Source organism: Colossoma macropomum, unplaced genomic scaffold (genome assembly GCF_904425465.1).
Source record: "Colossoma macropomum unplaced genomic scaffold, Colossoma_macropomum, whole genome shotgun sequence".
Taxonomy (NCBI): domain Eukaryota; kingdom Metazoa; phylum Chordata; class Actinopteri; order Characiformes; family Serrasalmidae; genus Colossoma; species Colossoma macropomum.
The window spans coordinates 6,066,617-6,210,795 of NW_023494789.1; the positions used below are offsets into that span (position 1 = coordinate 6,066,617).

Sequence of the window (144,179 nt, forward strand, 5' to 3'; positions counted from 1 at the left end):
GTGGAGAGGTACACGTAGGGTGTTGTAAGGCAAAATAGTTCCCAAAGAAAGCTTATTTTTTTCAAAAGTATCACTATTTATCCATTGTCAACATTACATATAAAAACTCAAAAGACACATGTAGGTTCACTGGTCATTTTGGATAGTAAATAAAATGACTATGTTTGCATTGTAGACACTGTGACAGTAGGTTTCTATCACCACCACTGTACAGAAGCCCCAGTATTCCTGTTTCTATAGTTTCTACATAATGTACCAACACATCACACCACACTGTGTGGTTTTGTTAATAAGCCAACTGTTGACGTAAGCATAAATTTTGAGAATTTGGTGGAATTCCCCTTAAAAGGTGTTGTGTTAACTTTTAGAATTGATAAAACAAGAGATGCCCTCGTAGACCGTTATTAACAAGCACTCCATTTGATATTAGATCTTTTCTGCCTATGACCTTATCAGACGTAATAGTCTTTGCGCTGATGAATATGGTCTCGTTGTTGCATCATGAATACAGAATACGAAGACAAAAGTATTGATTTTTATGCCATAACTAGATCACTTCAATGTAGATTGTGAATGCTTAGATGGCAGAATCAAATCTTAGCGTAAAAAAGACAGTTCAGAAGGAATGGTAGTCATTTCTTTTGCAGACTGTAATTCAGTTACAGGCCTCTGATCTGCTGCCTCACAATCAAATTCCAAGAAAATACCACAATATAATGAATTTCAGTGCTAATCCTGTTGTGTTAGTTCCTCTGCCCTATGTACATGAGACTGGTATCAACTAGTATAATGTGTAATGAGCCAAAATAATGCATACTCTTACTGGCCACATTATTGGAAACACCTACCTTGTTAGTACACTTACCTTGTTAGTCATTTTCTAGCCCCTGTGGTCACTGCTGGTTGATGCACTTGTATTAGAAAAATACACACAACCATGCCTCCATGTCAGTGTCGCAGCTGTGCTGAGAAAATTTCACCACTCAAGTTTTATCAGGTTACCAGTGGTCCTGCAGTCAGTGGTGCAACAGTGGAGCTGCCATCAATAGATCTACCAAAGTGCACCTAAATGGTAGCTGAATCTGAAAAACTTGAGGGACATCTAGCTGCAGTCCTGCAAACCAAGCTCCACACACTTAAAAAGATGGTTCTTTAAAGGTTCTTTGGTAAAGGCAACATAGAACCATTGGTTCTACATAGAACCATTTGCATGCTTTAAGTGGTTCTTTGCATGGTGAAATGGTTCTTCAGATTGATGGAGAAAGTGTTGAATATGGTTCTATATAGCACCAAAAAGAGTTCTGCTATTGTTATGATGTCAAGCTTATAACAACAGAAGAACCCTTTTTAGTGCTATATAGAGCCATGTGCAACACACTTTCCAGCTAAAGAACCATTTTACAAGGCAAAGAACCATTTTAGCATGAAAGTCTAAATAGAATCTAAATACAGCCTTTATTAAAGAACCCTTAAAGAACCATCTTTTCTAAGTGTGCAGGCTAGGCAAAGCCTCAGCTTGGGCAGAAGATAGCCAGTTAGCTAGCAAGCTACCTAAGTTGGCTAGCTACATTCATAGATATACATACCGCATTGTCTGTTGTTCTCTATCTGAGGTTATACGCCTGCGTGTCCACCATGTTAGAGCGGTCAAGATCTGCTTATGAACAAATTCACTTGTATTGAGAGATGATCAGTTCTCAGGACTAAATCAGCCACAACTTCCTTATTACTCTACCCGATTTTCACCAAATTTGTTTTGTTATAATCCTCCGACATAAATTAATTTAGAAATTATTTAGCAGCCTAGTAGAAACACAATCTCACACACATCAGCAAATCCATCAATGAGTGAATCACTTCTAATCATTCTAATCTTAATACACAAAAATAAAATCAACCCCCCCAAAACACAGCAAGAAGGACGAAGCTAAAGTTGGCTTCCTATTCGCCAGCTTCTTGTTCAAATTTTCCTGTTCCACCTTAAATGATTCAGCAGTCACTTTCTGGTGCCTGAAGCTGCACTGTTTAAGGTGGAACAGGAAAATTTGAACAAGAAGCTGGCAAAGAAGCTGTAAGAAGGTTTGTGTAAGAAGGTGCTAACGTCAATCTGTTATGAATATCTACACAGATTAAGGAATGCTATAACTTACCCACAAAGCATTAACCATCACTGTAAATAAATAACTACTACATAAAGTTAAGATCCCCTCAATAGACCATTAAATGAAATAAGCTTAATATAAAACCAGAGGAAAAACAATCACATCAACAGATTCTCTGTGCATCACCAACCACACGGCCACATCTACACATAAACACCACTCAAACAGTAAACATCACACAAACATGAGTGTGGATCTCTGCGTCCCCTCCGTTATATAATCCTATCCCACTTTCTGAGAGCGATATTCTTGAAATGGTATAATTTGGGACAGTATCTTTCTTAAATATTAAGCAATATTGACCGCCCCAAAATAGCGGCGCCACTGACGTGCCTGTCTGGACGCAGCATCTAGGAATGTATATCTATGGCTACGTTACTCTTTCAGTGTTTAGCTTGCTAACTAGCTAAGATGGTTGGGGGTGTAACTAAGCTTATCTCTAAACCTCAATCTAAACCTAAAGCTTTTTTCTATTTACAGTAGCTAATCTGGTTGGGGAAGTAACCATAACCATACCTTTAACCATTTTACTGTACATTAATGAAAGCTAACATTTGCCCAATCTAGGGCTTCTTCTGCACAAGCTGTAGCTATGTTCAGCCTGCGGCTTGGTCTGCAGGCTTCCAGCTGGACACTAATGGATAAACAACCAATGCGTGGACAAGACAGCTGTTATAAACTAGCATTCCAGTAGCTCTGCCTGGTACCATTCACAGGTCAGCCCATACAGAGGTCACCTGAAGAAGGAAAGAAAGAGTAAAAGAGAAGGAGAACATCTCCTCAGTTTCCTTCATTAATATTAATAGAAAAGAAATCGTATTATTTTTCTCCAAAACAGATGCACCTAACTTAAAACAAATGAGTTACTTTAAATGTACTTGATTTGAATGAGTGTATCGCTTCCAAATGAATAAAGGACATTACCACAGCTGAACTGTCGATGCCGTGCCCAGAATTGTCTTGTTTTGAAGGCTGGACAAGCTTAGCGGAACATAGACAAAATTCCTGTTTAATCTAATTTGAAACAGTTTTGGACAAATATGAAAATAAAGAATGTTATTAATTTAAAATCATGTTTTTGTGTGGATATGGAGGGTCATACTGCTAGACTGTGTGTGGTGTTTCTGTCGTTAGCATGTTGGCATTGTGGCAGATTCCTTAGTTAGTTAGCTGCAATGCAGTCCAGCTTGGTAGTGTAGCATTTTAAAATGCAGTGAATCTGAACTCCAATGTAAATTCATTAATCTGAGACACAGATGTGGGAAGTGGGAGCACTAAGGGGGCTGCAACACTCCACGATTTTAAGATTGTTTAAGTGCAAAAAAAACCCTTCATATAAAATTCTAATGTCCCACTTTTGGATCTTTAGTATTTACCTTGACTTAAAGGAGAATTCCAACGATTTTTCAAAATTTCTGCACAGTTCAGTCATTGAAATGTAAACAAAGTAATTCAGAGTAGTTTGATGTGAAACTAGAGAAACCTGCCAGATGTTTTTAGAGTAGTGGTGATAGGAACCAGGTGTCATGTTGTCCACGATGCAAAAATTGCATACATTTTATTTGCTATCCAAAATTACCAGTGAACCTATATGCATCTTGATTTTTTCATATGTGATGTTGATGATGGTGAAATGGTTGTCAATCTGGAAAAAAAAATTCTATGTAGACTCTTTTACTTTACAATGCCGTACATCAGCATTGTCCAATCTTATCCGCAAAGGGCCAGTGTGGCTGCAGGTTTTCACTCAGAACAAGCTTGAGCACACCTGATTCTGCTTGTTTAATCAGTTAGTTTCAGTCTTCAAACTGCTGATCAGGGGCGTTCCCCTGCTTTGTTGGAATGAAAACCTGCAGCCACACCGGCCCTTTGTGGAGAAGATTGGATCACTCCTGTGCTACATGTACCCCTTCACCATGAATTAAAAATATATTTTAATATATTTCAAGCCAAATAATTACCTCAAAATTTTAGTAAAACAATGTCTCAGACATCATGCACCATATTCATAACCATATACTGTGCTAACTTTCTGTGAGGGAGCTTTTAGAGGCATTAAATGCTTTAGACGTCTGGTTCCTATCACCACCACTGTGAACTATTCTGACTCAGTTTCTCTAGGGTGAAGCATTTCAAATCAAATCGCTCTAAATGAATTTATTTACGTATTTACTATTTAATTATGTAGAATTTTTTGAAAATTCGGTGACACCCCACTTTAATGCGCCACATACCAACAACCTGATTGGCAGCCAGCTAATTTGCATAAAGTTCATCCGAGGCGAGAGCGCAAAAGCAGGCTGTGTTTGATGTCTCAGTTACATGTGTATTTTGCTCTCTATCGCCACGTTATAGCATGTTATAACACCTTCTGTTTGGTGATCAAAAAGCCAAATCATTAAGCACGAGGTCACTTTGTACGATACGCAGAGTCGCAGATTTACACCCGCAGTTTCACTCCAGCGGTTTCAGGCCGGTGGAACGCATGCGCAGTAGGACAGCACGATTGCGCCATGTAAACAAAGTCATAATGGGAAAGTCGAGCATTACGAGCGTCCCATTCATGTCGATCAGCGACTGGTCTCCTCATTTATAACGTCTCTGATGTAAACAGCGACTGTTTGTGCTGGTTATTACCAGCATATTACCATTCAGGAAGGGATTCCATTACCAGTATACGAATACCAGCCACTGCTAACCGGTTAAACACATAACAAAACCACCCGAAACCAAAAGCAATACTTTCTATGTTGTTTTCCAAAAAAAATTAAAGTTTGTTTTCCCTAAAGCTTAATATTATGCTCAGTTTAAACCTGCTTAAGGTTAAGTTATTCCTGCACATGTAAGTTTACACATTAAGCCCCTGTATTAATGCTAAGTTCACTGAGCTAAATGTCTACATAACCCATTAGTTCACCCAGGCCACATAAGCTATAGTTCGTGTAATATTTACCCTGTGAATCTCTATATGCGTTCAAACCAAAGTTTCTTTTAGCCTAAAGCTTAAAATATAAAGCTAGCCCAACGCAAATGTATCACAAATTTATTGGAAACCCACATAAAACGACTGAAATATTGATTAGCCTAAAAGTCGCTAAGAAAAACCAAAACAAGTGTCTGCGCATGCGCGGAATGCCATCGGCTTGAACCTGCTGGAGTGAAAACCGCTGGCATGTAACTGGTTCTGCGGCTCTGACTGGTATTGCTGGTGGGTTGAACTGGGTTTTTGTTTGCGGGCGGAGCTCAGACAGGCTAGTTATTGCCAAAAGGAAGTAAAAGGACAGCAACTGTGTCCAAGTGGTACATTTCACTCATGTGGAAGCGCTGAGCGTTTGAATCAGATCAGTGTTTTCACTGCAGGGCTCACAAATCTGCGTCGAAATGAGTCAGTACAGGGCAGGGCGGCCTGACTCCCCCCACTGATCATTGGATAAGGGCGCCCACCTCATTTGATCTGTTCCGCAGATCCTGCCTGTGTTTTCTTACTTCAGCTGTTCAGTAACAGGCCTGAAACACGCCGTGACCTTTTTAAAAGTGCACACTGCTCTTTGAGAGCCGCTTCCAGGCTTTGGCGAGAGTTGGCTCTCCTGCGTTCTGCACTGTAATCAATATTATTTTATTGTACTTATAAAAAAAACTAAAAAAAAAAACAGCAACAAATCTTACATGTGCTATTAGTGGTCTGTAGGCAGTTGCGTTGCAGAATAAAATGAAGAAAAATAAAAGTCTCTACTCTGCAATTCTGAGGTTGAGCCTCTCTTTCTCCCTCTATCTCTTCCTTTCTCTCTCTCCCCTTCTTTTCCTTTTTTTCCAAAACAAAAAATATATATATATAAATATGAAAGGAGATTCAATGCCCAACAGAGCCCAATTTACATATTACAGGGGCAAATTTTTACGCTCCTCTCATTTGTTTTAGTGTTTTTCTTTTTTAAAGAAGTCGCGTTGGTTTTTATTCCGGATCATTTTTATGCCCCCATAATTAAATTAGCCGCTGAAAAAATGTCATTCAAGTCGTAGATTCTACTTTGAACGAAACACAAATAAAAATGAATTACAGAATTAACGAAAAGACGCGACTGACGTCAGATACATGCGTTCATTCGTCCCACAAGCCCCCCTTTAGAAAATAAAAGCGAAGAAATGATTTAAACAGCGTCAAAAAGCGACTGTTTGACTTCACGGGTTTATTTTTGCAAAGCACGATTCATACCGGGTACCTTTATGATACACACAGACTGCGCTGCAAAACCACATCAGGTAAACGAGGCTGAAGTTGGCTTCCTTTTCGCCAGCTTCTTATTCGAATTTCGCCGTTCCACCTTAAATGGTGCACACAATGCAACTGCTGCACCATTTAAGGTGGAACGGCGAAATTCGAGTAAGAAGCAGGCGCAAAGGCTAAAAACTTGAGCTTCGTATCAGTTCGTCAGTGAATAAAAACCATGGAGAGAAACGTGTTAGGAAACTGAAACAATACGCACAGAAGAAACGTTATTTCAATATGAAATTACAAAGTGCTGGAGAAGGTTAGCTCATAAACTCCATGCATATTTCGAGATCTGTAAAAAAAATAACAAATATGGTTGGAGAAAAATAAAGACAGCAGGGTTTGACACTTTTAAATGAGAAACACAGGTCTCCTCACGTTCCTGACCCTCTCTGAACGAGATCAAATCCAGAATAATTAATGTTGGGATGCAAGTTCCCTTTAAAGGTCCAGTTGCCTTTTTTCTTTGCTAGTAGACAAGTTTCATATGAATATGTGACGCATAACAATACAAACACATTTAAACCGCGCTTCAAATCAACGTGTTAGAGTTATTTCGATGGATAAACTATTAACAAGCACGACATTTGTCCCTTTCCCACAAAAACTGTCCATCTTGTCGTGTTTTATGTCTTTACTTTATTCCTGGCTCGTCTTCAGTGCGCCTCTATTTTTTTCCCACCCATATTCCGGCAAACCATTCCTGCCTCCTGCACTGAGAATAGTTCATATTCGCAATAACTGGAGTAGTTGATGCTTGCAAAGCTTCCAGTGCTCAGGCTGTGTCGTGGTACATATTCACAAACCCTCCTAAACTAGGATTGGCTAGTAGTTCACTGCTTATTGTCAGTAGTTTGTTGTAGATGCTTCTCTAACCCACCCAGTGCATATCATTGAACATGTGTTCAATCAGGTGAGGGCTAAACTGTGCTGGGATGTGGTCCCGGACCCTTCTACTAGCCAATACTGGTAGGAGACAGGGTTTGTCAAGTACAGATGGGGGAAAAAACAGGGCGCCCATCTCCAAGCACTTGAACAAGAGTGTGAGAAAACCTCCTTTGTGTGTTGGTGTATCCGAGGCTGCGGCGTGGTGGCCTCAGAAAAGTCCAGTGGAAGGTCACAGTCCGGAAGCAGGCCCACGTTCAGAACGGTAACGTGTCGTGAAAGAGTTTGTCGATGGTGGCAGGCGTGGGAACCAAATCTTCGAGCTTCAGGTAAAAGATGCGCTGCAGTCCCTGCGTGCACAGGGTGCGCAGCTCCGGCAACTTGCTCAGCAGTTTCGACAAATGACTTTGGCAGTTCAGGGCACCGCCGTTACAGGACACGTGTTCCTTCAAGCAGCTTAAAATCTTGCTTTGAAGCTCCTCCATCTTCTTGGGCTCTTTAAGGCCGTGCCTCTCTGTGGAAGGCAAAGTAGAATACAGTAAAAAAAAAAGGTTGATGAATCTTGGTATGGACGTATGATTCTGTTTAATTGGTATAGAACAGGGGTGTCAGACTCAACCACTAAAGGGGCCATATTAAAAAAATTCATCAAATCAGTGGGACAGAGGAAAAAAAAATTTTAATTAATGTGGCCATTGTTTTTTCAAAATACACAAAAACCTCAGCAGGAAAATACAGACACTTGTAATAGACCCTGAAATATTACATGAATACTTGAAATATTCAAAATTTAAATGTCCCCAGGTGCTCAGTCTTTTAAACACCTGGCATCCTTTCTTTACTGCAAGTTCATTAAGACTTTGGCTCAATTTCTGAGCTGTTAAGCGAATATTAAGTGTTTATGTTGGTTGAACTGCAGCTGACATGCATTTTGGTGATGTGACTGGTGTGGAACTGTGTAGAATCGAGGTCTAACTGCTGTCCCATAGACTGCCGTTGGGGTAGGAGAGTCGGAGCGCATTGCGTTGCAGTGCATGCTGGGGACTGTAGTGCAGCGCATTGTGAAACGGGCCAATATTAATAGAAAATTAAAATACTTTTGCGGGCCGGGTGGGATTGTGTTTGCCTTGTGTTTGATACATGGAGGATAGAACCTTCAAAACTTAAAAAGGTTCATCATGCTTGCATTCTCATTTACAGAAGTGGTTCTTTATCTATTAAAAGGCTCCGTACACTTAACAAAAAGACTATATAGTAAAGGTTTATGAGTGGTTTCAAAGTAGTTTATTTATGGATGTTAATTAGGTCATAAACACCTTAAAATCATTAATAAGCATTTGTGACACGTTAGCATAAAAATCTGCTGAATATAAATATCTGAGTGAGCCAGGTATAATGCTGAGTGAGGGAGAAGATAAAGTAAGATAAGTTACCAGCAAGATCTGAGATTCAACAGTATAGATGAATGTGACCTCACTATTTGGAAAGCAACAGGTCACTGTTGCCCTTTTTATTTATTGTTAGTGCTTTTTAATGACATTTAATTAATAACCATCATGAAAAGTGTATGTTTCTATAAATGTATGTAAATATGTATGTAAATATAAATGTAAATATGTAAAGTGGTAAAAGTGTTTTTCTATAGAATTGCTCTGAAAAACTGTCTGTCTGACCTGTTAGCATTGTAAGGGCAGCCATGCAGGAGAAGGAAGAAACGTCCATGTTCATGCTCTGAAGGTTGGCGGAGAATTCCACAATGGAGTCGATCCACTCTCCGAAGGCTCGCACGCACTGCAGCTTATGCAAGACCACGCCGTTGCAAAAAATGAGCTTATCTTCTGCTATGTTCGATCTGAAAATGAGAATAGGCAACATTTAGATCAGGATTAGTCTGAGCTTAACATGCTGATTGGCAAATGTTTTTTTCAATGTCAGAAAGATGCTCAATTATATTTTAAGAACAGGAGCAGAAGGAAATATGGTGTGTACCTGTATGCCAACCGCAGAACAAAAAGTTCCAGGAAGGCTGACTCGAAGAGCAGCTCCTGGTCGCATTTGGGGAGATCAGTAAAGCCTGGCATCTTCTCTGCCCATCCACGGATGATGCTCATGGACCCCGTTAGGAGATCATAAAACTGCTGGACGTGGAGGCTTTCATCTGCAGCACTGTGGTAGTCGGGGCTTACCTGAAACTGAGGTGTTGGGGCAAAAAATGTAGCGGTCAGTTAACTAAGCCTACATTAAGTAGTACCTTGTTTTAACCAAACATTGTTAAAACACATTTACTTTTCCATTTCTAGCTTGAAGAATGCTTGTCAATTATTAATTGGTCAAACATGTTAATGTTGCTAACAATTAGAATGATGTTAATGTGCAGCTATTTCTGGTGGACCCTTTCCTCTAACATATATATTTCATTATCACAACAGGGATGCAGTGAAGCTCGCCACTCACTTTAGAGTAATCCAGGCGGCCTATGGAGGGGTTGGAGTCCATGTGGGCCCTTACCAGGGCACTCAGGAGACTGGCAGGCGACAAGGAGCTCGGGACGTCCTGTGGACTCTTGGGTTTGGACGGGAGCCGACCCCTTCGACCTTTTAGACTGTCTGTTCGTACAACTGGAAAATACACACCAACCCCTTTACAAATCCAGACAATTTCTCATTGCATTTATTTCATCAGGAACGGTGATGTGTAGGTATGTTGTAATTTCAAATGAGTGCAATGCTGTTCAAACGTAGTCGTACCTTCTTTCACCATCCCCACCACCAGACACTTCTGAAATCGGCAGTACTGGCATCTGTTCCTCCGCCTTTTATCAACGGGGCAGTTTTTGTTGGCCAGGCAAACATATTTGGCGTTTTTCTGCACCGTGCGCTACAGACAGACAATGCAGTAATCATTTCAACAGGAGTGTACCATCAAACAAGGAATCTAAACACTTAAATTACAGTGCAGTTTCATAATTGAAGAAGAGAAAAAGGGGCGCCTGCTCTCAAGCCTGGGCTCTCCAAAGCAAAGCTGTGTAATACATTCAAGGGCAGGACAGGGCAGACATTCAGTAAACACAGAGCCGTGGGCTGTCATAATTTGGGGTCCCCTGGCACTGACTCCCCCGACCTCTCTTGTCGGATTAGTGCGATGATCCCATCACCATGCCGAAATAAAGAGCCGGCTTAATTTCACCGTTGGGAGTTCCGCAGGGGTCTACTTGTGGTCCAATCCAATTTCATTTGACGCCAAATTCCTATTGGTGAGAGACGAGCGTTGCTGATTCCCCAGGTGCATATTGGCTCAAATGAATGAAAATAAACTAATTGAGGATACTGTAGACTAATATTAATCTACTTTATTTCCCCCTTTCTGTCTTAGAGTGGAAAATACTTTTAAACGTACTGTGTTGTTGTTTTTTTTTCTCCTTTTAAATTAGGCAAGAACTTTTAAGAACTAGGCTAAATTATATTTATTTCATTTAATTTATTCATTTTATTGTCATTCCAGAACAAGTGGACATGTAAGGGAACGAAATGAGGTACTCGGTTTGGGTTACGACAATAATAAAATGAAGAGTAAAGTACACAATAAAACACCATTAAAAATAAAACAAGTAAATAAATTTATATAAGTGTAAAGTGGGCAGAGTGAGAGGATAGAAATAAGACCACGAAAAATCTAAAAGGTAAACAAGGTGGCCAAGTGGGCCCAAGTTACAGACATGCCCGGACATGAAACAACAGTAATAATAACGGTAAATTGTTCAGTGAAACAGAGGGCAGCAATTGTACAATAGAACTACAGAATTAATATGGAATCTGATATGGAATCATACACTGTTAGAAATAAAGGTTCTGTGTGGATACATCTTTCGTTCATCAAGGTACGAACAGTGTGAATGTGCCCTCAAAGGTACAACTGTGGTTTTAAGGTCCAATTGTGAAGCTTAAATACGTTTTTCCAGGTGAAAAAGTACATATTTGTAGCTTTTCATATCCGAATGTTTTAAAACAGAACAATAAAATAATAAGCCTGGAGACGAGACGGGGTGTGTGGAGTCAGTACAACTTAGAACATATCATTTCAGCGGATTATGGTACAGTTATGTTCCTTGACTAAAGGTACTGAGATGTACCCTTAAGGGAACCACCCCAGTGGCCAGAGGGGAACCACCCTAGTGACAGTTTACTACCTTTATTTCTGAGAGTGCAGTTATAACAGCAGCAATTGTTCAGTGAGATACAGAATTTGCGTGAGATTTGGGGTTTGGGGGGGTGGCAATGAAAGTAAATACATTTTAACTTACCTTGAAAAAGCCCTTGCAGCCCTCGCACGTGCGCACTCCGTAGTGCTGGCAGGCGGCGTTGTCTCCGCACACGGCGCACAAGCCCTCGCTGGACGGGGATCCCCGGCACGGCGGCGAGCTCACCGGGCTCTCGGTGAGCGCGTGCGCGTGCCCGACGTGGAGCGGGTGTGGGAAGCCCACGCCGTGCTGCTTCCTGAGCGCCGCCGGCACGCTGAAGCCCGCGCTCTCCAGAGGCCGGTGCGCAGCCGGAGCGCCGTCGAAGCGCACGTGGCAGGCGCTGATGGGCGGCGGCGCACCGGCGGGACTCTGCTTGAAGGAGAACAGCCGGGACACGGCGTCCTTCCGCTGCTGCTCCATCACGTGAGACGCGGCCAGGTAGCCGTGGGAGAAGGCGTGCAGCGAGCCTGCGTCTTCCCACACGTGGTGCGACGGCGGCGGCGGAGGTGGAGGAGGTGGCGGATGCGCGGAGAAGCCCGGAGCAGCCGGTTTGTAGTATCCGCCGTGGGACGACGTCCCGTCTTCGGCTTGGGGCGGGTAGCCGTGCGCGTGCATGTCCTCGGCTTTGATGCACAGGTGCTCTCCGGAGTGGGCCGCCTGGTAGAGGCAGGGCGCCTTCGAGTCGTAGCTCGTGCCGCCGGTGCCCTCCGCGAACGTGCTGAAGCTGGGCAGCGCAGAGGCGATCTCGGCGTTGGTCAGGTCCATGCTGAACTTGACGAACTCCGGGGTGAGCAGGTCGCAGCTGTAGTCTCCCGCCGCCGCGCTGTACGTGTAGGTCTGGCACGCGGGACTGGCGCCCGGCGGAGAGCTTCCGTACTGAGCCTGGACACAGGGCATGGCTGAGGAGGGGAGGATCGGAGATGATTCATTATGATGCACAGGAACAGAACAACCAGTGTAGACTTAGATTTATCCTTCAGATTTCAAGAATGCGCATCTACACTTCATGATGAAGGGATGGTTCACCAAAAAAATCCCCCAAACGCAGTCGACTGGCAAAAGACGTGTTTGGTGTTTGAAGTTCGCTTCTTTAATTTTGCACTGGAGCTGCGTGGCTCATATATAACTGAAGTGTATGTCACCCAAGTTTTTAGATTTCCACTAGCCATCTTCTTAGCTAGATTAGCCTCAGACACCAAATCTGTCTTGACTGATCAACTAAGTTTAACCCTGCTGAAAAAGGACCATTAAAAACTGTGCTTTCTAATGGGAATTGGCTCAACAGTTTCCAATAGAGACCACTAGCTGCCTGTAGAATACTTTCAGATCCCATTAGTAGACCATCAAACGCATTTAGAATCAGCCACTGGTCACCTGTTAAACCATTAGGATCATTTACACTGTAATATCAACCATTTAAAAAAGCCAAAAAAAAAAAACATTACAGAACCAACAGAAACACTTTTCTATGTTTTTGTCAGCGGGGGATGTATAAAGAATATTGTTCAAATTTGATTTTTTGGTGAACCGTTACTTTAATATCTGCAGTGCTGATTTAACACAGTGCTGAAAGAAAGTATGTACAGTGCTGAATTTTAGCTACAGTACTGACTGGCCGCCTGAGTTGAGTTGCAATGCTAACACCTACGGTGTAAACTGAAACCCATTTGGACACAAACACACAGTGATAGAGCGAGTTTCACACAGCAGGTGTAAATTCAAGGCTCGCCTGTGAGAGATGGGGGTGTTGCTGTAGAAGGCATGATTCTGTAGACGCCTTTAAACTCTTTAAAACGTTAAAAAAACAGTGCTGAATCAGGGAAGTTAGAGCACTTTCTCAGTTCACTCTTTACCTCCGAACACCTGCTTCTTCGGTTCTCGGGGAATCGCTGCAGTTCGCGTTCGGCCGGTAAGAAGCGCCGTGACTCGGTGACTTTCCGCCGAGCTCCTGTGGACGAAAAACGGCGAAAACACACAAAGCTGTCAGCTTTTTATTCTATCTGCTAGCCTCTTGTTCGAATTTTCCCCTTTGCCAGAATGTAACTGCTGCACCATTTAAGGTGGAACAGGGAAATTTGAACAAGAGGCGCCAGAATGATTTTTATTCACTGATACGAAGCTGAAGTTCTTAGCCTTTTCGACAGCTTATTGTTCGAATTTGCCGTTCCACCTTAAATGGTGCAGCAGTTACATTCTGGCGGCCGAGGCAAGAAGGGTCTGAATGTAACTGCTGCACCGTTTAAGGTGGAACGGGAAAATACGAACGAGAAGCTGGCGAATAGGAAGCCAACTTCAGCCTCGTAAACACAAACAAACTTTTCACCGGCGACATTTTCAGCTAATGACAAAATGACAGCTTGTCTTTTCAGTCAGCCGTCTTCACAAAACATCGAAAAATAGCACAAACTTAGTTTGTAAGGATAGACTCTGACTAAAAAAGGGGGTTAGATGAAGTAATGTGCATAAAAATTCGCCTCAAAAACAAAAAACGAAAACAAAAAGACGATTTTCCTCCACTTTACCTCAGTTTTTAAACCGTTAGGGTCTCATCCGCGGAGCTCGCGCTCTGTCAGTTCCCGCGTCTCGACTCCACTTGCGCTCCTCGCGACTCCAGCGCTCTGCTGCTCACTGGCGCTCGAGCGCAACGTGCCTTTGTTTATGGGCTCGGAGCGCTGCGACCCACGTGCCAGCGCGCCCACACGTCATCGGCGTCAGGCTTTGACGCGTTGGGGGCGAGCGCGCGCGCGGGGACAACAGGCTCCGGTATGTGTGTGTATGTGTATGTGTATGTGTGTGCGTGTGGTCGCCGCTTTCGCATGCACGCGGGGGCTTCCGCGCAGAGTGGAAAGGAATCGAGCCCCGCACGCGCGTCCCTCTGCTATTGCAACTGCGTGTGGTTGTGAATTTACATCCTTGTTTGTTGCGTTAGTGAGGGCCAGTGGAGTGACCGTTGAGTTGAGGGGCGTTTAACAGGGTTGAAATGTACCATAAACAAAATTATTAATTCTCAGAAAATGTGCAATATCCAACCCAGGCTAACCCACATTATTTCCGGCCCATTTTTTAATCTCTGCACATTTTTGGTGTTGGGGGGCTTTTCTTTTTTTAATGTGGTGAACTGAGGGGCTTTTTTCATTTATGTATTCGTTACATACTCAAGGGCTATTCATTCATCTAATTTTTGCACCTGCAAGAGACTGTCCCCATCTGTCATTAGGCTTATTCAAGCCTTGTGGTCTGAGGGCCCTGGCAGTCTGAGGCCCCTGGGCACTGGCCCCTCTGACCATCCTTGAACTCACCCCAGCACTACACACATAGCTCTGACATCTATTTATCTCCATTTATTCAGAATGGTAAAAGTAAGTGGGGCTATTAATGGGGGAGCGTAGGGGCCAGTTGCACCGGGGTCTATAGCACTGGGGGCCCACATCTGACCAGTCTATACAGGGCCCTTCATTTAGATACTGACACAGCTGCACTCCCATGACTCACAGCAAGCTGTCATTTCTTCACAGCACACTTCCATCAACAATATAAACCACTCATACATTTTACACCTGTCTCACACTATAGAGATCTTTACCTGTTCATACTAACGCCCTCATGGAAATCACGGAATTTATCCTGATTCTCATTCTTCTTAAATAACTTCTGAAAGGCTTCGGTGATCTGAACCCAAGTATAGACAGAGTAAATATCTAGGCCTGTGCCTGGTGACGGTTTAGCTCATCGTGGTGACAGCCCCCAGAGGCATGAACATAACTGAGCTCTTAAACATTGGGTGATATCGTGCCTGTACAAAAAGCTGCTTCTGCCCTCCTGAGTGGGCAACCGTCTTAGCATTGGCCCTCCATCAGGAGATCACCTAGCATCACCCCAGTGGTGCTACAGCCATCCGTGGCCAGGAGTCCAAGAGAGCACAATTGGCCTCGCTCTCTCTGGGTAGGTAGGATGGTGGGATGGCCTTCCCTCTTCCCTCCATCACTCAGCGCAGTGCTAGCCAGTGCAGGTGTCTGTTAGCTGACATAACAGAACTGGTGGTTAGCGCTCTCCTTCAAGCGTGTTCAGCTGTCCAGTGACATCACGTTAGCGGCAGTTTGAAAAGATGTGATGGCTGGTTTGACATGACTCGGAGGAAGCTTTTGTTTGCCTTCGTCCTCCTAGCACAGGTGGTGTCATGTGATTGGAGTCCTAACTATAGTGGGTGGAATTGAATACAATGAAATTGGGGAGAAAATTGGAAAAAATCCCACTTCTGTTGTACGGTGTCCATTTTAGCACATTCTAATGCCTTAGAGTCAGGCTTCAATCTCGGGAAATACTTGAGTAAAAATGCATCTTAGCTTTCATACGTCAGGTGAAACAAGTTGTTTCAAATGGTCTCAGGCGAGATACCTTTAGGAAAAGAGCTAAGCTAAGCTACTGCAAACTCTTAAACAGTAAAATTTGTGTGGCTTTCTAATTTTAATTTTTCTTATTAGATTAATTACATTTTCGTTGCGAAATTAAAGAGAACAGGCCTACTGAACTCTATTTACTTCCCTCTTATTCATAATGCATCTCAGCCATGGCCTCCACTTTCAAACAGATTCTTCACAACATGCAACATTCATAAAATACCATTTTATTTCAATATGTATATCGAACAGTAAGACTTCTCGGGAATTTCTCGGAACTTCTCGGAAATTTGTCCAGTGGGGCATCAGACAGCTATGATGTACAATTACTGTGATCCAAACACATAAACATATAGGTGAACATTAGATGCGAGTGGGCGGTGTGGTATACCTGGCCACTTGCTGACATAACAAGTAAACAAGCAAATTACATTGTAATTTTGAATTAATTGAAAGTAATCTTCATATGAAGGGACTCATACATTCCTGGTTACACCTAGTTATGGTGGACGAGGTTCAGTGTTAAGGGGTGAGAACCCACATACACACATAAAATAAAATTTAAATATGACTGAAAATACACAATTGGACAACTTATTGGTGTTTGTGTAACTGAAGTCATAGCAGTGGTGAACCATGACTATTACAGCTAGGCTTTCAATTCAGGCTATACATCAGGGGTGCACAACTCCAGTCCTGGAGAGTTGTGCACCCCTGCTATACATGTTAAAATTCAGTCAAAATGTGAGTAAAACCCCGTTTCTATGAGATTCAAGCAGTTTGCACTAAGCTATCAGTGATTCACATGAACATTTTTTTTTTTTTGGCAGTTTTAGGTTAAACACAGACATTTGAGGCTTTTATTTGTTTTACTTGAAGTATAGCATATAGTTCACCTTGTAGCAGTTTCACAGCGACTCTTTCATTAGAGAGACCTGTTTCAGTAGGAAAAACAAACCTGATTAGGCAGCCACTCATATTCACAGTCAGTAACGTTTCTCAGTGATGTCAATTTCTCACAGAATTGGTCCCGGCCTATCGGACGTAAAAAGTGATTGGTTGATTCCTCTGTCATGTCATAATTTCGGTGATGGTTAATCTGACGCATTAGGACTTCTCTTCAGCTCTAGGAATCCTACCCAATAGGAGAGCTCGCTTAGCTACATCTAACTAGATACCACAGAGAAAAACAGCTTCTGAAACAAGAGTAGCACTGTAATACTTGCAGAGTCAGAATGCAAGCATCATTCTATTAAATAAAAACCAAAAAAATTACAAACATGCATTTATTAGTTTTAAGAAACAACTAAACAACATTTTTTGAAGGGCCAGAATGCCCTAAGTGTTCCCCTCTGAGTTACAGTGCAACAGCTTTAATGCAAAGGTATCCATCTGTACTGAGTGAACAGTGTCAGCAATACTGTCCTTTTTATACATTTTACGGGCCCATAAGTAAGTGGACAGTGGATTGCTAAGTTAATACTTGACCAGCTGTGTGTTGTTACATCATTAGAGAAGTAACGAAAAGTTCCACACAGTTAAAAAAAAAAATCTGGCAGCTGAAGTGTCAGAAAAAAACAATAATAAATGGTAAAAGTCAGGGTTTTCTTAATTTAATTTCTCACTGCTTCTACTGTAATTCAACAGTTTTAATAGTTCAACTAGTTTTTTTTTCTGACAAACAGTATTTTACCATAATAATAACTGTAACAACCATTAAAATAAATGTGAATATTGGTGATCATTTGTCTTTGTGAATTTACATTCTCAGCAATGTTAAAATACAGTGTATGTAAGATTTATTTATATGCATTTAACCTAAAAAGCATATATATATATATATATATATATATATATATATATATATATATATATATATACACACACACACACACATATATAATAATATATATATATTCTAGATATATATTCTAGAAGTGGCACTCAACAAGAGGGCCTATAAAGCAGACTGAAATATCATAATAACTCAATCAGAGACACATTAGATGTGTCAAAGACTGCATTGCTGAGCTTAGCAGTAGGAAAAATAGATCTCACAAGAACACAGTGGTGAGTGCCACATTCGATCATGAGGGAAAACCCCTTTGCAGCTGTTAAACTGAACAACAAAACCCTCCAGCACAGGCCAAGGTGTGCCGACGACTACTATAAATAGACGAATACAATAGCTTGCCCTCAAGATGTAAAGCACTGGTAAGCAAAACATAACAAGGTTTGGGCCTACATCACTATTCACTACAACCAGAGCTGAGCAGTGTAACATAGAGGTCACTGATATGAAACAGTCCAGAAGTAGAAGTAAAACAAAAGCAGAAGTAAACACAAACCAACTCGAGTAGGGGTGAAAAAGTATTAGGTCAAAAAACTCCTTGAATCCTGACGCCTCTGTAGAACTACAGTGGAACTTCTTACCACATCTAGCATTAATCAGCATGAAGCTTGTTATACTTCTGTTTTTGGGATCATTTTGGTCTATAATAAAATACTAGAGCTCTAAAGTTGAGCTAATTCAACAGAACAGAATGAAATTAAACCCAAAAAATGGCTGAAATGGAAGTGAGGAAAAAATAGATTCCTTTGTTCGCAAATACACTTGAGCAGTAGTGAAAGTTTTAGCATGTGAAAAGCAGAAAAGTAGAAAACCATCACAATTTTACTACTTGGAACCAAGATGTTATGGTAAGTAACCTGATAGCAGGTATAGTAAGATGCTCTGAGCTTTAGTGATGGCATTAGAAATGATATCGCTGCTGTCAGAAGAAAACTTTGTATCTCCATTTTTGTCGTTTTTCAGTTTTTGACATTATTTTAAAAAAGGCTGTTGTCCTTTACATTGTGTGTAAATTTCATGAAGAATGAGCCAAAAGAAATGACCCAAAATGACTTGGAAAAAAGTCTGGTTCCATTGACTTACATTAAAAGTAATGTAGGTTTTTTTCCTTCTCCTGTAAAGTTACCATTTTGAGCCAGAGTGTTTGTGATGTCAGGAAAAACTTATTTGTATGTATCTGCCTATTGAGTTTACAGACCTTCAGCCCTGTACATTCACACAATCACAGAACACAGAACACAGGTAAATTACATAGAGTACTATGGAAACATCATAAATGTATTCAATTTCCAGTTCCAAAGTTCTTACAATTCCCAGTTCTTCCTTACTTACAAAGAGGGGTCCGGCATTCTAGTGACAGGTAGAAGCCGCACAGAACTCCAGCCAAAGTTCTCAGAGTTCTCCCCCCTCCCTCAATCAATCCTCCCTCATACTACCATCACCATGTTGCAGCCGCAGTCCAAACTCGTAAACTGTACTTAAAGCTTACATCTCTGAGAGAGATGAGGAAATACAGCTCAACTTTTGCTTCAGATCTGAAAAAATCAGTTTCTGTCCATCCTTCCACTGTGAGAAGACAACTCAGCACTATTATAATTTGATATTATCTGAGCTTTTTTCCCATAACACATAAGAATGAACAATATGTACTTAATAGCCATTTTGACTGGAAATTAAATAAATGAAGGGTGTGGTCTCTGACTGTTGCTCAGTACTGTACATTGTTTGGAAAATTAGAGTAAGAAAAACACACTGTTTAATTCTAAATTAAGAGAGTGTTAGTTATAAAGTGAGGTTGGAAAATGAATTCAAACATGAATTATGACTTTTTTGGTACATAAAAACACACAAATGCCAAAAATGGATCTCAAGAGGGAAAAATACAGTATAGGACATTAGTGCTTTGTGTTGTTAGGCTTACACAACATGTAGTTATGTTATAACTGAAGTTTGGGGGGAGGAACATGCCTGAAACCCCTCCTTCTTCCAATCTAATGCCCTATAAATTCACATCCTCACCTTCCGTTCCCGTGACAAAGAGTTCGCAATTCCCACTGCCACCCCATCTCCTCCCTGGTCCTCAGTCCTGCATCAGTCCTACTACAGCTATGAGGGGGGTCTGGCCTTCTAGCAGCAGGCAGAAGCTGCCCAGAACTCCAGCCCAAGTTCTCTGAGTTCTTCTCCTCCCTAATACTACCACCACCATGTTGAAGGCACGGTCTGAACTCACAAAATTCTATTTATAACATGAATTCTATATAGAACCATTTTATGCTTAAATGGTTCTTTGCATGGTGAAATGCTTTGTCAGACGAATGGAGAATGTGTTGTATAAAAGAGTTACAAGCCTGCCATTGTAACAACAGCAGAACCCTTTTTGGTGCTATATAGAACCATATACAACACATTCTCCATCAATCCGAAGAACCATTTCACCATGCAAAGAACCATTTAAGCATGACGCTGCTGTTGGAACAAAACCCGGTATCTCCAAAATCCTAACTTTACAGTAGAAGGAAAAAACCTACTTTACTTTTAATGTAAGTCAATAAAACCAGACTTTTTTCCAAGTAAATTTAGACCTTTAATTTGCTCCATTTATTGTGAAATTTACACACAATGTAAGGAGCAACAGACATTATCAAATTATGTCAAAAACTGAAAAACGAGATACAAGTTTGTGTTCCGACAGCTGCAATGAAATGGTTCTACGTAGAACTCATGGTTATAAATAGCTAGAACCACTCCCTTCACTAAAGAACCCTTGAAGAACTATCCTTTTTTAGGAGCGTAGGTGTTCTATCAAGACTGTAAGGAGTTAATTTGTTGATGTAGCATCGCTATATTTCACTACTGACTTAGATTAATGTCAAAAAAGTCTACTGAGCTGAAACCTGTGGCGTTGCTTTAACACGTGCAGCGGTCATTCAGCCCAGCCACACACAAGCGCATGGAGCTAAACGCTAATTCAGCACTGGGGATTTTTACTGTCCACCTCCCATTTAATCCCACTGAACATAAAGTGAGGTGAATGGAGTGGTCACAGCTGACATTTAGCACAGCTTAGACTAAACTGTGCTTATTTATCAGAGCTGTAGTGTTTCACTCCATATGTCTTCAGCAAAAGAGCAAAAAAAAACAAAAAAATAAATCTGTCTGAGTGAACACGTGACTCTGCGCGCCAAAACAAACAGGAACCGCTGGTGTTTACGATACTGGTAAATCGGAATTTTTTGGCGTTAATTAAGTGACCTTTTTTCTAAAGATTTCCCTTCACCACATCAACCTACAGCCTGTGGAGGAGCCGTGACAAAAGCGTGGTCAGGACGTGCCGTCATGCATTAGTTAGAAGAGAAGTGAAGCCCAATAGCAGAAACACAATACAGCCGAATGACGCGATGCTTCCGCCGCCTTCCATCACGTTTTGGGAAAGTTTCAGTAAACGGAGGCTGCGCTTAAATCCGATCCCAGGCTCAGCGAGCCTCTGCCTGAAGGCTTTCCATTGTACTGAGGGAATCCCGGACTGACAGAGGCAACTTTGTCTGGGCTGGAGTTGACTGCGTCACCGTTACGTCAGCAGCCCCAACTCCCATGACGCCTGATAGCCGTCTTTTTTTGGGGGTGGTGGGGGAAGGGGGGGATGCTAGCCTTAGAGCACCTGCACCAGGCCCAAGGAGAAACCCCTCTGAAAGAAAAAGCACACACACACACACACAAAGGCTTAAACACATTCATCCTCAAAGTTCATGTGAAACACTGGAAGCGGATTAAAGTGTTTTTTAACGTTTGGCATATACTAAAAGGACAAGATATAAACATTGAGTAGTTTAGTGTAAAATGCTTCATTCTAGAGAAACACGCTGGGTCACAGTGGTTTACAGTGGTGAACCAGAGGGGAATTCCACCAGGTTTTCAAAATTTCTTCATAATGCAGTCCTTGAGATGTAAACCAGAGTGGTTTGGTTCATATAATGGTTCATTAGAGAGAAACTGACTGACTCTGTTTTCGTTACAGTGGTGGTGATAGGAACCAGGGGCCATTTTATTTACTATACAAAACCACCAGTGAAACTACATGTGTCTACTGAGTTTTTAAACGCAGTGTTGATAATGGCAAAATAGTCATAAATCTTAAAAAATAAGTTTTCTTTGGGGACTATTTGCAGTGCATGGACCCCTCCACCATGAATGGGTTAAAATAAATTGACTCAAGTGCATATTGAGCCAAAATTTTATCACAAAACTGGAAACAATGTGTCAGACATCAGGCAGCATAAATCCAACAATTTCATGTAATAACTTTCTATGAGGGGCCTTTTAGAGGTGGATGTCTGGTTCCTATCAACACCACGGTGAACAATTCTGACTCTAGTTTCTCTAGAATGGAGCATTTTACACCAAACCACTCTGAATGACTTTGTTTACATCGACCATTTAATGATGTAGAATTTTTTGAAAAATCGGTGGAGTTCCCCTCTAATGTCCCTAAAAGGTAGAGAAACATGTAATAGTTACAAATATGTTCTGCCTGATGCCTGAGACAATGTTTTATGACAGTTTTTTATTTGTTTCAAAATGTATTTGTTTTAAACCGTTCATGCAGGTACATGCAAAGCGTTGTAAGGCAAATAATCCCAAAGAAAATATATGTTTTTTTTTCAGATTTGACTATTTTATCATTGGCAATGTTACATATAAAAACTCAGAAGACACATGTAGGTTCACTATTTTGGATAGTACATAAGTTGGCTATTTTAAGGTTGTAGACATCGCAACCCCTGGTTCCTTTCACCACCACTGTGAAGAAATCCAAGCTGGTTTCTCAGCAGAGCCATTTTACATCACACCACTCTGACTGGCTTCTTACACCTTTTTACATCTACATGTTTACATCTCAACCATTGAATCATGCGGTAATTTTGTAAAATTCGGTGGAGTTCCCCTTTAAGCACTGTTTTGAGACTTGAGTCTGTAATGAATTCAACCAACAGCCTCGTTTCATGCAAGGTTGAATATAAAACCACGCAGACTCATTCGTTATGCATAACATGTGATAATATGCAAATTATTGACCTCTGCTTTTCTCATAGTGTCACATTAAATAACTACACGTTTCATACTTCTCGTTCGCACGTGTAATCTCGTACACAGCACGGCTCTTGTCTGATAGCGATATAAAAAAAGACGTTTGCCAACCCTAAATCCCGGTTACGTCAGGAGTGATAACATCGGAACACGCCTACTAAAATGTGATTGGACAAGAGAAGGAATCTCACAATCTGATTGGAGGATCCGCGTGTCCGTCAAACTCCACCCGAAACGCTAGACTTCTTCCTGGATAAGAAATGCTGTAACAACGGTGTAGTTACCGGCAGTATCTATGCTTTTCCTATGTGGGTAGCCCACCTTTATCACCAGAAACACAACAATTAGTAAGTAAAATAACTACATACATTCTTTTGTTATGGTCGTGTTACAGTTAAGACATTCACCGAGGCTGTTAGCCTAGTTCACAGAGCCTGAGGCAGCGGCTAGCCAGCCGGGTGGTGGATCTCTGTGACCATCACTGCTCCCTCCGGGAAATTAGAGCGCCGTGTCTGTGGACTGGTTCACGTCTGCTTGGTGAAGAGAGATAACGGCCTGTATGTTGGAATAAACCTCACAACAGCGGATGTTTGTCGTGTTAACGGTAGACACGTGTGATGCTGAGGGATACAGTTAGCTCGTGTACCATCAGGCGTTCATCCTGACCACATTTCAGTAAGTTAGCAGTTCTGTAAAGACTGAGTTTCACAGAAAATAATAGCCTCGTTAAAAGAAACACTGCAGTTTTACAACAAGACTAAACATTCTGTCATATTTTTGTCGTATAGCTGAAGGAAAGGGTTGCGAGAGGGCTGTGGTAACTTAAATAAACAGGTTTTTCACGGTACACTCTTAAAAAGTTGGTTCTTCAATGGTTCTTTAGTAAAGGATATGGTTCTATTTAGAACAATGAGTTCTTTATAGAACCATTTCATGCTTAAATGGTTCTTAGCATGGTGAAATGTTTCCTCAGATTGATGGAGAATGTGTTTTGTATGTGATTCCCTATAGAACAAGCACCAAAAAGGGTTCTGCTGTTACAAACTTGACATCATAACAGTAGAAGAACCCTTTCTGGTGCCATTTTCCCGAAGGCTCTGTATAGAACCATATATAATATACCATATACCATGAGTTCTATATAGAACCATTTAATGCTTAAATGGTTTTTAGCATGGTGAAACTGTTCCCCAGATTGATGGAGAATGTGTTGTATGTGGTTCTCTATAAACCCTTTTGAAAATGGTCCTATCTAGCACCGAAAAAGTGTTCCTCTACTGTTACGATGTTGACATTATAACAAGAGAAGAACCCTTTCTAGCGCTATATAGACCCATTTTCCAAAATGTTCTATATAGAACCATATCCAACACATTCTTCATCACGAAAGGGAAAGGGAAATGGTGCTATTTAGAACCATGAGTTCTATATAGAACTATTTCATGCTTAAATGGTTCTTTACATGGTGAAAATGTTCTTCAGATTGATGGAGAGTGTGTTGTATGTGGTTCTCTGTAGAACCTTTTTGAAAAGCTGGACATTGTAACAATAGAAGAACCCTTTTTGATGCTACATAGACCTATTTTCCAAAAGAGGTTCTTTAGGTAAGAGAATGGTTCTATTTAGTACCATGAGTTCTATATAGAACCATTTCATGTCTACATGGTTCTTTGCATGGTGAAACGGTTCTAAAGATTGATGGAGACTGTGTTACATGTGGCTTTCAATAGAACCTTTTTGGAAGTGGTTCTATGTAGCACCAAAATAGGTTCCTCTATTGTTACAAGGTTGACATTATAACAATAGAAGAACCCTTCCTGGTGCTATATAGAACCATTTTCCAAATTATTCTATATAGAACCATATCCAACACATTCTTCATCACGGTTACTCTAGTAAAGGGAAATGGTGCTATTTAGTATCATGAGTTCTATATAACAATAGAATGTGCTATATAGAACCATATAAAACACATTCTCATGAATCTGAGGAACCATTTCGCCATGCACAGAACCACTTATGCTTGCTGAACAGATGAAATGGTTCTATATGGTTCTGTATAGAACTCATGGTTCTAAGTAAATCCATTCCCTTTACTAGTTAAGTATTTTGTTTTACTGCTCTTGTATTACGACTTATAATTGCATTAAAACAGTCACAGGGAAGTTACTTACTGAATTATGTTTATGGCAGGTAAGAGCATTTGACAGCAATAATCAATGTAAATTAGCTATGACAATAATTTTGCAAGTAAAATGGGTTAACAGTAATAGAGCATGTCTTGATGTTTAGCACTGGGACTGAAAAAGCAGACCAAGTGGGTGTGCAGTGCTGAGTCACTGGACTGTTATCATGTTTAGATAGACTACATTGTAACTTGCAATTAAGCCCAGGATCTCCCTCATTAGGTCCAGTAACTCATTTGCTAGCCAGCTGCATGATATAATGTTTGCCTGTAGCCTTCACTCACATGCTCGCGCGCACACAGCCGGCCCATGCAGGGCCCGCATGGATTCAAACAGTGTCGTAAAGTGACTCATTCACTTCCTAAAGCAGGTATAACTTCCGGTCATGCTGTGCTCTTTTGACCGTCCGCTGTAGATGAAGAGAGGCTGGGACTAGGATGTGTCTGTTTGTCCTTCTGTCAGAGATTTGTGAGCTTTTCTCTGACCTACTGACACAAAGCTAGACCTTTTTTGTTTACTAGAACTATATATAGACCTGAGGTCTGGTCAGTATGTTCACTCAACACAGGTGATGGGGTTGCCAGCTGGACAAGAACCAAAGGAGATTCAGGGCAAAGTGTGCTTGAACTCAGAGTTATCTGATGGCTTTGGTTATCAGTGCTGCTTTTCATTCTTTCGGGCTTCTTCCAATTCAGCCACCTCGTTACTCAGTGCTCAAACTGATGAGACAGGTTGAATTGAATATGCATCTGGGGAAACGATCCAGAAGTACGTGTGGTTTATGAATAAGCTGTAGAACTGGACAGCGGTCATAGGTGAAGATCATTTAGGTTTGATCATTCAAAGAGTGTAACTACGCAGATCCACTTAAGCTATTGCATGTAAACAGTGCTTGAGAGATACACTGATCAGGCATAACATTATGACCACCTCCTTGTTTCTATGCTCATTGTCCATTTTATCAGCTCCACTTACTATATAGGTGCACTTTGTAGTTCTACAGTTACAGACTGTAGTCCATCTGTTTCTCTGCATACTTTGTAAGCCCCCTTTCACCCTGTTCTTCAGTGGTCAGGACCCCCATGCTCACAGAGCAGGTATTATTTGGGTGGTGGATCATTCTCAGCACTGCAGTAACACTGACGTGGTGGTGGTGTGTTAGTGTGTGTTGCGCTGGTCTGAGTGGATCAGACACAGCAGTGTTGCTGGAGTTTTTAAACACTGTGTCCACTCACTGTCCACTCCTACCTTGTCAGTCCACCTTGTAGATGTAAAGTCAGAGACGATAGCTCATCTGCTGCTGCACAGTTTATGTTGGTCATCCTCTAGTCCTTCATCAGTGGTCACAGGACGCTGTTGGCTGGATATTTTTGGTTGGTGGACTGTTCTCAGTCCAGCAGTGACACTGAGGTGTTTAAAAACTCCAGCAGCACTGCTGTGTCTGATCCACTCAGACCAGCACAACACACACTAACACACCACCACCACGTCAGTGTTACTGCAGTGCTGAGAATGATCCACCACCCAAATAATACCTGCTCTGTGAGCATGGGGGTCCTGACCACTGAAGAACAGGGTGAAAGGGGGCTAACAAAGTATGCAGAGAAACAGATGGACTACAGTCTGTAATTGTAGAACTACAAAGTGCACCTATATAGTAAGTGGAGCTAAAAATAGACAATGAGTGTAGAAACAAGAAGGTGGTCATAATGTTATGCCTGATCGGTGTATGATATCCAGGCATTCTGTGCTGCAGGTCTAGCGAGTGTGTCTGCTTCTTTAAATGTGCCTTGAGGCTATTAGTTACAAAGCTTCAGCGCTTACTGGGTGCTTGTGTACATTAATGTCTCCTTGAAACGCTGCCAGTTTGAATCTGTGCTTAACGAATGTTGTCATTACAAAACTGATTTCAGAGTAAGTGGACTGTTCAGAGTGTTGCAATAATGTTGGAGGTGTTATGGTCAAAGGGGATTTCCACCAGTTTTCTAAAATTCCTGCATTATTAAATCAAGTTGAAAACAAAGCAGTTCAGAGTGATTTAATGTGACTTGCATTGTTCTAAAGAAACATTTTCTTGTTCAATGGCTCTAGAAGTTACCTCACAGAAAGTTTATATGAATATGTTATAAGAAGATAAGGTTTTGGCCAAAGAACATATTTTTCAAAGTACCTTAATGGTGGAGAGTTACATGCGGACGTTATAAACCAAAATAGTGTCCAAAGAAAACAATTTTTTTCAAGTTTCCCACTATTTTACCATTATCAACATTCATATAGAAGCTCAGAAGACACATGTAGGTTCACTGGTCTTCTAGGGTAGTCAATAAAATGGGTGTATTTGCATTGTAGATGTTGCGACCCCTGGTTTCTATCACAACCACTGTAAAGAACAATGTAAAAAAAAGAGTTTCTCCATCACTAACATCAAACCACTCTGAATGACTGCTCACATCTCAGCCACTGAATTATGCAGAAATTTTGAAAAATCAGTGGAATTTCCTTTAAGTGGTTCATTTATCTTTTATCTTTTCACAAAGATAGTTAAAAAAGTGGAGTGGATTCCAGTTAAATCTGAATTTGACAAATTGTATTAATTTATCGCAGAGACCAATGGCGTTCCGGAAAGCAGTAAAGGGAACCCTGATAGGGGGCGGAGCCGTAGCCACAGCCTTTGGCCTATCACAGTTCTTTGAGTACAGGAGGAATCAGGTAAGCATTTGGGCTCGATTAACCTGTGGTCCCCTCTTATCCTTTTATATTTGACCTCCACACACTGACAGCAACAACAGGAGTGGCTAAGTCAGCTAATTTGTGTACATGTCTATTCCTGACTCAGGAATGTGTTCTCTGTGTTAAGCCTTGTGTAACATTCCTCAGTGTTTGCCAGATACCTTGTTCACAAGGAACATCGTTACTTAGAACATCTTCACACATAAGCATGATAAGGCGTGCTTCATTAAAGCAAAGTTCTGACATAAATTAAATTGACATTTTTCCCACTACACAGTTTTCCCCTCAGCCTCAAATGTCGTCGATCAGCCTAGAGTTTTAATCTGGCCTGAAATTTGGGTCAAAACCCAAATACAACCTGAGAACTTTCTCTCTGACTCAGTATACGCGTCACATTTTGAGTGAAACTGAGCTCGACCCAAAACTCTGTCCGAACCTGAGCCAACACACAAGTTTTGAGTCCAAAACTGACTTAAGATCTACAAAATTCTGTCTTGACCTGACCAGAACAATCCCATCATCACCCAAATAGCACCAGTAATATTGTCAATAGATCACAGAAAAATAAAATAAAACATAAAATAATCAGCATGTCCAGAATTAGGTCTAAATCTCACTTTAACTGATCTCACTTTAATCAAGCAATGTTTTTGAACAATATCTCAAAGTTTTATTCTGGACAATAATCTATCTGAAGTTTTAGTCCCTTACAGATCACATTCCTCTGAAACTTGCTGAAATCTCAGCTGCATGAGCTATTTTGCAAGCTATCTAGCATTATTTTTTCCCAATTTTCTCCCTAATTTAGTAATATCCAATTCCACCCATCAGTTGGGACTCCCCCCAAATCACATGAAAGCTAGCACAGACTTCCTCCGAGACCGGTAAAGTGAGCCACCACATCTTTCTGAACTACAGCTAATGCGCTCAACAGCTGAATGCTGTTAAACAGTTATTTCTAAAAATGTAAAAAAAAAATGTTTTTACCAAATTTCCATTAAGTAAGTTCGGCTGAAAGATTAATTGCAAGTTTCAAATCACAAGAGCTGCATCAATTTTTACCCAGTTTTCTCCCCAATTTAGTCGTAGCCAATTCCACCCGCTAGTTAGGACTCCCCCAATCACACACGACGCTATCAATGCTAGGATGGCGAGGCTAACACAGGCTTCCTCCGAGACCTGTGAAACCAGCCACCGCATCTTTTCAAGCTGCCGCTCACGCAACGTCACTGGACAGCCGAACGTGCTTGGAGGAAAGCGCCAACCGCCAGATCTGTTACGTCAGCTAACAGACGCCTGCGCTGACTAGCATCGCGCTTAGTGAGTGATGGGGGGAGAAGGGCAGCCATCCCCCCTACCCAGAGAGAGCGAGGCCAATTGTGCTCTCGGACTCCCGGCTACGGACGGCTGTAGCATCACCAGGGATCGAACTCGCGATCTCCTGATGATAGGGCCAACGCTTAGACGGTTGCGCCACTCGGGAGCCCCCAAGAGCTGCAATGTTAAAAAAAGTTGTAGCCTATATTTTAAAAAACGTTTTAAGAGGGAAAACAAAACCAATTAACACAGAATTTGAGAACTGTCTATAGATAAGGTAGACCAATCAGAGGGAACCAAACTCCAGGTTTTGTGACATCACAACCACAACTTGCTGGCAGTCTGGCACAGTGCATTAAGGGCTCAAGCCTCAAGCTAGTAAAGGTCGATATTCTGGTCTTGTCAAAAAAAAGGGCCTGAACCTTAATTTATAGAATATAATCGCAATTTAAATCGCAATATTCGTCAGAAAAATTGCAATTAGATATTTTATCCAAATCGTTCAGCCCTACTGGTAAGTAGCCTTCTAGCTCTAGGGCAAAAGGAAGGAAGGAAACTTCAGACACTAAACATATTATAGCTGATCAAATGCGCCTGAGTCAAGGGGAAAACTGTGAATTACACTACACTACCATAAATTATTATTTTTTTTGTTTTAAATGAAGATCATAGGACTACACAAAACACAACATGAAACACAACATTGTTAACAAACCCACAAAGATCACTTTAAAGATCTTTCCTCATCGTAGGTTGTGACTGACAGCCTTTCTTCTCCAGACCATGTTCTTGTCACGCAGCCTCACGGACTACAGTCTTATCATCAGGTTGTATTTGCCAAAGGAATACGGCACTTGGAGTAATACACAAATTGTTTAAAGGACCTCACTTGAATATGAAATCATGAACAATCTCATCCCCATTCATGCAGCAAAGGGACCGGTGACACTCATCATGGTCTACCTGTATTTAGACTAGGGGGAGCCCTGGGGGGTACAGGCCTCATCTCGTTTGGATGTTATACTAAATAACTTAAGGTCAAGTAGATTAAGATAATCAACAAGGCCTTCTGAAACAAACGAAGGAGGGAAAAAAACAGAACCCACACACACTCTTGAAGAGCAATGGGGGTCCTGATTTTCTTGCTCATCATGTATTCAAATCCGCAGAACCCATTTCGTCCATTATCCCGCTTCTGTAGTGTTCGGCTCCAGCTTAAACTCCAGGGAGTGAGAGAATTATGGCCTCTTAAGGATTCGGTTGCCAAGGAGATGCATCATTAACGTGGCCAAAATGCAGTTAAATAACAGCGTGAACTGGAATTTTTTTGAGAAACGTAATTTTATAAAGAGAAATGTACAGAAAGGTTTGGTGTGCTGAGTCCTTTCTTGGTGGTATTAAGTGTCTGTCATGAGGGCTGCATGATATGGACAAAAAGTAAGTATTACAATCATATTGCTATATAAAAAACACTGATGAATCAATAATGTGACATTGGTAGACTGGCCTGCATCGTTTTGACCGTAACAATTTACTTTTGTTAGGTTACATGAATACACTATGTGGCCAAAAGTATGTGGACACCTGATCATCACATCTCTATGAGCTTGTTGAGCTAGTCTCCACTCCTCTGGGAAGGCTTTCCACAAGATTTTGGAGATTGCACCATTCAGGATTAGGGTTAGAGTTACACACCAAACTCTTCAGAACATACCTCTGTGGCCCTCACCTTGTGTGCAGTTGCACAGTCATACTGGAAAGGGCCTTCACATGGGCCATGAACCAAAACCACTGGCATTAATATGGAGTTGCTCCGCTCCCCCCCTTACGGCTGTAACAGCCTCCACTGTTCTAGGAAGGCTTTCCACAAGATTTCGGAGTGTGTCTGTGGGAATTTGTGCCCATTTCGTCAAAAGAGCATTTGTGTCACGATAGACAGTCCAGTTCATCTTAAAGATGTTCACTGGGGTTGAGGTCAGAGCTCTGTACAGGAGTACTAGGGTTCCTTAACATCTACACTTGTCAAACCATGTCTTTATGGACCTCGCTTTGTGCACAGGGGCACAGTCATGTTGGAACAGAAAAGGGCCTTCACCAAACTGTTGCCACAAAGTTGGAAGCATGTAATTTTCTAAAATGTCTTTGTGTGCTGTAGCATTAATGTACCTATAGCCCAAACCCTGAAAAACAGTCCCTATAACCCCTCTTTCACCATACTTTCATGGCACTGTGATAGTGTTCTCCTGCCATCCACCAAAGCCATATTCGTTCATCAGACTGCCAGAAATGAAGCATAATTCATCACTCCAGGAGCATGTCTCCACTGCTCCAGAGTCCAGTGATGGCATGTTTTACACCATTCCAGCCAACACTTGGCATTGCATACAGTGATCTCAGGCTTGTATGCTTCTGCTCAGCCATGGAAACCCATTTAATGAAGCTCCCGATGCACAGTTTTCGTGTTGATGTTGCTTCCAGAGGCGGTTTGGAAGTCTGTGGTGAGTGATGCAACAAAGAGTAGGTGGTTTTTACACGCTGCACTGTGTAGCACTTACAGTTGACCAGGGCAAATCTAGCAGGGCAGAAATTTCACAAACTGACAAAGGTGGCGAAGGTGCCACATTCAAAGTCACTGAGCTCTTCAGTGCGACCAGTTTTACTGCCAGTGTTTTTCTATGGCTGTGTGCTTGATTTTATATACATCTTAGCAGTGGGTGTGGCTGAAACACCTGAACTCAATAATTTACAGCGGTGTTCACATACTTTTGGCCAAAAAAGGTCAACTTGAAATTTTAAGTCAGCCTTCTGCAAACATTTTTTAACCTGATTTAGTCAAAAGTTCTCCTAACTTACATTTTTTAGTACAGCATTTAAGTTACGTCTACAAAATACACTTCAAGCTGAGCTTACGCAGACAAAAACATGAGTGTGGTTGCCCCCTTTTGTGCTGAGATAGCTTTTTCCCCTTAAGGTCCTCCCCCAATTTAGTCTTTGCCAATCCCCACCCACAGACTATTACTCCCCATATCACACAGTTGGAGGGGGGGCTTCCTCTTTTTAGAATTATGACCACAACTCATGATCTCTTTGTGGCTGATAATTAGACAGTTAGCCAGTCTTGTCACTTGAAGGCTGTGAAGTTACACAAAGAAACATTGAAAAGATTTCAAAATGTTTAATACCACATGTACACATTGTTTTAAAAATCTGATTTTAATCTCTGACTTTTAAATGATTATTTCAGGCTTTACAGGGCGACTTGCAGCAGCACACACACAAACCATATTTTAGCATAGATTTTATCAGACTCAGTAATTTTGCTTCTTTTAATTTTAACAAAAAAAAATCTTACATAGTGCAGCTTTACATTTTTTTACAGTGAACTTGAACACAAAACACCATCATCATTAAAATAACAAAAACATGTAAAGTGCATCCAAACCTCCCCTTTAGCACGTTATAGCATGAAAATAACAATGTGAGTAGAACTGATGAAAAAAAGTTAAAAATGTAATACTTTCCAGAAACCAACAAAAGCACCAAGACCTGGTTTATACCTGGTCACTTCATGCCTCTTTGAGTATCAGGATTATATCTGATGAGGCCAAGACACATGAAAATGCAAGTGTAAACACACCCAATACGCATTTAAACCAGATACAAATCAGATCACTCAAACCACTTCAGAAGGTAGTCTGAGACGCATTTGAGCCACGTTATAGCAGCGTAAACGCATCCGTCTCTCCACAAGACATTTGACAACCAAAACCCCTCCCAGTACAACCAAAACTCCTCCCTCACTGGGCACGTGATCTGTGTCTGTGAGGAAGATAATCACACTGGACGAAAGAAAATGCCACGTAACGAGCCGATTTGCATATTTTGTCCCACTCAGCAATCGTGTTTCAGTCCAACTAACCGGAGACGAATTTCACTACCAAGTATAAATGCATGTAGCTACAATCTTATCAGGATACAGTCCAGATACTAGTCACCTGAAGTGACCAGGTGTAAACTGGGTCTAAGAATACTCAGAGTAGCTATAATAAACTCCATTTCTAACATCGGAGTTTACTCTGCTATGACCAAACAGTTGACTTAAAGAAATAGTCTGGTGAAAAATCGAGTTTACACAGTTTTCCCCTTTCCCTGATAAAATTAATCAGCCAAGAGATATTTGGAATGCAAATTTTGCTTCTTTAGTTTTGAACCAGAGTGGTGACGCTAACGTTGCTAACAAAGACTAGAACTCAATAGTCGCCCATATAGCCCCAATCATTTCTATAAAAATACACCCCCAAAGCATCTTTCCACCTTCTCAAACTGCATCCAGGTCTTCATTAAGGTCACACAGACTTGTGGTTTAGGACACTGTATGACTTATTGTGAACTATAAAGATGAATTAAGCTTCACCATGTATCTGAACACTGCAGGCAGCTATTTTAACCCACCTAAGGAGTAGGAGTGCTGATCTAGAATCAGTGTTTGTGACAGTGTGTGTCATAAATACTGATCTGATCCAAGATCAGTCCTGCTTTGTGACGACTAGCCCTGGTGTTGTCTGAAATGGCTGTGAAGTTTTTATAGCTTACAGTTTCTAAACCACGTCAGCCATTCTGTGTGACCTTAATGAAGACCTGGAAGCGGTTTCAGTGGGTTAAGAGACATTTGGGTGATGTATTTTTACACAAAGTATTTGGGGTATTTGGGTGACTATTGGGGTTTAGTGTTTGTTAGCAGCGTTAGCCTCATAGTTCCAGTTCTAAAGTAAAAAAGCTTAATTTGGACACCAAACGTGTCTCGGCTGATTGGCTATATTTCGGATAAGTGGAAAATGAAATACATTTGATTTTTCACCAAACTATTCTTTTAATTCAGAATGATTAGTCGGCTGATGCATTTTGAATAAACTTGTTACGTATTGTTCACCAAACCATGATTAAACTCAATAAACTTATGTACTGTTGCTCTGATGTTTTTTTTTTTTTTTATGAACACAGTTGTTCAAACTTTAGTTGAATTTTTCCACAGTGTAGGTGCTGTTTAAGAAAAAGTAGACTTAAAGGTTGAATATTTGAATGTTATTGTCCATTATGTTACACTCTGATGTTCACTTAGATCACTGATCATTGCATTTCTTTGAACGGAATCACTTTCATCAGTTTACATTCAGAACTTTCCGTTAACACAAGCATTTGTTATGTGTTCTGATGTATTTTCATTTCCTTTTGTTTATTCATTCTTCTTCCTCCTGCATTACCACAACGAAGCCTAAATGGGTAAGCCAAAGTCAAAAAGAAAAGGGAAAAAACTGATTTCCAAAAATTAATCTGCAATCATGCATGTGTCAGGCACTAATCTTTAGGATTGTGATGTTAATTTGGTGAGCGTGTGCATGTGTCTGCGCGTGGCTGAGTCTCCTCTATGGCAAGGGCACTGCCACACTCCGGCTAGCCGGCTAAGTAGCGCTCTGCGGTGGCCGATTGCGTATTTGCATGAAATTCACCGGTGCCTCCGTGCACTTGTCGTGATTGCAGGACAGCCTCTCTCTTAATTGTCTGTGGATGTTTTAAATAATATGTCCGTCCTTGGAAATAGACACTAATTATTGGATCTTGTTTTTACATGCTGTTACTGTCTAAATTGCAAATGTCTAGGTTCATTTGGTCATTTGCAAGTCAAATGGACCCCACGGGCTTTTGGGGGGCAGATTGATGTAATCATTTAAGGCCGAATGCTAACGACAAAATGAATAAAACGTTTCATTATGGCTAAAATCTTCAATATTCCTGCCTCCCCTGCGCTTGTTTCGTCTCAATTTGAATTTGTGGATTTGAGGTTTTTGTCTTCTTTCAGGGGCACCGCGATACAAATATCTTCTCATTTGCTTCCATTCATGCTCCGTCGCATAGAAATCAAAAGGCTTGACTTTCAGAACTGACTTAGTCAAGTTCCGTGCGATGCGTGATTGGTTTGTAATGCCTGAATTTGGCCATTGTTTAGCCGTTCTGCGCAAGAGATGACCAGCAGAATCAATCAGCGAATACAAAAGACAGTCACTGAAAATTGTACTAAAAAAAATGCAAAAACTCATCAGCAGTCAGCGTGTTTTTGAGCTGCACTAGCATTAACAACCATGAACAGCTACCTTTGGGTTTTCTGAAGCCTTTTTGGCTTTTATCGTACGAAGACTCATATATTTTGTTTTTGCTGTTCAAAACCTTGTTTCTCCATCGCCATTTTTGCTTTTTTCATAATTTGAAAACTTCATAAACCCTTGGTAAAACAGATCAAAAGAAATGGGCTGAAGTTACTTAGATAAAAATCTTATTGCATTAACCCCTGCAAGTTAATTATGTTGTTTCCTTCTCCTGTAAAGTTACCATTTTGGAGGATTTTGTTCCAACAGCGACAGTGTAGTGATTAGAGATGGCATGATACCATATTTTCCTTTCTAGTACAGATACCACAACCTGGAGAGGCGGCCGATATCAGTCCAATATTTTTTCTTTAAAAGCTGTTCGGGTTGAAACAATTATTTAACATCATCAGTAACGTTCACAAGAAACAAATCAGCGACAGACATTTCCGTTGTCGATTTTCAAAGCAATATCCAGCCTAGAGGGAGTTAACGAGTCAACATGAAGAGGGTGACAGGTCACTCATTGTGTTGCACCGATGTGAGCAGATAGTAAAACAAAAAGAAAACGAACAGCTGTCTAGTGCTGATTTAGCTGGTCATCAAGCATCCAAAACACAACTGGTTTTGGTGGTGACCAGCATACCAGCATCCAAAACACTGCTGTTTTTTTTTTTGCTCCAAGTCATTGTGGACCATTTATTTTAAACCAATCATTATGAAATTTATACACAATGTAAAGAATAACAGGCAATTTTAAAATATGTCAAAAACTGAAAAATGGCAACAATTGAGATACGAGGTTTTGTTCCAACAAACAGTGATATGCTGGTTTTGCTGTTGACCAGCAATGCTGGTCTGTACTGGTATTTCTAGCAGCGGCCGTGCAAGCAGGCATCCGAATTTAGTATCACATCACATCACAAACCAGTAAGTAACACAACACCAACGGTATTCACCTCTAACTTCCAGCAGTCTGGCAGTTTCTCTCCAGATTGTTTCCTGGAAGGATCGTAGAGATTCCACCTGTGCTCCACTTTATGGATGAGTTTCTCCTCATCTGTTTTGGCAGCACAGAGAAAATAAAAACAGGCATTAAAAATGGCCCACACCAGTGTGTCGCATGGCACTGCATTACGATCCAGTTTAGCCAGCTTCACCATTTATAATGGGAGCGTTTTTGGTTTTGTCGTCATCCCTCGCTCACATCGCTTGTGTAATAATGCTGTGATGAGGGTAGATTCCTTATAGGACTTTTTCAGTTTGGATTAAACTTTTCACAAGGTAAAGCTTTTTAACTTCTCTGTTTTGATGTGCCCGAATTAAGGTTGTTTTTTCCCTCTTAGATAGATTGCATAGATTGTACAAGACTCAAACATTCATTAGTGAGCCAGTGGTGCGGCACTGAAACGGTTAAATCAGTTATAAAGATTACATTAAGTGAATTATGTACATTACTGTGCAAAGGTTTTAGGCATCTGGGAAGATTAGACTTAAAACATTTATTTGGGCAGTGAATTTATTTTCTCAAAAACACTAATATTAGAATAAACACAAATATTAAAACAATAACTAGTGGTTTTGCTTATGTCAGCGTGTTTGCTTAACCCTTTCCAAACCTCTCCTTGTGGCAGCCCAGTATTATTTGTAGATATCATCCAATACCAGGTTTGAATTATCAATCCGTTATAAACTAAATCGAGTGTGCCGAAGATAGAATTTAGCAAATATATGCGATGGCTGAGGGCAGACAGGAGAAATCTGGAACCTGTGTTCTTCTAAATATCTCACAGTTTGCTTAGGTGCCTAAGACATTTGCACCGTATTGTATATGTGGTGTGAAATGGCCATTATGGATCATTTATAAGTAGCCATAACAAGTGCCCCTCGATTCCTTTCCCCAGAATGATGCTTTTCCTTAAATAAATACTAATGTAATCTATTACATGTACGTGGACATGACGCTTTTTGGAAAACCCAGTTAAATTAGACACTAACTAATATGAACCAAATGCTAAAGATTTAATTTTCTCAGGATTGTATTCTCATGGCTTTTGTATATGTATGTCTGTCTGTCTGCCCTGCGATGGACTGGCGACCTGTCCAGGGTGTATCCTGCCTTCCGCCCAATGACAGCTGGGATAGGCTCCAGCACCCCACCGTGACCCAGAAGGATAAGCGGTTTAGATGATGGATGGATGGATGTATTCTCATGGCATGATGACTAACTCTAATTTTTAACATTAATGCATCTGTAGGTTTAATTTGGTGTGGGAAAATCCTTTGGTCACCCAGTGTCCATTACTCTTGAAAGCTACACTCTTAAAAATAAAGGTCCTTAAATGGTTCTTGGCTTAAATGCACAGTCTAAAATCTTTAAGGGGAATAAAACTAGGGCTGGGCAATATGACAAAAAATATAATATCATGATACTCCAAGAATGTATTATGATATACAATATGCATCATGATATTTAGCTTTTTTGAGATTTGAAATGTTGAAACAGACAAAAAAACAGTACTGCCACATACACATACTGCAGTGCACTCATTCGAATGAAACTTTTTGTAATGAAACATGAAGTTGGTCTGTGCCTTAAAAGTAGTGATGATAACCAAGATACGCTCAGAAAACCATACTGTGATGTAATTTATCACAATAACAGTAAACAGTGTCATATTGCCCAGCCGCATGACTCCAAACGTCAAAAAAGAGAGGTTCTTCTATGCCTCTGTCTCTCCAAAGGAACCCTTTTCTGGCACCTTTATAGTTATGAGTATGTGACAAACTTTTAATTGTGCAATCCTCATTTTCCAGATTGTTCTGTCTTGTTCTTGAGCTGTTGTGTTTGACCCTGAGCAGGCTCGTTTGGCCTATGTGGAAGCAGAGGGCCAAACGAAGATGCCATTTGAAGACAGGCTGCCGACCCGTCAGGAACAGCTCACTACACTCCAGAACACGCCGGAATTCGACGTCTTGGTGGTGGGAGGCGGAGCCACAGGAGCAGGATGTGCCTTAGATGCCGTCACACGCAGTAAGCACAACACTGGAGATCATATTTAGACTCGTAGGAATCAGATTTTAAACTTCTAATCTGTCAATTACCCAAAAGTATTGTACAACTGTGTTAGGTTTACTGCCTTCAGAGCGAAAGAAGTGTAGGGTTTATTGTAAATTCACACAGAACATTCAGTAGTTTTTATGGACAGCAGCGTTTACCTTCTATTAAACAAAACATAGAACATAGAAATAACCCCAGATTATAGCAGGTTTTCCAAGTGCATTGTCATGTCAGTAAATATTCCATGATATCCTGTGGAAATCGATTTTTTGTGTTTTTTCTTATGTATGAAGGCACTTTTTTGGTTTCTTTGTGGCCCAAATTTAGCTGATTTGTATTGCCCATCCTTAAATACAACCTTTAACATTAAAACATGTAAAAATGTTGACTTCATGCCGTGATGTTGACTGTTCTCATGACAAATTTCATTCATTTAAGACAACCTGGTATATTGTTAGGGACAACAAAATCAAATTAAAAGAATAGTTTGGTGAAAAAATCAAGTTTTCACATTTTTCCACTTACCCCAGATGTTGTCAACCAGCCAAGAAAAGTTTAAGTGTCTAAATCTTGGTTCTTTTTTTTTAAACTGGAGCTACAAGGCTAACACTAAACGTTAAAAAGTCAATAGTCTCCCAAATCTTTTCTGTGAATATGTGCCCAAAACGTCTCTTAACTTGCTCAAATCGCATCCAGCTCTTCATTAAGGTCTCACAGACTTGTTAATGTGGTTGAGAGGACATTATGACTTTCTGTGAAGTAAAAGAATTAATAAACTTCGCGGTGTGGCTGAACAGCTGGGCAGCTACTTTAAGCAGTTAATGCTGACATAATCTTGTCATGCATGTATGTGGATGCTACAGATTACGTTTGCACTTTCTGTTTCTTTGTAGAAATAACCGTTAAACTTCAGTTTTTAAACTGATTATATACATTTAAATATACAAACAAGAGACGTTGCGGATTTAATCACAGTTCCATATGCCTCGCATACGCTTGCATGCAAAGAGGGAATTTGGCACAACACCTGTTGTGGAAAACTGCTGCCCCCAGCATTCAGTGAAGACCTGGATGAGGTTGCAGTGGGTTGGGAAAAGTTTTGTGGATGTATTTATGGAAAAGATTTGTCTATTGACTTCTAGTGTTAGCGACGTTATACTCGTAGCTCCAGTTCTGAACTAAAGAAGAAAAATTTAGACACAAACATGTTTTCTCTTTGTCAGCAGCTGAATGTATTGCTTATGGAACATATTTGGTGTGAAGGCAATGCGTAAATCGAGTAGCCACTCTCAAAATTCTTATACCATGCAAATCAGTCATAAACATTACAGATGTAAAACTCCCGTCGTTGTGGTACTTTAGATTTGTGTCTTGCGTGACTTAATGAATAAATAATAAAGTTTGAAAATTGTAAAGTTAGAATCATCATTTTCCAGCTTCTTCCTTTTATTGTGATATTAAAGTAATTGCTTCAAAGTTTTCCTGAAAGCCGTTTGGTTAATCTCTCTTCCTTGCTTTTCAGATGGTCTTGAGTTAAAATGTCCTTCTGTTGTCACTCTCCTTTCCTCAGAAAGCAATATAGGGCCAAACCTGCCCAAATGCAATATGCATGCTCTGATCTTTCCAACCTCATGCATATTACAGATAGTAGGGAAATCCGTATGAAAATGACACCAAACGCAGTCTAAATATTTGGGGCCGCGAGGGCTCGAAATGCCAGTGCCGTGCTTAATCTGCTTCCTGCCGGCTCTGCTTCCTCCCCCTCCTCTTCCTCTGTCAGATCTGAAGACGGCCATGGTGGAAAGGAGCGATTTCTCATCGGGAACCAGCAGCAGGAGCACCAAGCTCATTCACGGAGGAGTGCGCTATCTGCAGAAGGCCATCATGAAGCTAGATTACGAACAGGTGAAGGTTCCCCATTTTTACCCATTTACCCACATGTTAAGAAAGAGGGATGGCAGGGCGAGGTGGCCACGGTCCACGACTTTGACATTTTACACATATACTGGGGAAGAGTCAGAGAAACAGAGCAGGTTGGCAGGATACAGAGAAAACAAATGTTCTCAAAGACACATTTGGACTAAAATTTTCATAGATAAGCAGAGCGGCAGACTTTCCAAACCCTAAATTAGAAACTGATAAAATGAGGTTCTCCATTTACTGCCTTTTTTGCTTATGATTATGAAACACTTTCAGGTTACATTGTCATAGAAGTACACTATACAAATAAAGTTTTTATTACATATTAATAAATGCACAAAATTTGATGAAATGGTCATGAATTAAAGGGGCATCATGTCTCTGATTTGTTGTGATGCCAAAAACTAGTATGCAAATTGATCTGTCCATGTTCTAAGCTGCTGTTGGTATGTTGGACAAACTGTACAAAAACATTGGCAAAAATCTCATTCAACATAATGAGAAATGGCATCATTCGTTCATCAATGGTAGTTATATAGCTACAGACACATGCTTCCAACATTATATTCCCACAGCCCCTTCATTTATCTTTAAGCTATTGCGCTGATATGTGTGGCAGACTGCAGACTTCACATGGTGAAATTTGGACTTTTGAAAGTTTAAATGTTTAAAAAATGAACTCAAATATTGAATTTAAGAATTTAAGATAACTCAATCAGAGACCAAATTATGACATTTAAAGTCCACTACCTCTAAAAATCCACAACTGAGAAAATCATATTTATGCAGCCATACAAACACTGGTGTGCTGACTGTGGTGCTGGCCAAAATGGAAGATTATCAGAGGAGAGCTTTATCAGTGTATATTGTTTATTTAAGGTGGAAAAAGACAGGAGGGCATTCTGTACTTTTTTTTTTTACTGTATAATACTGGGTTAATTTGGAATTTAACAATGAGATGTTTGGCATCCATAACTCCCCCAAAAAATCAACATCCATTTTATTCCTCCTCTGTGGTAAAAGTTGGGAATCCTGAACTTCTGATGGAATGTCCCATAAGCAGTTTGATACCGCTGTGGTCTGTGGAATGTTGCCGCCTGTGGTGGTGGAATTTTTGGTTACAGCTCCTTTGAAAACAATGGAATATCCGGTTTGCCACCTGGTGTCTTCCGCAAACACGTGAACGCAGCAGTAAAGGCTTTGCTGCATTGCATCTAGGTTCTGTTTAATAAGCATGACGCAGCATTGTGTGAGAATGGGTGAGAATGTAAAACAGCATTATGTGAGAATGGGTATTTTTTGCTCCTGGGGTCCCCCTACAGTTGCAGAGCGTGTTTCACTTTTACACCACTGTCATAAACAAAAATCACGCTTTGAGCACCCCTCGTGGACTACTGTACATGAGCATTTGTTGACAAGTTGAAGGACACAGAATCCAACTCCCCTTTGCTCGCACATCGCACAGGCATATGGATGCTACAGATTACACTTTACGAATTCAGTTGTTTTTATGTGTAAGCAACTGAAATCTGTAAACTGTAGTGTCCATATACCTGCATGATGCTTGGCATTCAAAGGGGAGTCGGATTCTTCTGAGTTGGAATTTAGCCATGTAGATTAATATTACAGGATTTTATTGCAGAATGTTGCAAAATTTCAAGGCTTATTTGGTGCGAGGTTGGCAAAGACTGACCAAACTTTTTGGTGCGAATTGAATTTATTCCTTTTGCGTGCTAGCCTGAAACAGTACTGAGGTTATTTGCCTTTTGGCATCTAGAAAAACCACAAAACTCTGTGAGACAGGGATGACACAGGTAAGATTAAAGGCTACGTCACAGGCTTTTATAAATACCATTGGCAGGGATGCACACGTTTCGTTGTTGTCCCGTTAGCTTTGAGACTCTGAGAACTTCCGTCCTCTTCGGTCTCTTCGCCTTTACTGGGAATACCAAATAAACGTCTATGACCTCCAACAGGTTTCTGCAGACCACTGCATGTTTTGGTCGAGGACACAACCACATGAAACAACACAACTTTAAAAAACCAACTTCTCGTCTCTGCAGCCGTCCTTGATAGAGTGCTTACTAAATAGTGTCAGCTTGATCCAACATGGCAAGCTACACTCTTTGCGCATGCATGATAATAACACATTCTAAATGTACAGTGGGGTCCAAACGTCTGAGACCACTACTGAAAATGCTGTTATTTTGTATTCCTTTTTAACGTAATAAGAAGTCTAAAAGTAGAATCATTGAAATTTGAACATGAATTTCAGAATTTTTAAATATTTGTCCCCCCTTTGCTTTAATAACAGCATTAACTTGAGCTGAAATGGATTGAACAAGTTTGTGCAAAAGCATCTGATGAGTAGATCAAATCCAGCCTTGTTGGATCATGAACTTTATTTTTATCAAATATTTATCAAAATTCTAAAACTTTGTGTTGTTTATTTCCGGGTTTAAAAGAAAGAAAACTCTGATTTTCAATGTGGTCTCAGACTTTTGGACTCCACTGTAGGTGTTTTGGCAAAACTAAATTGTGTGCTGCGGTTTCTCATAGGTCTTAAAATATTGCCACATTTGGTCAAGCTTGTCCAACCTAGTAGTGGATTTGTGGGCGGAGCAGGGACAGGTCAACTGCAGTGAGGCCTGTAGTGCTCCTTTATGTTAGAGCAGCTATACAGTCATCTTGTGTTGAGTAGTGTATTTGTTTTGTGTTCTGCAGTACATGATGGTAAAGGAGGCCCTCCATGAACGTGCTAACCTGCTGGAAATCGCTCCTCACCTGTCTGCTCCACTACCCATCATGCTTCCCGTTTACAAGTAAGTATGAGGGCCACTGCTCACAGTTCACTCACCATCGCGGTGCTGCCAGCCTGGCATCCACTTTAAGTGGAACTCCTCTGATTTCTCACTATTTCTGCATAAATAAATGGTTAACATGTAAACAAAGTCACTGAGTGGTTTGGGGTGAAATGCTCCATTCTAGAGAAACTCAGGTCAGAATTGTTTACAGTGGTAGTGATAGTAACCAAACGTCTGAAGAGCTTAATGGCTTTTAAAGCTACCAGACAGAAAGTTATTACATGAAATGATTATGAATATGTTGCCTAATGCCTGAGAGATTGTTTCACAATAGCGTTGAGATACAATTTGGCTTGATTTTTTTAATCATGCAGAGAGTTATAAGGAAAAATTTATCACAAAGAAAAGTTTTATTTTTCAGATTTGCCACTAGTTTACCATTAATAACATCACAAATGAAAAACATCAATCAGTCAGTCAGTCAGTCAGTCAATCAGTGAGTCAATCAACCTTAAACTCGGTGTACATTAAGGGAAACCCTCGTTTGCAATGTAGCCGAGCCAATACAGAAAACAGGGATTGAAAAAACTGGATTGTAAAAACATATCAATGCTAAAAAAGTAATACTAATCATAATAGATAATAAATTTAATTGTAGAAAAACAATAAACTATTACAATTGCAACATTATAATAATAAATAACAGATCAAATAAGAAATCTGAGTCAGCAAGTTTCTCTACAATCAACCATTTCACATCAAACTACTCTAAATGACTTAAATATCAGCAATTTAATTATGCAAAATCTTAAAAAAACAGTGGAATTCTCCTTTAATTTATCATAAAGCTGAAGGAAGTGTTGTAAGATTTGTAAACAACCTGCAGCACTGTTTGCATTGTTTCTGATATTATTGGTTGTAATCATTGCTGTCCTCACACTGGCTCATGATTGGATAAGGAAGATTCTGCGAAGATGTATACCAAGTTGGTTTTTGAGAAAGAACAATGGAGAATGTTATGAAATCGTAATGTAAGTAATGGGTGACACAGATAACAGTACAGTGTTCCTTTTTTGATATGAACTGATAAGTTCACTGAAATGGCACATGGGCCCTTCGAGTGCTCAGAGCGGTGGGGTCATGCTGGTGTGTGGACCCCCTCACCATCTCAGCCTTTACCCCTGAGCTCCGGAACTTCAGCAGGTCTTGGAGAGGAGTTCCCCCTCCCTGCCATCACCCTCTCTAATTACTCCTGGCATTTAGGCTTCGCTATGATATTTAAAACAGTGTGAGCGATGTCGAGGGGTCGCAGAACACACAGACTTCAAGATCACATCACTGTTCTGTCACACGTCCAAAATTCTGTAACAGAGTTCGCAGAAGGGTCCAGTGTTGAATAAGAAGTTGGGTTTTTTATTGTAATGAATATTCATTTTAATGACCGCCCCCTCAGCCGAACTGGTTAAGACTTGATAATAGTTTCTAAAATGCTTCAGATGTTGAAAAATCGATTGCCAACAAATATCAATCACTTCTCAACCTAAACCTTCCCTAAACCCCTTACAAGGCCAGGCCCAACTCGAACCCAGTGACAGCTAAAGCAAGTTGAATGTACATGTAGTTGATTATGTGACTATGTAATTAATTATGTAAATACTTGTGGTGAACTGAAATGAAAATTCCCAGCCCAAAGCAAAATTAAAGACACCCAGACCAAAAACCAAACTGGAAGAAAGTAGGGGCTTTTTTCTTTTTGTAATTTGCTGTTTTATTTATGTGAATGAATCAACCAACTAAACACATACTAATAAAACTACAAGGTAATAAAGAAAATACACTTCTATTATTGATACATTCTGCTTTAAATAGCGCAAAACTGAGCTTGAAATAAATAAAAACGGTGTGTGCAACCAAATCCAACATCCTTGACAGCTTGTTTGTCTGCTGCTGCTCAAACTGTTTGAACACATCTGTGTGGCATGTTTATTACAGTTAACTAAATCTGAACTACAGTAACAGAAACTACAGTAAAATGAAAACTATTACTAGAACAAGAACTAGCAGTGAACTGTAATGAAAATAAAAACAACACTTTTCTAGAACTAAATCAAAACTGTAATGTCCACTGCAAAACTAGCTAAACGAAATGGAATGACTGAGAAAAAACTCTAGTTTTCGTGTTTCGTATTTAGTTTTCATTTAGTAAGTGAATGAAAGTTTGGAAACAGATGGCGTTTCTGTTTGGACATCTTTAAGGAAAGCTGGAGCCGAGCCGAGCCGAGCTCCGTCTACTGCTGTTGTAATTTCATTCTACCTTTTTCAAATAGCTGCTGTCACAGCAGTCATCATAATACTAAAAAATAAAAATAAAACTGAAACAAAATAAAAATGAAACTAAACTAAAACCGTAATGCACCTTTAAAACCGGCTGAAAATTAACCTGAAATCACAAATCAAAATGAAAAACTACTGAAAAAAATTCAAAACTGTTATAATCCTGCTGTGTGGCTGACCGGCACAGGAGAGCGAAGTAAAAACAGTTTTAGACATTGACACTTGATTGTAGTCCTGTTTAATCTTTTTTTCCAGTCAAAATTTCCAGACTTTTTTAACTTTTGGCTGAAAAAAGTGTCACTTCTGGTCATTTTTGACCACAATGTTCTGGTAGCGAAAATGTTTAAAAATTAATATTAAATTTTTAGTTACATTTAAATATTTACTTAATTCTAATATTTACAACAATAACTCTAGACTTTTAAGGGTAAATATAAAGCACTGTAGCTTCTTTCTACAAGGCCCCATGTAGCTTCACTTTACCTTGTTAAGCCTTAGGAATTAAGGAGGAGGTTATAGTTACACACTGTATCGTGTTATTTGTGACAGAGGCTGATGTGGTGTTTTGTTTGTGATCAGGTGGTGGCAGCTGCCATATTACTGGGCTGGGATAAAGATGTATGATCTGGTGGCTGGATCTCACTGCCTGAAGAGCAGCTACGTCCTCAGCAAGAGCAAAGCCCTGGAGCTCTTCCCCATGCTGAAGAAGGACAAGCTGGTTGGAGCCATTGTCTACTATGATGGTGAGACAGGAGCATCACTTACAGTCTGTATCTATGCACATGTACAGTGATTTGCAAAGGCTTAAGTGCCCCTGGTCAAATGACATGTTTTGTTGATAATCTATATGTAAATAAGTAACACATCTTCTACTGAGAACACACTTCGGCACATTTTAAGACAGAATTACTGTTTTTTTTTCCCTGAATTTAACACTGGGAAAAATTTGAAATATAAATATAAATTAAACCTTTTATGTTTGTTTTTTTCCCCTAACATGTTAAAGGTAAAAAATAAAAAGTAAAATGTGGCCCAGTTTATTTTTTATATTTTATTTTTTCCAATATTTAAAACAACAGCAAAAAAAAGAAATTGTGCACTAAAATTGGCTAAAAAAAAGGCCATATTTACATTTTGTTCCTGTCAAAAAAATGTCTCCATTTTTGTTGTTTTTTTATTTTTCTAGAACAATTGAACATGTCTTTTATGTTATCTGAACATGTAATGATTAGTGGACCAATACAATTAGTGGATCTTTACATTTTTTGCCTGAAACACTGTGAACGCTTTGCCTTCGCTTACCTGTTACTGTTATAGATATTTGTTTATCTTTGCACATCAATTATTTTCACTTAGGAAATCAACAAAACGTAACTGCTATCGTTTCAAAACCTCTATTATATTACATATATACACTTTTTACTAATTATTAATTTGAAAATGCCAGCAGCATATGATGAATAGGTAAATAGAGAGGGCCCAAAATTACTGGAATAGAATCTTGTTACATTAAAATGAAGAGCATTTTTTCTGACTGTTCTCCTCTCATTAAGCAGTAGAGGAACATGTCATAGAGAATTGTTGATAAACATAGGCATTTAAAGATTAAAGTGATAGTTTCACAGATGTATTTCCCTTTTACCCTAAATGTAGGTGATCAGCCAAAACGTGCTTCTTTAAGGCTTGCACTGGAGTTATGAGGCTAATTAATGAGAGTAAAGGGTGGCTTTCATACCACCAGTTAGCGTTGTGCAAACTACTTACCTATATCGTCACACTTACCTTAAACCACTTTGGATAATGTCAATTAGACTCGCTAATGTTTCTTACATTTTATAACATACTACAAAAGTACGTTACATAGTTAAAAACAGTAGTAGGAGTCAGAATGTTGTCAGAAACCACATAAGCACGTCTGTTTGGGATTACTTAATAACTTGACGTGATTTTAGGAAAATGTATATTGATGTAGGCATACAGTTTGCACTGTGAGGCATTAGCTTCTATTACCTGTTAACTACATTAGCTTTGTAGTTCCAGTGCAAACCAAAGAAGCAAAAGTCTAACATCAGTCATATCTTGACTGACTCCATCTGAGATAAGGGAAAAATGAGATTTTTTGCCAAACTATCACTTTATTTTGCCACTTGTCATGACCGCATTTGTAGTTGACAACAATGAGAGCAGCCTTGTTTAATGTCAGTTGGGGAAAAGGCCATTGGCCGTTTGGCTGCCACTAGGCAAAGCCTCCATATGCTACTGGTTAGTCGGCGTGTCTAGTGCCTGTCCCCTTTATTCAAGGTCTCCTCCACGGCAGCTAAAAACCACTCCTCCCCCGGTTCCTGCCTGCAAGGACTTTCTGTCAGGCCGCATTTGGCCTGCGCTGCTACATGCGCCTCTTCCGCGAGTGTAAGGCCAGCATATTTGCGGAGGGAATACGGCGGCTATCTGAGCAGCGATCTGTCAGATTGAGTCTCTCCGTGGGGGACAGTAAGCCAAGGAGATGCCCGCATGCTCTCGCAGCGGTTTGTCAACACCAGCCACTTTATGGAGGCGGTTTTTTCGTAGTCATCTTTAAGTCTTAGAAGTCTTTGTGATACCTGTGTGTTTACATAAATACTTCTGTAATTAATTACATTTTCATTTGAATTATATTTTGCATGAATAGGCTGTTGTATTTTGATATAAGTTCAACTTATTTTGTTATTTCTTTAGCATATGATTGACATTCTGTATTGACAGGTTCGGAACTGTACTTTTGACTTTTTCCTTTTGTTTTGTCAAAAAATGACAAACACCTTTGCTGTAACCTTAAACCGTTGTGCTGCTGGGGAGCCCAATATGGCACTGTCATAACTATATGACAGTAATACAGGCTGAACTGGTGAATCTGAACACAAAAACATTTAAAGTTTGTCCAGACATAATTTTTATCATAGCATCACTGTTTTTTTAACTTTTTTTTAGGTGAAATTAATGTAATAAGATTTTTTTCAAAGTAATTTTAGTCCATTTCTATTGGTCCTCTTATCATGAAATTTTAACACAAGGCAAAGGGCAACTTTTTAAACTCATGCAAAAGAATGAAAAATGAGAAAAATGGAGATACGAGGTTTTTGTGTGACACTGACAATAAGAACGATAACATTATTATTACTACACATTATTACACAAAGCTTTTAATGTAAAGAGAAGAGATGTAACATAAGAAAATAAATGTTTAAAAATAATTAAAATAAGAAGTTAAAAAAAAAAACAAATTCACAAGATGCTTTGTGAGCTTCTGCTGTTTATATAGTGAAAGAAATGTGATCTTTGAAAACTACTGATCATATTTCACAGTTAACCGTGACAACAGTGTCAGTCATATTTAACTAAAACCGTTGGAGTGTAAAATTGAAATCTAAAATCTAAATATAAAATGATTTAACATCAGTTAGTGAATTTTAAAATCAGTATCCGTATCAGCCGCAAATCAGTCAGACCTTGATAGACAGTCATAAGCAAAAGTTCAAACAGTAATAAGCAAACAGCAGTAAGATTGCATGTATCGTTGATTTTCTAAGTGAAAATAAGGGAACACATCCTCTACAGAAATGTGTAACATTTATTGCACAAGAGTTTAACATGTTGGGAAAAAATAAAATATAAAATGCGCCATAACAAAAAAAGAAATTTGACCAGAGGAGTAAAAACTTTTGCATATGACTGCATATTCTATTTACATCGTGCACTGGCTCACTGGTTCACGTCTGCACTTTGTCTTTGTTGTGATGCCAAATAATGATGAAAATATATCAAAAAATGTAAAAATGCTTTTCTTTATGTAAAACAACACTGTAAAAATAGCATACACGCAATGTAAAACTTCAATTAAGATGCCTTTTATGTTTCTAAAAATTACAGTATAGCTGCTGTAAATTTAAACGCTTTGACCATCATTTTACTGCTCAGTCCCGTATTGATGAAAAAAGTAAGCCAATACTGTTGTACTGTTGACAACATGGCTGGATTTGAACAAGAATTTGGCAATAACGTATTGTAAACACGGCAAACAAGAAAGGTTCGCAATTACATATGATGTACTGTATAATTTTGTGGCACTTAACACGTACATAATATAACAGTTGAATGGCTGTAAATTTACAGTTAAGGACAATTTTATAAAATTCTAGTTTTTTTCTATTTCTCTTTCTGTCGATGCGCAGACGTTCAGCATCAGGAGACTGTGACTGTGAATCCCACCAATCCCAGCCTTGGCCTGTAGACCAACAGAGCATATGTTAGCACCATTGTGAGATCTAAACAGTCCTAACTAGTATGTGAGAATTGACTAAACTGAGAGAAATAATTAGGAGAATAATTAAAATTTGGGACTTGTTTTTACTGTCATTTAACACTGTTCTGTTGGCAACTTTGCTCATTTTCAGTGTTTAACATGCTGCGCTGCCAGACTTTAGACCTTTTTTTACAGAACAGTAACTTCTTCAAATTCAAATAATGATAAAAGATCTTCTACTTACAAACACAAGTGTAGTATTGATTGAAAGTTTAGAACTTTCAACAGAATTTGAGACAAAGTGAGACATAATTCAGCCAAATGTGAGTCGTAGGCTTCACGCCGGAGGATCTCAGAGGTTTAGGCTACTGTAGCTGTTGATGAGGAACACCTGGGTTTGTGTGTGTGTGAAAAGGAGGAGTGTAATGACAGTTTAGAGATGCGTTTTATTCGTTTGTCTCCCCACAATCGCTGTTTCCGCCCCAACCACCCCCCCCCAACCCTCCCACCCCATCCCTCCTTCCTCTGGGTTGTCAGCCGGCTTTTCTCTCCAATTATTCAATCTGGAACAATCACGGCCGTGACATTTCCAAACCTGACCTTCTCCGCTGGAGATCGCGCTCTGCCTGCCGCTATTTGCCTCCCTCTATTTCTCCCTTACCCCCTCTCTCTCTCCCTCTCTTTCTCTCTCTCAATCTTCCTCTCTCTCTTTCATTCCTCATTTCTCTTCTTCTTCTCCATCCTCTCTCTCTCTCTCTCTTACTATCCCTCATCCTTTTCCGCTCCTGCTCTTTCTTAATATCTCTCTTCCTTCTCCCTCTCTCTCTCTCTCTCTCTCTCTCTAAAAACCTCAGTTCTCTATGCAGTCGCCTGACAGACCTTTGCTAATCTGCTGTATGTCATTCTTCTCAAGATAATGGCTTTTATTTTTGTCTTAATTTATTTAGTTTAATCTTATTCGATGAACTCCTTTATCTTCGCACACTTGTTTCTGTTGTGATGTAAATCAGGGATGAATTTGCATTCGTTTCCATTGTCCCTTTTTTTTTCTCTGGAGCACTGAAACGTAAAGACTTCAGTCTCTCACTGTAAGCGCTGGCTATATTCAGATTCATATAGCGCTTATGCATTTTTCTGCAGGGCACAAGAGTCTAGGATCTTCAGGTGCATTCACCATGGATAGTGTTGAAGAAGTGTGTATATATATATATATATGTGTATGTATATATATATATATATATATATATATATACATATATATCACTGTTGTCGGAAGAAAACCTCATATCTCCAAAATGATAACTTTATGGGAGAAGAAAAAAACCTACTTTCCTTTTATTTTTATGTAAGTCAAAGGAAACAGAATGTTTTCCAAGTCATTTTGGGCCGTTTGGTCCGTTAATCAAATGACACACAATGTAAATGACAATAGACATTTTCAAATGATGTCAAAAACTGAAAAACAACAAAAATAGAGATACAACGTTTTCTTTTGACAGCAGCGATATATTTTAATACATACACACACACATATGCATATATATATATGATACATGTATATGTATATGTGTACGTGTATATATAGACTATAACCGAATAAAATCAAATATAAATGTATTTCATTATGTAACTAACTACTAATTTTATAATTATATTGGAATAGTTTAGCAAAACCAAAGTAATAGCTCAGTAATCGACTTTGTAGAGTTAAAAAAGTGCAACTTAGACTAACACCTCAGTTCACACACCTTCTTTCCATCATATAGCTGTTAGGAGCACACGTTCATGGGAGCAAAGGTTCATGGGATCTCTAACAGAGCGCGCTGGTCTCTTCGCTGCTCGTAATTCATTCGAAAATTTGCCCTTTAAAGGGGCTCCTCGGCTGTGTTATTACTTTATTGTCTGCTGGAGTTGCCCTGAGCATGTGTTAGCATTAGACATGCTTCTGTGAGTAGCCGAGCCCCGCGGTAACACGTTCGCACACAGCACAGACCGCGCTCTCCTGCACACTCGAAGAACTTTCTAGAACTGATGAGCGTGGCAGGGAGAAAGCTTTACAACATGTGTATTTATTTCTTATTCATATTGATTGGTTTTGTCTGCACTTTGTTCAAAATGTTTAACACCTTTTATGTTGTATTACTTCAGTCGCTGTCTTTTCTGCGGTTCATCGGATCTTGATAGACTTGACAAACAGCTGAGGTCAATCAAGTGTTCAGTGTAGTTAGGTAAACTTGGAAGGAGGGAACTCGGTAGCATGGGACTCAGTGGGGATCCCTCAGTGGCTTCTAGGCCTGTAGAGAAAGCTTAATAATTTCTATAAATAGAACAAAATATGTGTCTGAAATTTTTAGGGATTTTTAATCGGAATCATGTAGTTGTATTTAAGCTCTAAGAGTATTATAGTAGTAGTCTTATTTCATTATCTTTGGGCTGGAAACAAAAGATGTTGAAACCTAGCAGCACATTATCCAATCAGGATTTTTTTCTCTTGTGATGTCTAGATAGATACAGTTGTATGCGAACGTTTGTATAGTACCAGACAAGTGTAAGTGAAAATAAGTTAAAGCTGCAGTGTGTAAGATTAAATCGGATCTATTAGCAGAATAGTATATTATACAACACTATGTTTTTATTAGTGTATAATAACCTGTAACTATGAATCATTGGCTATGTTTACATTACAAGCCTCGTTGCTCAAATCTGATTTTTTGCTCAAATCCGATCTCTCTGACACGATGGGTCACGCTTGTTTAAGTAAGTGGCTCAAATCTGTTATTAATGTGAACGAACCGGCGTCCTGAAATGACTCTCATGAGCACATCCTGAATCACATGCATCATCAGCACAAACTAACGAGCAGAACGAGCTTCGCTAAGAAGGTAATTAACTCTGATCAGCTCTCAGCTTCATTACTAGAGCGAGACGAATGAGAAAAAGGTGAGATGTGTTGCTTTTCCACCGTTTACAGTTTGAGTCTATACTTTTGACTTTTTACTGTTCGTTCTGATGTTAAATAATAACAAAAACATGGAAAAAAATTAAAGAAAGTAACTACTCCTCTAGTTACAAACACAAATGTGGCATTTATTAAAAGTGTAGAATCAACACTTTTAAGACAATGTCTTGTTTTGATGGGCTATGAGTGAGAAAAAGTCAGATTATGTCACGCTTTTGTTAACAGCAGCAGTCACAGCGACTTATAATGGCTCAGCTTTAATTGATTTATTACCATAAATTCTCTGAAGTTATTAATTGAAACGTGGAAACACCAAGTTTAAGCATGTTAGATGTGCCTGATGCACCATACTATGTATTCCTGCAGGTCAGCACAATGATTCCCGGATGAATCTGGCCATTGCTCTGGCCGCGGCCCGCTACGGTGCTGCCATAGCCAACTACACCGAGGTGGTCCGGCTGCTGAAGAAGACCGACTCAGCCACAGGAAAGGAGCAAGTGTGTGGTGCCCGGTGCCGAGATGTCATCACAGGTGAAACACACACACACACACATACGCTAACGCTGGAGCACATACACTTCCCGTCAAAAGTTTTGGCTCACCATGGCTTTACAATATATGTTTAATTGAAATGAGTTGTCCTGTTTATTTTAAAAAAAAAACAGTATCACACTTGTAAACATCGGTGACTGCATTTATGCTAAAGACCACACATGCAACTCTTATCAGCATTTAAATATTATAGAATTTCAATCACATTTGCACCAGAAGAATTTCAAAAAATGCTTCTAACAGTAGTTTGAGAAAGAAAACTGTTAAATGATTATTTAGGCAAAACCTGCTCTTCATATGAAGGAAGGCGAACATGAAGCAGAATATGCAGAATGTGGTATATACAAAAAATATGCATGTTAATTTTTTTATCTCATCTCTGAAGCGTTTAGAGTTTTTATTTTTGTCCTAGGGATGCGCGATGACATCAGAATCATATCAGTATCGGCAGATTTTTGCTTTAAAAAACTGCATTGGACAGATGTTTTCATTTGATTGATATTTCAAACTGATATTTGATGAATTCTTTATTATACTTCAGAAGAGCAGAATGTTTAGGTGACGCTGGGCTGTATTTTATTCACTTTACTGCATTTGTAGCAATATAGAAATAAATGTTATATTTTTCTGTAATGCTAACCTGAATTTAATCCCAGTTTCTACATTTTATAAATATTTATATATTAGCGTTGGTTATCGCCTTGGACATTATGTCAGTAAACAGCAGCCTAATGTTATTAAAAGGCAGATATAGACACTTTCAGCCTCAAGTAAAAAATAAGTGCACATCCTCCAGAGAGCACAACTTAATATGTCATTTTTCTGCAAATTTTAGTGCATAAATTCTATTTGTTTCAGTGCATGTTAGTGCTGATTGTATGTTAATTAAAGGGGAAGCATTAAAGGGGAATCCCACCAATTTTTCAAAATTTGTGCATGAATAACTTATATGAGATAACAAAAACAAACAGAACCAAAAATTGAAGTCATTCAGAATGGTTTGATGTGAAGTGCTCTGATCCAGAGATACTTACCAACTCAGAATATCTGCAGAATTTGCTTATAAAAGCTCACTGACTGAAAATTATTACATGAAGTGGTTATGAATGCCGGAGATGCCTGAGACATTGTTTCACGTCCATTAAGGGTGGAGGGGGTGCATGCAGGGCATTATGACACCAAATAGCCCTCAAAGAAAACGTACCACCTAGTGATTTACCGCTATTTTACCATCATCATTATTACATGTAAAAACATAATATGTGGGTTTACTGGTGAACCATTTCACATCAAACCACTCTGAACGACGTTGTTTACATCTCAACCACTGAATTATGCAAAGATGTTGAAAAATCTGTAGAATTGTCCTTCAAAGGGTAAACTGAAAAGTCAAATTCCAGATTTCCACAAAGATGTCGCCAAACTTTTGATGTTCGGTGTATGAAGTACAGTCTCACTCACATCGACACATTAATACAATATGTTCTTTCTCTTGCTGTCTCCTTCTCTAACTCTCTCTCTTTTTTAGCATATCAATGTCAGTCTCTCTTCTCACCGTACTCTTCTTCTTTTCCTCCTTCGCATGCTATTCATTACACTCTGAGACTGGTTTTAAGACACATGATTTCAGGTCACTAACAGCTCACAGTACAGACTCCCTGGGGTGTCCACTCTGCAGTGAGTTCTTTCTCATGGTGCTCTTGCAGGCCAGGAGTTTGACGTCCGTGCCAAATGTGTCATCAACGCCACGGGGCCGTTCACCGACTCACTGCGCAAAATGGACAACCAGAAAACTGCCAACATCTGCCAGCCCAGTGCAGGAGTCCACATCGTCATCCCTGGATACTACAGGTCAGGTCAATCCCTACAGTCCCCTACACCTTCATCTATCCACCTTGAAATACAGTGAAATGGAGAAATACAGTCTGCTATTTGGCCATGATCCCTTGAACCCTTGGACTTATTAACCACTTAATATTAAGACTTAGTATTCAGTACCTACTACTATGAACTACTTCTACCAGCTACTATAAAACTAAGTTGTAAGTTTTGTAGTTTTCAGAGTGAGAAATTGAAGTGTCGGCACATTCAAGCCAACAAGGTTTTAGGGGTGAAAAGGATACATTACTGTGAAATAGAGAACTGACTTAAATCCAGCAACAAATCGAACATTAACATCTGTTACAGGTCATCGAAATGAAGTCTGATTCTCTGGCAAAATATTAAACCTTACTTCAGAAACACTGCCACATTCTGCCATACATTGCTGTGTTAAAACCAGGGATCCGTTTCAAATGTTTCAGAATGTAACTTATCTAGTTACTTAGTCTTAGTACTAGGCATGAGTTGATATAAATTACTAAGCTGAGTTTATTTATAGTACTAGGCCCCAGTTTATTCAAATATGAAAGCCCTAGTTTATTTACAGTACTAAGCCCTAGTTAATTAGTACTAGGCATGAGTTGATTTAAATTACTAAGCTGTGGTTTATTTACAGTACTAAGCCTTAGTTTATTAGTACTAGGCATGAGTTTATTTATATTACTAGGTCCTATTTTTTTATATGTAAGCCCCAGCTCATTTACAGTACTAAGGCCTAGTTTATTAGTACTAGGCATGAGTTTATTTATATTACTAGGTCCTATTTTTTTATATGTAATCCCCAGCTCATTTACAGTACTAAGGCCTAGTTTATTAGTACTAGGCATGAGTTTATTTATATTACTAGACCCCAGTTTATTTAAATATGTAAGCCCCTGCTTATTTACAGTGCTAAGGCCTAGTTTATTAGTACTAAGCATGAGTTTATTTACGTTACTAGGCCCCAGTTTATTTAAATATACAAGCCCCAGTTTATTTACAGTGTTAAGGCCTAGTTTATTAGTACTAGGCATGAGTTTATTTGAATTACTTGGCCCTGGTGTACAGGACTAGGCATGGAATAATTTACATCACTAAGCCCTAAGTTATTTACATTACTAAGCCCCATTTTATTTACAGTATTAAATGACTAAGTTTATTTCCTGTACAAAGTCCACGTTCATTTACAATACTGAGATCAATTATTTACATTATAAATAATTAATAGTGCTGAACCCTCATTTATTTATAGTATTAAGCTCTAGTTTATTTGCAATACAAAGCCACACTTTATTTATAGTCCTAGGCCCTCATTTATTAACAATACTGGCACTAGCACTAGCACTAGTACTAGTACTAGTTTATTCTTAAATTCCAGAGTCAAGTTAATTTGTAGTATTATGCTTCAGTTTATCAACAGTACTAGGATTCAGTTTATTTAGTCCTATATTATTGTATATATTTTTTGTAATCATTTCCTTACAGCCCTGACAACATGGGGCTGCTGGACCCCGCCACCAGCGACGGCCGTGTCATCTTCTTCCTACCCTGGGAGAAGATGACTATTGCTGGGACAACAGACACACCCACTGACGTCACAGCCCACCCTATCCCCATGGAGGAGGACATCAACTTTATCCTGAGTGAAGTTCGCAATTACCTCAGCCCTGACGTGGAAGGTACAGTCAACACAACTCCATGTGTTTGTTTCACTGCTATATGTACAGAAACACAGCGTCACCTGTTCACATTAGCACATTCAAATCTGTGGTGATAAGTCAGTAAAACGTAGCAACCAAATGAGTAAATCGGACATGGAAAGCAGTTCCTCATAACAGCATTCTTATACACAGTGATTCACATTTAACTGTTTAATTTACGTCCTTTCAGAATAATAAACATTGATTCCAGATTTATATTTCCTAATGGAAATGGCTCTTACTGCCCTGACATTAACATGCCTTTCATTCTGGGCCGCTCTGGCACCCTGGCTTCTGCTTGTGCCCTGCGTGTGTCCTCTGGTGAGTTTGGTTTAGTACTGCAGACAGACAGACAGGCAGGCTTGTTGTGGAGCGGTTGAGTCTAAATCATAACGAGTAACCGCCTTGTGGATCTTCATCAAAGAGTGGAGGTATTGATTTTTAGGAGCAGCCCTCTTAATTGGACACAGCGCCACAGCCGTGGGCTTGATTGTTTGATTGATTGGACTGATAGCAGCTCTGCCCCCTCCCAAATCAGTCCTGGATTAGCTAGATTAGCAAAAGCTGTGTTCTTTCAGGCCTGCTGGGGTGGGATTTGTTTGGATTTAACCTTGTTAAATGTTTGTTAAGCATCTTATCTGATGCTTACTGATGGTGGTGTATCGTTAGCTCACTGATGGTAGTGTTATGTTAGCTTGCTGATGGTGGGTTTTATAGTAGTGTTTCATTAGCTCTCTGATGAAGGTGTTTATTAGCTCACTGTTGGTGGTGTTTCGTTAGCTTACTGATGGTGCTGATGGTGGTGTATGGCTAGCTCGCTGATGGTGGTGTATCACTAGCTCGCTGATGGTGGTGTATCACTAGCTTGCTGATGGTGGTGTATCACTAGCTCTTTGATGGTGGTGTATCACTAGCTCTCTGATGGTGGTGTATCACTAGCTCTCTGATGGTGGTGTATCACTAGCTTGCTGATGGTGGTGTATCACTAGCTCTCTGATGGTGGTGTATCACTAGCTCTCTGATGGTGGTGTATCACTAGCTTGCTGATGGTGGTGTATCACTAGCTCTTTGATGGTGGTGTATCTCTAGCTTGCTGATGGTGGTGTATGGCTAGCTCGCTGATGGTGGTGTATCACTAGCTCTCTGATGGTGGTGTATCACTAGCTTGCTGATGGTGGTGTATCACTAGCTCTCTGATGGTGGTGTATCACTAGCTCTTTGATGGTGGTGTATCACTAGCTCTCTGATGGTGGTGTATTGTTAACTCCCTGCTGGTGGTCTATCACTAGCTCCCTGATGGTGGTGTATCACTAGCTTGCTGATGGTGTATCACTAGCTCTTTGATGGTGGTGTATCACTAGCTTGCTGATGGTGGTGTATCACTAGCTCTCTGATGGTGGTGTATCACTAGCTCTCTGATGGTGGTGTATCACTAGCTCTCGGGTGGTGGTGTATCACTAGCTTGCTGATGGTGGTGTATTGTTAACTCGCTGCTGGTGGTCTATCACTAGCTCCCTGATGGTGGTGTATCACTAGCTTGCTGATGGTGTATCACTAGCTCTCTGATGGTGGTGTATCACTAGCTTGCTGATGGTGTATCACTAGCTCTCTGATGGTGGTGTATCACTAGCTTGCTGATGGTGGTGTATCACTAGCTTGCTGATGGTGGTGTATCACTAGCTCACTGATGGTGGTGTATCACTAGCTCGCTGATGGTGGTGTATCACTAGCTCTCTGATGGTGGTGTATCACTAGCTCACTGATGGTGGTGTATCACTAGCTCTCGGACGGTGGTGTATTGCTAGCTGGCTGGTGGTAGTGTTTCGTTACCTCTCAGATGATTGTGGTTCCAGTCCCGAGTCATATATTACTGCTCCATTGTAACTCACAGGCTTTGACAGCTAGCGGTGGCTTAGGGCCAGGCTTCAAAAACAGCAATGTGACGGCTGACGTATGCCAGGGTGTCCTACCCTCGCTCACAGAGTCCGGCGGGTGGCTGAACTGCCCGGGGGGCCTGAGGAAGGGCTGAGCGTGTGAATACAGTGGACAACAGAGAGACTGGAAAAGGCTGGGCAGATGACAGGGAGACCTTGCCTGTGGTCATGGAAAGTTGTCTGGTATGAAACGAGGAGGCTGGACTGTACTGGACAATAGGGCTACAGGGGGATAGCCTACATATTTGTCACATGGAGCGTGTAAGGGACAAACCCTTGCTGTTGTGCCTCTGAGGATAGACAGAGAAGGAAATAAAGGAAGAAAGAAAAGCCAAACATTGCTCATTCAGCTCTGTTGCAAAGACTGTTCAATTGGTTAGTGACTAAAGTGACGTTTACATTTAGATCTGTGGGAAAGTAAATAGGGTTGAAAATTCTGGTTGATAGCACACGTTCACTGACCGTGATACGTCCATGATGCTTCCATTGCAGCATATAAGGAAAAGTGCAGCTGTTCCTCAGATGACTCAAAATGTCAGTGCAGAATGTGATCAGACAGTCAGCAAGAACAGTCCATCCATCTACACAGAGAGGGATATTATTGTAGGGTTGCAGTGCATAAACCCCACATTACCATCCGCACTGGTCAACAGAGATATGGAAAACAGTCATATATTCAGATGAGCCATCACCATATTCTCCACAAGTGGGAGAGTGAATGTGCAGCGTACACCAAGAAAGTGGTACAAGCTGGAATGCTTGACCCCTACGTTGAGGAGGTCCAGTGGCTCTGTTATGCTTTGGGGGACATTTTGCTGCCATGGTCTGGATCCACTTGTCCCCTTAGAGGGAAGAGTCACTCCAGATCAATACAAAGTTATTCTGACCGATCACCTTTATCCTATGATGAAACGTTTCTATTCTGATGGAAGTGGTCTCATCCAGGCTGACAGTGCCCCCATCCACAGGACACAAGGGGTCACTGAATGGTTTAATGTGTATAAAAATAATGTAAATTATATGCTATGGCTGTCGCAGTCATCAGTTTCAACCCAGCCAAATGCTTATAAGAGATTTTGGACGTACATGTTAGACAGTGCTCTCCACCACCACCATCTGAAGGAATATCTTTTGGAGGAATGGAGTTTTATCCCTCGAGAGAATGTATGTCAAGGTGCATTTAAGCTGTTCTGGTGACTCGACACTGAGATTTTTTTTTCTTTAATTTGTCACCCATCTGTAATTGAACAGCAGAATACAGGCAAAATAACATATTGTGGCATCATGATATTGTTAAAGACTGGCCTGCGTTATTTTAAAAGGCCTAATTTGTTTGAGGGCTGATTTGCAAATTGCCACCTTTTACGATATCAGTATTGTGCAGGCCAAAATCACACCGAATATTAATGAACAATATATTGCTGCTGTCGGAACAAAACCTTGTATCTCCATTTTTGACATAATTGGGAAATGCCTGTTGGCCTTTACAGTGTGTGTACATTTCATGATGAAAGGACCAACAGAAACAGGCCAAAAAACGTCTGGTTCCATTGACTTACATTAAAAGTAAAGTATGTTTTTTCCTTCTCCTGTAAAGGTACCATTTTGGAGATACAAGGTTTTCTCCCGACAGCAGCGATATATTGTGCAGTCCTAACATTTAGATACCGTACTATGTAAAAGTTAGAGTCAACCAAAGTGGCCATTAAGTAAGCATCAGGAAAAAAAAGCAGAATACATACATTTTGCAGAAAATTCCACAAAAGCCTATAACACCAACCAGTCACTCGTTATTTTTGTTCATCGTGCTGCCACTTTAACTCTTAAATTCTTTCTTTCTTAAAAACCAAGAAGTTACAGCTGTGTCATCCCAACAGAAAAGCACTACCTAAACTGGACCTTTGGGATGTGGAGATCTCAAAGATCCAGTTATAGACTGTTTATAGTTTATAGACTGATGAGTCCAAATGTGTAATTGGGAATGCTGGGATCATAAGAAGCAGAACATGCAACCGACTTCTAAGACTGATCTTTGGAGGTGTGGAAAAATATCCCTGCGGATTTATTTGAAAAACTGAAAGCAATAAAGTAATGAAAGCATACTAAAAACATTTTATATTTAGTTATTTATTTTTCAGCATCAGAGAAAAAGCTAAATTATATATAAATTTTGCTTTTTCTCTGATGCTGAAAAATAAATAACTCAATTCCTGTAATTTCTGTTACATTTTGAAAGGCTTGTACTGGTAAGTGCACAAGGTGTGCTTGAGTACAAACTCTCCCCAAAATAATTGCAAGTAGTTAAGTAGTTTAGTTGATTCTGTAGCCTTTGAAATGGACATCTTCCCCAGGGGGCTGAGGCTGGATCTTTGTGACAGAGCTGCAGTCTGTTTCTGAGTCTCATTTAGGCAGTTTGTGTGTGTGTGTGTGTGTGTGTGTGTGTGTGTGTGTGGAGGTAGCTGTTATTGCCTTCTCCAGCCTGCTGTCTGCTCAGCTTCCCAGCCCTGTCATAAATGTTTCAGCGATGCCCTTTGATAATGAGGCTGCCGTCTCCTTTTTTTTCATCCATTCAGAAATATCAACCTGCATATTACAGTGGCAGGTGTGTTCTCGATCGATACACAACTCCATCTTAATAATTAATGCTCGAGATGTCACCGCAATGGGGAAATTGACTCCGGACTCAATTGTGGCATTGCGGTCGTGGCGTGTAGATATAGCTGAGTTAAAAAGCAACACGGTGGAAAAGTAAATCTGTAGCTGCAAAGGCTCTGGAAGCACTACTGGTATTTTAAACCATGCTGTGTTGATAGTTCTTGATAGTTTAAGGGGCTGATACAAGAGCTGCACAATAAAGTTTCTATTTATCATTATGAGTTACTGCAATAAACACATTTGTAACAGCTGTGATGACAGAATGGCTCTAATAACCTCCCACACGCGGCGCCAGAGTGACGCAGTTACACTGGCAGAATGTAGCCCAACAAGTTCACCCCTACACTGGACTCATTCAGCTAAACAGCCAGTTAAAAACGCACATGTGCACAGCTCAACTACACTTTAACTACTAGCCTAAAAAACACTTCAAACATTATAACTATTCTTAGACCTAGAGTTGTGTGTGAAATGTATGAAGCAATAATGGCTACTGTTACAACAAACGTGCATCACCATAACGAGCTTATTAAGGAAATAAACGTATCTTTGCTGTTGCGAAAAACCCTTCTCCCTCTATTTTTGTCATTTTTTAAATTTTTTATCATTTGAAAACTCCACCCTTGGTATTGTGTTAAAATTTCATGATGAACAGGCCAACAGAAATGATCCAGAATTACATGGAAAAATACCTTGTTACATTAACTTCCTTTACAAGTTAAGAGTGTTTTTTTCTTCTCCTGTGAAGTCACCATTTTGGAGATAGGAGGTTTTGTTCTGACAGCAGCGATGCATTTGTTTATTTTTGTAGGCTTATATAGAAAAATCTGTTTAGGGAGTGCTGCCTGTTTTTCAGCCTTGCAGTGCACAGAAATTGTGCTTGCAGTTCTGATGTAAGTAGCTGTTCGTATTTTCATTTTATTTAATTTTATTATTATTAATTAATTAATTAATTTATTTATTTGCACAGTTAATGCTGCTTTTGTATTTTGTAATTTAGCATTTTTAGATATTTGCTTCAGGAAAAGGATAGTTAAATTTCTGTGTACACTGCATAAAAATAAAAAATAAAATCAATAAATCAAAAAGAGGCTGTATTTGCTGCAAAAAGAGTTTAATTATAATCATAATTCATCACTTCTCATATTATCTTGTTGTCCAACAGCTTTATTGAGCGTTGCATTTGATCACCATACTGTGCAGCTCTTCATGAAATTCAGCTTATTCCATACTTCTAATACACATATAGACTAATACGTATATATATATATATATATATATATATATATATATATATATATACACATATAGACAAATAGACTTACTGACTATGCTTCCTAACATTATATAATGCACTATTTATTGGAGAAAAGTACGTTATGGTTAAAATAGTGGAATAGGTCACATTAACCCTTTAAAGCCTAAGACTAGACATGGTCAGACATATCTTTTTGTTAATCACTGTCAAGCAGTGATACAGTCTACAAGTGATCTGCATGCTCTAATGCAGCACAATCCAAGCTTTTCAGTAATACCTGTTATTGAACACAAATATTAAAAGTTAAAAATGAAGACATAATGCTTAAAAACACTGTAAATGAATTGTTTTCACATTTTTACTCAAAAAGCAACAAAAACGTACAGAACCCAAAAATTGGACTGAATAATTGAAACAGTAAACCGCTTTATGTGTTCAGTATTGCTTTACGGCTGTACGGAGCCACATCGTACTCCCGACATTTGTTAAGTGTCACCAGCATTCTTTTCACTGCTCTTGAAAAACATTTGTAGTTTTTCAGCCACCATCTTGAAGAAAACCTTCTTTTTTCTTTTTTAAAAGCCTTTCAAAAGTCGCACTGGAGCCCACTAGTTTGGAACGAGAACGCTTTGTTGGCGGTCATGCTTTGAAAAGCTGGAATTTTGTCTATATTTTGTCTGTTTTATTAGGTAACAGTATAGCATAAAGTCTCAGAAACCACTTAAGGAAGCTTGAGATTTCCTATCCATTAGATGTGTTTTGAGGCAAGCATAGAGTTTTCACAATGCTAATTGTCAGGGTTTAGATTTTACATTAGCCACATAACTTCAGTGCAAAACTAAAGAGGCAAACTTCTGACATCAAACATGTCTTGGCTGATTGACTCTATTAGGTGTAAAGGGTAAGTTGGGCAAATTAGATTTTTCGCCAGACAGTCCTTTTGAATAATAACAATAAGCAAGCATTAAAGTCAAACTGTTCACCAAGCACAGCTTCATTAAGCCATTGGCATTTTCTTTTTCTCTCATATACACACAGACACAGTGTCATACCCTTCAGCTGTGTAAAGTGTGTGGCTCTTCTTTGTCGTTTCCAGTGCGGAGGGGAGACGTCCTGGCGGCCTGGAGCGGCATTCGTCCGCTGGTGACTGACCCGAACTCCAAAGACACGCAGTCCATTTGCCGCAACCACGTCGTCAGCATCAGCGAAAGTGGCCTGGTCACCATAGCTGGTCAGCTTCCTCTGAAACAATGATGTCTTTGTTAAGTCTCTGTTAGCTCTTTGAAGAAGCGTCTACTGTTGCATTGGCCAAGCACAGGCTGATGGCCAGGGAATGTACATTTCTGCTTCTGTGGCTCTCAGATGGAACACATATCCTCTATTTAGACCTGATAACCAGCTGTGTGTTGTATTACATAAATCCCACTGTACTTTTCCAGTATTTTGATGATACTCTTTGTCCTTTAAGGTGGTAAATGGACCACCTATCGCTCTATGGCAGAGGAGACCCTAGATGCTGCAATAAAGGAGCATAAGCTTCCAGCTGGCCCCAGCCGAACCGTGGGGCTGATGCTGGAAGGGGGGAAAGACTGGACACCTACACTGTACATCAGACTGGTCCAAGATTATGGCCTGGAGAACGAGGTGAGCATGGGTCCTATAGACTTCAGTAGAGGCCTATATATAGGCCCATTAACTTTATGCGAATTTCACAGGTGACAACATGAAAATGCTTTAAAAAATGTTTTTTTTTTTGCTCATAATGTTTGCATCAAAAAATCAACAAATGTTGCTATTAATTTAATGGTTTACATCCAAGGAACACCATTTCTTTAAAAAAATATTTAAAAATATGTTAATTTTCATTCTTTTTAACTTGTTAATTCATTTATTGTAATTAAATGCTTCCCGTAAAATATTTCTCACATTACTTTCTAGAACATTTCACACACTTTGCTTAATCACTATACCGCTCTGCTGCCGTCCTTTTTATCTTGTAGTTTTGTTAGTTTGTGGTTTCTGTCACATGGCACTAAATGTATGTGTAGTTGCATTATTTTTGCTGTCAAAAAATATTTTCACTGTAGTTTTTCACCGTCTTTGCCTTCAGAAAAGGTCTAATGATTTATATGAGATAAAACGATACATGTCTGTAATTTTAGTTAATTTTTATGTAATAGAATCACAATTCTTGATGTATTTAAGCTCTACAAGTATTGTAGTACTACTCTTATTTAATTGTTAAGTTTTGGGTAAAAACAAAAGGGTTCAAATGAAAAACTGTCCAGTTAAGATTTTTCCCCACAGTAGTTTCTGGGTAAATACAGCCAGCTGACTCCCCTCTTGGTTAGGACTTCAGGAGCCGGACTGAAGGCCTTACATTAAGGATGACAGAGGAATCAACCAGTCATATTTTGATTTACAATCCCATAGATGTAGTAGAAAACAGATTATTATTGAGGTGTTTTTTCTCGTTGTTTTGAAAAGGTATTGACATCAATGGCCTGACGTAAAGGCCAAGCTCTAAAACTCATGGTGTATCCTGCATTTCAAAAATCGACAAACAATTTAGTCTGTAAAGTTGAACAGAGAAAAAAAGTTTTGCAGATATTTGCAGGTAGCAGCCGTGATTGTCGTTTCCCTACATCGTCAAACATTTCCAAGCTTGAAAACATTTTTCAAAATAAGTCCCTTGGATTGGAAACCTGCCTGCTGTTGCATTGGACCAGGTACAGATCAGAGTTCGTTAACTTTGCCACCACAATTACACTTTCCCACTGAGAGTGATACGGCCATTACAGAGCTATTACCTGAACAGCTCTCCCTCAGAGTCCTTCACTACGATCCTGCTTTATTTGGACTTATTTTATGCCTCCATTAGAAAATCAATTTGAACAGCCTTTAACGGAGGACGAGCGGTCCTTCGCTCTGATCGTTGGACTCCACCTCTGTCTGCTACTGACAGGCCACTCTGGAGCAGGCTGAGCTCACTCCAGTCTGCTGTCGTCCCCTGTGGATCGCTCAGGGAGTAAGACTGGCAACCCCTCATTAGGAGCAGGGAAAGCTCAATGGAGCCCCAGCCATATGATGGGCGCTGTTTTTTTTTTTTGCGGCATATTTAAAAAGGTCAGCATGCAGATATTTCTGACAGCATTTGACCTTTGGCGAGAGATGCAATGGAAGGGTTCGAATCGAAGTAAAAGCGGCACTGTTTGTATTTGTCCAAACGTTTAATGAAGCACTGGACCCAGAGCGTCATCCACAAAGACAGGTGATTCACCTGACACTGGAGAAAACACCATGTAGCCCAAAACTGGAGGATCTAACTGAAAGCCATGGGCCACCATTCAGCAAGTCACTGCAAAGACCCCTGTCCCGTCCTTAGAGGCAAAACTGTCATTGCCATTGAAGAACAAAGTGACACTGGCAAAATTTCAGTTAACACGTACCACTCACTGTGAGAAGTTTCACAGTCTTTCACTAACACGTATTCCAGTCTCTTGTCATGTTCTTGTTGAAATGAAAGGCAGCCATAGCAAGAATCTTATCACCTGTCTCCATTTAATCCACAGGTGGCCCAACACTTGGCAGCTACCTATGGAGGGAGAGCATTCGAGGTAGCCAAGATGGCCCAGGTCACAGGAAAGAGATGGCCAATAGTGGGCAAACGTCTTGTATCTGAATTCCCCTATATAGAGAGTGAGGTGCGTATTCCTAAAGACCTGAATTATAATAATCTGTCTGTCAAAAGTTTGGAGACTCTTTGCCTTTGTTTGATCTTTTCTAAGTACAGTTCAAGATAGAGGTGGGCAATATGACAATATTTTAATTTAAAAACAATAAATTTCTTCACAGTACACTTTTCTGTGTATATTGAAAGCACTAAGAATATAGTTAGTTCTGTTTAAATGAAAACCGTACAGTTAGTATGGTATACTCGTAGTACTTTTAAATGTGGCACTACTGGTGCTTTTTTGTCTGTTTCAACTTATCAAAACAAAAAAAAATATTGTTATCCATATTGCTTATGATGAAAATGTCTGCAAGTATCGTGATATTCTACGTTTGTCATATTGCACACCTCTAATACAAGATTTATTTCCATTCCAATGTAGTTGGATTTGCCTTAATGAACGCCGCACAAGAGAGATCAAATAAGACAACAGGGAACACATGTGGACCTCTCAGGCTTCCACATCAGTATTTACAGTGCGCTTTGGTGCAATAGAGTGCAAAAAAGAGTTTTATTTGAAGGTTCAAACTGTAATTTTTTTAAGCAATAAAATAGCTGCAAAGGATTTGTTAACAATAAACAAATACAGTCATATGCAAATGTTTGGGCACCCTTGGTCATGGTCAAATTACGTGTTAGAAAAACATATGTTTTGTTGATTTTCTAGGAGAAAATAAGTTCACACATTCTCTACAAAGAACACACTTCTGCACATTTTAATATACATATTAAAATATAATATACTGTTTGCTGAATTTAACATATTTAGCAAGGTTAGGGCACATTTTGTAGTTTATGTTTTATAATTCCCAATATGTTAAACTCATCAAATAACTAGGAAATGTGCACTAAAATGTGTATGCCATAGTAAAATGTGTTCTCTGTTGAGGATGTGTTCACTTAGAAAATGAGCAAAACGTAATGTGGTTGGGGTGTTCAAACTTTTGCATACTGCACATTTTGGGTATATTTTGAAACACTCAGCATCACGTTCATCAAAGAAAAAACCTGGAGAGCAGGTTTTTATGGAAGTCTGGAGAGGCCATGAGTTATTGCTATAATTTTCTGGATTGTTTTCTTGAGATAACAAGATAAGTAACTTGTTATTACAAGATAACTATTTTGCTATCTTGGGATAATAAGACAATTAACTCGTTATCTCAAAATAACAATCCAGAAAATTATAACTACCTCATGGCCTCTCTGGACTTCTGTAGGTTTTGCCTATTTGCATATAAAATAATGTTTTCCTCATAAAATATCTGATCATTTTTGATATTCTAATTTATTGCAAACTTACAAAGAAAATAATTATTTGTGTTAAAAACAAAAGTGTCCTGAAATCTTTATATATGTTGAAATTCTGCTGTCATACTTTTTAGTACAATGAGTACTGAGAAGTATTTTATATAAAAATACTAACGGTACTATTAAGTACTGTAATATCTAGAATATACTAATGCATTAAATCAATACTAATTACTAATGTGCCACAAGAAAGCCCTTGCTGATGGCTTGTTCCTTGTGTTCAGGTGATCTATGCGATAAAGGAGTATGCCTGCACAGCCATTGATGTGATTGCACGGAGAACGCGGCTGGGTTTCCTGAACGTCCAGGCGGCAGACGAAGCTCTACCGCGCATTGTGGAGATCATGGCCAAACAGCTGGACTGGAGCGAGCAGAAGAAGAAAGTATGTCAAGCACAAAAACATTTACATTCAGTATTGCCAGGCTCAAACCTAATGTTCTAAATGAGAAAAACTTGGCAAAATATGACACACACACGTTTTCTAAGCCGCTTATCCTTCTGGGTCGTGGGGGGGGGGGCTGGAGCTCATCCCGGCAGTCATTGGGCGGAAGGCAGGAAACACCCTGGACAGGTCACCAGTCCATCACAGGGCAGATCATGATACACGCAACAGTACATTTTTCTTGTGCTTGCAAACACAGATTTTGTGTTGATCGAAAGTTTATAATCCACACTTTCAACAGAATCTTTCCTTTTGTTTCAGTGAGAAGTAATTAAATAGAACGTTCAAAGAGGCATTTCAAAGTGAATATGCTGCGGGGAACCTAAGAAGGCTAATATAAATAAGTAATAATAGTTACGTCATGAAGCAGAAGGACAGGAATTTTATATAAATAACATTGGGAAAAAATGTCAATAAATAACATAAAGTACAAAGTCTAATTATTACAACAAACTGAGTGTTTTTTCATTCAGTAGTGGCAGAAATATGATACATTTCATGAGCTTTTCTGTGAGTACAATCATTTTTATTTACTGTTTTATAGACTCTGTTGCACTAAATCCAGTTAAACAGGACGAATTATGCTCTCCTTGTAAAATAAACATGCAGCTGGTCAGTGTTCTGTAAGTACTGATATACCAGAAAAGCATATTGTGTCGTAATATTCTGTAATGGATCACAGTTACGATAAATGTAGTCATGATGCCCACCCCTGCTTGAAAGTGAGCACATTTGTTTTCTATTACAAGCTTTATCAGCTCTTTTAATGTTACGGCTCCTTCAAAATACCTTTGAGTGTAGGAATGAAAGCCAAAGGTCTTGGCCAGGTTAAGTTCGGTAATGACCACAGCTCAGCTATTGTTAACATCAGTCTAAAACTGTTTGCCCAGCAGGGAGCCTGAGACTTAAAATAACACAATTGAATCATACAATATCAGTTCAGTACCATACCTGAGTATTACTATAGCTTTTACGTGTGTGTCTGAGGGGGTATATTACTGCGTCTGCGTGTGTGTGAGGGGGTGATAGGGTTACTCTGGCCTTTCTACGTAGGTCCTGGGTTTCCTGTCTGATAAACAAAAGAACTAATAATAGCGCAGAGCGCTGCACGGCTTTGATACTTTTCGGTTCCCATGAGTTAAACGCTCTCCCCTTCTTTCAGCACACAATACAGGTGCACCACACCCTACACACACACACACTCTCCACAGGGAATCAGTGCAGTGCAGGTATATTTACACTCCATGTCTCCGGAAGCACTCTCAGCTGCAGCCGTCAGTTTCTCATAAGTCATGGCAGCGCCTGTGTTCTGCTTAGACTGCAATAAGAAAATGTAAGACAATTGAAAATGTGTTCAATTTGATCCGGTTTATGTAATACATTCCTGCACATATTCATGTTTAGAGGTTAGTAATAGTTGTCTGTGAAAGGTTTGGTTTACATTTCACAGTTATTTAGATAATATTTTCATTTAATACAGTTAAGATTTAATTTTCACTGTTATGAACAGGTTTAAATCTGCACCTTTTCAGTTTGTTTTGATTTCAAACAGTGACAAAAATATGACAAAATGTAAAGGATGTTTTTCCTCAGCCAAACAAGACGTATCATGATGACTTTAAATCAAAATTAAGTCATAATAAAATATCTCCTCTTCTACGTACAAACACAAATGGATGTAAAGTTCTGAATCTGCACTTTCACCAGAATTTCTCCTCTTGTTTCAATGACAAGCAATTAAATAGAATGTATGGAGAGGCATTTCAGGACTTATATGCTGTGGAGAACCTAAGAAGATGAAAATAATGACAGAAACTTTCGTGCCTTTGGCGTCTTGAAACCTACATTAACAATATTTAGCTCTGTCTTTCAGTTTACCTTGATAGTATATATTATTAGAAATATCTGATATATGCAACTCAATTTGTAATAAAAAAAAGTCTGCATTGCTGTGCGTCAGAGTTTTAGCACTCAGCATGAATCCAAGAGGACAGAAGATCAATGAAAACATGGCCGCCTCATGTTAATTGATTATTTTTACTCATAATGACCAATAGAATGAATCACCGGCAAAGTTCTTGTAGTTTCAGCTCACAGACACTCCAGACAAGTAATTTCTGAACAGATACCTACAAATCCACTTGTTTTCAAGATCTCTATAAGTAAAAAATTATAAAGATATCAAACTTCTGTTAGCATTTACATGTCAAATAATGGCATATTTGTGTAGCCCATGGTCTCATGGAAATAACAACATATGGCATGTGTGACTGTCATGTGTAATTTCCCAAAAATTCTAGAGTTCTAAGTGTTAAACTAAATTTAACTTAAGCTGCATTATATATTGTGTCCTGCAACTCTTTTGAAACTCAGCTGCATATCTCTCTCTCTCTCGCTCTCTCTCTCTCTCTCTCTCTCTATGTATATATGTGTGTGTGTATATATATATTTATATATATATATATATATATATATATATATATATATATATATATATATATATATATATGTATAATATATATATATATATATATGTATACACATAGCAAACAAACCTAGATAAACCAGAGATATATAGATTTAGAAATAAAAGGGCAATGGCAGCTAGAAGAATATATAAATTTGTCCTTGCGGGTGACTTCATAGCAAGAATGATACAGTATATCAAAAAATATGAGCTGCTTATTTAGTTAAGTAGTGGAGTAGCTGAATTTGTTGCGTAGAACTGTTTTTTTTTATTACTGATCAGAAAACAAGATGCACAATGACAGCATAGACACACATAATAAATCTCCCACCAATCTCCCTCCCACCCATCCATGCTCAGTTGGTATGTTGACACAACACAGTTTTCATAGAAACAAAGCCAAATCAACTTGGGATACACATGCACAAAACATTAATCTACATGCACATAAACACACACTTCTACCAATTTTGTTCATGTAACTGTCAAGTTGCACGGAAGTTGCGTTACAGGCAGCTCACAACATGAAATTAGTTGCATTAAAGTTTCACCATGTAAAGCTGGTCTAACTCTTACCCTGTTCCTAACTCTAATGCTATTCCAAATCCTAATCCTAACCCTAACACTGCTGAGAAAACCTCTGATTTTCACCAGATATCAGGCTAAGATGTACCATCCACATAACGTTCTCAGGTTCTCAGGTCACACGTCGACCCTTGCGGTTTTAAACAATTAGAAGTCATCATAGTGTAAATTATATAATGTTTGGAAACCATGTTCAGACTATTTTTGTCTATCTGTAGGAAGAACTGGAGGCAGCCAAGAAGTTTCTGTATCAGGAGATGGGCTACAAAGCTCGCTCTGAACAGCTCAGCAAGACCACCGAGATTTCACTCACTCCTCAGGAAGTGGCCAGGTACTGTGTGTATGCCAGTGTACATATGTTTTCAGCTTTCTATCAACCGTACTGACACTAATGTAATCTACAGATACAAGAAGCGCTTCTACAAATTTGACAAAGAGAGCAAAGGCTTCATTACTACACTGGATGTGCAACATGTTCTAGAGGTGAGTGTATCAGGCTTTTAGCATTAACTCATAATGTCACTACTAGTCTATTACTAAAGTCTGCTACTTTTATCTAACATCAAATTTTGAATGGTTATATGTTTGTGGTTGGCCATGAGTAATAGCCAAGTGTTTCAGAAACAGACCTGCTTTTTCTATCAATTATCAACTGTTTTAGCTACACTAAACTTCAGCCTTAAGGAATCTAAACATAAACATATGTCTTACTTGCTGTCATGATAAATCCAATTAAGTTTCGAGTTCCATAATTATTTTTATTTAACATATTAAACATTTTTTGATTACTTTATTACTAAAATCATTTAATAAAACTAAAATAAGGCAATGAGCCACTTTTCTGTCCAGAAATGATGTTAGTTTTGAGTCGACCATCTAGACTTGAAGTCATTTCAAAATTCTCAAGATTTAACTTTATTAAGTAAATTTATTTTACTATAAATAAAATAATCAAATTTATCTGCCAATATAATGAGATAAATTTACTTAATAAAATGACTTCAAACATATAAAAATTGTGCAGAAATAAGTTAGAAAGTCTAATAATAAGCTTACAACAATCTTAAAATGAGAAACATTAGATGTGTCGACTAGATTGAAGACGATTTTACTTGCCAAGTACCATTTTGCAGTGTACTTGTGGCAGATTTACCATAAAAATAGACGTTTGAAGCTTGTTAGATTGAAGTAATATTCTTTACTTTGTTTTAGTTTCAGTAAATCTAAGTCTAGTCTAAGTCTGCATAGAGCAGCCTGATCATCTGTTAGCTGCCTGTCAGTTAACCCCTTAATGTTCCAGATTTGTTTCATACTAAGGCTTATTATTCAGTAACTACAGGGACTTCAGTGCAAACTAATGGAGCTATTCTTAGGTTATAGAAGTGTAATAATACGTGTGACGTGTTAAGGGGTTAATCAGTCTAGTTGTTTAGAAAATACGTTTTAACAAAAAGTGTACTATTTCGGGCCGTTATGCTTATCTATGAATATGCGTAACATAATGGTACAATATAACAGAATAAGTTGTTGTGAGACAGTCATAGCTGTGTGTGTATACTGAGTATTATACAATCAGACCTAAGGACCAGATCTATCTGTGCTATAAAAACAGATTCCACAGACATGAAAGGCAGCAAAAAGTTTTTTGACCATATCATTATTTTTTCTGTCCTCAGAAACTCAGCATCCAGATTGATGAGAATGCACTCCACGAGATCCTCAACGAGGTCGATCTGAATAAGAACGGACAGGTGGAACTGGACGAGTTTCTGCAGGTACGATTTTGCACAGAAAGAGCCAGAATCACATATGGAAAAAGCCTAGACTCATTTAGTCAGCTACTGTATTTATAGAGCACAGATCTTTCACAGTGCCTCATTCTCTGTCTTTTGTTCCGGCTTTATTTGAGTTTAAGAAGCAAGGCTTGATGGAAGCTCCCGCAGAGTGAGACAGAGGTGTGAAAGCTTAACTATTCTGTGCGTGCATCCCGACCCGAAGCCTGACAGGCCAGCAGTAATTAAAAGCTCAGAGATGTCTTTATGGAAGTTGGAATAATGAGTATGTCCTCCTGTGGTAAATTAGTAAGAGTCATGTGGAGTTTGTCTCTTTGTAAGGAAGCATGAATTAGATTATCTGTGTAATTGATAGGGAGCAGGGGACAGGTGTTAAAATATGATGATCACTGTCCGTTTTAATTTGGACTTAATGAGAGGCCACCGCTGGAGCGTGTGCAAGGTAATGTTGTGTGACATGACACAGGCATTGGCTGAAAGGTCCGTTCCATTGTCCATACAACTGCATGCATACATCTGCATCCCTTAAAGACCAGTGGCGTGGGTACAGTTATGTCCATCAGCTAGCCTACTTCAGTTTAACTAAGGCAATAGAAAATGACCACCCCTCCCATTATCATAACCAAAGAAACCAAAGTAATTTGTAAACATAATGTAAACATTTAACTCTCAGAAGAAGTCAGTTTGTGGTTTTATTACTTCTTAGTCATTAATAATACATAATAACACATACTATTCACTACCTCCGCTCTGCCTGCAGCTGTTTTACCTGATTTTTTAGCATTATTGTCTTATTTTCATTATTTTATTTGGATTATTTTATCATTATTTTAGTCATTTTAATGAATTTTTAGTTGACTTTTTTATCTTATTCTCCTTTTATTTTATTTTGATATGATTTGATTTTATTAACTTTTACACTTCAGCTAGGTCTTAATTATTGTTTTATATTTTCTACTGTATTTTATGTACTTTTATTATTAATGTTTCATTTTTTATACTTACTTGACTTGAGTAATTTTTTAAATTAAATTTACTTTTATTATTTGATATGTTCTTACACATTATCAATCCCTTGTTCTGTATCAACTCGGCAACATTGTAAATGAGGGTCACCCTCAGTGTTCTCCGAGATTAATTAAAGGTTGATTGACTATGCCAGCAATAGGGATTATGCACAGGTACTGAGTTGCTCAGTTAACCATTAGAGGTGCCAGTATTCAAATACTGAAATTGCTATATAATACTCGCTCCATTTCATCACAGGAAAACTGAGAAAATATATAGACTAGCAGTTCACTGAAACTTTATTGAACTTGATTGAACTTTAGTGAACTTAATTGAAGTTTAATGTTTTAACAAGACCTTTACGGTTTGCTTGTATTTGTGAATAACTGTTTCTACTACGGGCGGCACGGTGGCGCAGTGGGTAGCGCTGTCGCCTCACAGCAAGAAGGGCCTGGGTTCGATTCCCAGCCGGTCGACCAGGGTCATTTCTGTGTGGAGTTTGCATGTTCTCCCCGTGTCTGCGTGGGTTTCCTCCGGGTACTCCGGTTTCCTCCCACAGTCCAAAGACATGCAGTCAGGCCAATTGGAAATGCTAAATTGCCCCTAGGTGTGAATGTGTGTGTGATTGTATATGTATGTCTGTCTGCCCTGCGATGGACTGGCGACCTGTCCAGGGTGTATCCTGCCTTCCGCCCAATGACAGCTGGGATAGGCTCCAGCACCCTACTGCGACCCAGAAGGATAAGCGGTTTAGATGATGTATGTATGTATGTATGTTTCTACTACACTGTGCCACTCCGAAACACAAGTGTCTGACGTGCCATTAAAGACGTGACTGAGAAGGCAGATATAGCTCGAGTTTATTGGCTTAATGCTAACTGGGCTAATTACTTTAGCTAAAACACATCTACTGACATGTTGTGTGTTGTTCTGACTGGTGCTATAGCACTTCTAGAGGGTGGGGGTAAGTAATGTTTGTTCATTTGATTATTGGTAATAACACCTTTAGTGGGTGGTGGTTAGTAGTGGTTGTTTATTTCAGCTCTATCTTCAGTTGGGAGCTACTAAGGATCAGCATCTAGACAGCAAGAAAGCTTATCAGCCAGTTTGGCCACTGAAAGCTTGTGCTGTAATAGTTACATACATAGGAACAACAAGGGACAATTAAATCATTCATTGCAATTATTTCTATGGCAAATAATCACCATCTGAAATTTCATGATGGTGACGGGCCTAATGACATAGTTAGATACATCATGACTTACATTTACATTTGATTTACATTCTGTATAAACAGATTTCAGCTACACTTCTGGAGTTTTCCATTTATTTCAGTCTAAACAAATGGCAAACACAGCCAATAAAATGTAATACAAAAACGCAGTGCAATAACTTCATCAACTTCAAATCATGTTTGAACAACTCTTTTACAACCCCATTTCCAAAAAAGTTGGGACACTGCGCAAAATGTAAATAAAAACAAAATGCAATGATATGCAAATCTTTTAAACCCTATAATTCATTGAAAATAGCACAAAGACAACAAATCAAATGTTGAAACTGAGAAATCTTATTGTTTTTTTAAAAAATATATGCCCATTTTGAATTTGGTGCCAACAATACGTTCCAAAAAAGTTGGGATGGAGGCAACAAAAAGCTGGTAAAGTTGTGTAATGCTAAAAAAACACCTGTTGGTTGATTGGCAACAGGTCAGTAACATGATAAGGCTGAGTCCTCCAGAAGTAACGATGACGAGGGGTTCACCACTCTGTGAAAGACTGCACGAGCAAATAGTGCAACAATTCAAGAATAACGTTTCTCAACATAAAATAGCAAAGACGTTTTGCTTTTCATCATCTACGGTACATAATAATACCAAAAGATTCAGAGAATCTGGAGAAAAGGGACAAGGGACAAGCCGAAAACCAGTATTTGCTGGCCGTGATCTTTGGGCCCTCAGGTGGCACTGCATTAAAATGGAAAACATTTAACTTTCAAAACTACAGCAGTGTCTCCTCAGTTCCCAAATGCTTACAGAGTGTTGTTGAAAGAATAGTGATGAAACACGGTGGTAAACAGGCCCCCGTCCCAACTTTTTTGGAACGTGTTTTTGGTATCAATTTCAAAATGGGCATATATTTTTCAAAAAACAATAAAATTGTATCAGTTTGTTGTCTTTATACTATTTTCACTGAATTATAGGGTTTAAATGATTTGCACATCATTGCATGTTGTTTTTATTTACATTTACACAGCGTCCCAACTTTTTTGGAAGTGAGGTTGTACTTAAAAACACAAATGTGGTATTGAAAGTTTAGAATCCCCATGTTCAGTAGTGTTTTTTTTTGCTTGTTTCAATGAACTACAAGTGAGAAACTATTGATGTCTAATTACGGCTAAGGGTTAACTGCCCACTATCACAACTGACCGCATACTGTGGGAGTTATAGGCTAATTAACCAAAGTCTTACCTCTTACAGCACCAGGTGTAGACATCCTGTCTAAGATTGACTGCGACTGTCTCATCAGTTCAGCGTCTCTGCTAATTCAGTGAGAGCAGTGTGATGTTATTCAGGCGTAGAGTCACCATTAGTGATCTTAAAGCTGTTTTAATTTAACCTGTTGACAATTATAATTATTTAATAAAAGTGTATTCTAATAATAATTTTATAAACAAAAAACCCAGTCAGCTGCTATGCTCGCTGGCTTTACTATTATTTTCTATCATTTTTTGCAGTAGAGAATGGATGATTGGCCTTACACCAAACGACTTTTCAAGTGATTTCACTGCGGCAGACAAATTTCCAATGTCAGAATAAAATCATGAGAGTCTTGCTAGAGTTGCGTCGCGCCCGCGTCACCTCGATCGTTTAGTGTGAGGTGGTCAGGATGGCCGTCTTAAGTTAGTCTTTTCCTCGTCTTGACGCTGCGATAAAATCAATGTTTAATATTATTTTAAGTTTTAAATCTTGGCTCATGCAAATAGTGACGTGCCAGGGACGAGAGAGAGAGAGAGAGAGAGAGAATGCATACATAAGAGCCTGAAATCTCAGTTAAAAGAAGTCAGATCTGCTCCACTTTAATACAATAATCATATTAACTTAAAATGTAAACTGGCTGTTTTAATATTTCAGGTTCACTGAGTGTAACAGTGATGTAAGGAAATGTGCAGAGGAATGCCATTACTGAAGAATCATAAATGTTTTGGTGCTTCCTGTTACACTGGTTTCTTATCATGTTTGTTTTTTTATGGTTTAGTTAATGGCACGCAGTCAGCAATGCTGAATCTCTGCATGTTTCTCTGACGTGTAAATCTTTATGTTAAATAGAGAAGTAACTGCACATTTTACAGGTTATTATAAAAATACTGGGTGATGATCTGCCAGAATATACAGTTCTACAATGAACTGTGCTGAGCCCAGATCTTTACACGCCCAGCCAACGTATCTTCCCATCTGTTCCACTACAGAGTGGAGAAGGAAAAGTGTTTATCTGCTTGTAAATTTCCACCGGGTGCATGAAGGGAAATAATCTCAAAAATGTAGTTGCAGTCTTGTAAATAGTGACACTGCAAGATTCCTAGTCTTTGCAAAATCATAGTCTGTGACTGAAAACTGGGACACTGTCTTTAGATGTGAGAGGGTGTCAGACTTCAGTCTTTCAAAAGTCTTTTCAAAGTCTTCTAGTGTATGGTCAGCATTATATTGAAAGTAAGGAGCGTTTTTGCCCTCTCCTGTGAAGTTACAATTTTGGAGATGTTTTTCTTTGGACAGCGACAACATGCCAGTCATGGACTTCTGTTCTGCCAGCACAGAAGTCCAAAAGAGAATCCCACCCCTCTCCTAAACACAGCACAACTGCAGATCATAGTTATTATTCAGCCAACCAACAGATGTAGTATTTTATTTTTATGGACGTTGACCTGCAAAACAAGCAGAAGAACTATCATGGGTGGTGCTTTGAACCCCTCCCCTGGGTGGATGAATCTGATTGCGAGCTTGTTGAAAGAGTATTCAAAGAGAACTCAGACGTGTCTTTAGAAAACATGAATGAATTACCTACTATCCTCATCATATCTTCATCAGCATAATGTTGATTTTGCATTTGAGACCTAAACATCGAGCCGGACCTAAACATCGAGCCGAAGCCCATCCTGCATAACCACTGTTCTTGTGTCTGATTAGATCTGTGTTGTTCTCTGATTGGTTTAGCTCATGAGCGCAGTGCAGAGGGGCCAAATCTCGGACAGCCGGTTAGCTATCCTGATGAAGACTGCCGAAGAGAGTCTGGACCTGAGGGGGCCAGTGTCCGTGGACCGCAGTGGCGGAGGGGTGTGAGTGCCACCCCTACAACATGCGCCAGCTGCGAAAAGGTGACCACTTACTGTCCGAAAATGTTGCAAACAATCGCCTGCCTTCCACTGTTGTTTGAATACATTCCTTATTTTTTATGCTGCTTTGCATTTATTTTAATGAGCACAGCTGAAATTATTTAATAGTGAGATATGTCTGTTTAATCTTCTGTAATACTATATTCTATCATTTATAAAGTGGATTCTGCTCGTTTCATTTCTTTACCTCCTTTCACTGGAGCATACTGCCTGTGCATGCAGTGCCATTTTGTGCTTTCCGCTGGTCAGCGTGGGCAGCTGTCTGTCCTATAGATACTGTGTCCTGAAGCACTGAGCTTTTCTGCTGTGCCATTTGTACGTGTGTGATGAAAGCATGGAGGAGCATGTGCACTATATGTGGAGCTACTGTGATGCACGTAGCAAACTTTTGCACTTTCTGTAGGTCTTCTCAAGTTTACACGTGCTACTGTGTGGTTACTGCTCTAAACTGCAATCGCCGATTCGACAATAGATGTTTTTTTAGCGCTCCTGATGCGTCACTGTTATCTTTATACTTGGTCTTTTCTAAGGAGATGAATATTTATTGATAATCTAGCGACTCTGTCCTTTGCTGAATATGCCATGCTGTGGTCCTGGACAGTGTTTTTTTCACAGTGCTGAATGTAATTTTGATACTGTATTAACAATTTTGCCTGAATACGCACAGTTTTTTTAATACCATTCGTGTAGGACATTGTCTTTCATTTAACCAAAGAGGATATTATCTTATGATAACGAATGCTTCACTGATATGTGTATGTTGATCTGTGGGTAGTATAAGCCCTTGTTTTGTCTTTCTTTCGATGTTTAGAGGGTTACTGGAAGTTTATCTGTCAAAACAATGCAAGGTTATGCTCTCAGAACGCTACTGGAATCATTAAGACGAGGCTTATTTCCTGCTAACTTTAAGGATTTAGAAGGGATTCAGTATTTAATATTTACTGTGCCTTGTTTCCTATGGAGTGAACACTATAAATGAACTTGGCATGTTGAAAAGCACACACACCCTTTTTTAAACCCATTATCCAGCAATGTATTTTCTTATGTGAAATGTATTGTATCTGTATTTGCTGTTATGAGAATCACTACTTTAAAGTGTATCTTATGAATCGATGGTAAACTTCTCTAAGGTTTTGTTAAGGAAGTGGTTCAGTGAAAAATGTAATTTGCCCAGTTTCCCCTTTACTCCAGATGTAGACGATCAGCCAAGACATCGGTGGCTACATTTTGCTTCTTTAGTTTAGCGCAGGAGCTACCTGGCTAACCAACACTAGAAGTCAACAAACCCCTGTGAATACATCCCCAAAATTCCTCTCAAACCACATCCAGGTCTTCATTAAGGTCACACAGTGATTTAGAGGACGTTACAACTGAACTGCAGCTCCCTCTCATGTGCACCCAAGTCACCCACAGAATGTGGACGCAAGATTTATTTATTTGTAATTTTTGTTCAGTTGTTCTATTTTAACATTAATAGAACAACATTTAACATACATTAATTTCAGTATGTAATACACCTGTTTACAGTTGTTCCTATTTATATACATTATATATAATCCTTATTATGACAATTCAACAGTTATTTATAGATATATCAGAAATGTGATCTGTCTGCATGACGTGCATCCAAGGGACGTAGGGAGTGGGGGTGCTGAGGGTGAGATTTCAGTATTGCAACTTTTGCAAATAATAACAATAATAATAATAATAATAATGAAACATTCTGAACTTTGTAGTAATTTGACTATAGTAACGACTCATGTGTTTGTTCCAGAGTGGAGTTCGTATTTTATATTTTATTTTTAATTTTCACAATCCGCAGTAGTCGTGTGACTGAATGCATATTTTTATTACAGTGAGCCAAAAACTGCTTGACATTTTGGGGGCTTGTTGCTAAAATACATGAATTTTGATGTACAAAGAGGGGCAGTTTATGCAGAGTTACAGGCTAGTTATGAGCCTCAAAGCAGCCAAATGTTGTTTTTTAAGTAAAGAAAAAAATTCAGTAATAATGATGTTTTATCAAACGGTGGTTCTTCAGCTCGGCTAGGTAAGAATCAGTTACCTCACCATATCAGCTGTCTGATTGGGCGCCGCTCAGTTCATTTGAATAAAGCTTGTCCAGAACAAGAGAGCTGAGCGACGATGTGCATCAGCGGTTTGATGTGTCAGTTATGTGTATTCATCATCTTCATATTGTTGAAGGCGAAAGATGACACGTTCTGTAAATTAGCAATCAAATGAAAAAAAACATTTTTCATGATGTCATCATTCACATCACATATACGCCACTTAAAATCTCAGCACCCCAACTTAAAAAACCTTCCCGCGTCCTTGTGTGTTAGAATTCAACACTACACCTGTTCTTTAAATGACCCAGCGTTGAGCTACACTGTGAAGTGTTATTCATTTTTATAGTTCAGTGTAAGTCATACTGTGTCCAGCTGACATGACGTGGTTTTGCTGTTATTTATCACTCTAGCGCGGTGGCCCAGCCTCATACCAGCCTCTGCTGCCTCTCCTGTTCACACTACATGAGTGTTTTCCACTCTTCCACAGCACCCCTGCTCCTGTTTTTATCTGTGGTCGTCCACAACCAAGCTGAGGAAATGAATGTTCCTCACATCATAACCATAATTGTTTTCATAACCGTGCGTTCTACCGACGCACACAAAACCTACTTGTAGTCCTCAGGTGTAGAGAACTTTCAGCCTGATCAACTTAAGTGAGTGTAAGTCAGGTTGATGAGGTGCACACAGTGAAAACACCCACAGAAACAGCTGAATGTACACATAAACAACACAGGAACCCTTTTACAACCACCCTGTTCAAAAACACTATCGGCTCAGCTTTCAACATTTACCGCTAAATATATTACTGCTGTCGGAACAAAACCTCGTATCTCCATTTTTATCATTTTGAGTTTTTATCATAATTTGAAAGTGACCTTTATATTATGTGTTAATTTCATGAATATTGGACCAAAGGAAATGGCCAAAAATGTTGATGATAAGAAGGATGTCTGGTTCCATTGACTTACATTAAAAGTAAAGTATGTTTTTTCCTTCTCCTGTAAAGTTACCATTTTGGAGATATTGTTCCGACAGCAGCGATTTGAAATCTCAAAAAAAAAAGGACAATGGAAGTAAAAAAAAAAACGTCGCTGTATACAGACCTATACAGATACTCACCAAAACTGTTCTTCGTCCTATTTAATATAATAATAATAATTAATAATAACATTCATGATTTTATTATAAATAAAATAATACTAAATTATTTTACGATAGTTCTCTCAATTAGATTTAAAATTTGCAAATCAGCTGTGTCAGCAGGCTGTGTTATTACATTAGCCATGTTTAATAAACCTTTCAGTAAGAGAAAATGTGGCCAATTGTTTTAAAGCGATGTGCTTATTCTGCCTAACAACAGCCACTCGACTGGCCAGTGGCGCTTCCTCCGCTGCCCCAAGCCTAATTAGCTAAAGGCATTGTACTACATCTGACTGAGAGTTGGGAGTTCATCCAAAAAAAAGACCACAGCAACAGCTTAGCTGCTGTAAATATGATGTATGTACTGGAATTCATTTTGTCGACCGTCCAGCCAGTTTTATAGACATACGTCAGCATTTGTTAGAAACATTAGCCTAGTAGCACCAACGATAAAACTAAGGACGCGAAATGTGGACACCAAACATGTCCTGGCTGATGGAATACATCTGGGATCAAAGGAAAACGGTGTAAATTTGATTTTTCATTCATCAGTATGTCCAGATCTCTGTCTGTCAGGTTTGGACACTGTGATAGCCTCAGTGCTAACTCCACTGTCTGCCTAAGTATATGAGAGAGGAATAGAAGCTACTGATGATTTGTTGGGTGTCCTGACAGGATGTAATTTCACCCTAATCCTGATTGAAAGAGATTCATATTCTGCGACAAAAAAAGAACTGTATAGTAAATCAATCTCCAACGCCCTAGAAATGCAATTATGTAATTAAACGTATCTGGTTGCTTAACGCATTGTTTGGGTGCTTTTTTCATTTGTCTGTGCCTGTCAGTTTGCTGAATGACTTCATATTTGGTGGTATCATTAACGATTGTGTTAACTGAAGCATGTAAGTCTTTCTCTGTCTCATACACACACACACACACACACACACACACACACCCAAATACACCACAGCATATACAGTACTTCACTCTCCTTTGATAGGAGGATTCAAACTAATTGACTCTAAATCCACCTCCAGGGCCATAATAAATCTATTATGCTCTAATTTCGCTGATTAATGAGAATCCGAGCTCGCAGTCCATCCGCGCTCTGAGCGTTAAGGTCCTTCGGTGGCTGGACGTCCCTTCCTCTGCCTCTCTAATAATCCCTCTGACAGGCCGCCACAGTAAGGCCGCTGCAGTGCCATCAGCACCCAGCACAATGCAATTAAAGCAGCCGGCTGGCGCTAATCCTCGGCTCATTTGAGCTGCTGTAAGACTAGCCATGTGAATCCAGTGTGATTACACCAGCATATTAAACTCAATCTCAGCCTCAGGACCTGTGGCCGCAGGAGCAGAGAGGCCAAAGCTGGAAACCACGGAGGTCAGGGAGATCCAAGATGGACGCTGGTTCAGAGTAAAAAGAGCATACGTGGCTGTCACAAGAAAGCCTTGAATCTCCAAAAGGGTAACTTTATAGGAGACAGAAAAATATTTTTTTCTGTCACTGTATGTTACTGTAAGGAGATTTTATAGCAAGTGATTTCATGGCCCTCGTCTTTAACTGTTCACACAATGTAGAGCAGCTGGTGTTTAAAAATATAGAAGCTGAAAGAAATCAAAGTCATTTTTATTGTAATTTCTTTCACATAGAACAGCAGACAGGCATAAATACAAGGTAACCCTTTCCAGTTGCTCAAATTTGCACAAACCTGTTTCTAATATCTAAGCCACTGTAAAATACTTGATAGGCACATCTATGACAGCCTCACCACAAACATATTCTGTATTAATGCACTGTTATGTTGCTGCACAGACAAATAAGCATATACATAGGACGAGTAAAAATGACAGTGTAATGCACAGCACTGCAGCAGCAAACTTCCCATTTCATCCCTCACCCCCACCACTTAGCCCCTACCCCTCTGTTTTGCACGTTCATGCTTAGGGGTCGGGTGTCCTGATTTCTGTTGGGATAGAGGGGTAGGGGGAAGTGTTAGGCACTTGGTCCTCCAAGTGGAGGTTTTTCAGAGCACACTCCAAACAAAATGTTAGGAGATGGCTGCGCAAGAGACCAAAGAAACCACAGATGTGAGAATTTTCTCAGTTAAAAAAATACAATAATCACCGTATTATCTTAGTTTAATGTCGTCTTAATGTATTATGGTCCTTTTCTTCATAACAAGCATAAAAATCACTATTAGTATGCTCATGTCTTGGTAGCTAGCTAGCTAAATTTCCTGTTCTACCTTTTAAGGAAAATTCGAACAAGAAGCTGGTAAATAGCTGACTTTAGCTTCATATCAATTAGGGGTGGGTGATAATAAATATGAAGCACCGCTAGTAGCCTGTTAGTGAAGTAATGTTCTTTTTTATTTGAGGGTCCCATTTCATAGGGAAGATTTCAACCAGTAGCTCCTGTAACTCAGTTCCAAAGGGAAAGATGAGACTCGAAAACAAGGGGTAGGGTTAAAATAAGAAATGAGACTGGGCCTTACCATCATTCCACCAAGGCTTCCCATGGCGGTACACGAAGGTGAGTGATCCTTCTCCTTGCTGCTGAGTGTGAACCTGTGCTGGCAGGGTGCTACAGTGATCACATTCACGCTAAGGGATGACCCATCAGTGTTTGGCAAAATGGTCAATATTAGTTCATCAAGATAGTAACAATATTAGCTATTAAAATATATAATCAAATAGAGATTTTAGCTTTAACTCAAAAAGTAGTAAGAATTTAAGAGTTACAGAAAGGTGTTTGAGATTATCTTACACAAACATTGCACAAAAAGTTATTCTAACATGCTGTGTTTAGTATTCTAAGAAAATTAACCTTAAAATTGCTGCTTTGGTCACTCACGCTTCAACTTTTATAGACCAATGGGTTGTTTCAAATTTTTAACCCCTTAAATAGCCAGGGCCCAAAACTTTATAACACACTTCTATATCCTAAGAGCAGCTCGGCCAGTTTGCATTGAAGTCCCTGTAGTCACTAAATAATGAGAGTCTGTAATTAGCCTGGGATTTTAAAGGGTTAAGTTATGTGAACCTATTTACGCTTTCTGTGAAGTACAGTGTAGCTTGATGCTAACATAACACAGAAAAACACATAGGGGAAAGAGCATTATCATTGCTGTAGTAATTTAATAAGAAAAATCTACTAATAAGCTTAAGATTTTTCTGTTAAACGCTACTAAATTATCCTTGCTGAAAAAAATCATGGAAAGCATTAAAAGTGTCTGTTGGTTCCTTGTGGCGTCCTGTAGTCACTAATGGTATTTAGTGTTTTCCTGATGGGTTGATATCAAGAGTAAAGGATTCTAATGATTTAACAGGTGTTCTGGGACTGATTCCAGATGCATCTCATGGCTTTCTAATGAAATCTAAAATTATTTTAATTTTCTATATTAGCCCGTTTCACCCTGAGCTGCACTACAGTCCCCAGCATGCGCTGCACCGTAATGTGCGCTTCGACCCCCTTCCTCCAACAATAATCTACGGGTCAGCGGTTACACAAAAAGAAAAGATGCCTGGTTAAAACAAATAAGCAGTTTTAAAAACATACCTCCTGTGGACAGTTAAGAGGGTTTAACAGTTATCTGTAGCTAATGTAGCCTATTGTTTTATACAAAACTATAATTTTTTATATTATTTTTGAATAGTTTGAGTATTCAGTGCCTATGTTTTCAGTTTTGGCATATTTTGAGTGGCCAGTTTGCACCATATTCTTGGCAAAATGTTAAATAAAAAAAAAAATAAAAACACAGCTGGCCCACAGATTTCTTGAGATGTTTTAATATGGCCCTTTAAGTGGTTGAGTTTGACACCCCTGACATTGCAGAATGGGTTCCTAGTTTTATGTTATTTTTCTTTTGTTGTTTTTATGTTTTTTGAGGGGAACAGACTCTTTATCGGACTGTCTTTGCAATCAGATGTGACATTTTTGCACATTTCTGGAGGAAGACTGGATCAATATGTTTTCAGAACTTAGACAGAAACACATTTATCTTTAACAGAAAGCAGAGGCTGTTCTTCTTCCCCCAGCATTAATCTCTATTTGGCAATACTTAAAATGCATCCTGTGCTAATGCATGTCCAGAAATATAGTTTAAGAACCTGCCTCAATGAAATGTGCCTCAGATTATGTTGTTTGTTTGATTTTTCATGCTTAGCTGTGACTGATCTGCTGGTAGAGCGACGGTTCTCAGCTGAGTGGAAATCTCCATCGGCAGGGTCAGGAGGATTCCCTCGTCTGTGCGCTGACCACAGTTTAACAATGAAGTAAAGCACTGTGGGTAGTGGAGGAATGCGTCTCCCAGTTCCTGCCAGAAATATCTCGCTGCTGTCCTGATGCGACTTCAACGCCACTTTTTGTTTTTGCATTACCCACGATGCTGTATTCCACGCTTCCCACATGCTTCTACAAATGGTGGCGAGACTTGGGAGCAATTATCAAACCCACGCGGAAAACTTAGTGACCATCCGGTGGGTGCGTGATGGGGTTAGCAGAGAAGAAGTTCAGTCACAAAGTGAATACACTTTAGGAATTTTATTGTCAGACAGACAAAGTTTGGTAGAACTGTAATCAAGTTGAACCAAAGCCAATATTGTGTGTTGTCATCATTTTATAAAATTAATAAGCCACCCAAGGCCAAGCTTTAGGCCAGTGATGTAGCTGAATCAAATTTGAAATGTTTCTGTGTTCCAACCGTAAACTAATGTTCCTAAATCGGTTAAAATAAAATGAGGAAAAAACAGTTAATTCCATAGATTTTACACTCACTGAGCACTTTATTATGACCACCTCCTTGTTTCTACACTCATTGCTCTAGCACACGGGTCAGCAACCCAAATGTTAAGAAGAGCCATTTTGTCCTTTCAATAAAAATCAAACCACCTTGGGAGCCACAACATTTATGTCCAGTTTACCATGTTTAAATATGTCTCAGTATGTGCTGATATACTACTACAGGGGAAAAATATAATATAAAAAATATAAACGAAAACACAGATTTCTTTTCTCTGCTTTAAGCTTTAGCTCAGCTATAGCTGCTTTTCTCGCATCTCTGGCAGGAAAGTTCTCCTCAAAAGTGGAATAGTTTGTTGTAAAATGTCTCTGAAGTCAGCTTCTCATTCACCAACTTCTTGTTCTAATTTTCTTGTTCCTCCTTAAATGGTGCCAGAATGTAACTGCTGTGCCATTTTAGGTAAAACGGGACAAATTGAATGAGAAACTGACTTCAGCTCCGCAACTTTTCCACGTTCAGCAGTTTGTCATTGCAGATTAAACGTATCAGGAAACCAGCTGAGTGCTTATAAGTGCAAAGAAGTCTATTTGTCTCAAAATTATCGATGTTCTTCCTAAATCTTTCTCTTTGCCGTTTTATTAGCTACTAGCTAAGCGAGATTGTTGTCGTTGCTATGGTGACCAGCAGTCTGCGTGCCAATCTTCAGGGTTAAAGGTTGGCTTTTTTAGCTTTATTGTACTGCAGAGGAGGCGTATGTTGCCGATGCCTGCTCTGGCGTATAGATATGAAATAATAAAAAAGTCCAAATGCAGTGTTACTCGTTGTCAGTAGAGTTAGTAAATGACATGTAAACTCCTTGGAACCTCTGGTGGTTCCAAAACGCACCTCGTCATATTCTTCATAACTTTAATATTTCATAAGCTACATTCTAAAGGTGGGGGTCGCATGAGAGCTGTAACTGTCTTCTTTCCAGTCAAATAGATGGGTGATGTAATTTTAAACACTTATAATAAAAGAAGCTGAACAATTTTTTTTTCTACTGAAAGTCGACCCATTTTTCCACAAATCTGGGCTATAAACTATAAACAGATGGCGTCTTTTCAGTGATCTGCTCTGTAAAAATGATTTTTATAAAATAATACAAAGAGCGTCTAAGATTTTTGGCTTTCAGCAGTAAATTGTAATTGTTTCACCTCCTCCTCCCACAACCCCCCCACCTATCATCAAAAGAGAACACCCAATCAGAGACCCTCCCTGATACCAGGTTTTACTCAGAAATACATCACAGTACAGAATGAAAACTGCACTATGGTGTCCGACTTACATATGCTATCTTAACATTTTCTCACTTCATAAAACATGATACAAACACACCGCTGCCCTCCATACAGCAGACTGGGGTTTGATTCCCGCTGCCCTCCATACAGCAGACTGGGGTTCGATTCCCCCACAGGCATGAACGCCATGCTGTAACCTAAATTGAACACAAATATAAGCAGCACTGGAGATTCAAAATCAACACCTGTGTTTCAGAAGAGTTAAGAATGATTGTTGATATTGTTTGCTGCCAAGTATGATTTTCGCTCCTCAGCGGTTCAGAGGGCTGACAGCACAGCTGTACTGTTGGGCCCTGTTTTAAGAAGGAATCTCTGGCTATCACATTAATTTTAGCTTTCCACCCCCCACCTCTTCACACCAGCGATCTCCAACCCCCCACACACCTGCCATCCCCACGCACCCCAGCCTGCCGTCTTATGACACACAGGCTGCTCGCACTCTTACACTCTCTCCCCACTCACTGCAGCCCCTCAGAGGCTCCGGGCATCCTGAGCAGGGATGCTGTGTGGTCAGGCATTCACTCAGTATGGAGCTGAAAGCACATGGACTAAACTAAAGGTCAATTGTCAACCATCCCTATAGTGAGGCCTGCACGGCCTGTCTCATAACACCTCCTCTCTGCTGGAACACAGGCATGAGACACACACACATAGAGACAGCCTTACTCACTGGCATGTAGAGCGTTCACCTAGCCTGACAGTGCTGCTCTTAGAGGCTGCACAGTGTTTAAAGGGGACATATTTCTACATTCTTCTTGCATTTTAGGTTTTTTTAACCCTCTAAAGTCTATTTTCAAAGACTAAACTTGCATTTATCTTATTTCCAATGACTGCAGCTGTTGAGTTAGTCATTCTCCAGTCTAAGGAAAGAAAACAGAAAACATTTAACAGCATATACAGAAGCATAAGTGAATAAATCTAATTATTTTCAATGTGTCCACCTTTTGCATTTATTACAGGTTCTAATGTTTACGGTAGACTTGCTTTCAGAGCCTATGAATCTTCAAAGTTCAGTCTTAGAAGTTGGTTGTACTTTCCACTTTTTACAATCCAAATAATACCAATTGCAAATTAAACCAGTTTCAGTGTTCAAGTGCAAATGTTCTTCTTTTGTGTCCATTTCCTTTTCTCAGTCAGGGCTTCTTGACAGCTACACATCCTTTCAGACCCATAGTGTTGAGTCGTCTTTTCACAGTGGAAGGAGGGACAGAAACACCTGTAGGTTGTTTTAGACACGTGGGTAGGTAAAAACCTTAATAACTTTAGAATAATGCGGCCAGTTTGCATTGTAGCCCACATATTAAATGAATAAGAAGTGTTAGGATGGATTAAGCCTTGGATTTTAAGGGGTAAATGAGAGTTCATCCATATAAACTCTCTTTTTTTCTTATAAATTTTATTAATTTTTATATGTTTCTTAAAGGCAAATGCTTGGGTCTCAAATAGACTGATCTTCTGTGAAGACCCATCCCCTGTTTAACCAACCAGGTCCTATCAAATTCACCCTCAGAATGAACTGATAGTCCTGCAGAACATGTCAGCGGCGTAGCTGGCTTACTGCTCGCTAGTGGCAGCTAGTTAGCTAGTTATATGTCAACGAAGGACAAGGTTAACTCAGCCTGTTGTCTTTGGGTGTTGATGCTGACAGGCCCATCGCTACCTGAGCCCGAAAAGAAAGAGAAAAAAAAAGAGATTAGATACCAATTAGAGCTCTTTCTTCTGCGGCTGTTAAAGGCAGGAGAGACAGAGCTTCAGTAAAGGTCATCAGGAGCTTTGAGTGACAGCGCCAATGTCCTTCCCTCCTAATTTCCAGTGTTTTCTGGAGATTCTGCAGCGATGTCTTCGTCTGCCTGGTGAATAAGCCCGAACAGCCATTCATTTTTGGGAAATAACGGGTTACAAATCTGGCTGACATACAGCTCTGTGTTCTCAAGCCACTTCAAGTGTCAAGAAGGGATTAGGGTGGTTGTAAGTCCAGCAAGGATCGAATCTGGGGCCTGGTGATACATTACTGAGGAACGCCCTACCAGCTAACCTCAACACGTGCCACTTCCTAGAGCCTGTATCTTGTGTCAGGGTGAAAGCTGGGCCTGTATTCATTAAGCTAAGAGTAGGAGTGCTGACCTAGGATCAAATTCCTGTCTTATTTACAATGACCTTAAGGACAGGAACAGATCGTAGATCAGCTCTCCTACACTGAGAATATAGACCCTGATCTAACCATGTGTCTCTATATACTGCAAAAGCATAGTTTCTGCTGGGGATGGTGGGGGGTGCCATGGTGGGGGGAAATTCAGCCATGGTAAAACAGCAATGAACAAGCTAGACGAGAGAACAGAAACAGTTTTTCAGCTAAATAAAAAGTTCAAAGAACTTAATTATTGTGGAAATACTATACAAAATGAAACTAATTCCACTGTAATGTTTAAAGTGAGCCCTGTGATGGACTGGCGACCTGTCCAGGTGTATCCTGCCTTCCGCCCAATGACAGCTGGGATAGGCTCCAGCACCCCACCGCGACCCAGAAGGATAAGCAGTTTAGATGATGTGTGTGTGTGTGTGTGTTTGTGTGTGTGTGTGTGTGTGTGTGTGTGTGTTTAGAGCGATGTGTCCATAATATAAAAAAAAGAAACAGTAGCAGTCGGCAAACTTACTACCTACGGTTTTGAACTAAATTCCGCAATAACTTCTTAAAACAAGATATCATGCATTTTTTCAACTATGTCTCGATCTAAAAGGCACATCTACAGAGATACAACTGCTTGCTACTAGCATTTAGCTTATTAAACAATCATGATAAACCCAGTTTACTGAAGCACAGATAGCCAGAGCCAGTTTAAAGAGGTGAGAGCTGTAGAGATTTTAGCGTGCAGTTTACATCAGACAGTCTGAGTAACACTGTGAGGAGAGTGCCTGAGGCTGAAATTCACTGAAATACAACAAAAAACCTCAGGAAATAACTGCCCAGCTGTAATACCAAGATGTCCACCAAGTGCACAGACTGTCCTATAAGGACTCTGTATGTCGCTGCTGGCGGAAGAAAACCTTGTATTTTCAGTTTTTGACTTAATTTGAAAATACCTGTTGCCCTTTACATTGTGTGTAAATTTCATGATGAATGGACCAAAAGAAACGACCACAAATGGCTTGGAAAAACATTTGGTTCCATTGACTTACATTAAAAATACAGTAGGTTTTTTCCTTTTCCTGTAAAGTTACCATTTTGGAGATACAAGGTTTTCTTCTGACAACAGCGATATGTTCATGTTTGCTGTTGTGAATGTTTATGCTTCTGTAATGTTTTCATGTACTAGCTTAGAATTCCCAGATTAAGATGGAAACGGGATGCCTTAGTTATCTAACGTCAGCTAGTGTTTCTCATTATTGTTAGCTAGCTAGAACTTTTTGCCCAAATTTTAAGCTAGTTCCTACAGCAAAAGTTAGCTACCTAATGTTACCTTAATTCCTGTACTATGTGTATGAAAATGTGTCAACAATATCATAAGATTAGAAACAGGCCAGTGAAGAATGTAAAAAATGACAAAAATGTGGTGGAGGGACAGGAGTTCCAACTTTACAGTGTGCCCCCACCTCTGAAACCAAAATTATCCCATTGCAGTTGTAAAGCACCTCAGTATTGTTAGGACTCAATTACACGAAGGGAAAATCCTTGCAGTAAATATGTTTTATAGGGTTAACATGGAAAATTGTCTTGAATACTGAGGTTGTGCGCTTTTATACTTACAGATAAGCTTTTTAAACATGTCCCCAGAATTTACACACTCGCTTTAATTTTTCATTCTGACATTCTGAGGACGTCATCAGAGAATTAACTGGAGACGTCATGGACTGCTGAGGTTCAGGTAAGTGCACACCACGGCTTGTCTTAGACATGGGGGTGTTTCCCCCAGAGCCCTTCAGCTTGATATTTAGGCAAAGCACAGGGGAACACACAGCAATATCAGGACGACGGCATAAACAAGCTCGTCTGCGTCCAAGAGGGGGAACGGAGGAAAACCAAACATAAACCAGAGCCTTGTACAAACACGACAACAAATACCATCCACATTATTACATCGCCGGCCAGAGTCCACAACAAGCAAATGTCAAAGAAGATATTCAGTTTATGAAGGCAAAGCATATGTGAGATGAAATTTTTCAAGTAGCAATAGAATTTATAAATTTATACCACTCTATATTTCACTCAATTAAGATCATCACATCCAGTTGTGTGCAAAAGTTCATATTTTGTTGTTTGTGTGTTTGAAGTGTAAAGAAGTAGACACCTCTGCCGCAAAAACTGTTTTCAAAAAAGAATATTTTTCTACAAAAAATTAATGCACAGTAATGTTTGGTCAACTTAAAATATTTTAAAACATAACATTGTAATTGTACGTGCAAAAGTTTGGAATAAAATCTTATAACTTATTTAACTCCTGGGCCTTAATTAACACACTAGCACTATTTAGCCAGATCAGGAATTGTCATTAGGAAATGTCAGCTGACTACAATTCCAGAGCATAATAAATCCTTTGATTTTTCAAACTTTTCCATGGGCTCCTTTAAGTGGGTTGCTGAGGATAAGGAAATAAAGCTAAGCGATGCTTCCAGTCTGCAGTTTCTACTGTCTGAAATGTTGTTAAGAAATCGCAGTTAAGGGAAACTGTGGAAGTCAAAGCAAGACTCGGGAAGACCAAGAAAACTCTAAGATAGAAGTGCTCATATGCTGGCTGGAAAGGCAAAGCAAAACCCCCATATAACAGCAAAAAGGTTTAACTGATACAAGAGAGGTGTGCAGCGCTGCTTGCACAAGCATGATCTGCATGAGAGAGTCATTAGAAGGAAACATCACCTGTACCCTCATTAGAAAAGTCAATGTCTGAAGTATGCAAAAAATGAATGAATTAATACATCTAGATAATCCAAGACATTTTGGAAACAACTGCTGTGGACTGATGAAGTAAAAATGGAACTCTTTGGCCACTGCTGTGTAGATATTCATAATAGACTAACGTTAGGACCTTCTTACACAAGGCTGAAGTTGGCTTCTTATTTGCCAGCTTCTTATTTGAATTTCCCATCACACTTTAAATGTTGTAGCTTCAGACTCCAGACAGTGACTGCTGCACTATTTAAGGTGGAACGGGAAAACTCCAACAAAAATCTGGTGAATTGGAAGCCAACTTCAGCTTCGTCCTTCTTGCTGTGTTTTAGAGGATTATAACAAAACAAATTTGGTGAAAATTGGTTGAGTAATAAGGAAATTGTGGCTGATTTAATCCTGAGACTCATCATTTCTTAATACAAGTGAACTTGTTCACAAGCGGATCTTGACCACTCCAACATGGCGGACGCGCAGACTTATAGAGAACATATTATAGACAGAGAACTACAGACAACGCAGCATCTAGGTATGTATGAAATCTATGATTTCAGCGTTAATGGTGCTTTCACAGATGTGCAGGTTACCCATGTCATGGGCATTAATACACCCCATACCATGACAGACTCTGGCTTTTGAACTTTATACTGGTAACAATCTGGGTGGTCGTAAGAATATGATGTCCTTCACTTCCATAAATAATCTGGAAGGTTGATCCATCAGACCACAGTACACGTTTCCATTGTGCATCAGTCCATTTCAGATGAGCTCAAGCCCAGCAAAGTCGGTGGTGTTTCTGGACACATGGCTTCCACTGTTTATAGTGTAGTCTTGCATTTGTGGATCCAGTGACGAATGGTGTTTATTGACAACTGCTACTCAAGTATTAAGTATACCCAAGTATACTCAAGTATTCCCCAACCCGTGCAGTGAGATCCATCAAAGATTTACGTATCGCCTCAGATAGAGAACAACAGACAACATGGCATCTCGATATGTATATCTATGGGTGTTACCAATTGCTGACTTGAGTCCAGACTTTAATACTTGCCACAGTTAATATTTTTAAATTCAAATAAACTGACATTTACAAAAACACAACATTAGCATTATTTCTGTAGCAGACACACTTTTCAAACTCAGGCACATTTCTACCAAATGTGCTTCTACAACGGACCTACAGTTTACTTATGCTATAATATTACAATCTTATGGACAAGTGAAAAAGTATTAATAGTTCTTAACAGTTTGCCACTGGCTGTAAACGGGCTGTGTCACAATTAGGCTATCCTGTTACTGTTTTGATCCTTTTGAAATGATAATTATACACAAATAATGAGTGATTTAAGAGTCTGACACAACAAAACACACAAATCACAGCTGAAAAGCCATTAAAACTCAAAGAACTGCAGAAAGTGATAGGCCCTCTCCCCAAATCTACGCCTAGCACCTATCTATGGAAGGCGTGACCACAGGCTCCTACTATTAATAGCCTGGCTGCTAATGTTACTTGAGAAAAGGGCTGTCCAACTCGGCGCCAGTATTGTGGGCCGTTGTAATTCTTGCAAGTGTTAATCTGCCATGTGTTTGTGTTGCTATTACTATTATTATTAGCAGCAAAGTAGCCTTTCGCTATCTTTGAATGCCGGTGGGCTTTTTTTCTGCAAAAAGAGGGAACAATATGTCTGCTGAGGGAGCGTGTGCTGTGTCAACACAGCCGAGTCGAGCAGGTGACGTCATCAGCGGAGCAGGGCATAGCCGTGAGGCTAAGTGTGAAAGGGAAAACAGGCTGATTGTGTAACAGTGGGAAAGTGCCAGAAAATGAAAGTCACACACTGAACACTGGACATAGATATGATTTACAGTGTTTTAACTGACTAATATCAAACCAGGGATGACCAAAGATCCTTCAGTAACTGACCTGATTAACCGCTAGAGGTGCTAGTTTTCAAATAACGTCACTGAAATCAGTGTTCGGGTAATGTTGCTTGCTCCTCTTCACATCAGGAAGACAGAGAAAGTAAGTATACACCGATCAGGCATAACATTCTGACCACCTCCTTGTTTCTATGCTCATTGTCCATTTTATCAGCTCCACTTACTATATAGGTGCACTTTGTAGTTCTACAGTTACAGACTGTAGTCCATCTGTTTCTCTGCATACTTTGTTAGCCCCCTTTTACCCTGTTCTTCAGTGGTCAGGACCCCCATGGACCCTCACAGAGCAGGTACTATTTGGGTGGTGGATCATTCTCAGCCCTGCAGTAACATTGACGTGGTGGTGGTGTGTTAGTGTGTGTTGCGCTGGTCTGAGTGGATCAGACACAGCAGTGCTGCTGGAGTTTTTAAACACGAGTCAGCCTCCATTGCTCATCCGACACAAAAACCCATTTCTCAATTTCCCAATTAAAAAGCAGTCAGTTCAGAGGAGAAACGTGAAATGTAATGCACACATACATCACCTTTTCATAGTGACATGCAGAATATGTGTCAAAATGAAAATGAAACCTCTGTTATATTGTTTTCACTAGTTTCACTTGACCTGTTTACTGAAAAACAGTACATGAGGATTCGCATTTTTAAAATGAAATGCTGAATTCAGTGCAGTCCAATTTAAAATGTACTGAAATGTATGAAATTGCCTTGCACTGTGTGGTACTTTAAACAGATGACACTGCCTCACTGAAATGGTATCAAAACAATGAAAACAGTTTTTCAGTGTGTTTATGCACTCAATAATCTGGTCAGAATCAGATTTCTGCAGTTATCTGATTATTTAAGTGGTCATGTAAACACCATACTCTGATCTAGAAATCCGATTAAGAAATCCGATAAACAGATCTGGATTTTAGCTCAGTGATCAGATTTCTCAGTGTATGTAAACTCTTACTCTGATTTCTTTCAGATTTCTCAGTCTGCGCATGTACAGAACAGACGGCTGTACCAGAAATAAGCGAGCGGCTTTGCCGCGAGACGCAGCAAAATAACTTTGGAGCGAGTTTATTGGCTGGTTGCAAAGCAGAAATCTGATTACTGTCTGACTCGTAGACCTGGAGTTTTCCTATTATCTGATTACTCGAGTGCATGTTAACGCGTTGATCGGATTACTGACAAAATCTGATTGTCTGCAGTTATCAGATTAATTGTAATGTAAATGCACTCAGTGTGGTACAGTGCACACATAGCATTACTTTTCCATAGGTGACTTGCAGAATATGTGCCAAAACCTCTATTATACTGTTTTAACTTCGCTTCGTGGAAAATGTGCCAAAATGAAAAGTAAAAGATCCATTTAATTGATTTAACGTTGTTTTACGTACTGCACAGTGGAAGGCAATACATGCCTTCATTACAATTCAAGCCAGATTGTATTCAGTTCTGACATGAATTTAGCATTTTGATTTTTAAAATGCCTCGTTTTCCAGTTAAGTCAAGTGACGTGACAGTAATATAATAGCAGTTTTGTTTTTCATTTTGGCCTGTATTGTTCATGTCACTAAGGAAAAGTAATGTAATGTGTGTATTGCATTTGTGTTTTTTCCACTGTATTAGTTGCCTTTTGAATAATAAAACAAATGTATTCCTCTGCTCGCTGATACATTATTGTGCTACTAATTGTTTACCCTCTCAACACCAGAGTTATCACCTAAGCTTAATTTCAACCTAAGTCTGTTTCTCCCTTACCCAGTTAACCGGATATCCTTTCATTAACCTCTGCGGATACTCAAATATGAAAATTAGCAGGAATGCACACCCCTGTATCAAACACATTGTTTATGATGTTGGACATTTAGTCTGTTTATTATCATAATTTGCAGGCAAGGCGTAAGGATTAGCCAGTCCACATGCCACAGCACTGTTCTCAGGTCAGCCGGGGGAGGCGGCCAGCTCTGGGCTCTAAACTGCGAACAATTGAGATGTTATCTGCCTGTCAGGCACACTCGGGTCATTAGGGGTTCCTGTGAGTAATTGGGGGAATTGAATAAGAATCTTAGCACCGCTGCTCCTCCTTAAACACACACATAAAGCGCGCACACACATACGCGCACGCGCAGAGCCCCGGTGGGTCAGGTGGTCCTAATTGCTGAGGAGCAGGTCTTAATTTAACTAGCGGGACAGAGGTCATTATCATGCGAGCCGGTGCCATCCTGAATGTTTGCATAGCTATCACAGGCGTTCTCATAAACGAGGCTTTAATTAGTCTTAATTAGAATTAGTTGGAGTCAGCAGGGAACGCAGGGCCCCATGAAATAATGCACGCACAATAATAAGCATCCAGCTCATTCTCCTCTTTATGTTTATTTCCTCTTACTGAGGGAATAGCTTTGACAAAAATCACCCCTCGCTAAATTGATTTGGTCAGAATTAATATTCTCATGGCATTAATTAAACAGGGTAGGTCTCATTATGGTGTGCAGTGAAGGAGAGACCCCCTTCCTCTCTCTCTGTCTCTCTCTCTCTCTCTCTTTTGCTCGCTCTTTTTCCATTCTTCCTGCACTTCACATACATCACAGTTCTGCATCTTCAGCACTATGTAAATAACAAAAAATGTTTATTGGATGTAGTAAATAAATTGTAATGTAATCATATTATTATTAATATTATTAGAAGTAATAGTAACAGTATTTAAAAGCTTAGTAACATACAACTAGTAACACTTAAGAATGGTATTTATTTATTTATTTATCATAATTAACAATACTTTATGCTGCATTATTATTACTGTATTATTTTAACATTCATTCATTCATGTTATGATTATTATTATTAATAATAATGATAATAATAATATTCCAGTATAGAAAGATGGGTCAAACTAATACTAATAATTGTTTTAATGCTAATTTATTATTTTGTATAATAACATTTTGAATAATTATTTTAACTAATACAACAATAAAAATGATTAATATTAGTAGTAGTGATGTAACAAAAACATTGATCAAAATGATGTAAGAAAGTTTTTCTCTGTCTATATATCTCTTTTTGTCTGTGTCTCTATCTCTCTCTATGTGACTGTCTGTGTCTCTCGGTCCGTCTGTCTTTCTCTGTCTGTCTTTCTCTCTGACTGTCTCTCCGTTTCTCTCTGTCTTTCTATCTGTATCTCTGTCTGTCTCTTTGTTTCTCTCTTTGTATCTCTCCTATTGTCTCTCTGTCTGTCTCTGTCATCCTGTTTGTCTGTCTCTGTCTTTATCTCTCTCTCTGTCTCTCTCTCCGTGTCTCTCTCTCTGTCTCTCTCTCTCTTTGTCTGTCTCTCTCTCCCTCTCTCTCTCTCTCTCTCTCTCTCTCTCTCTCTCTCTCTGTCTCCCTCCCCTCCCTGAGGAGGTGTGTGACATCTTCAGGTCATAAGAAAGTGCTGGTGGAAACGTGGAGCTGCTCTCCTCTCAGCAGCTGTCATTCTCTATTAACGGAGACATTGTGTGTGTGTGTGTGTGTGTGTGTGTGTGTGTGTGTGTGACCCTGTAAGGACAGACAGTGAGGGGGTAGGGGGCTGGAGGGGGTGTACCTGCTCTGTGCACACACCCTAGGCCAACAACAGAACAACAAAACATGAGAACACAGAACACATGAGAACAGAGTGACGGACCCTCACAGTGTCTGCTGTAACAGTCTACTTTACACATCTACAATACAATAAAACACAACTCCTCACTCCCAGAGTCATACGCCATATAACTCATACAAAACAGCTCATATTTAACCATCTTACAAGCACACAATCCGTAGTTGGGTTGTATCAGATTGGTTCAAAGCTTGTCTTACAGTGTTTGTGTTGTGAGTTCACAGTGTCTTAAAGTGTTATTACAGTATTATTTATTTTTTAAACAAACAAAAAAGTATGACTATAATAAAAGTACCAATAACAGCCACAGAGAAAAGGGAGGAGAGCAAATTAGATTTTAGGTAAAAATAAAATAATCCTCCTTTGCAGTGAAAAAAAGCTCTGCTAGTCATTCTGACACAGTTTTCATACTAAATGGTCTTAAATGCTGAAGTAGCTGTATAGCTACTAATTCACCCTTTAACCCTGAAGATCAGCGCACAGACTGCTGTCACCTCGCCTAGCTAGAAGCTAAAACGGCACAGAGAAAGATTTAAGAGGAACGTCAATAATAAGCTGAATGGACTTATTTGCATTTCTAATCACTCCAGCTGGTTTCCTGATACGTTTAATCTGCAACAAGAAACTGTCAAACACTAAAAAATTCGCGAAACTGAAGTCAGATTCTCATCCGCCAGCTTCTCGTTTGAATTTTCCTGTTCCACCATAAATGGTGCAGCAGTTAGCTACATAGTTAGCTACATTCTGCCGCCTTAGGCATCATTTAAGGTGGAACAGGAAAATTGAACAAGAAGCCGGCGAATACGAAGCAACTTCAGCCCCTTACAAAGTCGTACATTAAGAGATATTTTACAAGAAACTCTTCTACTTTTGAGGAAAAGTTTCCTGCCAGAGATGCGAGAAAAGCAGCTATAGCTGAGCTAAAGGTTAAAGCAGATCAAAGTACGTTTGCATTTTTGTTCATATTATATTCATCAGAAGATCATCAGCCCATACTGAGACATATTTACAGCCAAGATGGTATTACTTTAGTAAACTGGACATGAAACGTTGTGGCTCCCAAGGTGGTTTGATTTTTGTTAAAACTTGACAAAACGGCTCTTCTTAACATTTGGCTTGTCCACACCTGAGTTAAAGTAACAGAATACAGTGCACGAGGATTAAAGAGGAATTCCACTGATTTTTCAAAATTCCTACATAATTCAGTGGTTCAGTTGTAAACAGAGTCAATCAGAGTGCGATCCTAGATCAGCATTCATAATCTGAGACACTTTGTGAACATGTCCCCAGGAGTCATAACACAAATACCTGTCTTCTGAGTTATTATTTGTGATTTTAATAATGGTAAAATAGTGGTAAATCTTTACCATTAATGTTTTCTTTTTAAATATGTTTTAGTTTTAAGCCAAAACCTTATCCCAAATCTGTCATAAAGGCATGGGGCTGCATACCACCCAAGAGGTCAAATAATATTTTAATGGTTTTTCTGTTATTGATGAAAATAAGTTACCACATCCTCTACATGGAACCTAAATATAGCATTTTTCTACACATTTTTGTGTACAATGTCTGTTTATTTGCTGAGTTTAACATATTTAAAGAAAATAAATGAAACACATGCCTTAAATGTGCCATGACGTTTGCACAGGCCACATTTTATGTCTTATTTTGTTCCCAGTATGTTGAATTCAGCAAATAAACAGTAACTGAAATCAAATTAAAATGTGCAAGGGTGCCCAAACTTTTGCACATGATTATATTTGTAACAGTTTCATGTAAAAACTTTATGTGAGGCAGCTTTAGCCATGAAACACTTCAGACACCATCACTGTGTACAAACCTTGGTAAGTTTCTCTAAAACTGAGAATTTCATAACAAACCACACTTTTTTACATCTTAACAACTTAATTAAGCAGAAATTTTGCAGTGTTTGCCAAGCCATTGACTACAGGCAGCTTCCTGGACACAAACTGTAGGCCTATAATGTCTTAGACCATTGTGCCTGATCCAGCTCGGCCTATGATAGAAGGTGAGAAGAAACCTTTTGTATCTGCTCATTTCTCTCCCACCATATAGGAGATTCTAGCTTCATTTAATATGTATGGAAGACGATGTAACTTTATTACCTAGGGTCTTATTATCCCTGTAATTGGCCGGGCTCAAATCCGCCTAGCCAGTCATATCCAGGGAATACAGGCATTAGCATGATTTAATTAGGTTTTTGCGAAAAGGGGTTCTGGGGGGGTTGGGCTGCCTGGTACCGGTCAGTGGCAGGAGGGCCTGATAAGGAGAAAGGGTGATAAGCCACTATCAGTTATACTACACATTCTCCTCTTTAAACGACAAATGTACAAGCAACAGCGCAAGAAGTTCTGTGAAGCATTGCTTAGCATTAATGTTTCACGTAGCATTAGCACGACGGTCAAAGTTAGGTGAAATTGGTCATTTCATAAGGCCTTTCATAGGCTGCCCTCAACAAAACGTTATACAGATAAGAGCGCTTTATCTGTGGTGATTAATGTCGGCCTAAGCCGCCGTCAGTGTGTCTTTCTTTCTGTTTTTATAATTCTTCTCTTCAGTCCATTACCGTGCACGCTAATACCCCAGCCTGGACGCTGGCTCGATCGCTTTCAGAAGAAAAGCACCACCCAGGAACTCTTTGATCCGCTACTACATAAACAAGCACATGCTAATAGATCTCTTGTCCCGGCCTTAACAGCTCTCGAGCATTTATTAATAGGCTGTGGGCTTTTCATTGCGAAACAGCCGGAGTTCTTCTTTCAAACCACATGTTTCCATCTAAAAGACTTGGAGTGAGCGCGGGTCTAGTCTGTACGTTCCACATCTTGTATGTTGTATCTGTATGTTCCCGTGCGGGTACCACCTCTGTCTCTTTGGCACAAATACACACGGCCATTTAAAGGTATAGTTCAGTGAGGAATCATGATGTAAATGCAGTTAATCAGCCAAGTCATGTTTAATGTCTGAAGGTTGCTTCTTTAGCTCTGCACTGGAGCTACAAGGCTAATATAGCTAACAAGTTTCTAAGGCATTTATAAGCACCATGCCTAAATCATCACACACTTCTGTTAAACCACCTTCAGTTATTAAGTCATCACAAATATGTTATATGTTATAAATATGACTCACTGATGTGGTTTCATTATGTGATAGTAAGCAGTTAAAATGGACAAAACTATGTTGCATAGCTAAAAACAGTAGCAGCCACCTTGACGTCTGAATTTTGTTTACTTTTAACTTTTTTCACAGCTAACTGTGTGTCATTCAGGTAACGCAGTTGGTGGCAAGTGTGTGATGATTTAGATGTGCAGCACAAGCTTTCATGGCTTGTTAGCTACATTAGCCTCCAGTACAAAACAAAAGAATCAAACTTCAGACACCGTATTTGTCGTTGCTGATCGACTACGTTTAGGGTAAGGGCTAAATTGTGTAAATGTGATTTTTCACCAAACTGCCACGATACGAGCATGTCAGGCCAGGCTCATTAGGAGTGAATGCTTTAAATGTTGGCCAGCTGTGGACAGGGAATGTTACTGTGTTATGTAAGGACACTGGATGGGAAGCTCTAATGGATTCCACCAGGACCCCTACAATACCCTTTATTTTCTGCCCCAGAGCTGTCTCTTACATCTATATTAACATCCTCATTAACCTGCTCACCTTCCCCCAAAGGCCAATTAAGATACACATTCACACACACACACACACACACACACACGATTGTTTTTACACCTTGCCAGGACACTGGGTCATACAAATGTACATATATATATATATATATATATATATATATATATATATATATATATATGTATGTATAAAATAGTACACAACATTTAATGTTCAAATTCTTTTTTAAACTGGTGATGCAGTCATGCTTGGGTAAAAAAGAGCCTCTGTGAAAGGCCGAGTCTTTTGTGGAGTTGGGTTGAGGCTCGCCATGTTGCAAAAGAATATGTCAGTGAATAATCCAGCAGTTTAAGAAGGATTTAGGATATTCCACCCTCTACGGTGCATAATATCATCAAAATATTCAATATTTAGAGAATTCGGAGCAATGTCTATGTAAACCTTTGGTCTCTCAGACGGTGCTGCATTAAAACCAGCATGCTTCTTTGATGAATATTGCTGCATGGGTTTGGGAATACCGGAGTATACTTGAGGATACTCAGTACTTGAGTAGCAGTTGTCAATAAACACCATTCGTCACTGGATCCACAAATGCAAGACTGTACTTTAAACAGTGGAAGCCATGTGTCAACAGCATCCAGAAACACCACCAACTTTGCTGGGCCTGAGCTCATCTGAAATGGACTGATGCACAATGGAAACATGTACTGTGGTCTGATGGATCAACCTTCCAGATTATTTATGGAAGTGAAGGGCATCATATTCTTAAGACCACCCAGATTGTTACCAGTATAAAGTTCAAAAGCCAGAGTCTGTCATGGTATGGGGTGCATTAATGCCCATGACATGGGTAACCTGCACATCTGTGAAAGCACCATTAACGCTGAAATCATAGATTTATAAACCCCCAAAACACAGCAAGAAGGACGAAGCTAAAGTTGGCTTCCTATTCGCCAGGTTCTTGTTCGAGGTTTCCCGTTACACCTTAAATAGTGCAGCAGTCACTTTCTGGTGCCTGAAGCTGCAACATTTGAGGTGGAACTTGAAAATTAGAAGAAGCTGGCTGATGCACCATTTAAGGTGGAATGGGAAAATTTGAACAAGAAACTGGTAAATAAGAAGCTGACTTCAGCTTCGTGTAAGAAGGTGCTAAAGTTAATCTATTATGAATATGTACACGGATTAAGGAACGCTATAACTTACCGAGTTACAAAGCATTAACCATCATTGTAAATAAATAACCACTACATGAAGTTAAGATCCCCTGAATGGACTATTAAATGAAATTAGCTTAATATAAAACCAGAGGAAAAACAATCACATCAACAGATTCTCTGTGCATCACCAACCACACAGCCACATCTACACATAAACATCACACAAACAATACGCATCACACAGACATGAGTGTGGATCACTGCGTTCCCTCTATTATATAATCCTATCCCACTTACTGAGAGCAATATTCTTGAGATAGTATAATTTTGGACCGATGTTGACCGCTCCAATATGGTGGCACTGTTGACATGCCTGGCTGGACCCAATGCGGCATCTATGTATGTATATCTATGGCTGAAACACCATATTTTGGAACAACATATGCTGCCTTCTAGACAACAACGTTTTCAGAGATGTCCAGGCTTATTTCAGCAAGACAGCGGCAAGCCACATTCTGCACGTGTTACAACAGCGTGACTGTGTAATGAGAGAGTGCGGGTGCTGGATTGGCCTGCCTGCAGTCTAGACCTCTCATAGACAGTCTCCCACTGAAAACACGTGGTGCATTATGAAGCACAAAATACGACAACAAAGGCCCAGTATGGTTGCACGGCTTAAGACTATAACAGAAAAATGTACAAAAACAAACTAAAAACCTATTTTCAAAACTCATTACCATTAATGAGTATTGCTAAAAGAAACACTGTAAAAGTCTAAACTCAATGTCTTCATAAGGGTTTGTACTTTTATATATATATATATATATATATATATATATATATATATATATATACATATATATATACACACACACACACACATATATAGATACACACACACACACACACACACACACACATATATATATAAATCAGAGAACATCTAGGGCTCATTCTGCATCTGTTGAAGTCTTTACGGTGACCTCTGTAGAGCAGCGTTGTGTGTGTTAGGTAAGATGTAGTGGTTTTTATGTATTATTAACTATCATATTCCAGCTACATAAAGTCCTATTTTTAAACACCCTAATTATGGGCATGAAAGAACATGGATCAGGGCTACCATGGCAACTCGATAAATACACACTTTTTAGCATCTCATCAAGCCATCTCTCTCTCTCCCTCTCTCTCTCTCTCTCTCTCCATCTCTCTCTCTCCCTCTCTCTCTCTCTCTCTCTTTCCCCCTCTCTTCCTCTCTCTCTGAACGCTGTGCTTGTACACTGGTGAATATTGTATATTGATGCTTTACTCTGAGTAACCCTGAGCAACACACAGTTTTCTGTTGGTGGACAGTAACAGTAAAGTGTCACCTCACATATTACAGACATCTCTGTCATAATGATGTTAATATAATTGATTTTTGTTTACAAACAATATTATTTACTGATATACATATTCTGTAACTTCTACAAATTATTCAAGAGAAATTGCTATAAATTATGAAGTCACTACTGTGAATTATAAGGTAACTACTATAAATTATTCAGAAACTACTGAACTAATTATTAAAAAAACTAATTATTTGGTAAGTACTATAAATTGCTCACTAACTACAGTAAATTATTCAGTAAAAGCTAAAAATTATTCAGTAATCATTTAAATTTATTTAATAACTACTATCAATTATTCAATAACTGCCATACATATTTAGTAACTGCTGTAAATTATTCACTAACCACTACATTTATTTATAAACTACCATGAATTACTAAAAATGATTCAGAAACAACTGTAACATTGTGAGACACTCTTATGAATTACTCAGTAACTACTATTAACTTCTTAGCAACTGCTACAAATCATTCAATAAATACTATGAATTATAAGTAACTATTATTATTCAATAAGTGCTAGAAATGATTCAGTAAATGCTGTACATATTTCCAAACATGGAGAGTTTGTCTGAACCTTCCACGTCTGTTTCTTTGGAGCTGCTCACTGAAATCACTGTTGTGTTGCATGTATGAAAATCAGTGTGAATGGTATTTATACGTTACCCATCTGCTGTCTTCCTTAAGAAGCTCTGCTTTCTCACACAGCCTGTGAGGTACAATTACTCCTCTTGTCAACCTAAGGAAACAACAGTGGGTGTGTGATTAAGGGGAAATGCAGACGTTCCTGTTTTGCACCCCATATTCATTCTTTATGGGCACTTCACAGGCCAGTGGGGCTGTCTGGACGTCTATACTGGGTGATATCCTAATGTCACTGCTTCACAATGAAAGTGGATGCTCTTTGTCCATTATGATGACACTCATCTAATCAGGTATAACAACCATCATTTTAAAATAAGGGTCTGACATAACATCTAATGATGTAGAAGAAGAACATCATTATGTTCGGTAAATATGTCCCTAATAGAAGAAAGGTAAGACAGGGTCCAGCTCAGGTCACTGGGTGCAGTAAACTCATGTATTACTTTGGCCTCAGTCAAGGTGCTTGGATGTAAACATGGCTTAAAAGGACACCTTACCAGTGCCTGGCTGTTTTTTATTTATTTATTTGTTTGTTTGTTTGTTTGTTTGTTTGTTTGTTAGTTAACTGAAATGTTTTAATATCAGCCTTTGTAAAGATGCTCATCATTGTTTTGAGAATACATAGCTTTTTGTTGTTATAATTACTATTATGTGTTTATTAATTTCATTATTATCTTTATATTATAATTATTACATTAAACTGAAATCGTGTCTCAACAAGGCATTTTGTAAAATCTATGCCTATATAGATAGATGTTCTAGATAATTATGGTTGCCTGCATATGTTTGAGCACCACGGGCCAAATTACATATTTTGATTAATTTTGCGGTGAAAAGTAAACACAACTTTATTTATTACCACAAATTTATTCTCTAAAATATAAAGCTAGGTGTCTTTCAATTCTTGTTTAAGGAATTTTCACTCACTTTTTCCTGCTGAACACTCTCATGCACAGAATGTTTAAGATCTACCCACAGATTTTCTTGAAGTAGTTCATGGTGGATTTTGAGGTATGTTTTGGATCATTGTCCTGTTGTTGAAGTCAGCCTTTTTTCAGCTTCAGAAGCACACTTGCCTCCAGAATTTGCTGCTATTTAGTGGAATCCATTCTTCCATCTTCTCAGGCAGTGTTTCCTGTGCCACAGTTACAGTTACACAACAGCACAGCATAATAAATGCACCCCATGCTTAAGAGATGGCAAGGTGTGCTTTTCATCAGATACTGTTCCTTTTTTTCTCCAAATGTATCTTTGGTAATTGTAACCAAAACCATTTTCAAGTCCACAGCACTTATTTCCAAAATGCTCCTGGTTTATCTAAATGTTGTTTTGCATACTTCAAATCTTGACTTGTTGTAATGATGTTGCAGACAAGGTTTCCTTCTGATGACTCTTCCATCCATGTCAAGTAGTGAAGCATAGCAAAACAGTGCACCAACACTCCTGTGCCAGCTAAAACTTTATTGCTGTGCTTTGCTGCCATATGGGGGTTTTGCTTTGCCTTTCTGGCCAGCATATGAGCAATGCTATCTGAGCAGTTTTCTTCCACAACTTGCCTTGACTTTCACAGTTTACCTTAACTGCCATTTTCTTAATGGCATTTTGGACAATGGAATTTGCAATAGTTACATAACAAATTACATTTAGATTTTACTCACAATCTTTGTCTCTGGAGCGCGCATTTCTGATCTTTTTCATTTTGTTTCAATGTCAAAGTTGCAAAAATCTGGCAAAAATGTGAAGGTTGACTTTTTTGGTAAAACAGGGGTGTTTATACAACAATGACTTTTCATCTGATTCATATTATAATCAAATATGGTCATTTCTACAAATGCAATATAGATTTAAAATCCATACAAAGGTTTTGAATCCATACTTTTGGCAAAATTGGCAAAACATTGTTTTAGTATGTTGCGAGTGACAAATAAACAGAATCTCATAAGTGTTTCACAGTGTTTCAGAAAAATAAATTTGCTCTGTTGTTGGATTTTTTTCTCACTGATAATACTTAATAAATGTGAATAGGTCAGTAAAACTTGTGGTGTTTAATTGAAATTAATTGCATTGTCAGATTTACATCTTATAGTTATTATGTGGTCAGTTTAGTCTTGTACTCAACATCTTTCCTATTGGCTCCTGGCGTCATATATTTGCATATTGTTTTACTTTTTTTACTCACCCTCATCGTGTTGTAATTACCCTTGGCCTGCCTTTCATTGTGTATGCTTTTTTATACTCCATGGTTCACTAATTATGTAGTTTTAACTTAAAACTATTGTCTTCATGTTCTTTTTCTACTTGAATTAACAGAGCATAACCATATTAAGTTGAATGGAGTAATACATAATTTACTGAGTAAATATTAATCAATTGAGTATCTTAAAAGCTCACACAGTTACATTGACCAACCTGACATTTTTTAAGTAAATCAAACATTAAATTTTTGGGCAATACATAAACATAATTAGTCCAGTTAATCAGAATTTACTCAAATGACTGTGATTTACTTGACTTCACTCAGTACATATTACTCAGTTAAGAATCTTAGAAGCTACCTAACGCAGTTAAACCACTTGATATAACATTTTTAAGTAAAACCAGCATTTCATTTATTCTGTAGGTCTGTACGTCACAGGGAACCTGAACTGATGGATGATTTAGAAGAGCAAACCTCAACTATCTGACCTGCTTCTCATCTCTCATGCGCTGGACCTTTCTTTATCATGTGAAGTTTGTTCCTCTGACCATCCCCATTTGAAGAGCAGGGAGGAAAAGGACGCCACAGACAGAAAAAAAAGGAATGTAATTAAGAAAAATGGTAGTCAAACATGGAGAAATGAAAGTTCTGGCCTGGAGTTTTTCCCCTGAGGTACTCCATGAAGGACAGAGGACATTTTAATACCCCAAAAGTGTGACTGCCTAAATGCCACTATTATGTGGCATTAGGAGATGAATATGGTCACCCATAAATACAGTAAATATCAACACTCCAGGCTTAGTGTGAGCTGGTAAACAAGCATCTCTCTAAAAATTCCAGCAGGCCCAGGCCATGCTCAGATGCTATTGGATGACAGGAGATGGTAGACGTGGACTGAAAGGTTTGCTTTTCATTGCATAGTCCAAGGAATAAATATCAACGACTAAGATATCTCACTGGCCAAGCATTTTAGGCCTAAATGTCTCCCCATCATGCAGGAAGCTGATTTGATGGTGTCTAGTCTCAAAAGTGGTTCACACATTGTGGGCGTACTGAATAGGTATCCAACACCCTGTAAAAACAATGGTGAATCATGACTGTTAGAGCTAGGCCTCCAGATCGAGCCATTCATGTCAAAACACATATAGGACCAAGTGCATAGTGCCCACCCTGAGACAGGGCTTATGTCTTCATGCTGGCTCCACCCACTCATCATTGTGTTCACCTGTTCCTTGTTAATCCATTAGTCCAGTTCCTGTCTCACATTCTAGCCACTTTTAATAGGGTGTTATTATCTGGATAATGAAGTAGATCTGCTGAAATGAAGCACGAAACATTCCACACTGTTAGCACTAAGCAGCTGCATGCTGCATGTATAGTGGAAGGGGAGGAGCTATCAGATTCTGCTTCATTTTGAAATTTTCGGAATGAGTTAATTGTCTTTTTTTCCTTCTATGACAATATTTCTATGCAACATCATGGACACTGAGCTTTAATGTTACCTTGGTTACTGGTAACATGTAATGTTAGAAATAATTTAGCTTGCTAATGTTAGCTAACTGCTAATCTTGTTCCTATCAAAGGGGGATACAAGGGGATGTCACCCAAGACCGCCCCTTCCAAACGTTAAAATAATGACGTACACCATTCTTCTTGTAAAATGACTATTAACCCTTTGGATGTCAATGTCTTCTTTCCATCCAAATGGAACATTTATACACTAATTTGTGTGAACAAACAGGTCTGATTGTGATCAGAAGAGGCAGTTATCATACTTATTTTCCACAGATCTTGCTGCATTTTTTAGCATTCTCTGAGCTAAAAGTCCAGCATACATCTCAAGCCTAAAGTTTGCTTAAATACTGTCCAAAAGAAGCTGAAATGTTATCATTTTCTCCCACAACTTCACAACAGGTGAACCTGGCAACCCTAACAGGGAGCGTATGTGGTGTACAAACACCCCACAGCCTAACCAATAAAGAAAATCAAGAACACACAGTTCTACATAACCAGTATTTCCTTGTGAGAGATGTTTGAATTTAGTAACTGAAAATTGGAGCTTATCATTTTCCGCATATTACCAAAGTTGTTGGTAGGTAATTGCTGCAGAGAGTTTTGTTACGGGGAATAAAATGCTAATTAAACAATTAACAGGTCGAGAGGCACCAATAAATTATCCAGCATTGCACATAGTGAACAGTACTGAGTATTACAGTTTTCTTGAGGACGGAAGACGGAAGGTGGCTACGCCAGAAACCACTCAATAGCTCTGATTCTGAAGGGGGACGTGAGTCATGACTGACCCTGAGAGCTAATGAAAGTGGTTTGATTCAAAATCTAAGGTTGTCATATTTTGTATTTATCTTCAAATACACCAATACAATAAAGCAAAAAAATATATTTTTATATGTTTACAAGATATACCTTGTTCTATATAAAGACATGCCAAATTGCGGGCTGATCGAACTGAATATAAGACAGAGTAGAGCTAAAAGCCCTGCCTCCTCTCATCTCTCTGAAACAGCTCAACCACTCTGTACCATGTAGTAGTTTTTTTTTTTATTTCTATATAGGGCAAAACTTTATTGTTTTATTTGAAAATATAGAAACCCATAAAAATCCTGGCACTATCACACAGCATAGTGAAGCACATGATGCCTGAATGGCTCTATGCCAGGCTAATTCTTAACTTTGCTTCTTGGTTTCCTGCCTTCATATGTTCATCTTATGTCCTTGTCAAGCTGTAGTTCCAGTGTTTCCTCTGTTGTTGACTTAACCAGCCTGTGTTGAGTAACTGGTGATCAGCTGAGCCTGAGCTCTGCTGAGGCTAAGTCTGTGTACTATGGATGCCAGTGCTCCTGTTAGAGCGTGCCAGAATCCACACAGTGGAGTGCAGCGAGAGTGGAGGAGCACCCACAGAGAGCCCTCACCCTCTCCTGGGCCGGGAGACAGCGGGGCGTTATTGAGACGATGGCCAGCGGCTGGGCTAATATGAGGCTTGACATTTGGCTGGAGCTGTGGGACGGTCCACAACAGGGAGACTGCCAGGGTTCAGCGCTGGCAGAAATTATACCTAGAAACTGAGAGATCACTCCAGCTCTGTGCTTGTCATAGCCTCCCCATTCTGGGATTTCTTTGATTTCCTGGCTCCGCTCTAGCTCCACCCACTCATCATTGTGTTCACCTGTGCCTTGTTAGCCCTATGTGTAATCTCAGCTGTGTCTCAAGTAATTCCATTATGTAGTAGCTACTTTTTGTGTAGTGTTTGTACACTGGGTAACACAATGAGATGTGGTCCTGTATTAATACTGGGATGATGTCATAGAACTACAGCATACTATATGTAGCAGAAGGTGAGCTCCACCAAAGACAATTAGAAATCTTCAAAAATGGTCAGCACACCACTTTGCCCTTTAACATCTCTGACTGTAAAACTGCTGGTTGTTTGTTGGTAGGCTATTCAGGAACAATTCAGCGGCGTGAGATACCGCACACTCATTTCATTATTTCTGTTTAAATGTTAACGTTTAATGTGAAACAAAAAGCCAGGCACTAGACAGTAAAGTACAGAGCTTATGGCTTAAGACTGCAGTACATAGAAGTTGTTTATAGTGGCTCTGCCATGTAAACTAAGCCATTTCAGTTGCTAAACCTCCCCATGTAACAGAAATATCTGAGTTTAAGGTTTTTTACGGACAACTGACCAGCCAACCTGTGTACTTGGCTAGTAGCTAGCTAGGAAAAACTGTTAACTTTGCTTGGTGTGACCTGCTAATTTGCATTCCCTAACCTCCAGCCAATGACTGCCCCAGTTTAAGGAACCAGCCTTGTGACCGGAAGGTCGCCGGTTCAATCCCCTGAGCTGAGTACATGACTGAGGTGCCCCTGAGCAAGGCACTTAACCCCCAACTGCTCCCTGGGCACTGTGGCTAGGGCTGCCCACCGCTCCGGGCAAGTGTGCTCACTGCCCCCTAGTGTGTGTCTTTACTAGTGTGTATGTGGTGTTTCACTGCATGGATGGGTTAGTGACATTTCCCCATTGTGGGGCTATCAAGGGTCACTTTAACTTAAAATTACTAGCAGGGAAAAAAAATCTTGCTTAGCTTGGTAATGCTTGCTATTTTTTCACTACCCAACCTTCTTAGTGTTTGTAAAGCAACTCGCTAACCAGCTAGCAGTAAGTGCACACTGAAGTGCTTTCTTAGTGAACTGAACCTAGAGTTTCTTGAGTTGTTGACCTAGCCTGCCTTTGTTGAGTGACCATCAGTAAGGGAACTGCAGTTTGCTGGCTATAATGGAAAATAATTTGGACGTTTTCTTAATTTATTTAATTTCATTTGTTTTGCAAAAGGCAGCAAGTCGATGTTGCTGTATGTCTTTTATTTAAAACATTTTCTCACAGACAAGATGAGGACAGTGTTTCTATTGCCTTGCAGTCTCAGAGGTAACTGCTTTGAGAAAAGCACTGATTCTCTGAGGGAAATATCGGACAGTAATCTGTGAGCTTCTAGCATACGGAAAACTAATTGGAGAATGTGATTGGAATGCTGGTGAAGGAACAGTGGGATTAGGTCAAAGAGCAGGACACTGAAGATTACTCTCATGTCCATAATCCTTTTCATACTGCCTCTTAAGGCGGAATAAGACCCAAAACCGGCCACACTACGCTGCAGAAATGAGCTCATGATTTAATGAAATGAATGAATGACTTATTTAACGAATGTTTCAGCATCAAATGACGGTGGTCACTGTGCGGCGGCATTAATTGGAAAGGGTGGGAAAAGTCTCTTATGGTTGTGAGGCTCAGGAGAAGGCAGTGTGCTGATTCTGCACTGATACACTGCCCCCTATGGGCTGTGTGATGAAGTGTCAGTGTGCTGAAACAGTCCAGCTTCACTAACTCCATGCAAAGTTTACAGGGCTTTTATTTATCAAGGCATTGCAGAAGGTTCATTCCTGTGTTTCAGATGAGGAGCACAGCAGATTTTCCACAGTTCCTGTTTGTGGGTACTAAATGTCCTCTGAATAAAATTGTGAGAAAAAAAACGACGATCTTAGAAAATGTTCAGCAGCACAGTCATACAGTCTGTCTGTGTGTGTGCGTGTGTGTGTGTGTGTGTGTGTGTGTGTGTGTGTGTGTGTGTGTGTGTGTGAGTCCCTATAAACAGTGGTCTCTCTGTGTTTTAGCTGTCTCTTTGTAACCATTTTCTCTGAGAATGCTCTGCCCCCAAACCCACAGAACATAATATTCTACTGACAGCAAAACAGAGGAATCATCCACCCAAATCATACATCCACACTGGAGTATGCAGACACGTCTATAATGATGTGGCAGTCTAACACCTACATACAACAGAATGTATACATTTATTTTTTATTTTGTCAGGAACAATTGACTCTATTAACCTGAAGTTCTCTATGTGTGTATATATATTTAACTTTATACATGGCGTATTAAACTTTCTAAATTACACTTTAACAGTCCTGTACTGTTCATATAGATCGCTGTTGTTGGAAATTGTTGTTTTTGGCTTTTTTACTGAATTTGAAAATGCCAGCCGCCCTTTACATTGTGTTAGAATTTAATGATGTATATCTATTCTTATCTGCAAATGTGCAGACCTTTACACTTCTACTACTCTTTAGCTCTTTATTATTCTTTATTCTTTTCATTGTATTTATATTTTAATTTTACCTTCGCTAAATTCTTGTTAACAGTCTGTATGCTTGTTTGGTCTGTTTAGTATGTTACACGTCATACATGTGTGACTCACCAAGACAAGTTCCTTGAATGTGTAACATACTTCATGAAATAAAGTGATTCTGATTCTCCAAAATTATTTAAAAAAATCAAACTTAAGAATATATTTTGGAGATAAGTTTTGTCACATCAGCAGCAATACTTGTGTGTGTTTGTTTGTGTGTACATCTGTCTTTCTCTCTCTCTCTCTCTCTCTCTCTCTCTTTATACACACTACACACACACATGAAATTTCAAATTAATATATATATTAGTATATATATATATATATATATATATATATATATATATATATATATATATATGTATATTTGGTTGTGTGGGCGTGCGTGTATGTGATGTGTGTATGTATGTATATATATATATATATATAAATATATATATATATATATACAGATAGATAGATAGATAGATAGATAGATAGATATAGATATAGATATATAGATATATTAATATAATTTATTTTAATATAGAATTTTAATATGTTGCCTTTTACATTGTATGTAAATTTCATGATTAATGGACCAAAAGAAACGGCCCAAAATGTTTGGAAAAAAGTTCTGGTTCCTCTGACTTACATTAAAAAAAGGTGTGTTTTTCCTTCTCCTGTAAAGTTACCATTTTGGTGATATATAACTCTCCACACTCCAGTGTGTTTGGGATTGCTTGGATTGTATGTAGCAAAAAGTGCAAACAAACTTCTAAGACTGAAAGATGTGAAAAAATATTTTCTTAAAAAAAAATGAAAGCAGGTCTCCTGAAAAGAGTGAAAGCTGTAAGGAAGGTAAAGGGTGAAAACACTAAATACCGGAAATATTGTATTCAGTAAATTTACAGTCACTGTCCAAGAAAAACCCAAGTATATCCAAATGTGTAAGACTTTTAATATTGTTTTTTTATTTTTTTCACAGCAAAGATATATTTTCTATTTTTTTCTGGTGCTGAAAAATGAATAATTTGTGGTTTTGACTGAAAATTAAATTAATAAAGGGTGGCAGGTTTATTAGATTTATAAACACAAACGTTAAGCAGACCAGAGACAACATAGAGGCACACGGCAAGTAGAATGGTTGAATAGGGATGAGGCCAGCACTGCATCTCTGATGGCCTTCTGTAAGTGACCCTGCATGGACCAGGGCTTTGGGCAGCTGTGGGTGAGATCCCTTTCTGATCCCTGTTGAAGCCAGGAAAGTGTGCGCGGCAGAGATTAATGAATTAGAAATTAAAATGGCCTCCTGTGGGAGGCTAGTGCTTCTCTCTGCATAAGACCCCATCCCCCATCAACCCCCCCTCACAACCCCGGCCTCTGCGTGGCCTCTGCAGTTGGGCTGCAGCCATTGAGCACCTGTATTTCGTGGGGAACAGAATAATCACGGCTGCTCTCCTCGCTCGGTGCAGTCCAGATGTGTGCCATTGTGGCCACGGCTGAGGTGAACATATCCTTATTCTGTGCATTGTGGACGAGCACCTCCTTGGCCGGCCCTTGGTTTGGTGATAAGCTTGAGGAATGGGCCGAGAGCAGCGGCTCACGGGCATCACAATACATCCCTGTCAATCAAAGCTTAAAAAGATCCCAGTGGAGCTCAGGTTGAGGGAACCTCTTGTGACCCTTCATTTCCCTGTGTTGGGCTTGCTCTCTTTCTTTCCCTCTGTGTGTGTCTCTCTCCCTCTTTCAGCCCCTCTTTTCCCTCCTCCTGCTCAGTGACCATTATCTTTCATTAAATAGCTATGCGGCTGTAGTAGAGCAAATTAAAAGCATATTCAGTGACTTGAAATCAGGCTAGACCGTCTGAATTCTTTTGCTAAACTGTAATCAACTGTCATAAATAAACTGTACTGCGAATTATTGATAAAGTTGGCCCAAACAGCATTTTATAGGCATTGAAAACTCCTTGTTTCCAAACAAGTACCTTAATGTTTGTTTGTGAAGCTACGCTTAAAAACAAATCTATTTATGTTTCGTAACTAACCACAATTTTAAAGCTGCACTATGTGAGTTTTGGGGATTTGGAGACCTCTCTGGTGGAAATGTGTAATTGCATGCAACTTGCAGAGGAACATTTTGTAACACATTTTGTAACCCCTTCCCAGAGCAGATGAACCTGATGATTCTGAGCTAATTGAAAGAGTATTCAAAGAAAATCAGTCAAAACCTGGTGAAGGACGTGTCTCCAGAGGAAGTGAGCTGTCATCATATCTTCATCAGTATAATGTTGATTTTGCAGTTAAGACCTAAACATCAAGCTGGGCCTACTTTTTGTGTCTGAGCATGTGATGTTAAAATGTAAAGACGCACGATGGTCCAAAAAACTCCTGCCAAATCCGACACCTCACATCATATTTTAGTTTTTCTCCTGACTCAGTAATGCTACATCTTTTCAATCTTACATTGTGCAGCTTCTGAGTATGTTCACTGCTGCAGTTTTATGTATATTAAGTGGAGTAGGACTCCTGAAGCTGTTCTGCTGATCATCACCATTGTCACTGTCAGGGCAAAACCTTGTTTCTCCATTTTTTTTTCATTTTTTTTGACACAGTTTGAAAAAGCCAGGTGCCCTTTATGCTGTGCCAAAACCTTATGATGAACTGACCAATGGATGGTGTTCAAAATTACTTGTTCCGACAGCACGTCAGAAAACACTGGCCCTCATTCACTATTTTCTTCCTTTTTTTCTTAAATCCTTTTTACTAATCAAAATTAATCATTTGAACTAATCAATCATTTAAACTAATCAAATTAATCAATCACCCATTACAGAACTGACTCTGTGTGTTTTTCCTTTCTTTCCTTTGCCGAGTTGAACAGCTGCCCATCCTGTGCGTTCTGATGCTGCTGCCTCTTCTGCCTTGATCGGGTGCCACTGCTCGCCGTGCAAACCTCACCCTCACAACCTGACCCCACTGATGCTGCTGCTGCCGCTGCTGCTGCATGAACTAAACTAATCAAATGAATCATTTGCTCCACCTCTTTTCCCTGTTTTTGTACTATAATACTTTATACTAACTATGTTTACTATCTGGCGTCGACCAGAGGAGGATGGGTTCCCCTTCTGAGTCTTGGTTCCTCTCAAGGTTTCTTCCTGTTTCTCTTAGGGAGTTTTTCCTTGCCACTGTCGCCACTGGCGACGCTCATGGGGGCTTGGACCCGGATTTCTTTCTGTAATGCTGATTTCCTTGTAAAGCTGCTTTGTGACAACACCTGTTGTAAAAAGCGCTATATAAATAAACTTTACTTACTTACTTACTTACTGAAATGTGTTCTTCAGAAAGGTCTTAAGAAAATGTCTACGTCAGATTCATGACGTGTTCTTAACCTGTAGAACTGTTTGCACCTCTATGCTCTTGAGTGTGTGTAGATTCTGTTCTTACCTAAGAACAAATTCCAAATAAGAAAACATTGGTAAATGTCCGAATCATCATGGGTTTCAAAGAAGAGATTTCATTCTAAGAATGGTTGGTAAACGAGGCCCAATATGCTTTTTTGGACGCTGGTATGCTGATCGTCTTGCTGCCACTTGCACTAGACCAGCTTAGACCAGCATGGACTTTGTGCTAATCTCTTCTTTTTTTTTTGGTCTGAGCGTTTTTCTCGTAGTCTGGTAATAATATAAAATGCTCCTGTTATTTCTTAATCATCTTTGCTTGTGGAAAGCATTTTAGTTTTAATTTCAGGTTGACTGAAAACAAATGTGCGGGCAGCAGGAAGTGAATCTGAACAAAGATGTCACTTATTACAGTGATTACGTGTTTTTATCACAGCACATTGACTGTATGTCACCCTGATGTCCAAGGACATTCTTTGGCTGCCTGCTCTGAGCCAAAGGCCTTGTCAGTGGTGCTCTGAGACAGCCAGTGCTTCACCCCTCTCAACAACCTCACCCCATACACAGAATGCACTGACTTGCGTGGGACTGCGACAAAATCACCCCCACACAAACCCATCCCACCCTGTGCTCAATACAAAAACCAAGCCCCCCCACCACCGAACTCAGTCCAAAGAATAAAACTTTCCAAGGGGGGCCCGAGCGCAGGCTGTGTGAAACAAACACTTTACTGCTATTCTTCTCTTCCTCTCTCCCAAATATTTTCCACAGCGGACTCCCCTCATCCACAAAGCTGGCATTGTGGGGGAAGGCGGGGATGTGACGAAGCTCCATGAATGCGCCTCGTTGAGATCGGCGCACAACAGCGCACAAACACGCAGAGTGATGAGTCACGCTTCCGCTGTTTGTCCCTCACACTCCTCACACAATTTACACAGTTTCCTTCTTACCCCAAATGTAGTCAATCAGTTGAGACATGTTTGCTGTCCGAAGTTTGCGTCTTTACTTTCACGCCGGAGCTAAAAGGCTAACAAGCAGTGGAAGCTAGTCTGTACCCCATCAGTTAGCACCATGCGGACTGCATGGCCAAATGACCACACACTTGCCTCAAACCATGTTGAGCTGTCGACTCCTTAAAATCCCAGGCTTATTACATGCTAAGACTTATTATTCAGTAACTACAGGAAGTTTAATGCAAGCTGGCTGAGCTATTTTGAGGTTATAGAAGTGTGTAATAAGACTTCGGGCCTGCTAGTGGGCCCTGACCCTGTAATGGGGTCAGTTTCATTATTCTTCATAATTCACAGTGAGTGGTTTGATGTGGAATGTCATATTGTAGAGAAACACAGCGACTCAGTCTTTAGGAACTTGAATAATAAGGACCAGGCGTCGTGATGTCTACAAAGAAAATGTAACCTTTTCATTTGCTATATAAAACTGTCAATTAATCTTCACGTCTTCCGAGGTTTTTGTATGTCGTGGTAAGAAATCTGAACAAGTAAGTTTCGTTCAGATACTATTTTTCCTTCAACCTCATGTTGTGGTGTCAGCGCAGGGTAAGACATAGGGCAGGCAGTGATTATGCTGTGAGTAGTGCTCGCTTATTGAAACACCAGCAGAAAGGCACATAACATACAGCCAAACACGCAGGGGAGGTCACCAGCAGCCCTTACAGTGACCCCCCTCACACACAAACTACCTGCACTCCAGACATAATAAAACATAACCAACACATACTCACAACTCAAACTAACTAACAACAATAAACCTTTTTAGGAGGGTGTGCGCCTACCATGGGCTTCTGCGCGAGACCGCTCGCATGGCCACTATCTAGAACTATCCACTACAAACTAGGAACTACTATAGCCACTGTAAAACAATAAGTGCATTTACATGCACTTAATAATCTGATAACTGCAGAAAATCAGATTTTGTCAGTAATCCAATCAACATGCTTACATGCACTTGAGTAAACATGTAATGTGAAAACTCCAGGTCTACATGAGTCAAGCAATAATCGGATTTCTGCTTTGCAACCAGCCAATAAACTCACTGAGGAAGACATGACATAATGTAAGACTCCATTCCATGCCGTGGCTGTTTTTAAAACATCGAGCCACTTTACCAGAAAATATGAACTTTCAGCATCTAGAAGATGAAGAATATTTAAGTCCCTCATTTCGTCAAGCATTTAGTTGATTTCACCGTGTTTTGTTGCCATCTTGCAAGTACTGTGTTCAACACTGCTTGCTTATTTCCGGTACCGCGGTCTGTTTTCGCTCATGCGCAGACTGAGAAATGCGAAAGAAATCAGAGTAAGAGTTTACATGCACTGAGAAATCTGATTACTGAGCTAAAATCCAGCTCTCTTTAACAGATATCTTCATTGGATTTCAAGTCCTTACTCCGATCTAAGAAATCAGAGTGTGCTGTTTACATGACCACTTGAGTAATCAGATAAATGCAGAAATCAGATTATGATCAGATTATTGGGTGCATGTAAATGCAGTCACTGTTTCAGGCAACATATTAGTATCCAACTTGTGTAAAGCTCTGTGAGGTAGCTTTCAGAGTTATTAATGCTTCAGACATCTGGTTCCTATCACCGTCACTGTGAACAATTCTTGAGCCGTAAGTTATGGATCAGAACTATGCAGACCGTTTTAAAACCTAGTACCTTTAAGCGGGCTAATCTAAAATAGACTGCAATCTGACTCTGTATGACGTACAGATAAAACAGATAAAAGAATGGACAAACAAATTAGGATGGTTGCTGCTGGAGTCAGAAACCACATAAGCAAGTCTATTACTTAATGCTGCTTGAAGCAGGTGGGTAATGAGGTACCATGCTAATTGCTAGACTATACACCAATCAGGCATAACATTATGACCACCTCCTTGTTTCTACGCTCATTGTCCACTTTATCAGCTCCACTTACTATATAGGTGCACTTTGTAGTTCTACAGTTACAGACTGTAGTCCATCTGTTTCTCTGCATACTTTGTTAGCCTCCTTTTACCCTGTTCTTCAGTGGTCAGGACCCCCATGGACCCTCACAGAGCAGGTACTATTTGGGTGGTGGATCATTCTCAGCATTGCAGTAACACTGACGTGGTGGTGGTGTGTTAGTGTATGTTGTGTTGGTATGAGTGGATCAGATACAGTTGCAATGCTGCTGCTTCCATTATTTGTTAGCTGCATTAGCATTGGAGCTTCAAAGTACAACTTAAGAATTAAATTTTGAACGCCTGACATGTTTTGAGTGATTAAACATTTTGGCTAAATGGAAAATTGGAAAAAGATGCCATACTCCTCTTTAACTACGTAAGTTATAGCAAGGTAAAAATACACACTTTGGTTCAACATGGCTGGACCTTCCTCCTTCTGCCAAACTGCTGGGCCAAAGAGAACTGAATGCCTGAGGACAGCTATGGCATTTCTGTTCACCACAGTGTAACCTGCTAGAAAAAGAGAGAGAGAGAGAGAGAGAGAGAGAGAGAGAGAGAGAGAGAATAGAACAGAAGGGAAATATGGCTGAGGATCAGAAGCTGTTACGTTATGTCAGGAAAGGTTAATTGGAGCGAGGGTTTTAGGGAGGGGGGTTTTGGAAGGATGGACGCTGACCAGGAAGTTGCTCTGACCCCTGGTTTGAGGACACCTCACCATGCCACATACACACGGTCTGCCGTCGCCATGACAATCTGACATTTGTCACTATTCAAATGAGGCCAAGTCATGCCTGAGACCAGCCAGGCCAAAAAGAGTGTCCTGCCTTTCTCTCACTGACACAATACAGACACCACTAAAGCACTATCATGATATCTCCACAGTCAAATTATATATATATATATATATATATATATATATATATATATATATATATATATATTTTACTTAATTTGACTGTGGAGATATCATGATAGTGCTTTAGTGGTATATATAGGGGTATATATATATATATATATATATATATATATATATATATATATATTATCAAATGATTTGTTGATTTTCTAAGTAAAATAAGGTAACACATCTTCTACAAGGAACAAACTTAAATATGGCATTTTTCTGCAAATTGTAGTTCCAAATATATATTTATTTAAAAAGAAAACATAAAAAATATGTGCCATAATTTTTGCACAGGCCACATTTTATGTTTTACTTTTTTCCAATACGTTAATTCCAGCAAATAAACAGCAGTTGTGCCTTAAAATGTGCAGACATGTGTTCTCTAAGTGTAACTTATTTTCACTTTGAAAATTAATAAAACATGTCCTTTGACTAGAGTGCCCAAATTTTGTGTTCAACTGTACATGAACTTTTGAAGTTATGCTACTAATAAAGTGATCCTCAAAACAAGGATACACAGTGTTATTGATGTCAAAGACCACTCTTCTGAAGCATCAGAAGCTACTTCAGTGCTAACAGCACCCTCTTGTGGAGACTTTCCAGCCTGCTAAATGTTAGTGATTGAGTGGGTAACAAGCCTCTAAAAAAATTACATGTATACAAACCTAATTATTTGCATTAATAGACATTCAGCATACGCCATGCATAAGAATCAAATAAACACATCCATACCATCTAATCATCGTTTTTCCAGTATGTTAATTTCAGCCACAAAAAACAGTAAGTGCCTATTAGATAAGATATGCACATATGGAATGTGGAATATCTAAATATAAAAGCAAAAGAAAAATAATAATTATACAACAGCTTAAAACATAAATAACCCTACCTTAAAATGTACCGTACAGACAGACTTAAGAAAAACCCAGGTCTTCAGAGCTTTATTACCATCAATGTACAGTGTGACAAAACAAGAGGTAGTGTTTATGATTTTTAAATGACGATAAATAATTAGTTATGAGATAAGTAGGTCATTTAAAACTGTAAATGTGGACAAGTGTGGTAAAGTTCAGTGTCTGGACCTTGATCAGCACATGCACGGACTCTGAATAAGGCTTTAGTGAAGGCCAGAAGAAGGCCAGACTCACCGAACTGCTAATAAAACAGCCATCCAGGTCACACCCAGCATCAGAGCACTTAGTGTGATCTAACTAAACATCTAACCGCACTGACTGTTCTAGCATCAGCCTGCTAATCCACATGATTACTGAGGGAAAGGTAAATACATGATGTGTTTGACCACTGCGTATATAAATTATGAAGAAGGCCATAAACAGGCCTCATTAATCTTATCCTGCAGTCAGGTAGGTTAAGGGCCATAGTTAATGGCCAACTGGGATTCAATTACAGTCTCAGTGGTGAACCACAAACATTTCCAAAGCTTTTGCATTCATGTCACAGGTTTGCTTTGTCCATTACAGGAATGTTACTACAGTCTGCAGGTGAATTTGATGGAGTCTCTGATTATTTATGTTTATTTATTGCTAATTTGTATATTTTTTGCTCTGGAAACAGTGAAAGAAATTATGGTTCTGTAATTAATTCTGGTTTCAAACTGGTTTATTTGTTATGAATATGTTGTATTATTGGCCAGTGCTGTAAGCAGCTGCACTTGCTTCTTCTGGAGGCCTTTTCAGACCTGTTTGGGAAAAGTATTCCTGTTTTTATTCCTGTCTTGAAACTAATGCTTGTAAGAAAGCTGATGCCACATTTAATGGAATGAGCAACTGAAAGAGTGCAGCTTTTGTGGTGAAAAGTGATCAAATACAGAATAATATCGCCATCTAGTGTTGAGCTTAGGTTTTACACACCATTTTTTGGCAAAATTATATGTTCACCGTTCACAATACCAACCTTTTAGGCCCACTGTAGGAATAAATGAACCATTACAGACTGTAGCTCATGTATTCCTGCACAGTATTGCAGTTTGTGACCACAGGACCACTGCTGACCTGGTTTGGATGCTTCACCGTTCTCAGCATAGTGGTGACACTGATATGGTGATACAAAACATAAAAATTTAATGTATTTAGAGTGCATTTAAAAACATACTAATCAGGCACATGGACCAAAAGCAGTCTTCTTTATGTAATTCTACTGTTTATATGCTTCATAAAACAAATATCACTCATTTAAATGATGTTATAAATTTTCTCAACAGTATTTTGGCTCTAATCACCTGCTTCAGTCCACTGCTGCTTCCACAAACATACTTCCATCTTACGAAGCCTCCAGTTCACCATCTCTTAGTAACAAATCTCGCAAATTTGACTATAAAGTGGGTAGCTTTTGTGATTTAAAGTTAATGGCATGTATGCAACTTGCAACTTGCAGTCCAGTACAACTTTGACGCTAAGCTATTTCTTATGAACATGTCCACTACTGAGAAGACATGAGTCTGTTTTCATTACTTTATACTAGGCCAAGGGTCGCCAACCTAAATGTTAAGAAGCCATTTTGTCCTTTCAGCAAAAATCAAACCACCTCGGGAGCCACAACATTTATGTCCATTTTACCGTCTTGGCTGTAAATATGTCTCAGTATGTGCTCATGTCCTAGTATAGACTAAAAAATGTAAACAAAAACACAGACTTGCTTTGCTCTGCTTTAAGCTTTAGCTCAGATTTATTCAGTTTTCCCACATCTCCAGCAGGAAACTTTTCCAAAAGTAGAAGAGTTTCTTGTAAAATGTCTTGCAATGTTTGACTTTTTACAAATCTGAAATCAGCTTCTCATTCACCAGCTTCTTGTTCGAATTTTTTCTGTTCCACCTTAAATGGTGTCTGAGGTGCCAGAATGTAACTGCTGCACCATTTAAGGTGGAACGGGAAAATTCGAACGAGAAGCTGGCGCTTGAGAAGCTGACTTCAGCCTCGGCACTTTTTAGTGTTTGACAGTTTCTCGTTGCAGAATAAATGTATCAGGAAACCAGCTGGAGTGATTGTAAATGCAAATAAGTCCATTCGTTTTCAAAAGTCGTGTTTGTCTTAAATCTTTCTTTTTGTCTTTTCGTTAGCTACCAGCTAGGCAAGACTGTTGTCTACATTGCTATGGTGACCAGCAGTCTGTGCACCAAACTTCAGGGTTAAATGGTGAATTAGCAGTTCTACATTAACTCCAGTGTTTAAGTCCATTTAGTGTTAAAACTGTGTTGAACGATCAGCAGAGCTTTATGTTACTGTAAAGGAGGATTATTTTATTTTTACCTACAAATCTAATTCTGCTGTGGAGCCACAACAGGGCAGTAAAGGTGCTACTGCAGCTCTGGAGCCGCATATTGCCAAAACCTGCGCTAGACCATACAATAGACCAAAGTAGGAAAAGGTAACCAAATTATTCAATGAATGTTTTGTTGTAAAACAGTGCTATACAAATCTAATTAAACTGAACTATCATGCGCCCTGCGATGGACTGGCGAGCTGTCCATGGCGTATCAAACACCACTGGGACAGGCTCCAGCACCCCCATGACCCAGAAGGATAAGCGGTTTAGAAAATGTGTGTGACCCATCATTCTGAACTGAACTGATCCTTCTTCTCTTTGTGTAGTTCAATATTTTATTCTGCAAACCTCAGAAAGTTGGAGGATGAAAATAAAAACATAAAGCAGTGAATTTTAAATTGAATTTTACCTGTATTGCAATGAAAATAGAACAAAGGTGAGAAACTTCATGTTTTATTTTATTAACGTAGTTGTTTTTTATGAATATCCTTCATTCTGACATTGATGCCTGCAAAACGTTCCAAAAAAAGTTGTGACAGGGACAATTGAAGACTAGGAGCATTGGGAATTATTCAAAGGACATTATAACCAAGTGATGCAGTCATGCTTGGGTATAAGGGGAGCGTCCAACAAAGACCTAGTACTTCGACATTCATGGGCCGAACTGAAGGACTAGCTCTAATAGTCACGGTCACTGGTCTGTATCTGCGTCTGTGTTGGTGGGTTGGTGAGCGTACATCTGTGTCCGTGTTGGTGACGTGTGTGTCCACATGATGTTTCTCACATTTCCTGCTACACACTCATCATGGACTCAAACTCGTCTATCCTCTGCTTGGTGTTTCCTCTCTTGATCTTTCTGTAACACACAGTGTTGTACTTAGAGCCCGGGGGGCCGCTGCTGGAGCGTCGTCCCCTGCTCCTCCCATTGCTTCTGCCTGACATTTGACCCGTGGCTGGAACATTCTGTGTGCAGTTCTGCGGCTGTAGGTCACCCAGCCCATCCTCCTCTTCTTCCACCTCTTCCTTCTCCTCCTCCTGCTCTTTCCGCTCCTCTTGTTCACTCTGTCCATCATCCCTTTCTGAAGTGCTGATGTGAGCTTCTGCTTCCTCTTTCATTTGATCCACCTCATTAGTGGGAGCGTCTCCTACTTCAGTGCCTCCACCCATCTGCTCCACTGATGTCACTTCCTGTCCCACAGTTGCAAAGGCTGCGGTAAGAGTTCAGGACAAGGACATTAGTTACAACAATGACAGAAGCAGTTCCTTCTGCTTTGTCAGTAAGGGTGGAACATGTGACAGTGTTATCATTTTTATGATTAATGACTGCATAATACGCTTTTCTGAGCACGTATCAGAAAACTGGCTTCATAGAAACAATAGAGATTTAGACCGAATACTGAGAGCCTGTAAACAGCAGCTTGTGGTGGTACAGTGTCTGATTAAAACTGCATAGTAACATGGAAGTGCAGTGTAGTGTCCAGGTGTGCACTTGCATTCAGGCCCATGTTTTGAGGGGCCTGTGAATTGCTGTGATCTATGTTATTAAACCACAATCATCTCTGTTTCTTGTCCATGCATAACTAAGTAATTCCGATCCGGCCTAATTTTCTTAGCCCTTCAATCAGTGCTTAGCAGTCATCACCGTCTGTTGGTTCAATTCTTTAGCAGCACACCAAAAACATTCAAAATATGTTTTGAAATTGAAGCTCCAGATATGGTCAAAAATGTGCCTGGAGAGACTTGTAAAAGACACCCAATGGCTCAATAGAACAGAGCCCATGTGTCAAACACAAGGCCCACGGGCCAAGTCAGCCTGAGATTCACTACAGTCCCCAGCATGCACTGCAACATAGTGTGCGTTCTGACCCCCTTCCCCCAACAACAATCTATGAGCCAGCGGTTACACAAAAAGAAAAGATGCCTGGTGTTTAGATCAAGCAAATAAGCAGTTAAAAAAAAAACGACCTAAAACAATTTATTTTTATTTAGAATTATTTTTGAATAAGTATTCAATGGGCGGCACGGTGGTGCAGTGGGTTCTGTGTGGAGTTTCTCCTCATGTCTGTGTGGGTTTCCTCCCACAGTCCAAAGACATGCAGTCAAGCCAATTGGACATGCTAAATTGCCCCTAGGTGTGAGTGAATGTATATGTCTGTCTGCCCTGTGATGGACTGGCGACCAGGGTGTATCCTGCCTCCCGCCCAGTGACTGCTGGGATAGGCTTCAGCTTCCCCTGTGACCCAGAAGGATAAGTGGTTTCAGTAAATGTGGTATTCATTCATTTTGCTGTTGCAGTTTTGGCATAATTTGAATAAACAGTGGCCCATTCAGGTCATGGCAAAATGTAAAATAAAAATGAAATAAATACACAGCTGGCCCACGGACGTGCTGAGATTTTTATTACGGCTGAGTGGTTGAGTTTGACACCCATGGAATAGAGGGTGTTGTTTTCAAAGCCAAAAAAGTCTTAGGCAAGTTTTAGGCACCCAAAGGAAGCTTTTAAGAACCACTTATCTTGGCAGTAAGTGTGATTTTGCTGTAAAACACCATATTATGTTAAAAAAACATAAACATGGATATGGTAAAACGTGCTTTTTTGTTTAAAAGTTATTGATATCTTGGTTTGGCAAATGCAAATAAAAGAGCACAGGTTTGGTTCCAGTGCACTGCAGCCATTGCATGCATTTGTTAAATTCCATCAACAGCACACCTGCTTCACTGCAGCAGACTGAACATTTCTAATGTTCCAGACAGTCAAGGATGTTTAGAAGTGAGGTAAACAAAGTAGGCTACCTGTGATAATGTAAGACACTCTCAGCTTGTTATCTGCCTCAGGCTGTAGCTCTTCCCTGGATTAAAAAGAATCTTCCTGTGAAATCTACACTCACCGTCCACTTCATTATATTAGAAACATTTACCTTTTTCTTCCAATCAGTGTCCACATCATGAGCTACATTTACCTATACATTAACTTTATTTGTGTACAATTACAGACCGTAGCCTGCTGATGCACAGTTAATCAGCCGCCCTCTACCTCACTCACCATTGGTCAGTTTCCCACCACAGGGCCTCTGTGGACCAGATATTATTTGGGTGGTGGATCATCGTCAGCAACGTAGTGTTGTGTTGTGGTGGCAAGAGTGACGTTGGTGGGGTTGGTGCCACTGCTATAGAGTAACCCTTTTTGGTGCCGTATAGAACCGTTTTCAAAAAGGTTTTATATAGAACCATCACATTCTTTATCAATGTTAAGAACCTTTAAATTATGCAATAAACCCTTTAATCATGCAAAGGGTTCTTTGTGAGCTGAGGGTTCTAAATAGAACCATTTCTTTACCAAAGAACCCTTGAAGGACCAACTTTTCTAAGCATGTATGCTATATTTACTAGTGTCTCCAAGACTGAAATAAACCAATTTGAAATCAGCTTTCAGGGCCTCTTTTTGTCCTCAATTACCCAAACGACTCGTCGTGTCCAGAATAGAAAAGGACTGTGGGTAACCTCATGTCCACATAGTACAGTACTTGGCATAAGATGCAAAATCTGCTTTGTGGAATTTTAATTTGATTTGCATAAGCAAATTTGCAGATTTCTGGCAGTGGAAGGACTCTGGTCTGAAACTCATTTCCCACACTGAGTGAAGCTTATGTAATACACACCGGTATTAAAAGGCTGTTAAAATGCTATTGTATGTGTGTAAACACACAAACCCATGCACGCATACACATACACTGGCCAAGTGACCTCTTGACCATTAGAGCACATTTCTAATACAGTACAGGCGTGATTGTATTTCTACACGTATAAAAAGGCTAAAGCTTGTAAAATGATTACCACGGTAATGAGATAATTAGCTAAATAACACATAATAACTTAGTAAAACTCTTATGTTACTTTATCTTGTGCTGCTACTGAACTGAACAGGACTGTTTATCTTATATAAAGTCATTTTACGTAAATTCAGTTTTATTCAGTTTATTTAAACACAATGAAACATGTTAGCATGAAAAGAGCAATAAGATTAAATAAAAATCCATTTGTGATTGTTAGCAATGCTTTTCAATGCTGGCACATATTCCTTCGGCAGAGTTCCTCTTACCTTGGTCACTATTACTCTGGAGTCCAGCTGGTGGTTCAGGCTCTGGTGTGTGGTCAGTGGGCTGTGGAGGAACAGGTGAAGGGAGCATTTGATGGCCAGAGATTGTCTCCTGCCCTGGACACTCTGAACTGGGGTCCATCTCTTGCTCTTTCTCCTGCTCACTGAGTGGTCTGGACAACACTGGACAAACACACACATGCACACTCGCTGTTACGCTTTGGTAGCATGCTGATGAGCTTCTCTGCTCCACTGCCCAGAGAGGGGGGGCACTGTTTCTGAATCTGAGGGGGCATCTGATGCCTTTGTGTTCTTGGCTTGAATGTATAGTTGTGAGGAAAATCTTTAACTGTTACAGAATTGATTGACCATCTCTTACTTAGTTTCCAGTCAAAATGATGACCTTTAAAAGCAAGTTGTTCATGTTTACACTGTTAGAAATCAAGGTTCTGTGCAGGTGCATTTTTCCTTAATCACGGTGTAAACGATGTAAATGCATCCTCAAAGGTACAACAGTGGTTTTAAGGTCCTGAATAAGTTTTTTCCAGTTGAAAAAAAAAACATATTTGTATCTTTTCATAACCAAATGTTTTAAAACAGAACAATAAAATAAAAAGCCTGGAGACGAGACGGGGTGTGTGGAGTCAGTACAGCTTAGAACATATCATTTCAGTGGATTATGGTACAGTTATGTTCCCTGGCTAAAGGTACTGAGATGTACCCTTGAAGGTACCACCCCAGTGACAAGAGGGGTACTGCCCCAGTAACAGTTTCATACTCTCAGATATATATAGTGTATGAAGAGGTTGAAAACCTTCAACTTTACTTTTAATGTAAATCAGTGGAACCAGATTTGTTCTACTTTTGGTCCATTCATCAAGAAATTTACATACAACATAAATGACTACAGGCATTTTCAAATTATGTCACTGGAAATGAAGATAGGAGGTTTTGTTCCAACAGCAGCGATATGGAAGAGGAAAGTTAAAGGACATTAAGAAAGAAACAACAGTTTCTAAAACTAAAGTTTAAAAAATGACTGAAAGATACAGAAAAAATGAGACTCCTAACAACCACTTGGAAGACCTGATAGACCCCAAATCTGTCCTAATCAGATAAACAGCACTTAAAGCTTTCATCTTTGAGAGAACATCAAGCTCCACTCTTACTTCAGAAGTGTTAGGGCTTCATAGCCCTCCAAACGGAGGTTTTTCAGAGACTCCAAACAGAGTGTTAAGAGAAAAAAAGAAAAACTGGCAAGATGGCTGAACAAGAGACCAAAGAAACCCACAAATTTGAGAATTTTCTCTGTTAAAAAATTACAATAACCACTGTATTATCTTAGTTTAATGTCGTTTCAGTGTTTTATAGTCGTTTTCTTCATAACAAGCATAAAAAATCTCTAATAGCATGCTAATGTCTTGGTAGTTAGCTAGCTAACTTTCCCGTTCCACCTTAAATAGTCCGGCAGTTCTGACGCCTGAAGTGCCAGAATGTAACTGTTGCACCATTTAAGGTGGAACGGGAAAATCTGAACAAGAAGCTGGTGAATATCTGACTTCAGCTTTGTATCACCAAAGAATCAGGGGTGGGCGAGAATAAATAATTGTCACCCCCCTCTTTAAAAGGATATGATGCCCTAAATGTAACTAAAGCCCAGCAGTGAGGAGCTGACCTTTTCCTTCCTCTGCTGTCACTGCAGACGGGCCTGGACACCTACAGAGCAGCACTAGTAGCTGTTAATGAAGTAATGTTTTAGTTGAGGGTCCCATTTCATAGGGCAAGATTTCAACCACTACCCCTTATAACTCGGTTCCAAGGGTAAGGGTGACACTCGAAAACAAGGGGTAGGGGTAAAAAGAAGAAATGGGATTGGGCCTTATCACACATAACTCAGACCTAATCAACCAATATCACCTGACCTCAGTAATGCTATTATGGCTGAATGCCATCAAATCATCCATTCTTTCAACATCTAGTGTAAGGCCAGTTACTACAGTAAAGTAATTATTAAAGCATTGATTTCATAGGAAGTGCTGGATAAGTAGGTCATGGCTGGAATTGAGTCCTCACTCCATTTGGTCTGGCCTGAGATGACCACATGCAGAGTTTGAGAATTTCTAAAGTTGAAATTGTTGAAATTGTGCATTCTGTTGAAATGTTATGTTACAAAATCTAATTCTAAATCATGGCATAAGTTCTTTTTGAAAGTATGCGCACCAATGAAAGAAGCAGTCTAAGCGTTTTAGACCGTAATCAGAAGCTGTAATCAGATGGCGCTACATTCAACTATCAAACACATTCATCAGTTATAAAATGACTCATCTCAGGCTGACAGCTATTTGCGTGGATGTTAATAAACCATTTCCTTCTCACTCTGATGTTGTGATATGATGTTTGTGAAACCCACCAGACCTTACAGGACACGTACGTTCCTCAAATTCACAACCAACTGCAGACCAAACAGTTCGTTATGTCTGTACTCTGTGTTTCGTTTCGATAACACTTCACTACAACAAGCTTTAATAAACAGCGACTTCATCATGATCTAATATTTTGTTCATGACTGTTATATAATAGTTACAAAACGTCGCTGTCCAAAGACAAACAAGTATCTCCAAAATGATAACTTTACAGGAGAGGGCAAAAATGTTCTTTCCTTTTAATGTCAGTAATGTCAATAATGGCAGTAAAGTCAATGTGACGATATTTTATTCTAAGTAATTTTAGAGCATTGCATTGCAGCGATGCAGAAAACTAAAAATCGACAAAAATACAGATACATGTTTTTCTTTGGACAGCGACAACAAAGTTTCTGTTATAAAATATTTACAGTATATTATGTGGTTCATTCCACTGAATTGGTTCAAAGTCAAAGTTGAATACATGTTTCAGGCTTTTAGGTACTTGGACTTCAGACTAAAATCGCTGTGGTTTGAGTGAGCCGATACCTATTTATGTTTATTTTATTAAAACAGGTGATTGACTATTCTGTTTTGTACTACCAAAACAATCATAACACCAAGAAAACTTCACAGAATCCTTCAGTAGTGACTGTTTCAGTAGCTTATTTTGAGCAGAACTCAAGAACACTAGTCAGTACATGACTAAAAAACGCATCTTTGAAGAGTTACACTCACATAAAACCATAATATTTTCATTAAAACACAAAAAAGTTTACTTAATTGCAGGAAATATATGACAATTTTCAGACTTTGGGAGATATTTCCTTCAAAACAGAAGGATCTAACTGCTCACCATGTGGCCATGAGGGGCAGGGATGCAGCCTCACTTCCTGCTCTAAAATTCAGGGGTGTGGCTAAAATAAGCCTCCACCTATGGACTAAAACTAAAACTAAAACTGTTGGTGATTTAAAAATGTGGGATAGCATTTATGAATAAAATTTCTTTAAAAATTGAACTATCTTAAGTTTTAAAAAAAATTATAAATAAATAAAAATACAAAAAAATGAATATTTTTGAAAATATTTTTTTAAATCGTTTTTTTTTACTGTTGGTCTGCAGTCCATATGATAAAAAGTTTACTTAGCGTCATATGAATAATCAAGAATTATTCTGAACTGTAGAAACTAACTATTAATTATAGTTTGTTCAGGATGATTTAGTTAATTCATGCTTGTAAATTATATAACTTGAAACATTACACATTTACTTAGTTGCATAAAATTATTTATAATTATGAATTAATTGTCTGTTTTATTTATTTGTTTATTAGTCATTTTAAGTTATTATTTATTTTTTTATTATTTTCTACAATTATCTTGCTACTTTGTGATCCATAAAGTTATGCTTAATGTCATTATTAAGTGGTCAATAATCAGTGGGGTCCAAAAGTCTGAAACCACACTCAAATTTTAGATTGTTTTCATTTAAACCTGTAAATAAACAACAGCAACGTTTGGAATTAAAAATTAAAACAAAGAGAAGTTATGACAAATAAAATGACGTATAAATGTTTATGATTCTGCACAGTTTCTACTTCACTAATCAAACTGAAGCGAATTTGTGATGTTTTTTAGTCTTATTCTTTCTGTTGAAGCTCGTGTTCAGACGACTCTCAGGTGGGTTTGATCTGCTCATCAGAGTCTTTTATCACTGTTAGTGATCAGAGTCGTGTCAGCTTGAGTGCACACGGTCGTGTCAATGTGCTGTTAAAGCAAAAGGGGGACAAACACTAAGAAATTCTGAAATTCATTTAAATATGTCACAGACTCTACTCTTCACTCTGATTCATATGCTGATAATATCATTTGTAATGAGACATTTTGAATTTAATTAGAAAAAAAATAGAATAAATAAAAGCATTCACTAGTTTACTAGTATACATTTTTAAACATTAGCCATCATAAATGGTATGTAATTGTACATAACCAGCGCTGTGTTCGCAGAGCGTGCAGCATCATCAAGGACTCCTCCCACCCCAGCCACACACTGTTTAACCACCTCCCATCCAGGAGGAGATACAGAAGCATTCGGGCCAGAACCAGTCGGCTCAGGTCCAGGTACTTTCCCTCCACCATCACCCTGCTGAACTCCACACGACTCCACTAATCTTGTAATATTGCACACAATATTTATTTATTATTTATTATCCCTAGCATTTCCATACAACAGACTGTTCACTGTGCATAGAATACAACACATAACTGCTTACTCTAACAGTACATAACATACTGTATATATTGTGTATATAGTATTGTCTGTGTGTGTGTTATAAATATATATCATATTTATATATCATATTCATAGATATATTTGTAATTGTGTATATATTGTTCATATATTTCATAGATATGTTATATTTATGCCTGTTATTGCACATTTGCACTGTCCGTTTTGCACTAAGGCTACTATTTGCATTTCTGGTGGATGCTAACTGCATTCCATTGCCTTGTACTTGTACTAAGCAACATATATCTGTCTATAATATATTTATAAAGATATATCACATTGGCTTATTAATGCACAAATAAAAATGATGTCACTCTTATCATCTGTGCACAAGCTGAGTCCTTGTGATCTTCCACCCTGGAGAGTTGAGTTCAGGCCCTAATCTAACATTCAGGGCTGTTTGATTCCAGAAATTCTACAGCCGACTCCAAGAGTTGATTTCAAGTGATGGTGCAAGTGAAAACCAAGACATAAACCCCTTTCACATGTGCACTTTTATTCTGGAATTTAACAGTAATTAAATTAAAGCAGGTTAAATGTCAACATAAGCCAGAGTTGAGACTTTGTGCAATTCTCACAAAGTTACCAGAGGTGTGAACAGGAGCTGCTACAGTACTGGGTGAACATGTAACGGATTAGACACTCACGGATGTGAGATAAACCGTAATTGATACAAAAACAGGGTTAACACAAAACCAGATCAACATCCAGCAGAGAAATTCACATGGGAGCGGGCGAACGCACAGTCATAAACAAGCAAGGCTCAAAACCAAGAGATCTAACTAACATGTAAACAAAGCTGATAGCGGAAAATCCGAAAGACGGAAAAAGTGAAACAAAGCAAGGTCAAACACGAGATAAGCAGTAGACAAGAAACCGGCTCTATATGCGCTGATGGAACAGGGTGTGAGAGGAACAAACAACGATGTCTTAATTACGACTGGAATAGCTGAATGTTGCCATAGTGCTTGTTTTTACTGTTTCTTTACTTTTTGCAAGTGAACAACATCACTTGAATACAATTGTAGTGGCATAGTGCTCCAGAGAAGTGGAAAAATCTGCCCCTTGTGCATACAAGGCTGCTACTGCGCAAAAGAGCTGCAGCAATAACATTAACATTTCATATTGTATGTACTGTATGTATTTACATATTGATTGCAAGCAAATATTTTGATACAAATTTTACATTTTAACTTATTTTGTCCAAAGTGAAATACAGACCTTCAGGAGCATCTGCATGTGCTAGGTGTGTGGACCTAAACACTTCAGGGCAGTAGATCACCAGGACCCATCAGGACCTTGTATTACACTCTGCAGAATGTTCTCCAGCCTGAAGAAATAACTAGTGCAGTCTTACGCTGCACCACAATAGGTAGTGTCCAAATGACATACTGTAGTGGACACCAAATACCAATAATGCACTATATGGTTTACACCTGGTGTTTTGTGTGTAAGACAATAGATGTCACTACTGTCCACATAACAATTTTGCATGACCACAGCAAACAAAATTGTTACCTGAATCACATGCTCTATTCCCTATCCACCATATTCATACACCCCCACAATACTTAGAAGATGTCAAATATGGACAGAACTTCTGGCAACCAACTTCCATGACTGAACTGTGGAGTTTTTCTTTGAAAAACTGAAAGTGAGTCTCCTGAAAAGAAAGAAAGCTGTAATAAAGGCAAAGGCCGGACAAACTATTACTAGAAAAATGTGATATTATATTTAGTTATTGAGGCTTCTGTGCCACTGAAGCTTCTTGGTGTGAGGAATCTCATTGGTCAGTCACCCATGAATAAGCACCAGCTATGGTCCTGCACTGAGGAGCTGGAGTCCCAAAGACCCTGTTCAGAGACAGTGTGCTCTAATGGCCTGTCTCCCATTGCTGAGGCCTTTAGGAGCTGTACAGAAGGCCTTCCGCTTCAGATTAACTACCAACATAATTAGGAAGTGAGACAGAAATGTAAAAATCTGAAAAACTGACAGCAAGTAATCTGAAAAAAATGAAAGCTGTGAAAGCGAAGGGTGGACACACTAAATACTGAAAAATTTGAAATAATATTTATTTGTTGACGCTTCTTCTGTTTTGTTTTCTATTAACCCCTTAAAATCTCAGGCTTATTACATACTAAGGTGCACATTTCCACTCCCAGTGTCCAGCACAGTTTGGTAGTTGCCTGACTTAAATAGACCCACTTTACCTGGCAATCAACAGTGTAATCAGGTGTGCTGAATTAGAGCATCTACCAAGTGTCATAAATGTAAATGTTATAAATGTTATTATGAATTACAAACTGTAAAGTTCAGTTCTCTTCTTAAATGTCTGTAACTATAATTTAAAAAACATACATAATCTGACAGCTGCTTTCATTGATTATAAAATAAAGAGCAGTTAGTGAGTGCGTGAGTGCGACATCTCAGTGTCGTGTTACAGTGTAGGAGTTAAAGTAACCATTTCCTGCTCAATTCGAGATTAGATCAGCCATCTCTTCCACAAACCACAGAATCTGTATGAATGCTATTCAAGCAGGGAAAAAACTTTGGTTTGTGACAAGCAAAAAACATGATAGGCTGCTATGATAAGCATTTTTATTAGGTCACAGATGTAGAGAATGTAGAGTATAAAAAACAATAAATAGTCTAGACTTAAATAAACATATAAATAGACAAACACATAACACATATAAATACACAAACACGTAACACGGAAACACAGACACCATGTGTACTTACATATAAATAGATAAGTTAAAAACATCCATGTGAACATATAAAGGCACTGATTTACAATACAAACTAGTTGTTTCTGTGAAGGAAACAACAGCACTGCCATCACTGACATATATCTTACACATTCACATGCCTGGCTTTTGAAGCCTCTCATGCTCCTCCTGGTGTGAGGAACAATCAAGTAGCTTCTGCTGTAGGTGCTTAGAAGTCCATTCGGTTTGGTGGTTATCACGGTGCAAGGGTAATCCAGGATTGGACACTCTTTGGTCACCTGAGATGTTCCCCAAGAGTCAGCACCGGCCACGGTCCTGGACTGAGTTGCCAAAATCCCGAAGGCAGAGTTTGGAAAAAATGTCCCCTAAGGGTCCCTCTCAGGGCCCTGATTTCGAAAGGGTTAAGAGAGTGGGATAGGAAGGATGGGATGCTCTGAGGAAGGGCAGGAGTCAGAGTGTGTTCTGTTTAGATTACCTAAAAATAAAGAGAGAGACAGGTACTTTTAGCTGTGTGTGGATATACATATGTATAGAACATACACTACAGGCCTAAAGTTCGGAGGCAACACCAACAGATTCTCTCATTCAGTTTCTGAAGATCAGATGACCTGAAACAGGTGTTAAATTAGAAGTTTGTAAATACTTAAAAACTGCCCAATATAAAGGGCTGCTATCAAAACGAGTGTGACTGATTACACTATACTTTAGAGTAAAATAGAGTACAATAACAATGTTAGTGTATCACTGCCAACCAACGGAAGATTTTGGTTTGGTTAAATTAGTTGTCAATAAACTTGTGGTGTTGATTTTTGGCACACTGAAATATTTGTACGGGTTTTTTAAACGCTGACAGGGCTTTCTAGGTCTTCAGAGAAGTTCTAATGATGGAAAATAATTCTGGAAAAATAGTTGATTATGTTTAATAGTCTCATCATTATTTTTTTTTTTTTCATTGTTAAGTTTTGACTGGAAACAAAAGGGTTAAAGTCTTGAAATGAAAATTGACCAATACGTTTTTTCCCCCTATGGTGTCTGGGTAGACAGAGCCAAGCTAGCCCACTCATTGGTTAGGCCTTCAGGGGCAAACAGAAGAATCACTTTACATTAACTATCACTTTAGATTAACCACAAAAATTATTAGGAAGTGTCAGAGGAATCAATCAATCACGTTTAGACCTTAAGTGGGACTAATTTTGCTAGGCTTTCTGGATTATGCCAGTAACTGTGAATATGAGGTTATGGATCTTTATTGAATTACTGTAAAGCTGCAACATTCAAAGTCTTTTGCAAGTTTCTGACGTGAGTGTTTCATCTAGAAAGGACAAAAAGTTTTCATGTGACCTAGCATTGGCCTAAAACTAACATACTATTACAAATCCCATAATGGTGCTAGCAGAAATGGGCATTATCATCATTATTTTTTAATGAAACTAAAGGCCTAGCTTCAATAGTCATAGCTTATCGCTGCTTGTAGATATGCATGTATTAATTATGCTTAAAGCATAAACAATAGCTAGCTTAAAATCAGCTAACGTAGGCATAGGCTGGGTATTTTCCATAGTAAATAGTAACAAATGGTTACATTTTGTTCTGGAGGAACAACTGGCCTCTCTATATCTAACACAGCCTTCTGAAAATGAGGGAAACTCCAGTGAAAACTGAAAATTAGTTGATTAAATGACCACAACAAAAGAACCAGAGTTGCCTGCTTCATGATTCCTTGTAGCTCAGTCTGTACTGTTGGTGTTCAGTCTAAACTGAAGCTGTGTAGATGTTCTGCGGGTTGGAGCAGCTGCCTCAGTGACCCAGTGCATGTTCTCAGGAACTACTTCAAACACACGTCTAAAAAACTTTCAGTTTTCACTGGATTTTGGCCGCCTGTTCAGCAGACAGTGCTCAGTGGGCCGTGTCTGTTCTCAGTAAACATGTCTTCCTGTCTCCGAAGGTTATAGACAAACTTCTCAGTTGGTTCATGAAAATGCAAGTTTAAGGGGAAATGATGCTCATCTGTCTTGTGGGAACTCCCACATCTCTTTAGATCTCACCACACACACTCACGCACACACACACACACACACAGACACACACAAGGAGACACGTACGCACCTCTTATGAGGCGCTCTTCCTGTGCGATAAGCATCTGCAGCTCCGCCCACTTTTCGTTCAGCTGCCACTGTGAGCGTGGGGAAAAACACAGCGTTCAGTCAGCACAGATACTCTGCATTTCCCCGAAACAATACACACACACATATATACACACATATAAAGGGGAAAGTACTGTCACTATTAACGCTGAATAATCAGCCACTAAACCAGTAGAGACAGTCTAGAAAATAGAACAGTGACTGCAGGGAAATGCTTACCTCTAGGTGATTTAATTTCTTTTGGAGCTCTTTTTGTTTCACTGTAGTCCCCCTCAGAATCTCCATCCTGTGAAAAACCACAGCAGAAGTCGTACATTATAGGCCAGGCACAGGTCAGCATTCAGAAAAAGCTTTAACCAGCAAATTACCATCATAAAGAAATAAGACTTCCAAGTAATTCTGCGCCATTTTTATTGATCTACTCATCACAAAATGTTCACACAATGTACCACACAAAGTAGTTGTGAGGTTTTGAAATAACAGCGACAAAATACTGCTGGACCAGGCAGAATAACAATGAGGCACACAGAGCCTGCAAATACAAAACCCTCTCATTATTCTAGATAGTTATTAAACTCGAAGGCCTGCATGTGTGGCTCACTCTCATAACTACATAACCTACATTTTACTTTCACAGTAGTTATAATTATAGAATAATAGTTGTATAATGAGTATTGAGATTAATAAGCCTGTAGTTTAAGCAGTTAAACATGTCTTTGTGGTTAAAGAGTCTTACTTTAGAAGACAGGAGGTTTGAATCAGGTCAACAATCTGCTCATGTTCAAAGCCCTCTACACATATGCCATTCACACTCATAATGACATCCCCTACGAGTGAGAGAGAGAGAGAGAGAGAGAGAGAGAGAGAGAGAGAGAGAGAGAGAGAGAGAGAGAGAGACAATGTTATTATTATTATATTAATGTACAAAACAAGGCCACTGAAAATGTCCGTACTTTGCAGCCATATATATATATATATATACACATATATAAATATATATATATATATATATATATATATGTGTATATATATGTAAGCTGTAAGCACCTAACAATTTTGTTTTTTTTGGCTGCAAAGTCAGGACATTTTCAGTGGCCTTGTTTTATATATGCACTTACATGTATGTAATATATATGGCTCATGTGTCAACTATATATAATATTAATATGCCTCTTATTATTTATATTTATGTATCTATAATGGTAGTATGCTCCTTATTGCATGCCTATATATACACATGTGTACTGCATACACATGTAACATACACACATATATACGTATATATATCTCACTGCTGTCAGAAGAAAACCTCATATCTCCATTTTTCTAGTTTTTCAGCTTTTATCATAATTGTTAAATGCCTGTTGCTCTTTACATTTTGTGTAAATATCATGATGAATGAACCAAAAGAAATCACCCACAATGACTTGGAAATAAATCTGATTCCATTGACTTACATTAAAAGTAAAGTAGGTTTTTTCCTTCTTGGAGGAAAAAATTTGGAGGTACGAGGTTTTCTATCATATGTCCTTAAATATATAACATGTGGAGTATACACACTTATACACTTATACACATGTACTACATATGGGGCAATATTATTATTACATATAGGCTTTTACATATATGAAATACAAAAAAGAGGTCTATAAAATGAAGACTGATCCAAAAATCTCACCTGTCCTTAAACCAGCTGTCTCTGCTGGACTGCTCTCCCTCACTGAACAAACACACGTGAACACGTCCTCATCATTGCTGTTAATGTTCTTCTCATTATAAGTCTATATGAGAAAGAGAGAGAGAGAGAGAGAGAGAGAGGGGCAGTTTATTCATCAGTCTGACATACCTAAAGAGTAAAATGGGGGAATATGTCAAAGGTCAAAGAGAACGGAAGGGAAAGAGTGGGATGTGTGACGCGGAGGTTGATGGCTGTGATGAACTCACCCTGATCTCAAATCCGAAAGCTTCACCTTCTTTCTTTGGCACGATGATACTTTCCCTATAAAACACATGCAGACGTGGGCTGAATAAGACCTTTGTTCATGTGTACGTGCACTCTTAGATCAACATCTTTAATGGAACTTAAAATGGTTAAATGCATGAATGTAATAAATCAGTAAATGTAACTCTGTTACCTTTTGGAGTCATGGCTCTGGTGATTTATCTGAGTTTGCAATACCTGAGAAAACACAGTGAACTCAGTGTTAGAATCTTTCAAAATTTGAGTCGAATTTCAGTTCAGTGGAGTCAAACTATGCAACCCTTTGCATATTTGAATAGTGCATGTAGGCACTTATATGTGTAATACGTATGAAGCATTTTTATTATTATTACATATAGTCATTTACATATATACATAATACACACGGTTAAGTATATACATATATATATATATATATATATATATATATATATATATATATATATATATATATCGCTTGACAGATGAGGTGTTGTCAGAAGAAAACCTCCAAAATGGTAATTTTACAGGAGAAGGAAAAAAACCTATTTTACTTTTAATGTAAGTCAATGGAACCAGATTTTTTGCCAAGTGATTTTGGGTCATTTCTTTTAGTCAATTCATCATGAAATTTTCATACATTGTAAAGAGTAAAATGTTTTTTCAAATGATGTCAAAAACTGAAAAACGTCAAAAATGGACTTACAAGGTTTTCTTTTGACAACAGTGATACGTATATATATATATATATATATATATGATATTGACATAATATGTAATATATGTAATGGACACAGAACATCACTATTAGATATTGGTACTCTATGTTGGTGTGTTTGTCTATATACAGCTCACACACATATTATACATGAAGCATTATTATTATTACATATAGGCACTTACACATAGGCAATCCATATTGTTACATATACATAATTACATATTATTATTATTATTATTGTTATTATTGTTATTTTACATACAGGTAATTACATACATATGATACATACAAGATATTATTATTATACATAGGTACTTAAATATATATTTATATAATGTATATAGTTCATATTATTATTACACATGTGAATTTACATAAAATAAATATATATAATAGTCATAGCTTAAAATATATAATAATGCTTAAGGAGCATTATTAGCGTTAAATATAGGCTCTTTCCTTCCTTGGTTCAGTCAAACTCTTAATCTTAAAATCCATAAGCACAAACACAGAATCATAAAATTCACTTAAACAGTCCAGTGGAGTCTAAACTTCGCAAACTTTTTTGATCACCGCATATTTGAATAGTGTAAATTCAAAGCATCGTTTCTCTCAGTGCGGCTGATATCTTCATAGCTAAACAAATACAGTTTGTCTGTGTTGCTAATGGCTCACCGTGTGTCTCTGTCCCTCTTTGCTTTTTAAGTAGTTCTTGTTAGCTGGTTTTCGTCTGGAAAAAGAATCCGCAAGGCTTCCTTTCCTGATCAGCTTTTTAATGTAGGTGATAGAGGAGCTCATTCTTCACCAGTGGACTCACACATGTGGGAGGAAGAGAGTCTCTGTCGACTTCTTTCATAACTTCAAAAAAGGAAATCACATGATCAGAGTGAAATCCCGCAGGGCGCAGGGTGTGAAAACTGCTACAGAAGTATTACTGGAAACTGCGCCACTGTGTTCGACCAAACAAAAAAATTACCTGGCATCAAAATTTACCTGCTTCCCATTAGCATGTTCTCATTTACCAGATCAAACCCATTTAACAGGCACTTGTTTGTCATGTATATTGACTGCTGTTGTTTATTTTATACACATATACACACACACATATGTGTATATATATATATATATATATATATATATATATATATACATATATATATATACATACACACACACACACATATATATATGTGTGTGTGTGTGTATGTGTATAAAATAAACAACATATATATATATATATATATATATATATGTGTGTGTGTGTGTGTGTGTGTACAGACATATACACACATATAAATATTGTTTTTTCAGAAGAAAACCTCGTATCTCCATTTTTGATGTTTTTCAGTTTTTGACATATTTTGAAAATACCTGTTACTCTTTACATTGTATGTAAATTTCATGATGAATGGACCAAAAGAAATGACCCAAAATGTCTGGTTCCATTGATTTACATTAGAAGTAAAGTAGGTTTTTTACTTCTTCTTTAAAGTTACCATTTTGGAGAGGTTTTCTTCCGACAACAGCGATATATATATATATATATATGGTAGGCAGTTTTGCATAATGTATATTCATGGTTATTGTTTATTATGAACATTATATATGATTTTGCAGTTGCAGTTTTCAGTCATGCCTCTTTGAGCAGTTCGTTGTACGTTTTTTCATCTCAGCACACCAGCTGCTTTTGCACCATGTGAACATTTCATCATAAATAGACCCGACATCTTCACATCTGGACCTTTAATCTAGTTTCCGGTCCTAGATTTCTAGTCACTGATAGGTAGTGCTGTGAATTTAACCATCACCCCCACCCACCCAAAAAAAACACAATATGAAACAAGAACAACATGAAAAAACACAGGCCAGTTTTAAATGATCATTTCATTTATTGAAGAAAAATAACACCTACAGCACCCATGTGAAAAAATCCCTCCAACAAAAATGAATTACTGTTTATACCACTCTTTAGCAGCAACAACTGCAACTAAATTCTTCCTGTAGTTGGAGATCAGGCTCTTTTCAGTCATGTCAATTGGCTCAGTTCACCAGCATGGACTGGCTCCATCAGCTGTCCATTCAAAAGCATTGCCAGTTTTTCCAAACTCAGCCAAAGTGAGCAATATTACGACCCATGAATCTTTGTATGTGTCTATTCACATCTTAAACTGTTAAACAACATCACACCCAACCACCTAATGAACAAAATAACATTATATTGTGTGTTGTTTGTTCTAAAAACTAATATGCAAATTGTTTCGCTTTCATTCTGCATCATTTTGTAGCAAAGTGAATAATGAGATATTCAAGTTTAAGATATTTGATATTTCTTCCTTCTGATTGTCTGATTCCTTCTAGATGTCTGCAGTTCCGTTCATTTTTCTTAACGTCATTATGCGGCAACGTGTCGCAACATGTGTCGCAACATGTGTCACAACGTCAACATGCAACAGCATAATGTTGCAAGTTTAGCAAAGGAAAGACGTTGTTTGCTGTTTTTTGTATTCCTTTAATTAAATCCAAGGCTATGGCTGTTTATTGCATGTGTTCCCAAAGCAGTGCACAATGCACTACACAATATCTTCATAATAAGCAGCAATGCACTCTGCTAATGCTGTTTATTCTCTGCACAGGTGAAAGTCAAATGAGTGTCTCACCATTCTTGCTAGATTTGACTCTAGACATGAAGTCATATACAGACAAGAAGTCTCACTGGTGCACTTCAAACAAGCGCCAACGTTCACCTAATAAAATCCAGCTCAAAGAGTCATTCTGGAATGACGCGTCACTAGGCCAGTCAGTTACAACAGTTCAGTTAAAGGAGAATTCCAATTTTCCAGAAATTCTGCGTAATTTATTGAGATATAAATAATGTTTGAAATGTTTTTATGTGAAATTGTTGATTGTGAAGAAACTCTCAGATTTCTTTACAGTGGTGGTGAAAGGAACCAGGAATTGAGAGGTCTACAATACGAAAACAGGCATTTTATTTACTACCCAAAACCACCAGTGAACCTACACAGGTCCTCTCAGTTTTTATATGTAGTGTTGATCACGGTAAAATGGTGGTAACTCAAACTATATGGCTACCATTTTGCATGTACCACTCTGTCATGAATGAGTTAAAAAATAGGTCAAAACTTTGTCTCCAAACTATTAAAAACAAAGTGTCAATCATCAGGCAGTGTGTCTATGCTCATTTTATGTGATAGCTTTCTGTGAGGGAGCTTTTAGAGGTGTTACTTCTGTTGCTTCAGACATCTGGTTCCTGTCACCACCACTGTGAACAATTCTGCCTTGATAAGTTTCTCTAGAGTGTTTCACATCAGACTACTCTGAATGACTTTGCTTTCATCCTAATCCACAATGACCGAATTATGCAGAACTTCTTTTGAAATTTGATACAATTCTCCTATAACTGTCAATGATTTTAAAATCCAGCTCCAAGTTATTTGTAATAAAATCCTGGTACATTAACTTACAATAAAATGTAAAAACATTTTTTCTTTCTCCTGCAAAGTCTTATTGACAAATGAGACAAAGATCAACTTGTACCAGAATGATGGGAAGAGAAGAATATGGAGAAAGGAAGGAACTGCTCATGATCCAGAGCACACCACTTCATCTGTCAAGCATGGTGGAGGTAGTGTTATGATGTGACTGCTGACAAAGCTGCAGGATAGGATGAATTCTGAAGTGTATACAGCTATATTTTCTGCTCAGATTCAGCTCAATGCTTTAAAACTCATTAGACAGCGATTCACAGTGCAGGGACTGTGACCTGAAGCATACCACAAAAGCAACCCAAGACAATTTTAAGGCAAGTCAGGACTGCAAACGATTTGCAATTAAGGATTAAAAATGACAATTAAATTTATGATTATGTAAGTTGGTCCAATTACTTTTGAATTTAAATATATGTAATAGTTTCAATGTTTAATATTTACATATATGTCAAACATAAATGGGTATATTACAAACTTGACACAAATTGTGAAAAATATATATTTCTTTGGCATATCGGTCTAATCCTATGGAGCTGACATGGTGACATGGTGATTATATTTCAATAACGCGTGATCATGAATTAATATGCTGCGGCCATACAAATTATTATGTTGAGGCCAGGAGCTGATTTTCTCATAACGTCTGGCCACAATATATTAATTTATGACCTCAATATTGTAAATTGTGGCTTCAATGTATACATTTGTGGTCTAAATATAATAATTAATGGCCTAAATGTAGTAATTTATTACCTCAATATAGTAAATTGTGTTCTCAATACAGTAAATTGTGGCTTCACTATAGTAAATTGTGGCTCAAATATAGTAATTTGAGGCCTCAATATAGTAACTTGTGGCCTCAATATAGTAAACTGTCTCAAATATAGTAATTCGTAGCATCAATATAGAAACGTGTGGCTTCAATCTATTAATTTGTGGCCTCAATATAGTATATTGTGGACTCAATACAGTAAATTGTGGCCTCACTATAGTAAATTGTGGCTCAAATATAGTAATTTGAGGCCTCAATAT

General features: G+C 39.0%; 4 protein-coding genes across 6 annotated transcripts; 1 reads left to right on the forward strand and 3 right to left on the reverse strand.

The window, feature by feature from the left end:
• Positions 1–6,334: 6,334 nt before the first annotated feature.
• nr4a2b (nuclear receptor subfamily 4, group A, member 2b) lies at positions 6,335–14,176 on the reverse strand. Its single transcript, XM_036569885.1, has 8 exons — positions 14,077–14,176; positions 13,408–13,502; positions 11,618–12,453; positions 10,065–10,194; positions 9,772–9,935; positions 9,307–9,509; positions 8,991–9,169; positions 6,335–7,831 (listed from the first exon to the last, which is right to left on the reverse strand). The coding sequence occupies exons 3-8, from the start codon at positions 12,449–12,451 to the stop codon at positions 7,575–7,577; spliced, it is 1,767 nt and encodes a 588-aa protein (XP_036425778.1). The 5' UTR covers positions 12,452–12,453; positions 13,408–13,502; positions 14,077–14,176; the 3' UTR covers positions 6,335–7,574.
• An 8,926-nt stretch (positions 14,177–23,102) lies between these two features.
• Positions 23,103–81,279, forward strand: gpd2 (glycerol-3-phosphate dehydrogenase 2 (mitochondrial)). 3 transcript variants are annotated; one of them, XM_036569886.1, is made up of 18 exons: positions 23,103–23,235; positions 27,679–27,783; positions 34,393–34,401; positions 38,124–38,295; positions 40,103–40,227; positions 42,967–43,064; positions 45,960–46,123; positions 52,985–53,149; positions 54,877–55,021; positions 56,516–56,709; positions 63,674–63,808; positions 64,046–64,221; positions 66,150–66,281; positions 67,843–68,001; positions 71,332–71,444; positions 71,518–71,596; positions 72,790–72,888; positions 78,125–81,279. In XM_036569886.1, the coding sequence occupies exons 2-18, from the start codon at positions 27,685–27,687 to the stop codon at positions 78,248–78,250; spliced, it is 2,190 nt and encodes a 729-aa protein (XP_036425779.1). In that variant the 5' UTR covers positions 23,103–23,235; positions 27,679–27,684; the 3' UTR covers positions 78,251–81,279. The 3 variants fall into 3 exon arrangements, with proteins under 3 accessions (XP_036425779.1, XP_036425781.1, XP_036425780.1); XM_036569887.1 differs by lacking the exon at positions 23,103–23,235 and adding an exon at positions 23,447–23,563; XM_036569888.1 differs by lacking the exon at positions 34,393–34,401.
• A 42,804-nt stretch (positions 81,280–124,083) lies between these two features.
• On the reverse strand, positions 124,084–127,534 carry LOC118807479 (ermin-like). Its single transcript, XM_036569493.1, has 2 exons — positions 127,396–127,534; positions 124,084–124,504 (listed from the first exon to the last, which is right to left on the reverse strand). Exons 1-2 carry the CDS (start codon positions 127,532–127,534, stop codon positions 124,089–124,091), a joined length of 555 nt encoding a protein of 184 aa, XP_036425386.1. The 3' UTR covers positions 124,084–124,088.
• A 7,134-nt stretch (positions 127,535–134,668) lies between these two features.
• Positions 134,669–140,594, reverse strand: si:dkey-276j7.2 (cytohesin-interacting protein). The gene is made up of 8 exons (XM_036569494.1): positions 140,317–140,594; positions 139,096–139,139; positions 138,905–138,959; positions 138,639–138,741; positions 137,697–137,787; positions 137,180–137,246; positions 136,923–136,989; positions 134,669–135,291 (listed from the first exon to the last, which is right to left on the reverse strand). Exons 1-8 carry the CDS (start codon positions 140,437–140,439, stop codon positions 135,218–135,220), a joined length of 624 nt encoding a protein of 207 aa, XP_036425387.1. The 5' UTR covers positions 140,440–140,594; the 3' UTR covers positions 134,669–135,217.
• Between the last annotated feature and the right edge of the window lie 3,585 nt (positions 140,595–144,179).

Bases quoted from the DNA above. Each gene is read 5' to 3' on its own strand.
- nr4a2b (XM_036569885.1), bottom strand. From the start codon at position 12,451: ATGCCCTGTGTCCAGGCTCAGTACGGAAGCTCTCCGCCGGGCGCCAGT. The intron at 9,936-10,064 runs GTACGACTACGT...TGTATTTTCCAG, and splicing joins GGTGGGGATGGTGAAAGAAG to TTGTACGAACAGACAGTCTA. The intron at 9,170-9,306 runs GTACACACCATA...TCTCATTTTCAG, and splicing joins GTTCTGCGGTTGGCATACAG to ATCGAACATAGCAGAAGATA.
- gpd2 (XM_036569886.1), top strand. From the start codon at position 27,685: ATGGCGTTCCGGAAAGCAGTAAAGGGAACCCTGATAGGGGGCGGAGCC. The intron at 66,282-67,842 runs GTGCGTATTCCT...CCTTGTGTTCAG, and splicing joins TCCCCTATATAGAGAGTGAG to GTGATCTATGCGATAAAGGA. The intron at 72,889-78,124 runs GTACGATTTTGC...TGATTGGTTTAG, and splicing joins AACTGGACGAGTTTCTGCAG to CTCATGAGCGCAGTGCAGAG.
- LOC118807479 (XM_036569493.1), bottom strand. From the start codon at position 127,534: ATGGACCCCAGTTCAGAGTGTCCAGGGCAGGAGACAATCTCTGGCCAT. The intron at 124,505-127,395 runs GTAAGAGGAACT...CTCTTACCGCAG, and splicing joins CCAGAGTAATAGTGACCAAG to CCTTTGCAACTGTGGGACAG.
- si:dkey-276j7.2 (XM_036569494.1), bottom strand. From the start codon at position 140,439: ATGAGCTCCTCTATCACCTACATTAAAAAGCTGATCAGGAAAGGAAGC. The intron at 137,788-138,638 runs GTGAGATTTTTG...TCTCACTCGTAG, and splicing joins GACAGCTGGTTTAAGGACAG to GGGATGTCATTATGAGTGTG. The intron at 135,292-136,922 runs GTGCGTACGTGT...CTTTATTTTTAG, and splicing joins GGAAGAGCGCCTCATAAGAG to GTAATCTAAACAGAACACAC.